At 46.9% G+C, this 141,783-nt stretch overlaps 5 protein-coding genes and 1 pseudogene across 14 annotated transcripts; 1 reads left to right on the forward strand and 5 right to left on the reverse strand.

The window, feature by feature from the left end:
• Positions 1-1,363: 1,363 nt before the first annotated feature.
• LOC113926818 (cytochrome P450 4A11-like) lies at positions 1,364-13,245 on the reverse strand. The gene is made up of 12 exons (XM_035727244.1): positions 13,016-13,245; positions 10,159-10,300; positions 9,212-9,256; positions 8,628-8,755; positions 7,504-7,628; positions 6,982-7,136; positions 6,422-6,528; positions 6,140-6,330; positions 5,910-6,043; positions 4,970-5,034; positions 4,748-4,824; positions 1,364-2,366 (listed from the first exon to the last, which is right to left on the reverse strand). Exons 1-12 carry the CDS (start codon positions 13,208-13,210, stop codon positions 2,198-2,200), a joined length of 1,533 nt encoding a protein of 510 aa, XP_035583137.1. The 5' UTR covers positions 13,211-13,245; the 3' UTR covers positions 1,364-2,197.
• Positions 12,852-83,530, forward strand: LOC113912514 (cytochrome P450 4X1). The gene is made up of 13 exons (XM_027575740.2): positions 12,852-12,882; positions 40,795-41,269; positions 47,940-48,081; positions 54,864-54,908; positions 56,292-56,419; positions 58,883-59,010; positions 59,095-59,246; positions 72,860-72,966; positions 73,533-73,723; positions 76,762-76,895; positions 78,184-78,248; positions 81,596-81,678; positions 82,475-83,530. Exons 2-13 carry the CDS (start codon positions 41,093-41,095, stop codon positions 82,641-82,643), a joined length of 1,521 nt encoding a protein of 506 aa, XP_027431541.1. The 5' UTR covers positions 12,852-12,882; positions 40,795-41,092; the 3' UTR covers positions 82,644-83,530.
• LOC113926815 (cytochrome P450 4A11) lies at positions 25,299-34,583 on the reverse strand. The gene is made up of 12 exons (XM_035727046.1): positions 34,512-34,583; positions 34,009-34,150; positions 33,067-33,111; positions 32,483-32,610; positions 31,359-31,483; positions 30,837-30,991; positions 30,292-30,398; positions 30,010-30,200; positions 29,780-29,913; positions 28,840-28,904; positions 28,618-28,694; positions 25,299-26,234 (listed from the first exon to the last, which is right to left on the reverse strand). Exons 1-12 carry the CDS (start codon positions 34,581-34,583, stop codon positions 26,066-26,068), a joined length of 1,410 nt encoding a protein of 469 aa, XP_035582939.1. The 3' UTR covers positions 25,299-26,065.
• Positions 71,392-71,630, reverse strand: LOC113912517 (annotated as a pseudogene).
• A 17,293-nt stretch (positions 83,531-100,823) lies between the features above and the next one.
• PDZK1IP1 (PDZK1 interacting protein 1) lies at positions 100,824-107,278 on the reverse strand. 2 transcript variants are annotated; one of them, XM_027572927.1, is made up of 5 exons: positions 107,143-107,278; positions 106,756-106,929; positions 103,829-103,937; positions 101,896-101,991; positions 100,824-101,298 (listed from the first exon to the last, which is right to left on the reverse strand). In XM_027572927.1, exons 2-5 carry the CDS (start codon positions 106,817-106,819, stop codon positions 101,226-101,228), a joined length of 342 nt encoding a protein of 113 aa, XP_027428728.1. In that variant the 5' UTR covers positions 106,820-106,929; positions 107,143-107,278; the 3' UTR covers positions 100,824-101,225. The 2 variants fall into 2 exon arrangements, with proteins under 2 accessions (XP_027428728.1, XP_027428729.1); XM_027572928.2 differs by lacking the exons at positions 103,829-103,937; positions 106,756-106,929; positions 107,143-107,278 and adding an exon at positions 103,385-103,553 and having other exon boundaries at positions 100,825-101,298.
• Positions 107,279-124,322: 17,044 nt separating this feature from the next.
• On the reverse strand, positions 124,323-139,767 carry TAL1 (TAL bHLH transcription factor 1, erythroid differentiation factor). Of its 9 annotated transcripts, none has more exons than XM_027569691.1 (6): positions 139,484-139,496; positions 138,641-138,733; positions 136,914-137,069; positions 133,044-133,478; positions 131,423-131,517; positions 124,323-127,576 (listed from the first exon to the last, which is right to left on the reverse strand). In XM_027569691.1, exons 4-6 carry the CDS (start codon positions 133,475-133,477, stop codon positions 127,122-127,124), a joined length of 984 nt encoding a protein of 327 aa, XP_027425492.1. In that variant the 5' UTR covers position 133,478; positions 136,914-137,069; positions 138,641-138,733; positions 139,484-139,496; the 3' UTR covers positions 124,323-127,121. The 9 variants fall into 9 exon arrangements, 8 of the variants coding, with proteins under 8 accessions (XP_027425492.1, XP_027425484.1, XP_027425474.1 ...); XM_027569683.1 differs by lacking the exon at positions 139,484-139,496 and adding an exon at positions 137,344-137,482 and having other exon boundaries at positions 138,641-139,468; XM_027569673.1 differs by lacking the exon at positions 139,484-139,496 and having other exon boundaries at positions 138,641-139,468.
• Positions 139,768-141,783: the final 2,016 nt, after the last annotated feature.

Genomic DNA, 141,783 nt, shown 5'->3' on the forward strand with positions numbered 1-141,783 from the left:
CTGGATTGTTAGGAAGCCTATGAGGCAGGACTTACCCTACTTCAATGTCAGAGGAAGGAAACTGCCAAGATGCTTATCAGAAAACAGCTTGCACTGCGGCCTTCTGACTTTGGCCTCTCTTGACCAAGCCTCCATAGTTGCGTTGACTGTCTCTCTGAGAGCTTATATCAGTGGGAAATGGAGCTGAGAACTCTATAGAGCCTGAAAGAAGGGAGAGGCTCCACATGGGAGGGGAGGGCCGAGGCTGCAGACTAGTAGGCACCAAAGATGAACTTCACTTAATCCTTCCAGCCCTCCACACATACCCTGTTGCCTCCTATGACCCCAGGCATTTGTTGTGCACATGTGTGGTAGAGTGTAGAGTGTGTGAGTAGTGCACACAGGTGTGGTTACACATGTATGTGTCACGGAGGTTGTGCATATGAGTGTGAACTCACCCTAGGTTTTTTTCCTTTGCCTAGACCCAGCAGGGTCACTTCTTGGTCACATTCTTTACCCTCACCGTAATCCTGTGGTTAGGGCAGGTGTCCATCCATGGCTGGCCACTCAGAATTCCAAGTTCCCATTGTCTTGAACTCTTTGAGCCTCGCTAGCCCTTGCCCTTCAACACCACCGGATGCCAGAGAATCTGCCAACCTTCTTGTCTAGCACTTTCCCAGCTTACTTTCCTGCCCCTATCCCTGGTCAAACACGAAGCCTCTACCCTGTCCCTTCTCAAAGCATGGCTGAACTAGCCAAGTGACCTAGGAAGCCAGGGGACTGAAAGGGAGGTCCTGGGTGAAAGCACCAGCTGGGGAAGAAACCCGTTCAGGGAGGCAGAATGAATGTGGCATTACACCATAGGCAGAGGGCTCAGGGAAGTCTGTCTGTGACATCCAGGGTCTGGGCTAAGAATAGCAGGGGGTAGGACAGGAGGAAGATCTGTGTTTAGAACCAACAAAAGAATAGTGCTGGGTGGAGAGAGGCTGGTGGAGGAGGGCAAAGAGGGCCTGGGAACAGGGACCAAGGTCAGGAGGACCAGTACCCAAACAGTCACATAATGGGGCAGGGTTGGCCGACCAGAGATGCACGGGATTGCCAAGGGGCTGTCCTGTGGGAGAGGTGCCACCAGTAGTTTGCTGATTGAGGTCTGCCATTCTTTCCCACTTGCCAATCCATTTGCCCACGTGGGCTCCTCCTAGCACCTCTTGGAAAGCCAACCACTCTATGGCCTGAGACAACGGGACACATCCGGCCTTCCTGGGGTCCTGGCATCACAGAATAGATATGACCTCCCTTCCTTGTCTCCTCCATCTTTCCTCCCCTCCTCTCTCTTCTCTTCCATTTATCTCCCTCCGAGGGAAAGCACACACTCCATGCAACATTAAGAAATTTATTTGAGGGAGGAGGAAAGAAGAGGAGGGTATGTGAATGACAAATGGGTATGTAGGTAACACACAGGAGAGAGCTGGATGCATGGACTAATAGCAGTCACATAGGGACTAAGCAGGCTGAATCATGGCTCCCCAAGAAGTCCATTCCTGGAAGCTGAGATATGTCTGTGTTATCTGAGTGCATCTGTCTAATCACAAAGTCCTCATGGAAGACAAGGTGATACGAAGACAGAGGCACAAGGATATTGAAAGATGCTGTTGCATTTGAAAAGAGGAGCCTCCAGGAGCTAAAGATCACAAATAATGCACCTGATGCTGGAAAAGGCAGAGAGAGGGATTCTCTCTTAGAGTCTAGAGGTAGTGTGACCATACCAATATCTTGGCTGTAGTCCAGCAAAATCTATTTTAGACTTTGAACTCCAGAACTGTAAGAGAACAAATTGGTGTTGTTCTAAGTCACTAAGGCTGTGGTCAGTTATTATAGCAGCCAGAGGAAAATAATATAGGGACAATCAAATAGGCACAAAAGGAGAAAGACATGCAGAGGACAGGCAGGCTGGGAAAGAGGCAGGTATTGATTTGGTGGGCAGTCAGAGCTACAGCTGGGTAGGAGAAAGGTAACAGGCAAACAAGTAGGAATCTTGGGAAAGGGGGAGACAGAGAAGGGCAAACAGTCTGATGCACAAGAGGAGGAGATCAGGGAGGCTGGCAGGTGGGCAGAGTGAAAGCAGGAAGTGGGCAGAAGACAGCAGACAGGAGAGACCGACATCAAGACAGGATGGCAGGCAGGAGGCCCTTGGGGCTCATCCTTGTCCCCACAAGGGTTAGAGGAGCTTCCTCAGATGCAGGTGGATCCCATTCTTGGACATCAACACAATTCTTGGAGTGGGAACAGGGACCTTGAGAGGATCTGGTGCCAGCTCAAAGCGGAGCAGGGTCAGGGCCACTGCCACCTTCATCTCGTTCATGGCCAACTGCTTCCCGATGCAGTTCCTGGGTCAGGGAGGAAAACGGAATTGTGGAGCGGTCTCAAACCCCCTGCCAGGAACAGCACATTCAGGCCCCTCCTGCATGGGCCCGGCCCAGATCCCCTTTCCTCAGGACACACACACATGTCTACGCCTACTCAGCCTTGCTTATTTCACACTCTCCCCTTAACCTTTGACAAAGCCTACAATCTTCCAGGATTAGCTCCTACTCTTCGCTCTGCTCTCAGTAGGCCTGAAATCCTGTTACAAGAGGGTCAGCATCTTGAGCCTCGGGGCCAAGTCAAGTGATCACCAAAAAAGTTAATTATTAAGTTGTTTGCTCTCTGCACAAGCAATTTCTGGTTTCACAATGTGGAGGCCAGGCCACGGCACTGTAGGGGGTGGGCTGGGTCACACTTCAGGCCCTAACCATCTGGGGCACACAGGGATACAGATCCTCAGAGAAAGGACAAGACAAGGTTGGGTCAGGAAGTCAGAATGGCAACAAGGAAGCTTTCTGCAGGGGCAGAGCCTTGATGCTCTGCCTGTTGCACCACCTGCCTTCCAGGTTGGGTCCAGACTCCTGTCTCCCCTCAGCCCCTCAACCAGCTGCTATAGCCTTCCAATTCTACTGCAGAAATGTCCCTGCCTGCCATCCCTCAACCTCCTCATCCAGATTTTTCTGTCTCCTGCCTCCGTTCCCTCTCCTGAAGCCCCAGCCCAGATCACAGCCTCCCATGCCCTCCCTCACAGGTAGGACATGTCCACATGCCTCAGATGGCATCAAAGTCCTCTCTGGGTTGTTGGCTCAATCACCTGTCACCTGTTCAGCTCCTCCTCCCAGCTCAGGTCCTACTGAGGAAATCCCAGGGACATGCTCAAGGCTAAGGGCAATGCCACCCTGCCCTCACCCCCCACCCCTGTTGGCTGTGCCTCTTCATTCCCGAATCCTGACATGACCATAGTATTTTTTACTCAAGGACACATCACTTTTCAGACCAGGACAGTGCCAGGAACATGGAGCTTCCTACAGTGGGGTCAATTAGTAAATGAGTGAGTGAAAGAAAGAAAGACTGACTGACTGAATGAATGAATGAATGAATGATGTCTCTTTTGAGTGGATACGTTTATTTCTTGACTGTGAACTCCTGGAGGCAAGGTCAGTATGCCATCTCATAGCAGAGGATAGGCAGTCTTATAATTGAATGATGTTTATTGAAGTGGAAAAAAAAAACACCCTGAATGGAATAAAATATGAGTAACCATTAGTTCTGAGCTAGGACTTGAGCTGTCCACCCCTCTCCTGTTGCTACTGGCAGCTACATGACTTGCACCAATGTCTAGGAGGAAGGACTCAATCCCAGGGAGAAACAAATCCTGGAGCAAGTATCTGAAGAATAATTTGCTTAAGATGTTGTGTGAACATCTTCACTGTGTCAGTGAAGCAGTGACAGATTTCTGTATTTGGAAAAAAACATTTTTCTAGTAACTACTTACAAAGTTTACTGTAGTTACTATTTATAGGACACTTTCAGCAGCACTGGAGGATTTCACAGAGGCCACTCTGGAGGATAGTCATCCTACTGAACAGCCATTTCAAGTGTGCTTTACGTTTGACACACCAGATAATGTTCAAACTCCATGTGTCATATACATTCAACAGAGTAGATTTTCTCTCAAAAGCAATTTAATGTCCTCATTTTTGTATATTTGCCCATTTGGATGATTGGACTCTAAGTGTAATATTAAGGTATGTACAGCCCAGATCATATGTAACGATTGGACAACTGGGAAAATTTCAAGTGTACATGACCATAACCGTGGAATCAAAAATTCATTTGGAGAGATGAAAATATAGTGGCAACACAGATTAGTCGAGTACTTTATGAAGCCCTTAGGAGACTGCAGGAATCTTTCCTGTGTATGGCTTAAATATTTGAGACATGCAGGCCGCTGAGGATGGAAACACATGCAATGTAGTCAATGGTGCAGTGTGGGGGCGGAATGGGGAGCTGAGTAGCAAAGGCTGCTTTGAAGATGTGTGCAAAAGAAATCTTTTGATTCCATCCTGACTTTGACATCGACAACACTTGAAAATAACATGGGAGAAAATCTAATTCTGTAAAGTCATACTCATAAAATGAAGAACTCACAAGAATACCCTGAGCTTTTGAACACCCACTGACACTGAATTGTGGCTGGAGACTGGGTAAGAGCAATGGGTCAAAGTCTCCATGGCATGGAGTGATTACCAACTTTCTTTGTCATAGAGACACACACCTCTTTCCCAGCACACCAACATGCCAGGGCATATCTGAAGACACACACACAAATGTAGGAGGTCACAAACATCAGGTATGTACCCAGGAAACAGCCCCCGCCCACATTCTGGTACAAGTGCCTCACCTTGATCCTCCTGAGAAGGGCAGGAAAGCATGGCTGTGTCGAGAGGAATCTGGTGCAAACCGGGAAGGGTCAAACACCTGCAGAAGGAGCACCAGGGCCAGGACAGGTATAATCAAGGCCCTCCTTCCAATCATCCAAGGGACAGCACACCCAGAGGTGGGACAGGAGAAGGAGGTTGGTCTGGAGATGTCATCCCACCCCCTCCTCCCAAGGCCATCATACCTCTGGGTTTGGCCACACTTTTGGGTTGTGGTGAAGGGCATAAAAGGAGAGCAAGACTAAGAATCCTGTGGGGGCAGAAGAGAGAAGACTGGTCATACATGCCTGCGGGGCCCAGGTGCACCCACACACAGCTTGGCAGCCACAATGAGAGCCGCTTTTCATCTCTGTGAATTGAATGATAGTGTTGCAGGAGAGGTGGGGCAGACATGGCACAGAACATGTGCACGTGTGCCCAGATTAGTAGATAACCATGACCAGGCTGAGAAGCAGGAAGGAACTGGAGGCTTATTTTTTGGAGCAACTCAAGGGACAACTCACATTTATCAAGTACCATCCATGAGCCCTTGGGGAATATGCATGAACTCCTCCATCCTCACAACAACCTTCCAATGAAGACTTACATCACCCTTGTTCCCGTGAGGCACCTGAGCCTCGGAGAGGCTGAACAGCTCGCCTATGACCACCCAACCAGGCCATGGCAGGGCTGGGATTGAGAGCAGAGGGGAGCTGAAAGGTGGCCTCCAGCCATAGCAGGGATCTCAGATCTGGCCATCAACCTGAGGGTTCCCCGGAGACTGGACCATCTGATATATCACAGTGAATAATCTCTCTCGTTCGCCAAGACCCTATAAGGAAAGACCACATCTACCCCTGCCTCATCTGATTATCTCTCAAGCACTCATAACTCAGGAAATTAGAATATTAGGGCAACTCACATAGCCACATTCAGAGGCTGTCATGTATTTATTTCTTGATCTTTGGGCCGATTTAAGCTCTGTGGAAGCACACCATAACCTCACCCAAACAAAGTAATTTTTGATTTTCTTGAGGGGGAAATGAGTCTCAAAGACACGCACAAACTGCCCCAGAACTTGCGGATTTCTGACCTCCCACGCATTCCTGCAGAGTACTTATGGAGTGAGAGTGGTGAGGTTCACACCTTTGGGTAAGGAGCGTCCATCAGGGAAGGTGATGGGCTTGCTGAGCTCTCTGCCGACACCTGGAACTGGCGGATAGAGTCGCAGTGCCTCCTTGATGCACATGGTGGTGTAGGGCATCTGGTCCAGGTGGTCCCTAACACAAAGCTATCCTGAAGGGCTGGCAAGGCCCTGACAACCAGGGAATTCTCTAGTTGAGGGGGCAGGGCCCTCCCATCTCATGAGTACTCACCAGGTGATGGAGGCGCCGTCCCCCAGGAGGCTCTGGATCTCCTCCCGGCACCTCTGCTGATGCTCGGGGTGTGTGGCCAGAGCATAGAGGATCCAGGAGATGCCGCTGGCTGTGGTGTCATGGCCCTCAAACATGAAGGTGTCCACTTCCGCATGGAGGTCCTTGTCAGACAAGCTGTTCCCGTTCTCCCTCTGGGAGACACGGAAGGAGGGCAGGGTTTCAGTCTGCCCCCCCTCCTCCACACTTGTCCCCAAAGCCTCAGGCCTCCCCTGCCCCACTCACTTGGGCAAAGAGGAGGATGTCCAGGAAGTCCAAGTGTCTCTTGCTCCTGACCTTCTCGAGCTCTCCCTCCTCCTGCAGCTGAGCCTTCCTCAGCTTGATCACTCGGTCTGTCCAGAACAGTGTTCCCAGGCAGAGCTGAGATCTCTGGGTGCCCAGACACAGCCACCCACAGTAGCCCACCTGCCCCCTGTGCCCCAGTCAGGCTGCCAGGTGGATCAGGAGTGTGGGAATGGTGCTTCTCAGGGAGAGAGCTCTAGTGCCAGGCGCTTGCCGGTCCTCACTCCCCTCGAGAGCACAGCCCAAGGAGGCTCTGCTTGAATGCTGCTGGCAGGGGCTCTCATTCAACCTTCACCCAGGTGGTGACACACGTAGCTTCCTGCATAGCACCTGGCACCCTCACAGCTGCACCAGGGGAGTACCTGGGGTGGGTGTTTCCCAGGTCCTAGGTGTTTCCCTGCCCCTAGGGCAGCGAGGGGCAGGACTCTGCCTGGGGGGTCAGGGTCAGTCCCTTTGGGATGTGCCTGATGAAGGAGGGGAGGTGCCAGAGGGCAGAGTCCAACCTGTGTGTTGATGGGCAAGCTGGCAGGCCCGGTGGTTCCAGCGGCCTTCAGGGGTCAGCCTGTAGATGATGTCTTTCTGGTAGAAAGCATTCCTTATCCGGGAAAACACCAGGTTGTTCAGGTCCCGAATGGCCTGAAGGTAGGATTGGGAGTACCTGAAAGGGGAGGATGCAGAAGCGACTGGATGGAGGGAGGCATCTGACCTGGAGTGGAGTGGATCTGTGGGTGGAGTGTTCCTCAATCAATGGGACAGGCAACTAGGCATTTGTCATGTCGTTCTTACACCCTCGAGACTCTCAGCCCTTTATGAGGGACGTGGGCAGCCAGGCTTCTCCCTGTGGCAGGGAGCAGGGTCTGTGCCTAAGGAAGGCTTGGTGTGGGCTGAATTTGACCGTGGCCTGGGGCTCTCTGCAGAATGTGGCTCTTTGGGCTGGTAAACATCCAAGCTTCCCTAACTGCCTCTCAGATAAGTCCACACTAGTTGGTAAGAAATAGAACCCTGCAGCTAAGGATTTCACTGACCTGTCTGCCTGGTGGTTGCCCTGGTAGCTGAAGGCACACTTCATAATGGTGTCCAACGTCATCGAGGAGATGTGTCCAAAGATCTCCAGAGGTGAGTTCTGGCTGAGGAGCTCCTCCCATTTGTCCTGTGGTAGAGGGACACGTTGGTCCTTCTCTACTCCTCCAGAGGCCCATGTTGACAAGGCTAGACTCTCTCTCTGCCTCTCCTCATATTCTGATGAGGTGCCCTCACTTTCTAAAGCGGTTGTGTTTCATCAATTTAGGACCATATAGCCAAGTGTTTGTAATACAGTGAGTGTTTTCTCAGAATATACTCTGAGGAAGTTGTTATTTGTTATTTAATTAATCACGATCACTTATAGTCTGACTTAGGAATAAGTTTGGTGATAACCACCTTTTAGCAGACCAGAAAACATTGTTTCTCAGGGGACTAAGGAGGAATCTTTTCTGTCCTGGGGTTGATCTACACATGAGAAACCAGTGAAGTCCCAATTTAGGGAGCAAGAGTCAAGGCAAAGGAAGGGTCAAGGGGCCAGTACTGTGGTTCCTAAGGAAGGGATATCAGGGACCTCAATTCCTCTTATTCAGCAAATGTCAGTTGAGCACGGTGAGTGAGAAATAGGGTCGTGTTCAGAGGTGATGTTATGGCAGGACCCAGCCCTGGAGGTAGTGTCCTGGGCTCCATTTCCCTCCATGGAGTGGCTAAAATCCACCAGAAGCCTTCAGCCCCAGGCCAGAGTCCACCTGAGTGACATCGTGGGATGTCCACCCTGCCACTGAAGCTGCTACTGCCCAGGCCAGCAAGGGGCAGCTTGTCCCGTTGTCCAGGGGCTTTGACTACTCTTCCTGTCCAAGCCAAAGGCACAGAAGCGGGAGGAGAAGGGACCCTTTATCTACCATGACTGTCTCTCCTGTGGGCAATGAGCAAAGAGTGGATGAAAGCAGGTGCCTGGGTGCTTTCTTGTTCCATCCATCCCCAGGGAGCCCTGTCTCATAGTATGGTACAAGTGGGTGACTCCAAGGGCCAAGTCTAATAGATGTCTGAGGGACACAGCTGTCTCAGAGTGGACTTTGTGGACTGTGCTGTGGGTGTGAGTGTGCAGGTGAAGAGGGGTTGAACTTACCAGCATCACTCGGACAGAATCGGCCATGAGTCCCACGTAGGGCTTCAGGATGTCATAGTGGAAGGCTGGGGTCAGCATCCGCCTGTGCTGGAACCACGCTTGCCCATTCAACAGGAGCAAACCGTACCCTGGACCACAATGGGTGTACGTGTGAGGAAGGAACCTCCCAGGAGTTGCCTGGGGACAACTGGGGAGGAACCCAGAGTGTCAAAAGAAGGGCATCCTGGGCAAGGCAGGAAAGGCCAGTGCATGTCAGGAAAGGGACTTCCCAATGCCTGGTGCACAGCTGTGAGGTTGAGGTTGAAACAGAGCAGGGCTGGGTAAACAGAGGACTTCAGTGAAAAGTTAGGCTGAGATCATTGGCGAGGACTCAGAAGTGATGGGGGAGAAGCTGACCTGCAAGAGGGCTCCCCTACCATAAGGAAGGTGTGAGGTTTTTATCAGAAGAAGAGAAAGGGGGCTCAATTCAGAGTTGAGTGGAATGACTGTGGTACCAGTCACCTCTTATTTAATCTGGGCCAAATGGATAGATGTTGGCAAACCTAAGCAGGAAGTGAACCATATTCCTAGTTAAATATACTTACCTATCCAGGGAGCCATGAATCTGTAGGAAGCATCAGACTTTGGGTCTGAAAGTAAGAAGGGCATTACAGGAAACTGGAGGTGACCAACGAAGACAGGCTGCCCTCAGGAATTAGCTGTGGTCCAGACCATTGTCCCCGTCCCTTCCTGATGATTGTCAGCTGGCAGATTGTGTCAACCCACCTCCCACTTGCCTTCCAACCCAGACTCTCTTTCTTTCTTGATAGTTACTGTGGGCTCGGGAAGGCAGACTTAATGTCCCACAGCAGAGCCCTATGGAGTAGGAAGTTGAATCAGCAAGAAATACAGCTTCTGTCCTCAGTGGCAGTGAAAAGAATGTAGCTTGTCTGGTGTTTTTTGTTTTGTTTTGTTTGTTTTGTGTTTGTTTGTTGTTTTCTTTATTTTTGTGGTTGGCCAGTCATCCCATGTCCCAGCACAGGCAACGGGTAGGGGTTCCACCTAAGCCATCATGGATAGGAGATTGTCTTGTGTTCTGGGGTCACACCACATTGGTGAAGAAAGTTAGAAAGAAAGAAGGAAAGAATGAAAGGTGGAAAGAAGGAAAGGTGGAAAGGAAGAAAGTTGGAATGGAGGGAAGGAGGGAAGGAAGGTAGAGGGAGGGAAGAAGGGAGGGAGTGAGGGAAGGAAGGAAAGAAAGAAAGAGAGAGAGATAGAGAAAAGGAAGGAAGAGAAAGAAAGGAAGAAAGAGAGAGAAAGAAGAGAGAGAGAAAAGAGAGAAAGAGAAAGAGGTAATCCCTCACAGGTGTTTAAGCATTCAAATTGAGTAACTTGTATTTGGGCTTCTGCTGGCTCTTGGGCTGGGAGGATGGCAGGTAGAGGGTCAGATATTGATGACTGAGCCAGCAGTCCCTTCTGGAATGTCACAGTCCCCCAGGCATGTATCCAAGTGGGAAAAGCCACTCCAACAGACAAATGGGTTTGCTCTCACCTGATCGCCCCAGGATCACCTTCATGTAGTCCGGGTCGTAGACTATGAGGCTAACCTTGCTTCCCCATAGCCAGCGAGGACTGGCACATGGATATTTCTCTGCCCTTTTCTGAAGCTCTTGTAGCTCCTGACCATTTTGGAGCTGTAACCAAGGGAAAGACAAATCAATAAAACCTTGCTTCCTCTTCAGGTCCACTGTTTGGAGTGGTGGTGGCGGGTAGGATGGCCACATGGAGATAGTTCTGGATATCGGCAGTGATTCGGAGTTTGGAACGGTTTCTGATGAGCTGGGTCTGATTGGGATTCCAGATTCATGACACTCCTGTTCTAGTGGGAGTGGAGGTGGGGAAGTTAATCGAGCCCTACACTGAGAAGTGTTGTCCAATGACTTAAGGAGGCTACTCTGAGCTCCCAGGTCATGTCCATCACTGGGGCTGCCCTTCTCCTTGGATCCAGTGCAGGGACTGCATAGGGGGAGCCTCTCACCATGAAGCTATGTTACCTCATCCTCCAGGATCCCCCCAAACCTGTGCAGCAAGGGCCCCTGGGGGATCCTGTTTCCGCTCAGTTGCATGCCTCCGGTTTGATTGCTTTCTCCCCAAGCCAGTCAGCTTCCAGAAACTCCTGCTCCTGGGTAGTGTCAGTGGTTCCTCTGGGGAGCCCCAAGGAGCTAGATGGTGCTCTGCCCGGCTCTTCCTCTCTCTGGGTCACTCTGACACCCACTGGTCCATCAGTCTTCCAGACAACCGCTTGGGACTGCCATCTCTCCCTGCGCAGGTCTGGCCAGGGCCAGTTGACACTCTTGTAGAGGAGTTGGTGCCCGTGGTGGCAGTGGCAGTAACCCTAAAGGCTGATACTCAGTGTCTACTGGCTTTCAGGCTGTGGCCACTCATGCAGGCAGTGCTCCACTACAGCTGTTCTCACCTGGCTCCTCCTGGGAACTGGGGCCACAAAAAATGTCCCCAGAGTGAGATACCAGGACAGACAGTGGACAGAAAATAAAGGGGCAGCACAGGCAATCAATTATCAGGTGCTGGGGGCTGTGCTGGCCTGTGGTCTGCCTGAGACAGGAGGGAGGATCTGGGAAAAGATGAGGCTAATCTGTCATGGGTTTCCACACGAGTTTCCCTTTCATAGTTCCTGACTGATTTCAGCCCTATTTCGTGTAGCAAGTTTGGTAACCTACAAACATGCTTGTCCTTCATAGGCATTACCATTATCTTCAAGTTTTATAATTAGAATGTTACTGTGACCTTTGGTCTGTGCCAGGTGATATTCGGAGATTAGTATAACTCACATGAGACTATAATCATCATCATCATCCTCAGGTTACAGATGAGGAAACAGAGGGATAGAGCAAGTGTTTGAAGTATGTGACAGATGAATCCAGGTAGTTTGGCTCAGAGCCCAAATGCTTCCTTGTCTCACTTGTCACTTGTCACCTGCCTGAAAGATTAGCTTTAACCTACTGCATGTGGCAATCTAATTCCTGAGTTAGCCAATAACAGAGGTATTGAATAAAGTCTCAGATTTGTAAGAGCAAGAAAAATCTGGCAGCAATATTTGTTGGGCCAGCAGAAGCTGAGAGCTGATTGGGCACCAGAAGTAATAGGAGTTCTGTAAGTAGAACTTGTGTGCTTACGGAGTCTCCATACCATTTGTGTAATGAGAGTCAGTGGAGGAAGTTTTAGTGGTTGCTTAGGTCAAATCCTAGCTCAGAAAAGTGACAAACTGCATCTAACAAAAGGTCACAATTTCTCCAAATGAACAAGCAATCTGGAAGTCATTAGTGCCACAATTTGCATGAAGAAACTGGCCTATGGCTGTCTTCTTGTGGCTGATGTGAAGTTTCTGTCTTTGGCTCCACTCAGTCGAAATTCCCTGGCCTCCTCAGCAACACCCCCCCTGCTAGTCTTGTTCCATCCACACACCACTGGACAGCCCCTCTTCGCATGCCTCCACCTTGCTGATTCCCCCGCTGAAGGACCAGTACTGCCAGAGCTAGACAGTAAGCACTGTCTCCAACCCATCTGCAAGCTGCTCTTTCCTCTGTCATTCCACAACCTGATCAGGCATCGCTTGGGGTCAGCTCTGTGCTGGTCACTGGGGTACTGCAAGGGGGTGACATCCTCAGCCCAAGGAGGTCACAGTACTGGGACTGGGGAAGGAGAACTGGGAGGTAAACAGATTCTTTTAATGGTGCAGCTCAATGTCAATACTCTTAATCTGCCCCATCCTGGAAACCTCTCTCATGTGTGCCAATGACTTGCCGGGGTTTTAGCACTGAAATCACCAGTCTGGAACATCTCATAGTCTCGGACAAACCAAGCTGGTTGGTTCTCTGCACTTGACATCACCCCCAGTCTGGCAGGTGAGCTTATTTTCCTGTGACCTGACACCTGATTCCTGTCTATGGTCTCCATAAGCTGTGAACCCCACTACTGTCTGTGTTCCCAAGCAGCTCAGGGCCAGGCTGAGAGGATGGGATTGAGTGGCTGGGGCAGGGAAGCATCAGGAAGCATGTTCTGAGAGAGGAGCTGGGGCTGCTCAGCCAGGAGGGGGGAAGACTCAGGAAGGAACAGCCATCGTCCTCAAAGTGCAGGACTGCACCACAGCCTGCAGATCTCCTCAAGGAAGGAGGGTCAGACCGGCCTGAGGGCACCAGCACAGGCTTCCTTCAAGCGGGGAACTCCCAGGACTGAATGAGGAGCTGAGATCTGAGAGGTAAGCTGGGTGTTTCCCAAGGCCCATGCGTTGGTCACACAAGAAGCCTGGGTGCAATGGATCGGCTGCCCGGGATGATGCTCCAAGAGCCCTGGATGCCCAGCCCTCCCACTCCCCTCCAGCCCCTTCCTACCTCCAGCTTGTGCCCGAAGAGCCAGTGGGAAGGAGGGGACGGGAACTCCTGGACTGCTTTGAGCAGCCACTGCCTGCGCAGGTAGAGCTGTGCTGCCTTGAGCAGCAGCAGAGCCAGCCCTAGAAGGGAGGCCCCTTGCAGGATCCCAGAGATACCGCCCAGGGGTCTGGTGATGCTCAGCACAGAGACACTCATGGTGTAGGGGCTGCTGGATCGCTGACTCTGCCTGACTGTCCCTGACTGTGCTGACCTCCACTGAGCATCCCAGCGCAGTCAGTCAGGGGAGGATTGCCCTGCCCACCTGGAGGGAGGGTGAAGGGTGAGGGCAGAGCTTAGATCGGACTTCTAGAGTTCATTAACTGTGAGGAGCCACCTTGGGAAACTGTGGGAGGAAAGCTTTCTCAGCAGACAGTGATAATGGCCGGGCGCATTCCCACTTGCTCTTCTCCCTGTTATTCATCAAATATTTCAGGAGCACCTACTCTGTGCCAGGCAGTGTGCTTTGTGCCTGGACACAGCTGTCAGCAAAACAGACTGCAAAAAAATTCAGTCTAGTTTACCAAATGTTAAGGAGGTGTGCTTGGTTTGATTATTATCCCATTTCTGAGAGGAAAACACTTACAGGGAGCTAAAGTGATGTGGCCGGAGGAAAACCACCATTGAGTGTGCCAGCTGGGATTAGAATCAGGGGGTCTCCATACTGCCTCAGCTGCCTCAGCATTGTTCCCCACACTTGTCCCAGTCCACCGTTCAGCGATGTCCTGGGCTGACTGTGCAGGCAGGCAGAGCACTGGGCTCACACTCAGGAGGCCCAGTCCAGGGCTTGCTCATGACATATGAAGCTGGCCAACCATATTCTCTGCACCTCAGTTTCTCCTTCTGTAACGGGGGGGTGGGTAATTGTCCCTTTCCCAAGGTCCTCCCAGGAATGCTCATTCCGTCAGTCACTCATGCACTCAGCAAATATTTCCTGAGCTCACAGTCTAGGCGGTAAAGGCAGAAAGGTAACGCAGTACAGGAAAACATGATAAGGCCTGTACTGAAAGAGTGAATAGTGGGCTGGGCCCACCCAGGAAGGAGACAACTAAAAACAAGAGTGGAACCCTGAAGGGTGAATAAGAATTCAGCTGGTGAAGAGTGCTAGGGAGAGGGATGGGCACTAAAGACACACGGAGATCATATGAAAGCACGTCTGAGGAGGACAAGTTAGTCTCTCAGCCTCACTTTGTTCCTGATTCTCTTCTCCCAAATCAACTCCAAGCCCATAATTCAGAAAGGAAAACAAGATGTTTTCATGAAGAGTTCTTTGGAAGGCAGCTTTTCCTCCTGCCCTGTTCCTCACCATCTACCTTGTTACTCCTATGCCCTCCTCCTGTGGCCGACCTTGTGACAGGAGATTCATTACACAACCCATGGGGCCACAGGTCTCTCCTTTTCCCTCTAAATCCTGGGCTTCTGTCCAAACCCAGGGGTGTGTAACCGTGTTACCCATGCCTCTCAACTTTCCTCTAGTTCTATGGTTACTTTCCGCCCCTCACTGGCCCAGGCCCAGGGACTCTGGAGCCTGACTCTTTCCCTTGCTTGGATCAGTACCAGCTTTGCACCTTGCACATGAGGGGCAGTTGTGGAGAGAGCTTGGAATTGGGACAGCCTGGGTTGCAATTCTAGGTGTAACTCTGTGTTTGCCTACCTGAGTCCTCGGTTTCCTCTATAGAATTGGGTGCATAACGCTTGGAAATGGCTAGCATTTAGTGAGTGCTTACTATATTCTAGACACTGAGCAAGGAACTTTATGTGTTTTCCCCACAACAATCCTAAAAATAGATTTTTTAAAAAAATCCCCAAGGAGATTTTGTGGCTGATGTGGAGGCTCTCCCCGGGGGGAGGGGAGCAGGTCCGCACTGAGATGGGTCCTTTAAGATTTAGAGTGTTTTTGCTTTGTTTTTAAAGATTTTATTTATTTATTTGAGATAGAGAGAGCATGTGAGCGGGGCGTGGGGGTATGGGGGAGGAGTAGAGGCAGAGGGAAAAGCAGACTTCCTCGATGAGGGCTTGATCCCAAGACCCTGGGATCATGACCTGAGCCAAAGGCAGACACAACCAACTGACCCACCCAGGCGCCCCAAGATATGGAGTTTAGACCCTCAACTCTATGGTCAACTAATCTTTGACAAAGCAAGAAAGAGTATCCAATGGAAAAAAGACAGTCTCTTCAACAAATGGTTTCAACAAAGGTAAATTGGACAGCCACATGCAGAAGTATGAAACTGGACCACTTTCTTATACCATACACCATAATGAACTCAAAATGGATGAAAGACCTAAATGTGAGATAAGAATTTATCAAAACTGTGGGGGAGAACACAGGAAGCAACCTCTTTAATGTCAGCCACAGCAACTTCTTCCTAGACACATCTCTAAAAGCAAGGGAAACCAAAAGAAAAATGAACTGTTGGGACTTCTTGGAATAAAAAGCTTTTGCACAGCAAAGGAAACAATCAACAAAACTAAAAGGCAACCGATGGAATGGGAGAAGATATTCACAAAGGATTTGTCAGATAAAGAACTACTAACCAAAATCTATAAAGAACTTATCAAACTCAACACCCCCCCCCCAAAAAAAAACACAAGAAATCCAGTCAGGAAATGGGCAGAAGACATGAGCAGACATTTTTCCTAAAAAGGCAAAGAAATGACTAACAGACACATGACAAGAGGCTCAACATCACTCATCATCAGGGAAATACATATCAAAACCACAATGAGATACCTCCTCACCCAGTCAGAATGGCTAAAATTAACTCAGGAAACAAGAGATGTTGGCAAGGATGCAGAGAAAGAGAATCCCTCTTATACTGTTGGTGGGAATGCAAACTGGTACAGCCACTCTGGAAAACAGTATGGAGGCTCGCCAAAAAGTTAAAAATAGAGCTACCTTACAACCCAGCAATTGCACTACTAGGTATTTATCCAAAGGATATAAGCAAAGTGGTTCGAAGGGGCACATGCACCCTAATGTTTATAGCGGCAATGTCCACCATAGCCAAAATATGGAAAGAGCCCAGATGTCCATCAACAGATGAAAGGATAAAGAAGAAGTGTATTACACATCCATCAAAAAGAATGAAATCTTGCCATTTGCAATGATGTGGATGGAACTACTATACTAAGCAAAATAAGTCAGTCAGAGAGACAAATACCATATGATTTCACTCATATGTGGAATTTAAGAAACAAAGCAGATGAACATAGAGGAAGGAAAGGAAAAATAAAATAAGATAAAAAACAGAGAGTGAGGCAAACCATAAGACACTCTTAAGTATAGAGAACAAACTAAGGGTTGCTTGAGGGGAGGTGGGTGGGGGGTTGGGGTAATTGGGTGATGGGCATTAAGGAGGGCACTTGATGTAATGAGCCCTTGATGTCATATACAACGATTCACTAAATTCTATCCTTGAAACTAATAATACAGTATATGTTAACTAAATTGAATTAAAAAAATTAAAAACAAAAACCCAAAAATGAAAAAAATAAGTAAGTAAATAAATAAATCACATGGTGAAGGGGAAAAAAAAAAAGATTTGGAGTTTTGAATCCCAGCCACATGCCAGAGATTAAATGCAGAAGAACTGTGGAGCCCAGTGTGACGATGGCCCTGGACAGAGAAGGGGTAAGGGCAGGGATCTGATGGAGGCCTGGGACACAAAAGGGAGATTATTTGTTTTTTTATGAGGGCTTCCTGAACAGTGGTAGGCATGAGATACCCTCGCCCAGATGAGAATGTGGGGTGGCAACACTTTCCCCCTTGCCACCAACATGGTTAGACTTCAGTGAGTAACACAGCACCCCCAGTGTAGGCGGGAGCTGCTTATACCAAACCTTGCCACCCTGCGCCTGACTGGGGCATCTTTACTAGGGCAGATCTGACTGTGAGTCAGCACAGTGGGCCTCACCCTCAGAAGACCAACACAGGCCCCATGCATGTACCAAGTCAGCTGACCATAGAGTGTTCCAAAGCATCAGTTCAGTTGTGGTGGAAATAGGACCAGGCTTTCTTTTCTTTTCTTTTTTTTTTTTTTTTTTTTTTTTTTTGGTTTGTTTTCTCTTTTTGTCTTCTGTTTCCCATTTGGAATCAGGCTTACAGTGTTGGTTTTTTTTGTTTGTTTGTTTCCTTTAGTCTTTTTTTTTTTTTTTTTGGAGTCAGGCTTTTTGTTTGTTTGTTTTTCTTTTTCTTTGGAAACGGCCTTATAGTTTTTTGTTTGTCTGATTGTTTTCATTCTTTTTCCTGTTCTATTTTTTGGATCAAGCTTTTTTTCCTGATTTTTTCCCCTTTCTTTTTATTCAGGCTTATTTTAACAAACAAATCAAAGCACACCTGGTTAAAGGTCCAAACACTCCCCACTGCAAGCAAGGTGCAAATCTGTGGAGGACTGACCTGTGGGAAAGAGCAGCCAAAATGCAGCAGCAGAGTGCACACAGTTTACACCAGAAGGACTTCCTGAAGAGCCAGGCCCTGGACAGTGTATGACCCTTCTTAAATAGAGCATTACTCTCAGGAACAGGAAACATGCAAAAGGACAAGGTAGAGGAATTCTCTCCAAAAGAAAGGTCAAGAAGAAATCACAGCCAGGGATTTTCTCAAAACAGGTATAAGCACTATATCTGAATAAGAATTTAGAGCAACAATCATACAAATACTAGCTTCAAGCTGAAAGAAGCAAAGAAGGCACCAGAGAGGGATGCCTGGGTGACTCAGTTGGTTAAGCGTTTGCCATTGGCTCAGGTCACGATCTCAGGGTCCTGAGATCAAGTCCCACTTTGGGCTCCTTGGTCAGCGGAGAGCCTGCTTCTCCTTCTGCCGGCCACTACCCTGCTTGTGCTCACTGTCTCACAAATTAATAAAATCTTAAAAAAAAAGAAGACACCAGAGGAACCCTTGCTACAGAAATAGAAGACCTAAAACCTAGTCAGGCTGAAATTAAAACATGCTATAAGTGAGATGCAAAACCCACTGTAGTAATCACAACAAAGATGGAAGGAGCAGAGGAACAAATAGGTGAGATAGAAGACAAATTATGGAAAATAATGAAGCTGGAAAGAAGAGGGAAAGAAAACGATTAGATCATGAAGGTAGACTTATGGAACACAGGAAGTCCACAAAGCACAATAATATCCATATCATAGGAATCCCAGAAGAGAGGAGCAGGAAAAAGGGGCAGAAGACAAATTTGAAAAAATTATACCTGAGAACTTCCCTAATCTGGGGAAAGAAACAGTCTTTCAAGGCCAAGAAGCACAGAGAACTACCTTCAAAATCAACAGAAACAGGTCAACACCAAGACACATCAGTGTGAAACTTGAAAATACATGATAAGGAGAGAATTCTGAAAGCAGCTAGGGACAAAGGTACTTAACCTACAAGGGTAGACACATAAGGTTAGCAGAGGACCTGCCCACAAAAATCTGGCGGGCTAGAAGAGTGAGGCATGATATAGTCAATGTGCCAAAGTTGAAAAATAAGCAACCAAGAATACTGTAACCAGCAAAGCTGTCATTCAGAATAGAAGGAAAGATAAAGAGTTTCCAAGAGAAGCAAAAACAAAAGGAGTCATAAACTCTAAACCAGTCCTGCAAGACATATGAAGGAGGACCCTTTGAGAGGGAAGGAGAGATCAAAAGCAAAACAAACAAACAAAAAAAAACAACAACACCTAGAAGGAATAGAGGAAATCTACAGGAACAGTGACTTTACAGTTAATACAATGGCACTAAGTTCATACTTACCAGTAATCACTCTGAATGTAAATGGACTAAATGCTCCAATCAAAAGACACAGGGTATCAGAATGGATTAAAAAAAAAAGACCCACCGATATGCTGCTTACAGGAGACTCCTTTTAGAACCCAAAGACACCTCCAGATTGAAAGTGAGGGGATGGAGAACCATTTATCATGCTAATGGACATCAAAAGAAAGCTGGAGTAGCCAAACTTATATCAGAGCAACTAGATTTTAAACCAAAGAACGTTATAAGAGATGAACAAGGGCACTATATCACAATAAGCGGGTCTATCCAACAAGAAGGTCTAACGATTATAAATATTTATCCCCCAACTTGGGAGCAGCCAAATATATAGATCAATTAGTAACAAGCTTAAAGAAACTCATTGATAATAATACAATAAGAGTAGGGGACTTTAACACCCCACTCACAGTAATGGACAGATCATCAGAGCAGAAAATCAACAAGGCAACAAGGCTTTGAATGACACACTGGGCCAGATGGACTTAACAGTTATATTCAGAGCTTTTCATCCTAAAGAAAACCATTCTTTTTGAGTGCACATGGAACATTCTCCAGAATAGATGACATACTGGGTCACAAATCAGGCCTCAACCAGTACAAAAAGAGTGAGATCATACCATGCATATTTTCTGACCACAATGCTATGAAACTTGATGTCAACCATGAGAAAAAAATTGGAAGGACCACAGATACATGGAGGTTACGAATAGCCTACTTAAGAATGAATGGGTTAACCAGGAAATTAAAGAAGACATAAAAGATATACATGGAAGCAAATGAAAATGAAAACATGACAGTCCAAAACTTTGGGATGCAGCAAACGTGCTCATAAGAGGGAAGTATATAGCAATCCAGGCCTTCTTCAAAAAGCAAAAAACTCAAATACACAACCTAACTTTACACCTAATGGAGTTGGGGGAAGAAACAGCAAACCTAAAACCAGCAGAAGAAGGGAAATAATAAAGATTAGAACAGAAATAAATGATATAGAAATTAAAAAAACACACACAGTAGAACAGATCAATGAAACTAGGAGCTGGTTCTTTGAAAGAATTAACAAAATTGATAATCCCCTACCCAGACCTATCAAAAAGAAAAGAGAAAGGACCCAAACAAATAAAATCACAAATGAAAGAGGAGTGATCACAACCAACACCACAGAAATACAAACAACTATAGGAGAAGATTATGAGCAACCATATGCCAACAAACTGGGCAATCTGGAAGAAATGGGTAAATTCCTAGAAACATATAAACTACCAAAACTGAAACAGGAAGAAATAGAAAATCTGAACAGACCCATAACCAGTGAAGAAATTGAATCGGTAATCAAAAATCTTCCAACAAACAAGAGCCCAGGGCCGGATAGCTTCCCAGGGGGAATTCTACCAACATTTAAAGAAGAGTTAATACCTATCCTTCTGAAACTGCTCCAAAAACTAGACACAGAAGGAAAACTTCCAAACCCATTCTATGAGGCAAGCATTACCTTGATTCCAAAATTAGACAAAGACCCGACTAAAAAGAGGATTACTGACCACTATCCCTGACAAACACAGGGACAAAATTTCTCAGCAAGTTACTAGCAAATCGACTTGAGCAGTCCATTAAAGAATTATTCACATGATCAACTGGGATTTATTCCTGGACTGCAAGGGTGCGTATCAATCAACGTGTTACACCACATTAATAAAAGAAAGGATAAGAAACATATGATCCTCTCAATAGATGCAGAAAAAGCATTTGACAAAATACAGCATCTTTCTTGATAAAAACCCTCAAGAAAGTAAGGGTAGAAGGAAATACCTCAACATCATAAAGGCCGTATGTGAAAGACACAGAACTAATACCATCCACAATGGGGAAAAACTGAGAGCTTTTCCCCTAAGGTCAGGAACATGACAGGGATGTCTACTCTCACCACTGTTGTTCAACATAGTACTGGAAGTCCGAGCCTCGGCAATCAGACAACAAAAAGAAATAAAAGGCATCCGAATTGGCAAGGAAGAAGTCAAACTTTGAGTCTTTGCAGATGACATTATACTCTATGTAGAAAACCCGAAAGACACCACCAAAAAATTGCAAGAACTGGTACATGAATTCCACAAAGTCGCAGCATATAAAATCAACATACAGAAATCTGCTGCATCTATACGCCAATAATGAAGCAGCAGAAAGAGAAATCAAGGAATCGATCCCATTTACAATTGCATCAAAAACCACAGGATATCTAGGAATAAACCTAACCAGAGAGGTAAGAGATCTGAAGCTGAAAACTATAGAACACCTAGGAAAAAAATTGAAGAAGACACAAAGAAATGGAATACAATCTGTACCAAAATACCATCAGCATTTTTTCCAGAGCCAGAAGAAATAACCCAAAAATTTGTATGGAACCAGAAAAGACCCCAAATAGCCAAAATAATGTTGAAAAAGAAAAGCAAAGAGGGAAGAATCCCAATTCCAGACTTCAAGCTGTATTACAAAGCTGTCGTCATCAAGACAGTATGGTACTGGCACAAAAGCAGACACAGAGATCAATGGAACAGAATAGAAAACCCAGAAATGGACCCACAACTATATGGCCAAATAATCTTCAACAAAGCAGGAAAGACTATCCAATGGGAAAAAGACAGTCTCTTAAACAGAAACCACAGTGAGATACCACCTCACACTAGTCAGAATGGCTAAAATTAGCAACTCAGGAAACAACAGATGTCGGAGAGGATGCAGAGAGAGGAGAACCCTCTTGCACTCTTGGTGGGAATACAAACTGGTGCAGCCACTGTGGAAAGCAGTATGGAGGTTCCTCAAAAAGTTAAAAATAGAGCTATCCTACAACCTAGCAATTGCACTACTGGGTATTTATCCAAAGGATAAACATGCGGCACATGCACCCCAGTGTTTACAGCAGCAATGTCCAAAATAACCAAAATGTGGAAACAGCCCAGATGTCTATTGACGGCTGAATGGATATAGAAGTGGCACTATATATATATGATGGAATATGACTCAGCCATCCAAAAGAATGAAGTCTTGCCATTTGCAAGGATGTGGATGGAACTAGAGGGTATTATGCTAAGCAAAATAAGTCTGTCAGAGAAAGACAAATATGGTGTGATTTCACTCATATGTGGAATTTAAGAAACAAAACAGATGCACACAGGGGAAGGGAAAGAAAAATAAAACAAGATAGAAACAGAGATGGAGGCAAACCATAAGAGGCTCTTAACTGTAGAGAACAAACTGAGGGTTGCTGGAGGGGAGGTGGGGGGGGAAGGGCTAAATGCGTGATGGGCATTGAGGAGGGTATTTGTTGTAATGAGGACTGGGTGTTATATGTAAGTGATAAATCACTAAATTTTACTCCTGACAACAATATACACTATGTGTTAACTAACTTGAATTTAAATTAATTAATTAATTAAATATTCCTGTAGTCTAAGTGACAAAAGTAAGGCACAAAGAGCTTAGCTGCCTGCTCAGAGTCACCCTACTGGTAAGAGGTGGAGCCAGCATTCATGCCCAGGCAGTGTGGCCCCAGAGACTTTGCTGTGAACCATTTACTGAAAACCACCCTCCAGCCCACACGTGGTATCTCCCAAATTTTACACTCTGGCTTTTTCCTGCCCCGGAGCTTTGGTGCTTGTTGTTTGCTCTACCGGGAATGCTGTCCCTTGCTCTTTGCACTACCAGCTGCTTGTCATCCTCCGGGTTTCACCTTGAATGTCCTCTCCAACCAGGGGCCATCCCCGATCTCCCTCTCTAAGCAGATTCTCCCTGCTAGTCTCTCTCATAGCACTGTCTGCTTCCTTCTTAGCACTAACTACTGGGTGTATTCACACTCCTTGATGGTTTAGTTGAATATAATTGGTCTGCCCCCCATGGAATGAAAGGGTAGGACCAGGTCTGCCTCATGCCGTGAGACGTGTAGACAGTACCCTGCACATAATAGGTCCTCAAGAAAAATGTGTCCAGTGACGTAACAGGGGCAGAATTCAGCAGATTTCTGCATTGCACAGCAAGCTGGTGTTACCACTCTCATGAAAACAGCTTTAATGCCAAAAGAAATCTCTTTCTCGGAGCAGCATAGACAGAGGGCTGATGACAGGAACCAGATGGAAGCAGGCTGGCCAGCTTGTGGTTGTTGGCTCACCCAGGTACAGCAAGAGGGTGTACCACTTCTGGGTTAGACCCACAAAGAGCCCAAAGTGGCCAGGAGGTATCTTTGCGTAGTCATCCTTGTGTCTCCTGGTGGAAGCACTCCTACTTTTGAAAATAAGGCCACTAGGACAACAGAGCATAAGGTTGCAGTGGTAAGTACTCCAAATTTTGCTAATTGGATCACTAGGGGTAATAATGAGTGGTGCTGCTCCCATCTGCATCCCTTGAGTCCTGGATGGGTGAATCCTGGCTATGGGAGAAACTGCACCATATATTGGACATTGATTTAAAGCATATACAGCCTCCTGGAGAACCTTCCTTCAACCCTGCAGGTTATTGCCACCTAGCTGGTGCTTTATACCCAAACCCATCCTGAGGTTATTTCTCTGGTTCTGGAACGCCTAGCTGGAATGGATATCCTTTCCAACTGGCAAAGAAGACTCAGCAGAATATATAGGGTTTTGATGGCTCCAGCTTCATGGGGATCTTCCCATATGTCCCCATTCCAGTTGTCAGGCTCCCATTTCTCAATGTCCTCACTGTAATAGATGACACCCTGCAAGATATGGAATTCAGTTTGCTGATAATTCAGACATGGGCGGGATGACACCTGGGTTTAGTTTCAGAAATCTGAGCCCTGGCTAAATTTGTGGCCACAGATCAGAGTGATCTTCAATGCAGACATAGTAGCTTTCAGGTCATTTATTTCTTTTTTGGTCTGAGAATTTGAATCCTCCACATTATTCTTTTCTTTTCCCACTTTCTCCAGTACAACATGGACATCAGTCAATCTTCTTATGCTCCTTAGTTTGACAACATGTTTTAAGGCACGAAATACATAGTCACCAGAACCTTGCCTTTTGCAAGTATTTGATTAGCAGCATCCAATGGTGATGTCTTGTGTATTGCAACATCAGATCCTGGGCTACCAGTGTCCTCTTTACCATTGGGAATAGAGTCATGGATCCCTTTCCAAATAATCCTCTTAGAGAACCAATTCACAAAACCCAGAACCAATTCAGAAAACTTGTTAAGATTCTGTTCCTCTAGAATCATTCTTAGTACCAAAATTTATATCAGTCAGAGTTCTACCAGAAAAACACAACCAGTAGAATAGATAGATGCCTGTCCAGAAAGAAAACGACAGACCCAGAAGGATAATATATCTGAGCCCCACGTTCTGTTCACCCAGTAGCTTTCTTGTGTTTTCCCTGTCTTACCACTGAGCAGCTTACTAAGAAAGGGGACTAGAGGGCCAAGTTGTCCTGTGGAGGGGATGCCTGACTGAGCAAGGACACTGCAGGGAAGGAAAGGGCAGGGAAGGATCATGGTCAGCCAGCACCAAAGGTCAGAGATGGAGGGTAGGTGCCCACTCACCAATCCACTGGAGGAAGAAAGTAAACCCATTTGGGGTCATGGGATCTATAAGAGAAAGATGATCAGGTCATGCACAGACAGACAAATTCCCAGAGGAGGCTTGTGGATAAAGCTATTTTAAAGCTAAGTCATGGACCTGAGCTCCCCAAACTTTTGATGCAGGCCCCAGGACTCCTTTCCACATGGTGCCTGAGCCCTTCGCTCTCAGGAAGCCCCACCTTCTCCCGCCAACGCTGACCCTCTCCGTTGTACAAAACTTTAGGAAAGTCAGGCTCATAGATGTTCAGGAAGCCAAGGAACTGTCCAAACCCAAGTGGGTGGGCATAGGAGAACTGGTGGGCTCAGCATACAACTTTGTTCTGGGTTGATCCCGATTACCAAGGGGAAAATTGGCAGTTTCCTTACCAATGAAGGTGAGAAAAGATATGCTCAGAATGGAGGAAATACGTGGGGCATCTCGTAGAACTACCATGCCCTGTCATTAGAGTAAATGGAAAAATGCCACAGCCCAATTCAGGCAAGACTAGTAATGGCCCAGATCCTTCAAGAGTGAAGGTTTGGGTCATGGCACCAGGCAAAAAACCACAACTGGCTGAGGTGCACTCAGAGTGCAAAGAAAATATGGAATGGGTAGTGAGAAGGGTGTTGTAAATGCTAAGTATGGCCATTTCGCAGGTTATATAAATAAGGAATGTAATTATTTCTAGCATTTTCGTTACTTGTTATGAATATGATTATGCATGTGTGCACATGTATGTCAGATTTTTTCTTTCTTGTCTTATATCTTACTCAGAAACCATAACATGTGGTACTAATAGTTTGTATCATAACATTTAAATCACAGGATGCAGGGAAAAGAGAGAATACCCTCCAATGACTTTGCTTTGTTGTAGGGGAAAAGGATCAATACACTTTCAATCATATGAGGGTTAGTTGGTGGAAGTGTGACTTTATTATACTTAATTTGCAGACTAGGTGTGGTTTGAGGGAATGTGTGAATGCCAAGGGGACAAACGGTGGACTGTGATGTCTAGCTTTATGTGTCAACTTGGATTTGCTGGAGTCCCTGTTATTCAATTAAATAAAAGTCTAGAATTTTATGGATAAGGTTAACATCTGTAATCAATTGCATTTAAGAAAAGGATATTTCCTTGATAAAGGGGGAGGCCTAATCCCCTCATTGAATAGCCATAAGAGCAGACTTTTAGAAGGGGGAAAAAATGTAAGAGAAGAGATTCTCCTTTAGAGCTTCTGTAACACCTTGGTTGTGACCCAGTGAAAACCATGTCAGATTTCTGATTTCCTAAAGCACAAGATCATCAATGTGCTCTTTTAAGGAACTAAGTTTGTGTAATACAGTAAAGCAGCAAGAGAAAACATTACAGGAACACACAAGCAGGCAGAAAGGAACAACAGGGAGAGGGCAGACAGCCTGGGGGACAGGCAGCTGATCATGATTTACATGGACAGTCAGAGCTACAGCTGGGTAGGAGAAAGGTAACAGGCAAACAAGTAGGAATCTTGGGAAAGGGGGAGACAGAGAAGGGCAGACAGTCTGATGCACAAGAGGAGGAGATCAGGGAGGCTGGCAGCTGGGCAGAGTGAAAGCAGGAAGTGGGCAGAAGACAGCAGACAGGAGAGACCGACAGCAAGACAGGATGGCAGGCAGGAAGCCCTTGGAGCTCATCCTTGTCCCCACAAGGGTTAGAGGAGCTTCCTCAGATGCAGGTGGATCCCATTCTTGGACATCAGCACAATTCTTGGAGTGGGAACAGGGACCTTGAGAGGATCTGGTGCCAGCTCAAAGCGGAGCAGGGTCAGGGCCACTGCCACCTTCATCTCGTTCATCGCCAACTGCTTCCCGATGCAGTTCCTGGGTCAGGGAGGAAAACGGAAATGCGGAGCGGCCTCAAACCCCCTGCCAGGAATAGCACATTCAGGCCCCTCCTGCATGGGCCCAGCCCAGATCCCCTTTCCTCAGGACACACACACATGTCTACGCCTACTCAGCCTTGCTTATTTCACACTCTCCCCTTAACCTTTGACAAAGCCTACAATCTTCCAGGATTAGCTCCTACTCTTCGCTCTGCTCTCAGTAGGCCTGAAATCCTGTTACAAGAGGTTCAGCATCTTGAGCCTCGGGGCCAAGTCAAGTGATCACCAAAAAAGTTAATTATTAAGTTGTTTGCTCTCTGCACAAGCAATTTCTGGTTTCACAATGTGGAGGCCAGGCCACGGCACTGTAGGGGGAGGGCTGGGTCACACTTCAGGCCCTAACCATCTGGGGCACACAGGGATACAGATCCTCAGAGAAAGGACAAGACAGGGTTGGGTCAGGAAGTCAGAATGGCAACAGGGAAGCTTTCTGCAGAGGCAGAACCTTAGTGATGCTCTGCCTGTTGCACCACCTGCCTTCCAGGTTGGGTCCAGACTCCTGTCTCCCCTCAGCCCCTCAATCAACCAGCTGCTATAGTCTTCCAATTCTACTGCAGAAATGTCCCTGCCTGCCATCCCTCAACCTCCTCATCTGGACTTTTCTCTCTCTTGCCTCTGTCCCCTCTCCTGAAGGCTCAGCCCAGATCAGAGCCTCCCATGCCCTCCCTCAAGTAGGACATGTCCACATGCCTCAGATGGCATCAAAGTCCTCTCTGGGTTGTTGGCTCAATCACCTGTCACCTGTTCAGCTCCTCCTCCCAGCTCAGCTCCTACTGAGGAGATCCCAGAGACATGCTCAAGGCTAAGGGCAATGCCAGCCTGCCCTCACCCCCACCCTTGTTGGCTGTGCCTCTTCATTCCTGAACCCTGACATGACCATAGTATTTTACTCAAGGACACATCACTTTTCAGACCAGGACAGTGCCAGGAACATGGAGCTTCCTACAGTGGGGTCAATTAGTAAATGAGTGAGTGAAAGAAAGAAAGACTGACTGACTCACTGACTGAATGAATGAATGATGTCTCTTTTGAGTGGAGACATTTATTTCTTGACTGTGAACTCCTGGAGGCAAGGTCAGTATGCCATCTCATAGCAGAGGATAGGCAGTCTTATAATTGAATGATGTTTATTGAAGTGGAAAAAAAAACACCCTGAATGGAATAAAATATGAGTAACCATTAGTTCTGAGCTAGGAATTGAGCTGTCCACCCCTCTCCTGTTGCTACTGGCAGCTACATGACTTGCACCAATGTCTAGGAGGAAGGACTCAATCCCAGGGAGAAACAAATCCTGGAGCAAGTATCTGAAGAATAATTTGCTTAACATGTTGTGTGAAAGTGGATTCCCTCTGTATGTGAAGCACTGACAGATTTCTGTATTTGGAAAAAAAACATTTTTCTAGTAACTACTTACAAAGTTTACTGTAGTTACTATTTATAGGACACTTTCAGCAGCACTGGAGGATTTCACAGAGGCCACTCTGGAGAATAGTCATCCTACTGAACAGCCATTTCAAGTGTGCTTTACGTTTGACACACCAGATAATGTTCAAACTCCGTGTGTCATATACATTCAACAGAGTAGATTTTCTCTCAAAAGCAATTTAATGTCCTCATTTTTGTATATTTGCCCATTTGGATGATTGGACTCTAAGTGTAATATTAGGTATGTACAGCCCAGATCATATGTAACGATTGGACAACTGGGAAAATTGTCAAGTGTACATGACCATTACCGTGGAATCAAAAATTCATTTGGAGAGATGAAAATATAGTGGCAACACAGATTAGTCGAGTACTTTATGAAGCCCTTAGGAGACTGCAGGAAACTTTCCTGTGTATGGCTTAAGTATTTGAGACATGCAGGCCGCTGAAGATGGAAACACATGCAATGTAGTCAATGGTGCAGTGTGGGGGCGGAATGGGGAGCTGAGTAGCAAAGGCTGCTTTGGGGATGTGTGCAAAAGAAATCTTTTGATTCCATCCTGACTTTGACATCGACAACACTTGAAAATAACATGGGAGAAAATCTAATTCTGTAAAGTCATACTCATAAAATGAAGAACTCACAAGAATACCCTGAGCTTTTGAACACCCACTGACACTGAATTGTGGCTGGAGACTGGGTAAGAGCAATGGGTCAAAGTCTCCATGGCATGGAGTGATTACCAACTTTCTTTGTCATAGAGACACACACCTCTTTCCCAGCACACCAACATGCCAGGGCATATCTGAAGACACACACACAAATGTAGGAGGTCACAAACATCAGGTATGTACCCAGGAAACAGCCCCCCCCCATTCTGGTACAAGTGCCTCACCTTGATCCTCCTGAGAAGGGCAGGAAAGCATGGCTGTGTCGAGAGGAATCTGGTGCAAACCGGGAAGGGTCAAACACCTGCAGAAGGAGCACCAGGGCCAGGACAGGTATAATCAAGGCCCTCCTTCCAATCATCCAAGGGACAGCACACCCAGAGGTGGGACAGGAGAAGGAGGTTGGTCTGGAGATGTCATCCCACCCCCTCCTCCCAAGGCCATCATACCTCTGGGTTTGGCCACACTTTTGGGTTGTGGTGAAGGGCATAAAAGGAGAGCAAGACTAAGAATCCTGTGGGGGCAGAAGAGAGAAGACTGGTCATACATGCCTGCGGGGCCCAGGTGCACCCACACACAGCTTGGCAGCCACAATGAGAGCCGCTTTTCATCTCTGTGAATTGAATGATAGTGTTGCAGGAGAGGTGGGGCAGACATGGCACAGAACATGTGCACGTGTGCCCAGATTAGTAGATAACCATGACCAGGCTGAGAAGCAGGAAGGAACTGGAGGCTTATTTTTTGGAGCAACTCAAGGGACAACTCACATTTATCAAGTACCATCCATGAGCCCTTGGGGAATATGCATGAACTCCTCCATCCTCACAACAACCTTCCAATGAAGACTTACATCACCCTTGTTCCCGTGAGGCACCTGAGCCTCGGAGAGGCTGAACAGCTCGCCTATGACCACCCAACCAGGCCATGGCAGGGCTGGGATTGAGAGCAGAGGGGAGCTGAAAGGTGGCCTCCAGCCATAGCAGGGATCTCAGATCTGGCCATCAACCTGAGGGTTCCCCGGAGACTGGACCATCTGATATATCACAGTGAATAATCTCTCTCGTTCGCCAAGACCCTATAAGGAAAGACCACATCTACCCCTGCCTCATCTGATTATCTCTCAAGCACTCATAACTCAGGAAATTAGAATATTAGGGCAACTCACATAGCCACATTCAGAGGCTGTCATGTATTTATTTCTTGATCTTTGGGCCGATTTAAGCTCTGTGGAAGCACACCATAACCTCACCCAAACAAAGTAATTTTTGATTTTCTTGAGGGGGAAATGAGTCTCAAAGACACGCACAAACTGCCCCAGAACTTGCGGATTTCTGACCTCCCACGCATTCCTGCAGAGTACTTATGGAGTGAGAGTGGTGAGGTTCACACCTTTGGGTAAGGAGCGTCCATCAGGGAAGGTGATGGGCTTGCTGAGCTCTCTGCCGACACCTGGAACTGGCGGATAGAGTCGCAGTGCCTCCTTGATGCACATGGTGGTGTAGGGCATCTGGTCCAGGTGGTCCCTAACACAAAGCTATCCTGAAGGGCTGGCAAGGCCCTGACAACCAGGGAATTCTCTAGTTGAGGGGGCAGGGCCCTCCCATCTCATGAGTACTCACCAGGTGATGGAGGCGCCGTCCCCCAGGAGGCTCTGGATCTCCTCCCGGCACCTCTGCTGATGCTCGGGGTGTGTGGCCAGAGCATAGAGGATCCAGGAGATGCCGCTGGCTGTGGTGTCATGGCCCTCAAACATGAAGGTGTCCACTTCCGCATGGAGGTCCTTGTCAGACAAGCTGTTCCCGTTCTCCCTCTGGGAGACACGGAAGGAGGGCAGGGTTTCAGTCTGCCCCCCCTCCTCCACACTTGTCCCCAAAGCCTCAGGCCTCCCCTGCCCCACTCACTTGGGCAAAGAGGAGGATGTCCAGGAAGTCCAAGTGTCTCTTGCTCCTGACCTTCTCGAGCTCTCCCTCCTCCTGCAGCTGAGCCTTCCTCAGCTTGATCACTCGGTCTGTCCAGAACAGTGTTCCCAGGCAGAGCTGAGATCTCTGGGTGCCCAGACACAGCCACCCACAGTAGCCCACCTGCCCCCTGTGCCCCAGTCAGGCTGCCAGGTGGATCAGGAGTGTGGGAATGGTGCTTCTCAGGGAGAGAGCTCTAGTGCCAGGCGCTTGCCGGTCCTCACTCCCCTCGAGAGCACAGCCCAAGGAGGCTCTGCTTGAATGCTGCTGGCAGGGGCTCTCATTCAACCTTCACCCAGGTGGTGACACACGTAGCTTCCTGCATAGCACCTGGCACCCTCACAGCTGCACCAGGGGAGTACCTGGAGTGGGTGTTTCCCAGGTCCTAGAGGGGCAGCGAGGGGCAGGACTCTGCCTGGGGGGTCAGGGTCAGTCCCTTTGGGATGTGCCTGATGAAGGAGGGGAGGTGCCAGAGGGCAGAGTCCAACCTGTGTGTTGATGGGCAAGCTGGCAGGCCCGGTGGTTCCAGCGGCCTTCAGGGGTCAGCCTGTAGATGATGTCTTTCTGGTAGAAAGCATTCCTTATCCGGGAAAACACCAGGTTGTTCAGGTCCCGAATGGCCTGAAGGTAGGATTGGGAGTACCTGAAAGGGGAGGATGCAGAAGCGACTGGATGGAGGGAGGCATCTGACCTGGAGTGGAGTGGATCTGTGGGTGGAGTGTTCCTCAATCAATGGGACAGGCAACTAGGCATTTGTCATGTCGTTCTTACACCCTCGAGACTCTCAGCCCTTTATGAGGGACGTGGGCAGCCAGGCTTCTCCCTGTGGCAGGGAGCAGGGTCTGTGCCTAAGGAAGGCTTGGTGTGGGCTGAATTTGACCGTGGCCTGGGGCTCTCTGCAGAATGTGGCTCTTTGGGCTGGTAAACATCCAAGCTTCCCTAACTGCCTCTCAGATAAGTCCACACTAGTTGGTAAGAAATAGAACCCTGCAGCTAAGGATTTCACTGACCTGTCTGCCTGGTGGTTGCCCTGGTAGCTGAAGGCACACTTCATAATGGTGTCCAACGTCATCGAGGAGATGTGTCCAAAGATCTCCAGAGGTGAGTTCTGGCTGAGGAGCTCCTCCCATTTGTCCTGTGGTAGAGGGACACGTTGGTCCTTCTCTACTCCTCCAGAGGCCCATGTTGACAAGGCTAGACTCTCTCTCTGCCTCTCCTCATATTCTGATGAGGTGCCCTCACTTTCTAAAGCGGTTGTGTTTCATCAATTTAGGACCATATAGCCAAGTGTTTGTAATACAGTGAGTGTTTTCTCAGAATATACTCTGAGGAAGTTGTTATTTGTTATTTAATTAATCACGATCACTTATAGTCTGACTTAGGAATAAGTTTGGTGATAACCACCTTTTAGCAGACCAGAAAACATTGTTTCTCAGGGGACTAAGGAGGAATCTTTTCTGTCCTGGGGTTGATCTACACATGAGAAACCAGTGAAGTCCCAATTTAGGGAGCAAGAGTCAAGGCAAAGGAAGGGTCAAGGGGCCAGTACTGTGGTTCCTAAGGAAGGGATATCAGGGACCTCAATTCCTCTTATTCAGCAAATGTCAGTTGAGCACGGTGAGTGAGAAATAGGGTCATGTTCAGAGGTGATGTTATGGCAGGACCCAGCCCTGGAGGTAGTGACCTGGGCTCCATTTCCCTCCATGGAGTGGCTAAAATCCACCAGAAGCCTTCAGCCCCAGGCCAGAGTCCACCTGAGTGACATCGTGGGATGTCCACCCTGCCACTGAAGCTGCTACTGCCCAGGCCAGCAAGGGGCAGCTTGTCCCGTTGTCCAGGGGCTTTGACTACTCTTCCTGTCCAAGCCAAAGGCACAGAAGCGGGAGGAGAAGGGACCCTTTATCTACCATGACTGTCTCTCCTGTGGGCAATGAGCAAAGAGTGGATGAAAGCAGGTGCCTGGGTGCTTTCTTGTTCCATCCATCCCCAGGGAGCCCTGTCTCATAGTATGGTACAAGTGGGTGATTCCAAGGGCCAAGTCTAATAGATGTCTGAGGGACACAGCTGTCTCAGAGTGGACTTTGTGGACTGTGCTGTGGGTGTGAGTGTGCAGGTGAGGAGGGGTTGAACTTACCAGCATCACTCGGACAGAATCGGCCATGAGTCCCACGTAGGGCTTCAGGATGTCATAGTGGAAGGCTGGGGTCAGCATCCGCCTGTGCTGGAACCACGCTTGCCCATTCAACAGGAGCAAACCGTACCCTGGACCACAATGGGTGTACGTGTGGGGAAGGAACCTCCCAGGAGTTACCTGGGGACAACTGGGGAGGAACCCAGAGTGTCAAAAGAAGGGCATCCTGGGCAAGGCAGGAAAGGCCAGTGCATGTCAGAAAAGGGACTTCCCAATGCCTGGTGCACAGCTGTGAGGTTGAGGTTGAAACAGAGCAGGGCTGGGTAAACAGAGGGCTTCAGTGAAAAGTTAGGCTGAGATCATTGGCGAGGACTCAGAAGTGATGGGGGAGAAGCTGACCTGCAAGAGGGCTCCCCTACCATAAGGAAGGTGTGAGGTTTTTATCAGAAGAAGAGAAAGGGGGCTCAATTCAGAGTTGAGTGGAGTGACTGTGGTACCAGTCACCTCTTATTTAATCTGGGCCAAATGGATAGATGTTGGCAAACCTAAGCAGGAGGTGAACCATATTCCTAGTTAAATGTACTTACCTATCCAGGGAGCCATGAATCTGTAGGAAGCATCAGACTTTGGGTCTGAAAGTAAGAAGGGCATTACAGGAAACTGGAGGTGACCAACGAAGACAGGCTGCCCTCAGGAATTAGCTGTGGTCCAGACCATTGTCCCCGTCCCTTCCTGATGATTGTCAGCTGGCAGATTGTGTCAACCCACCTCCCACTTGCCTTCCAACCCAGACTCTCTTTCTTTCTTGATAGTTACTGTGGGCTCGGGAAGGCAGACTTAATGTCCCACAGCAGAGCCCTATGGAGTAGGAAGTTGAATCAGCAAGAAATACAGCTTCTGTCCTCAGTGGCAGTGAAAAGAATGTAGCTTGTCTGGTGTTTTTTGTTTTGTTTTGTTTGTTTTGTGTTTGTTTGTTGTTTTCTTTATTTTTGTGGTTGGCCAGTCATCCCATGTCCCAGCACAGGCAACGGGTAGGGGTTCCACCTAAGCCATCATGGATAGGAGATTGTCTTGTGTTCTGGGGTCACACCACAGTGGTGAAGAAAGTTAGAAAGAAAGAAGGAAAGAATGAAAGGTGGAAAGAAGGAAAGGTGGAAAGGAAGAAAGTTGGAATGGAGGGAAGGAAGGAAGGAAGGTAGAGGGAGGGAAGAAGGGAGGGAGTGAGGGAAGGAATGAAAGAAAGAAAGAAAGAGAGAGAGATAGAGAAAAGGAAGGAAGAGAAAGAAAGGAAGAAAGAGAGAGAAAGAAGAGAGAGAGAAAGAGAAAGAGGTAATCCCTCACAGGTGTTTAAGCATTCAAATTGAGTAACTTGTATTTGGGCTTCTGCTGGCTCTTGGGCTAGGAAGATGGCAGGTAGAGGGTCAGATATTGATGACTGAGCCAGCAGTCCCTTCTGGAATGTCACAGTCCCCCAGGAATGTATCCAAGTGGGAAAAGCCACTCCAACAGACAAATGTGTTTGCTCTCACCTGATCGCCCCAGGATCACCTTCATGTAGTCCGGGTCATAGACTATGAGGCTAACCTTGCTTCCCCATAGCCAGCGAGGACTGGCACATGGATATTTCTCTGCCCTTTTCTGAAGCTCTTGTAGCTCCTGACCGTTTTGGAGCTGTAACCAAGGGAAAGACAAATCAATAAAACCTTGCTTCCTCTTCAGGTCCACTGCTTGGAGTGGTGGTGGATGGTAGGATGGCCACACGGAGATAGTTCTGGATATCGGCAGTGATTGGGAGTTTGGAACGGTTTCTGTTGAGCTGGGCTCTGATTGGGATTCCAGATTCATGACACTCCTGTTCTAGTGGGAGTGGAGGTGGGGAAGTTAATCGAGCCCTACACTGAGAAGTGTTGTCCAATGACTTAAGGAGGCTACTCTGAGCTCCCAGGTCATGTCCATCACTGGGGCTGCACTTCTCCTTGGATCCAGTGCAGGGACTGCATAGGGGGAGCCTCTTACCATGAAGCTATGTTACCTCATCCTCCAGGATCCCCCCAAGCCTGTGCAGCAAGGGCCCCTGGGGGATCCTGTTTCCGCACAGTTGCATGCCTCCGGTTTGATTGCTTTCTCCCCAAGCCAGTCAGCTTCCAGAAACTCCTGCTCCTGGGTAGTGTCAGTAGTTCCTCTGGAGAGCCCCAAGGAGCTAGATGGTGCTCTGCCCGGCTCTTCCTCTCTCTGGGTCACTCTGACACCCACTGGTCCATCAGTCTGCCAGACAACCGCTTGGGACTGCCATCTCTCCCTGCGCAGGTCTGGCCAGGGCCAGTTGACACTCTTGTAGAGGAGTTGGTGCCCGTGGTGGCAGTGGCAGTAACCCTAAAGGCTGATACTCAGTGTCTACTGGCTTTCAGGCTGTGGCCACTCATGCAGGCAGTGCTCCACTACAGCTGTTCTCACCTGGCTCCTCCTGGGAACTGGGGCCACAAAAAATGTCCCCAGAGTGAGCTACCAGGACAGACAGTGGACAGAAAATAAAGGGGCAGCACAGGCAATCAATTATCAGGTGCTGGGGGCTGTGCTGGCCTGTGGTCTGCCTGAGAGAGGAGGTAGGTTCAATATTATTTTGAAATTACTGTCACTCCCAATGAGATTCTAGCTTGGCAGAGCCTATTTTGCCTTATAGGTATATTACTTATGTGATGCTCAAAAGTTATTATTTTTGAATGGCCCCCAATCAAGCAAATGTAAGTATTGGCTGAAGGCATTTAACTGACTATTGAGAATTGTGATTTATTTAAATTGATATTATGCAAGTATACTTTTACCAGATGACATTTATGTACTCTTGAATTCAGGTGTTTTGAGTGGTACATTTACATGAAGAGAAGAAGATGGAGAGTGGATCTTGAATTTGTTAAACTAAATTTATTTTAAATTTTCAAAACTGTCTATGATCTGGAGATTTTTTAATGGAATTTTATGGAATTTATATTTTGTCTATTCTCTGTTTTGCTTGGAAACACCACAAAACATGAAGCTCTACATCTGCCACAACCTCTCCTTCTTTCTTCTAGGTCAAGGCCAACAACTTTGCTACAGATCCTAACCCTCCCTCTATTAGGAACAGGGTTGAGGGAAGCAGGAAGTGGTAGAGAGAGTCCTCCGCATCCTTCCACTCTGGAATCCCTGTCTCCCATGTGGTCACATCCTAATTCTCTGCTTTTTCATAGCCAAACTTTTCAGAATTGACAATATTTTCTCCATAGTTTCAAATTAATTGCCATGATTTTCCCTTCCCAGCCCACTTCATTTTGGCTTCTATATCCGTCACTTCAACAAATCTTCCTATGGTTATAGCTGATTTCCATGTCACTAATTCCAAGAAATACATTTCAAACTTGACCCTTGTCTCAGGAGCACTTGACATCCATCTGTCATTTAAACTGTTTCAACATTGTTTCCTTGTATCCCACAACACCTTGTGCTCCTCGTGCCCCTCCAATCTCTCTGTTTGCTCATTTTTCTCCTCTGGAAGCTCATACTTCTCGACCTAGTTTTTTAAATATTGGAATCACTTAAGGTAACAGACCAACACTGCTAGACATATTCAACAGTTTCCTGATTCTCTGGTTGTGTAATCCGAAGGAGTGGAGAGATGGGCACAACTGGTATGGCACACAGGCAGGAAGGATGAAAGGAGGGTAAACCCTGGAATTCTCGGTCTGGAGAGAAGGGGCTCAGGGCAAGCTGACTTTTTTTATTTTTTTGATTTAATTTCTTTGTTCATAAGACCAGATGAGGTCTAGATAATCCAGTGGGGTCTTTCCAGTCATAGCAGCTATCCATTATACTGTATCTATCTGTCCTCTCCCCCAGATCGTGAGGTGTCCCAGGGAGAGGCCTACCCTCGATCCATCTTTTTATCCTGGCATTGTCCAGCATTGGCCGGTGTACAGGATGCAGCAATGAGGGTGAGGACTGGCTCTATGCCTCCTTTCTGAACATTTCCATTCTCTTACTCCAGACTCTTGTGGGAAAAAAATATGTAATGGAGCCATGTGCCCTGGGCCCTCTGCATGGAACGTACTATGTAAATTCCACTGATTCCTCAGTCTCTTAACAACTGCTTGCCAATGCCCTCAGCATCACCATAGCAGCTGCTTTGAATCCCCACCCTGCTAGGCACTCAGTCCTCTCTGCCCCTGCCAGGGCAGAAGATGCCTCATAATCCTCTGAAAAAAATGAGGTTATCTGGCATCAGAGATGTCATCCGCTCACTCCTTCCCTCTATCCTGCCTCCTATGCCTCTAACATGTTGGTTTTCCCAGTTGAACCCCTTCAAAACTGTAACTAATGTGCTGTCAATTAAGAGCAGACTGAAGTGATCACTGCCCATCTCGATATTTTCATAAAACTGTCTGGGACTGGACATCTATGAAGTTTCTGTGCCCCATCCCATACAGCTCATTCCTTCTATTCAGCACCCCACTCACCCCCAGGCCCTGTTTTTTCTCTCATTGCCTCTCTCTCAGCACCTTCTATCTTTCCTCTCTATCAGCACCATCTCTCTTAGGAACAAGGTCCAGGCTCCCCCATTGTGAAAATAGCTGTCATTTTACTTTATTCTTCCTCTCCTCATCTCCCTTCTCACCCCCTGCTTTATGCTTATTCTCTTAGTAGACAAGCCTCTTGACCTGGGATGTCTCCATTCCTTCACTGTCCTCTTGTTTTGTAGATTATATTCCTCATCCTGCTCTTTCCTGAAAGCCTTTAATATGTCTCCCTAGTTCAAGTGATTTGAGTAACTATTTCTAGCCTATTTCTGGCCTAGCCCAGAGCTGGGCTCCAAGGGAATCCAAGAGATGGGGAAAAAAATGTTTTCATGGAGTTTCCAGACCTAATTAGGAAGATAAGTTGAACATGAAAAGAGATACATAATGAAGCTGTATAGAATTGCTGACTATGGAATGAGTCATAAATGAAAACATGAATAAATGAAGTATCAAATGAAAGGTATGAAAATGAGTGTTTCAATTGTTCATAGGATAGATTCCCATGGGCTGGGTGGTTAGAGAAGCATTCATAGAGGAGGTAAGTCTTGAGGGCGGCTTCAGGAAGAGCAGAAGACACATGGGATGGAGCAGGGGGGTAGAGCGAGGGGAAAGAGTGATTCTTCTTGCTCTTTCTACCTCAATGAAGAGAAACACAGAGATCATCCTAGATTTCTTCCCTACTGGACCCACATCCAGTCAGTTACCAACTCCATCAAAAACACTCTCCAATATTTCTCCCACTTATTCTGCCTCTCTGTCCCATGGCATGCCCCCTCATCAGGCCACCATCACATCTTATCTGAATATTGCAACAGCATCAGAACTGGTCTTCTAGTGCCAGTTTTTCACCCACCCCATACACATATCATTTGTTCCCATAAATGTTAAGATCCCAGGACCTGGATTCTTGAGACTGACTGGATTCAAATCCTAACCCCCCTTCTCACCCTCTGATGTCCTCGGCAAACTTCATAATCTCTCTGTGTCAGTTTCCATATATATACAATGGGGATAATGGTAATATCTATCTCTAATTTCTATTATGAGGATTAAATGAGCTACTACATGTAAATCACTTTAAAATAGCACTTGGCACTTAATAAGCACACAATAAATATTTGCTTACTATTATCTCCCAAATAGCTGTAATATGCTACCTAACCAGTCACTTTCCATCTTAAATCCCTTCAGTGGATTCTTATCACCTTTTGTAAAGTCTGAAATCCTTACCTGAGCTGACCATGTTGCTGGGGCTTTTTCAGTGTCCCCATCCCCCATCTTACAGCCAAGCAAATTCAATTCAGTGGACATTTGTACAGGTATGCCAAGAGAAAGAAGGGATAGATGCTCTGCTGTTGATCTCCAAGATGGGATTTTCGAGTTGCAATAAGTATCGAAAGCCAGTCTTTAGTCAGAATAAATAATTTTCTAACTTCATGTATGACCCCTTGGCATGTCCTATTGGAGTAGGCTGTAGATTTTCAGTCTCAATCAGGGGTAGAGAGGACACAGGCTGTGTCATAATGAAAGTTTTTACCACATGAATGCAAGTTGTGAAAAAGCCCCCCTCTTCCAGACCGGTGGACTAGGGTAAGAATTAGCAGAAGTAAAGCCAGAGGTCAGGAAAGCATCTGATTTTTCTGCTCTAGGCTAAATTTCTGGAAGTGGGGATTTGGATAGATTTTGCCTTGGTTCCTTTTGGAGAGGAACCGGAGTGAAGATGGCAGTGAAGCAGAGAGAAGACTTGAGCTAGCATCCTCGAGCCTCTCTTAGGCTCCTGGGTATAGTACAAAAAGTGCCAAAGTTCTTTGTTTTCTAAGGAAGGACACAGAATGCTGCGGATGGACCAGCCAGGTCTCAGAAGGGATTAACATCTCCAGCAAGAGCCTAAGTAAGACTGGGTCAAATAAGGAGTCCCCAGGCCCTGACCCTGTGAAAGAACTAACTAGAATGGTGGACATTGGCAAACGCTAGAAATCTGAGTGAAGACCAATTGCAAAACATTTACGGGCACACCACTGGATAAGCCACACTATATAAGTATAATGATTATACATGCGCATTCCCAACTCCCAGATCCCTGTGTGTTCTGACAGAATTTCAGAGTGGGGAAGAAGGTTTTTTGGGTTTTGGGTTTTTTTTAACACAGCAGTTTACCATTTATTTGTGGCAAAGAAGATAAACAATGGCCTCAGCCTTGGCATTATTTTACAACATAAATTCTGACCTCCCATGATTGAAAACTGTCACAGCTGAAGTGTGACACTCCAGAAGGGCGTTAAGAAGTCACCCTGAATGAACTGGAGGGTATGATGCTGAGCGAAATGAGTCAATCAGAGAAAGACAAGTATCATATGATCTCACTGATATGAGGAATTCTTAATCTCAGGAAACAAACTGAGGGTTGCTGGAGTGGGGGCGGTGGGAGGGATGGGGTGGCTGGGTGACAGACATTGGGGAGGGTATGTGCTACGGTGAGCGCTGTGAATTGTGCAAGACTCTTGAATCACAGATCTGTATCTCTGAAACAAATAATACATTATATGTTAAAAAAAGAAGAAGAAGAAGATAGCAGGAAGGAAAAAATGAAGGGGGGAAGTCGGAGGGGGAGATGAACGATGAGAGACTATGGACTCTGAGAAACTGAGAGTTTTAGAGGGGAGGGGCATGGGGGCATGGGTTAGCTCAGTGATGGGCATCAAGGAGGGCACGTATTACATGGAGCACCGGGTCTTATACACAAACATTGAAACTAATGATGTAATGTATGGTGACTAACATAACATAATAAAATAAAATAAAATAAAATAATAAAAGAAAAGAAAAGAAAAGAAGTCGCCCTTGAATGAAGATTCTCCCCAATTGATAATGGGTTAGAAATCCGAGGGGGTTCCTCAAAAAATTAAAAATAGAGCTACCCTATGGCCCACCAATTGCACTACTGGTATTTACCCCAAAGATACAGATGTAGTGAAAAGAAGGGCCATATGCACCCCAATGTTCATACCAGCAATGTCCACAATAACCAAACTGTGGAAAGAGTCGAGATGTTCTTCAACAGACGAATGGATAAAGAAGATGTGGTTCATATATACAATGAAATATTACTCAGCCATCAGAAAGGATGAATACCCAACTTTTACATCAATATGGATGGGACTGGAGGAGATTATGCTAAGGGAAAGAAGTCAAGCAGAGAAAGTTAATTAACATATGGTTTCACTTATTTGTGAAACATAAGGAATAGCACAGAGGACATTAGGAGAAGGAAGGAAAATGAAGGGAGGGAAATCGGAGGGGGAGATGAACCATGAGAGACTATGGACTCTGAGAAACAAACAGCGGGTTTTAGAGGGGAGGGGCGTGGGGGGATGGGTTAGCCCGGTGATGGGTATTAGGGAGGGCACGTATTGCATGGAGCCCTGGGTGTTATACACAAACATTGAATCATGGAACACTACATCAAAAACTGGTAAGGTACTGTACGATGACTAACATAACAATAAAAAAAATTGATAAATGTAAAATGCTAAGAACAGTGCTTGACATGTTTTAAGCATATCATAACAGTAAATGCTTATTATTACTAATATTATTCTTATCATTATTATCATGTTTCATTGCTTTGTTTATCTATTCCTGGGCAATATCACATTGGTCCTATTATGCTACAATGTATTTTGCCGAGAAGGCAAATAGCAATCTTTATGTTATTTTTCAAGACTGTCTTAAATATTCTTGTGCATTTTTCTTTGTATATTTCAGAGTCAGGCAGGTTTCATGAAAAATGCTTTTGAATATTGGAATTGCATTAAATTGATCAGTAATTTGGTAAGGAAAAAAAAAGAAAGAAAGAAATCCGAGAACTCGAGCCTGCCTCCTCTGGCCAAGCTGGAGCTGTCCCTCCCAGCGCTCTTCCTCCTCCCCAGGGAAGAAGGGAGCTTGTCCGAGGGCACAGAGTCGCGGTGGGCTGGGCGATCCTCTCCAGGAGCGTCCCTGCGCGGAGAAAGCCCACCTACTCCCGGGCCGGGGACACCGCCTGCGACCCACCGGGCGCACAGCGATGGAGTCCTCCTGGCTCGAGATGCGCTGGGCGCGGCCCTTGTACCTGGCCTTCGTGTTCTGCCTGGCCCTGGGGTTGCTTCAGGCCATCAAGCTCTACTTGCGGAGGCTGCGGCTGCTGCGAGACCTGTGCCCTTTCCCCGCGCCCCCCACCCACTGGTTCTACGGGCACCAGAAGGTAAGGGAAAGGAGGGACGGAGAAGGATGCTGCCGAGGATACCAGGCGGGCGTAGAGGTGGGCTGCTTCCTCCCTTTCCTTTCATCGCTGCATCCTGCACAGATCTCTCTGGCTCCGCCTGTGGCTCTCGGCATCTTTCCATTACTCTGGGCTTGCTCCCTCGCTGTGCTGCAGAGAAAGGGAAACAAGACTGGAGCCCCTGGAGTGGAAGCTTGGGGGCTGGGAAGACCTATGTAGAGACTGAGTACAGAAAAAGAGCGTCCTGTAACTCAGGAAGGTCTCTAGTTGCTTCATTTCTAGTTGCATTTATGTACTCTACCTTAAAAAGCTTTCCACATAGGTCGCTAAAAAATAGTTGTTATTCTAAATATGCTTATTAACTGCAGAAAATATGCAAAATTGAACACAGTTAGTTGCCACCCTTAGTGAATTACAACCAGAGAAAATGAACTTTATCCAAGGTTCTTGTGAAGTAGAGAGCAGCCCCCCGCCAATCACTCAAAAAGTTATGGCAAATTGAAATTTGTAAGAGGGAGACCTTTACCTTTTGGTCTTCCTGCGCTCCAAATCCAGTCTCACCCCTGATTCCTTGTTTTATTAATTCAACCAGCTTTGAGTGGAATTGTGTGATGGGTGCTGGGATTACAAAGAGCAGACCAATACCAGCCCTCAGAAGCCCAAATCAGATGCATACTTAGACCACAAAAAGAAAATGCAAATACAGGGTAATGAGTGCTTTGATAGAGGCCTAGGGACAAGGGGATCTTGGACGGAAATAGGTGTCTCTACCCAGGGAAGGAAGGAAAGTCTATAGAAGTCTGGGCAGAATTTTAAAGGATGGCTGGCATGGGGAGGATGTCCCCAGCAGAACTATTGCATGATCCTTTGGCTCCCCCACTCCTAGTACTTCTGCCCAAAACCAACCACTCTCAACTGTTTTACCTGTTTGTTTCAATCCTTACTGGTAAAATAATATTACTATGTTGCATTTCTTAATTTAATAATTTTAGATATCCATTCATTAACTACCTTATGATGAGTAATCACTTATACGCCATCTTTTACTGTTCCAATATAGTTACATTGTATTTTTTGTTAAATAGAATAATTAGTATTTATATTATTTTGATTATGTAAATATTTACTTACCACTGATCTAATGGTTGATTTTGTTCCTTTTCTTACAGAACTTTTTTTCTCCCATGGTATTACCTTCCTCCTTTTCTCATATGCTTAGTTTTTCAAAATCTATCACTATTTTTTCCCAAATGCTTTTAATAGATCTATCAAACACATCTCAACAGTATTTCCAAATATTGAAACATATAAAAAAACCTGTCAGCCTATATGCTTTTCTGGAAGCATTTCTCCCAAAGACCTCTCCTCCCGTTCTAATCTGGACTGGTGGCTCTCTAGGCTTGGTGCACAGATAATGTGCTATCCTGTGTCATATCTTCCGTTTCCTGGATACTATGTCTTCTCTTTTTCCTGATTTATTTCATCATTTTTATGAGTAGCTTCTTGAGATTGAGTGAAGGAATGTCAGGTGAATTTTCTGAGTTCTTGAATGGCTGAAAATGTCTCTTAAATTCATAACTTGATTGATAGTTTGGCTGGGTATAGGATTATACTTTAGAAATAATTTTCTCTCAGAATTTTGAAGGCATCATTACATTGTCTTCTAGTTTTCAGGATGACTGTTGAAAATGCTAATACCTTTCTGATTTTTTTTTCCAACATCTTTTCTATAGTAAAATGCCCATAACTTAAAGTTTACCATCTTAACCATTTTTAGAAGTGTACAGTTCAGTGATATTAAATACATTCATAATGTTGTGCAGCCATCGACTCCATCCAACTCCATAACTCTTTTCATCTTGTAAAACTGAAATTCTGTACCCATTAAACAATAGTTCCCCATTTCTCTCTCTCTTCCTACCCTCCCAGCAAACACCATTCTATTTTCGGTCTATATAATTTTGACTACTACTATCTCATTTAAGTGGAATCGTGTATTATTTATTTTTTGTGACAAGCTTATTTCCCTTAATGTAATGTCTTCAGGGTTCATCCATATTGTAGCATAGGTCAGAATTTCCTTTCTCTTAAAAACTGAATAATATTTCACTGTGCTTATATACCTCATTTTGTTTATCTATTCATAGATGCATCAGGGGATACATGGGTTGTTTCTGTATTTTGGCTATTGTGAACATAGGTGTACAAAAATCTCTTTGACACCTTACATACAATTCTTTTGGATATGTACTCAGAAACGGCATTGCTGGATCATATGGTAATTCCTTTTTTAATCTTCTGAAGAACAACCACACTGTTTTCCACAGTGGCAGTACCATTTTACACTTCCACCAGAAGTGCACAGGGGTTCCAATTTCTCCACATTCTTACCAACACTTGCTATTTTCTGGTTTGTTTTTTTTTCCTGACAGTAGTCATCCTAATGGGTGTGAAGTACTATCTTATACTTTTGATTTGTATTCCCTAATGATTAGTGATGTTAAGCATCTTTTCTTGTGCTCAATGTCATTTGTATGTCTTCTTTGGAGAAATGTCTAGTTAAGTCCTTTACCCATATTTGGATCAGATTGTTTGAATTTGTTGTTGAGTTTTAGGAGATCTCTATTTATTTTGGATATTAAGCACTTATCAGATATACTAGTTGCAAATATTTCTCCCATTCTGTATTTTTTACTTTTTACTCTGTTATACTGTCTTTTCATGCACAAAAATTTTTAATTTTTATAAAGTCCAATTTGTATATTTTTTCTTTTTTCCTGTGCATTTGGTCTCATATGCTAGAAATCATTGCCAGGTCCAACGTTGTGAAGAATTTTCCTGTGTTTTCTTCTAAGAGTTTTACAGTTTTAGATCTTACATTTAGGTCTTTGAACCATTTTCAGTTAATTTTTGTCTATGGTGTTAGGTAAAGAAGGGCCCAACTTTATTCCGTGGCATGTGGATATCCAGTTTTCCCAGCAACATTTGTTGAAAAGACTGTCCTTTTCCCATTAAATGGTCCTAGCACCTTTGTCAAACATCATTTGAGAGAGCGGAGTGACTCACTCTCTCACTTGAGGTCCCCTTGCTATTGTAGAGTATTCCAAAGAAACAAATCAGAATGCTCAAAAACATTAAGAAGATGGTAGATCTATACTGCAAGTTATCTAGGGGGAAGATCAAGAGGGAGTGCTAAGTCAACACAGCACAACTTCCTAGGAACCCTCTTTGTCTATTTCTCTCCCCAAAGTCTCATTCTCAAGGCACACGTGTGTGAATCAGTCCCATCTCTGTCTTTAAAACATCATTTGACCATATATTTGGGGGTTTGTTTCTAGACTTTCTATTTTATTCCATTCACCTATATGTCTCTCTGTGGCAGAACCACACTGTTTTGATTACTGTAGCTCTGTAGTAAGTTTTGAAATCAGGAAATGTGAGTCCTTCAGCTTTGTTCTTCTTATTAAAGACTGTTTTGGCTATTCAAGGTCACTTGATATTCCACATAAATTTTAAGATGGATTTTCCTGTTTCTACAGAAAACATCATTGGGATTTTGGTAGGGATTACACTGAATTGTAGATTGCTTTGGGTAGTATTGACATCCTAACAATAATAAATCTTCCAATCCATGAACATGGAATGTGTTTCCATTTATTTATGTCTTTTTAAATTTCTTCAGAAATGTGTAGTTCTCACTGTACAAGTCTTTCACCTTGTTGGTTGGGAATACTTGGTTTTCCCATACTTGGTTTCACCTCCTAAATATTTTATTCTTTTTGATGCTATTGCAAATGGACTTGTTTTCATTATTTTCTTTTCAGATTGTTTATTATTAAAAATGCAACTGGTTTTTGTGTAGAAAATGTAGATTTTCTATATTTTAGTGTAGAAATGCAACTGACTGCCAAATCTAGGTTAATTCCTTATGTTTTCTTCTAAGAGTTTTATAGTTTTAGCTTTATCATTTAGATCTTGATCCATTAAGTTAATTTTTGCATATTGTGTAAGGTAGGGGCCCAACTTTATTCTATTTTTTGTGGCTATCCAGTTATCCCAGCACCATTTGTTGAAAAGACTGTTTTTTCCCTCCATTGAATTGTTTTGGAACCTGAGTAGGAAAAAACCCAGTTCTCCTGTTTCCCCTTTACTCTCACAACACTTCTGACACCAGATGTTGGGTGTGCAACCAAGCAAACCTGTGATACCAGCTGAGTGTCCTACAATTTAATGCAATTCTGACATTGTCTACCCAGAGATAGCATAAGATCTCACAGATTAAGAACTCAGCCCAGAAGACTACTCCTCCCCACTTCAGATGCCAATAGCAAGTCCAGGTTTTTACTGTGCTTCTGACCAATCACCTGTAAGTTGGAGATTCCTGTGACTTCCTCTTCAGGTTTGGTTAATATGCTGGAACAGCTCATGGAACTCAGGAAAACAGTTAATTTACTGTTTACCAGTTTGTTTTTTTTAAGATTTTATTTATTTATTTGACAGAGAACGAGACAGTGAGAGAAGGAACACAAGTAGGGGGAGTGGGAGAGGGAGAAACAAGTTTCCCACTGAGCAGGGAGCCCAATGTAGGACTCGATCCCAGAACACTGGGATCATGACCTGAGCCGAAGGCAGCCATTTAACCGACTGAGCCACCCAGGTGCCCCTGTTTACCAGTTTATTATAAATGGATATGATAAAAGATACAGATGAACATGCAGTTGGAAGTGATGCATAGGGCAAGGTATGTGGGAAGGGGCATAGAGATTCCATGCCCTCTCCTGATGCATCACTCTACCAGCACCTCCACACGTTCTCCAAACTAGAAGGTCTCCAAACTCTGTACTTCTGGAATTCTTACAGAAGCTTCATCATGTAGGCATGATTGAACATTAACTCCATTTCTGGCCCATCACCCTCTCTGGAGAATGGGAAGTGGGGCTGAAAATTCCAAGCTTCTAATTGTGGGTTGGTCTTTCTGTGACCAGCCCCATCCAAGGGCCCCCAAGAGCTACCTCATTGGAACAAAAGACACTGCTATCAGTTGACTGTAAACATGAAGTTTATTTCTAGATTCTCAATTCTATTCTATTGATCTATATGTCTATACTTATGCCAATACCACACTGTCTTAATTACTTTTGCTTTGTAGTAAGTTTTGAAATCAGGAAGCATGAGTCTTCCTCTTTTGTTCTTTTTTTAAAAAAGATTTTATTTATTAATTTGAGAGAGAGCAAGCGAGCAAGAGAGAAAGCACGAGTAGGAGGGCGGGGCAGAAGGAGAGAGAGAGAGACAGACTTCCTGCTGAGCTGGGAGCCTGATGCAGGACACTATCCCAGGATTCTGGGATCAGAACCTGAGCCGAAGGCAGATGCTTAACCAACTGAGCCACCCAGGCGCCCATATTTTTGTTCTTTTTCAAGATTATTTAGGTAATTCTGGATACCTCTGGTTTCCATATAAGTTTTAGGATCAGCTTGTCAATGTCTACAAAGAAGCCAGGTGTGATTCTGATGGGGATTACATTGAATCTGTAGATCAATTTGGAAAATATTGTCATGTTAACAATATTAAATCTTCTGATCCACGAACATGGGACATCTTTACATTTACTTAAGTCTTTTTAAATTTATTTCAACAATATTTTGTAGTTTTCAGAGTATAAGTTTTACATTTATCTTTTTAAATTTGTTTCTGAATGTTTTATTCTTTCTGATACTGTTATAAACACATGGTTTTATTTTCATTCAGATTGTTTATTGCATTCATAGTGTTTTAAAGTCCATATCCCTCTTGACTGTCAGTAAATTATTTTTTTGTGTTTTAGAGAGGCCTCTGTCAGAGTTTTACAGATGAGAGATAGATAATATGTCAAGCTAACTAATATTACCAAATCTACTTATTTACCTTTTTTTTTTTTTACCCTTTATGTTTCTTTTGACAATTCATCACTTAGATAATCACAAGGAACAGCTGGAACTATTTTCCTTAACCTCCCTAAGGTTCAGTTTTCTCATCTGTAAAATGTAGGTTCTAATCATATCTGCTTTGTAGGGTTCCTGGTATAAAGATTAAACAATATAAATCATGGAAAACATGATCTTGGCAATACAGAGTTCATAGTAGTGCTTTGTAAGTGTTAGCTATTACTATTTGTCTGGGGACTAAGCATTTTTTGAATATTTCTAAACAATGTTTCCTAAATATGTATAAGACATATTTTCAAATATATTAAGATACTGCTGTGGATGAAGAAATATAAATTCATGTATTATGGGAGTCACAGTGGCTTTCTCTCCTTTTGCCCAGACAGGAATTACTAAAAGTCAGTTAAGTGTTTGACTCTTGGTTTCAGCTCAGATCATGATCTCAGGGTTGTACGAATGAGCTCCACGTTGGGCTCCACACTGAACGGAGTGTCTGCTTGAGATTCTGTCCTTCTCCTTCTCCCTCTGCCTCTCCCCTCAATTCTCTCTGTCTCTCAAATAAATAAACAAATAAATGTTTAAAAAATTATACTCCAAGCTTGGAAATGCCCAGTAAAGCATGTTTGTGGGACTTTATCCAGGCCCTACATTCAGCTTGCCTCTGTAAGAGAGGATGAGTCCAGACTGCTTGGCTCCTCTAACTTCCTTCACTCTTTTTTTCACTGCAGTTACTTCAGGAGGGTAAAATGGAGAAATTTGAGGAGCTTGTCGAAAAATACCCTTGCGCCTTTCCTTGCTGGGTTGGGCCTTTTCAGGCACTTTTCTATATCTATGACCCAGACTACGCAAAGATATTTCTGGGCAGAACAGGTAAGAAAAAGGATGAATCTCAGGAAACTAATCCTCCTAGGAGAAATATGCAAAACTCAGGCAATATTCTAAAGAAATCCTGAAACAAAGATTAAAATTGGGCCTTTACTCTAACTGCTAGGCTAAATGAGGCAGAAGAGAGAATTAGTGATATAGAAGACCAAATGATGGAAAATAAAGAAGCTGAGAAAAAGAGAGATAAACAACTACTGGGTCACGAGGGCAGAATTCAAGAGATAAGTGATACCATAAGATGAAACAATATTAGAATAATTGGGATCCCAGAAGAAGAAGAAAGAGAGAGGGGGCAGAAGGTATATTGGAGCAAATTATAGCAGAGAACTTCACTAATTTAGGGAAGGAAACAGGCATCAAAATCCAGGAGGCACAGAGAACCCCTCTCAAAATCAATAAAAATAGGTCAACACCCCAACATAAGATAGTAAAACTTACAGGTCTCAGAGACAAAGAGAAAACCCTGAAAGCAGCTCAGGACAAGAGATCTGTAACCTACAATGGTAGAGACATTAGATTGGCAACAGACTTATCCACAGAGACCTGGCAGGCCAGAAAGGAGTGACATGATATATTCAGAGCACTGAATGAGAAAAACATGCAGCCAAAAATACTATATCCAGCTAAGCTGTCATTGAAAGTAGAAGGAGAGATAAAAAGTTTCCAGGACAAACAAAAACTAAAGGAATTTGCAAACACGAAACCAGCCCTACAAGAAATATTGAAAGGGGTCCTCTAAGCAAAGAGAGAACCTAAAAGTAACATAGACCAGAAAGGAACAGAGACAATATACAGTAACCGTAACCTTGCAGGCAATACAATGGCACTAAATTCATATCTTTCAATAGTTACCCTGAGTGTAAATGGGTTCAATGCCCCAATCAAAAGACACAGGGTATCAGACTGGATAAAAAAACAAGACCCATTGATATGCTGTCTGCAAGAGACTCTTTTTGACCCAAAGATACCTCCAGATTGAAAGTGAGGGGGTGGAAAACCATTTACCATGCTAATGGACACCAAAAGAAAGCTGGGGTGGCAATCCTTATATCAGACAAATTAGATTTTAGATTATTTATTCATTTATTTGACAGAGAGAGCGAGAGACCACAAGCAGGGGGAGCAGTAGAAGGAGAGGGAGAAGCAGGCTTCCCACTGAGCAAGGAGTCCAATGCGGAGCTCAATCCCAGGACCCTGGGATCATGACCTGAGCCAAAGGCAGATGCTTAACCATCTGAGCCACCCAGCCACCCCTCAGACAAATTAGATTTTAAACCAAAGACTATAATAAGAGATGAGGAAGGACACTATATCATATTTAAAGGGTCTACCCAACAAGAAGATCTAACAGTTGTAAATATCTATGCCCCTAACATGGGAGCAGCCAATTATATAAGCCAATTAATAACAAAAGCAAAGAAACACATTGACAACAATACAATAATAGTAGGGGACTTTAACCGCCCCTCCCCTCACTGAAATGGACAGGTCATCTAAGCAAAGGATCAACAAGGAAATAGACTTTAAATGACACACTGGACCAAATGGACTTAACAGATATATTCAGAACATTCCATCCCAAAGCAACAGAATGTACATTCTTCTCTAGTGCCCATGGAACATTCTCCAGAATAGATCACATCCTAGGTCACAAATCAGGTCTCAACTGGTACCAAAAGATTGGGATCATTCCCTGCATATTTTCAGACCACAGTGCTTTGAAACTAGAACTCAATCACAAGAGGAAAATCGGAAAGAACTCAAATACATGGAGGCTAAAGAGCATCATACTAAAGAATGAATGGGTCAACCAGGAAATTAAAGAAGAATTTAAAAAATTCATGGAAACAAATGAAAATGAAAACACAACTGTTCAAAATCTTTGGGATGCAGCAAAGGCAGTCCTGAGAGGAAAGTATATAGCAATACAAGCCTTTCTCAAGAAACAAGAAAGGTCTCAAATACACAACCTAACCCTACACCTAAAGGAGCTGGAGAAAGAACAGCAAATAAAGCCTAAACCCAGCAGGAGAAGAGAAATAATAAAGATCAGAGCAGAAATCAATGAAATAGAAACCAAAAGAACAGTAGAACAGATCAATGAAACTAGGAGCTGGTTGAAAGAATTAATAAGATTGATAAACCCCTGGCCAGACTGATCGGGGAAAAAGAAAAGATAAATGACCCAAATAAATAAAATCATGAATGAAAGAGGAGAGATCACACCCAACACCAAAGAAATAAAAACAATTATAAGAACATATTATGAGCAACTATATGCCAGCAAATGAGATAACCTGGAAGAAATGGATGCATTCCTAGAGATGTATCAACTACCAAAACTGAACCAGGAAGAAATAGAAAACCTGAACAGACCCATAACCACTAAGGAAATTGAAGCAGTAATCAAAAATCTCCCAACAAGGGGCGCCTGGGAGGCTCAGTTGGTTAAGCGACTGCCTTCAGCTCAGGTCATGATCCTGGAGTCCCGGGATCGAGTCCCACATCAGGCTCCCTGCTCAGCAGGGAGTCTGCTTCTCCCTCTGACCCTCTTCCCTCTCGTGCTCTCTATCTCTCATTCTCTCCCTCTCAAATAAATAAATAAAATCCTTAAAAAAAAAAAAATCTCCCAACAAATGAAAGCCCAGGGCCAGATGGCTTCCCAGGGGAATTCTACCAAACATTTAAAGAAGAATTAATACCTATTCTTCTGAAACTGTTCCAAAAAATAGAAATGGAGGGAAACTTCCAAACTCGTTTAATGAGGCCACCATTACCTTGATCCCGAAACCAGACAAAGACCCCATCAAAAAGGAGAATTACAGACCAATATCCTTGATGAACATGGATGCAAAAATTCTCACCAAAATACTAGCCAATAGGATCCAACAGTACATTAAAAGGATTATTCACCACGACCAAGTGGGATTTATCCCTGAGCTGCAAGATTGGTTCAACATCCGCAAATCAATCAATGTGATACAATACATTAATAAAAGAAAGAACAAGAACCATATGATCCTCTCAACAGATGCAGAAAAATCATTTGACAAAGTACAGCATCCTTTCTTGATCAAAACTCTTCAGAGTATAGGGATAGAGGATACCTACCTCAATATCAGAAAAGCCATCTATGAAAAACCCACAGTGATAATCATTCTCAATGGGGAAAAACTAAGAGCTTCCTCCCTAAGGTCAGGAACACGGCAGGGATGTCCATTATCACCACTGCTATTCAACATAATACTAGAAGTCCTAGCCACAGCAATCAGATAACAAAAAGAAATAAAAGGCATGCAAAGAAGAAGTCAAACTCTCACTCTTTGCAGATGATATGATACTTTATGTGGAAAACCCAAAAGACTCCACCCCAAAACTGCTAGAACTCATACAGGAATTCAGTAAAGTGGCAGGATATAAAATCAATGCACAGAAATCAGTGGCATTCCTATATACCAACAACAAGACAGAAGAAAGAGAAATTAAGGAGTCGATCCCATTTACAATTGCACCCAAAACCATAAGATACCTAGGAATAAATCTAACCAAAGAGGCAAAGAATCTGTACTCAGAAAACTATAAAATACTCATGAAAGGAATTGAGGAAGACACAAAGAAATGGAAAAACGTTCCATGTTCATGGATTGGAAGAACAAATATTGTGAAGATGTCAATGCTACCTAGAGCAATCTACACATTTAATGCAATCCCTATCAAAATACCATCAACTTTTTTTAAAGAAATGGAACAAATAATCCTAAAATTTGTATGGAACCAGAAAAGACCCTGAATAGCCAGAGGAATGTTGAAAAAGAAAAGCAAAGCTGGTGACATCACAATTCCAGACTTCAAGCTCTATTACAAAGCTGTAATCATCAAGACAGTATGGTACTGGCACAAAAACAGACACATAGATCAATGGAACAGAATAGAGAGCCCAGAAATGGACCCTCAACTCTATGGTCAACTAATCTTCAACAAAGTGGGAAAGAATATCCAATGGAAAAAAGACAGTCTCTTCAACAAATGGTGTTGGGAAATTGGACAGCCACATGCAGAAGAATGAAATTGGGCTATTTCCTTATACCACACACAAAAATAGACTCAAAATGGTTGAAAGACCTAAATGTGAGACAGGAGTCCATCAAAATCCTAAAGGAGAACACAGGCAGCAACCTCTTCCACCTCAGCCACAGCAGCTTCTTCCTAGAAACATCACCAGAGGCAAGGGAAGCAAGGGCAAAAATGAACTATTGGGACTTCATCAAGATAAAAAGCTTTTGCACAGCAAAAGAAACAGTCAACAAAACCAAAAGACGACCGACAGAATGGGAGAAGATATTTGCAAATGACATATCAGATAAAGGGCTAGTATCCAAAATCTATAAAGAACTTATCAAACTCAACACCCAAAGAACAAATGATCTAATCAAGAAATGGGCAGAAGACATGAGCAGACATTTTTCCAAAGAAAACATCCAGATGGCCAACAGACACATGAAAAAGCGCTCAACATCGCTCAGCATCAGGGAAATACAAATCAAAACCTCAATGAGATACCACCTCACACCAGTCAGAATGGCTAAAATTAACAAGTCAGGAAATGACAGATGTTGGCAGGGATGCGGAGAAAGGGGAACACTCCTATACTCTTGGTGGGATTGCAAGCTGGTGCAGCCACTCTGCAAAACAGTATGGAGGTTCCTCAAAAAGTTGAAAATAGAGCTACCATATGACCCAGCAATTGCACTACTGGGTATTTACCCCAAAGATACAAATGTAGTCATCCAAAGGGGTACATGCACCCCAATGTTTATAGCAGCAATGTCCACAATAGCCAAACTATGGAAAGAGCCAAGATGTCCATCAACAGATGAATGGATAAGGAAGATGTGATACACACACACACACACACACACACACACACACACACACACACAATGGAATATTATGCAGCCATCAAAAGGAATGAAATCTTACCATTTGCAATGACGTGGATGGAACTGGAAGGTATTATGCTGAGCAAAATAAGTCAATCAGAGAAAGACATGTATCATATGATCTCACTGATATGAGGAATTCTTAATCTCAAGAAACAAACTGAGGGTTGCTGGAGTGGTGGGGGGGTGGGAGGAATGGGGTGGCTGGGTGACAGACATTGTGGAGGGTATGTGCTATGGTGAGTGCTGTGAATTGTGTATGACTGTTGAATTACAGACCTGTACCTCTGAAACAAATAATACATTATATGTTTTAAAAAAAAAAGAAGATAGTAGGAAGGGAAAAATGAAGGGGGAGAATTTGGAGGGGGAGACGAACCATGAGAGACTATGGACTCTGAGAAACAAACTGAGGGTTCTAGAGGGGTGGGAGTGGGGGGATGGGTTAGCCTGGTGATGGGTATTAAAGAGGGCACGTACTGAATGGTGCACTGGGTGTTATACACAAACAATGAATCATGGAACACTACATCAAAAACTAATGATGTAATGTATGGTGATTAACATAACATAATAAAAAAAAATCGGGCCTTTAATGGACCTAGAGACACAATGATGGTTACCAGAGGGGGTGATGGGTGAAATAGGTGATGGGGATTAAGGAGTGCACATGTTGTGATGAGCACTGGGTGATGTATGGAATTGTTTAATCACTACATTGTACACCTGAAACTAATATAACACTGTGTTCACTATCCTGGAATTAAAAAAGAAAGACCTGGAGAAAGTGGGGAGAGGTTTCTGACCAACCCTGAAAGGGATTATCACATCCCCCCCAGTGCCTTGTCCAGCTCAGATGCCCATGGGCCCTTGGGGGTATATCTTAAAGCCCAGCTGGCATCACCGGATCACCAAGGGCTTCCTTTGCCTCTTGGTTTTGTGAATTCAGGGTCAGCAATACTCCCCACCCCCTCAACCCCTGCTTGAGCATAAGTCTTCAGGGGAATTCAGAAGTAGCTCTGCCTCTGCTGGTTCAGTACGTAAACCTGAATGCTAGATCATTAATTTACCAGTATAACCTCTTGATTGTGGTCCCAGTTTTGTTTTTTGTTTTCTGCATATTTCTCAACTGTGTTTCCTTTTGGGGTACAAGTCATCTAACTCCCCCATCCAAGCCTTTTTCAAGGCATCTGTGGTGTATCATCTCATAGCACAAAATTAAAATATCTGGTGTTTGCTCCATCATCTTTGTTTTAACTAAAATCTTATATTCTAATCTTTCTTCCCTGTCCACTGTCTCCATTACTTTTAGTAAAACCTAATAAAGAAAAACAGACTTTCCCTGAAAGTCTCCATGTTTCCCATGCCCCCAGCCCTGATTTATTTCTTGCTCACCTCTTAAAGGACAAGAGCTATAAAATACCTCCATGTTAGAGTTTACAAGAATCCCAAGAGGCATTTGTCCCCCTTTCTCTGTGGTTTGCCAGCTCCTGCTATACTTACTAATCTACTTTCCAAGAAGGATATAACATATTGTCCCAAATCCTGTTTTGGAAATTTGGCAACTCTCAGGCAATCTGTTTCTGCTGGAGAAAGTGTAAGCAAGGGAAGAATCTGGGTTTGTGTTCTATCTGCCTCCTAGGTTTGTTGTTCTCTGGCTCCTCAACCAAGACTTGTGGTTTTCCTAGGCCTGCCAAGGGTGTGAGGGGTGAGCCCTGGGCTCCTTTTTGCTATTTATGCTTAGTGAAGGCAAATGAAGAGAACCTTCTCCAACTTTGGTAATTTCCCTCTAATGCTGTCGTTTGTTTCCTCTGCTTGACTCTGCAGATCCCAAGTCCAAGTACCTGTACAAGTTCTTGATTCCATGTCCTGGTATGTATGTGCAAGAGAGCGGAGTGACTCACTCTCTTACTTGAGGTCCCCTTGCTATTGTAGAGTATTCCAAAGAAACAAATCAGAATGCTCAAAAACATTAAGAAGATGGTAGATCTATATTGCAAGTTATCTAGGGGGAAGATCAAGAAGGAGTGCTAAGTCAACACAGCACAACTTCCTAGGAACCCTCTTTGTCCATTTCTCTCCCCAAAGTCTCATTCTCAAGGCACATGTGTGTGAATCAGTCCCATCTCTGTCTTTAAAACTGCAGCCTCACATCTATATCCTTTATTTTATCCTTTCTTCTCTCTTGTTTTCTTGGTTCTTCCCCTTTCTTTTTGGAGTTCCTTTATTTCCATTTACAAACCAGTGCAGTTTTGCCCTGAAATATAGTTTGACAGTATTCCATGAGCAGATAAATTAAGACTTTTAGTCATGTAATTGGTATTTATATTAGACAAAGAAGGAAATAAATGAAAGAAACTGTAGGTTTGGGGTTCAGAGCTACTTGGATTTGAATACTGCCTCCCACTGACTAGTTGAATGTGATTTTGGGGAAAACATCTAATGAGTGTTACGTCTCTGGGCCATTGTGAGGATTAAGTGAAGCACATATTTTCTACGCTTAGTGTAATGGCTGGCATTGGACCAGCACCGGACCATGCATCACAAGCCTAACATGTTGTAAGCTCTCAATGAATGATGGAAATCACATATTAATAAACTTTAAGGTCATTTTAAAACCAAATCTTTAATGATCTTTCTTGCAACAGAAGGTTGTAAAGCATTGACCTTGATGAGTGTTTCCATTTCGTATCATTTATAGGTGTAAAGCACAGGCTAAGGCTCAAGGAGTAGACGTCTGGGGACAGAGTGAATACTCAGGTCTAGTTCCTTGTAAATTTTGTGCTCACAGTGTAGTTTATGGATTGGTTTAGAGTCAAGAGGAGACGAATATTTGTTATGTTTCTACCACAGGCTAGAGGCTGGTCCAGGTGCCTCGTGTATACACCTTCATTTAATCTGCACAGCAACACAGTGAAGTAGATGCTTATTATCACATTTTATCATTGAGAAAACCAAGCCTCAGGAGGATTAAGTGACTTACTCAGTTACTACACAGGTAGTAGCTGGTGACTTCAGGATCGGCACACTCATCAGGCTGCAAAACTTTGGGTCTTCCTCACAATATTAAATACATCCATCCCAGATGTAAGCATCAAACTGACTTCCAACTTAATAAATGAACACTGCTCTGATTTCCACTCTATTGTGACTACCTGTGTGCCACGGTCACCCCATGATGTTGTGTTCCTCACCTCTCCTTCCTCATCTCATTTAATAAAATGGCATGAGGTTTTCTTCCTTTTATTTCTCAAGGAAAAGGACTTGTGAGTCTAGACGGACCCAAGTGGTCCCAGCACCGTGAACTACTAACTCCTGCGTTCAATGTTAACATCTTGAAATCATACGTTGAGGTGATGGCCCATTCTGTGAACACAATGCTGGTAAGTGAAGGGACAAAAAGTGCTCTGGTGTGTTGCAGAATGCTTCCAACAGGGAATGTATTCTACATGTGTAGTGGGTAGTGAAAGCCAAAGGGGGATGGTTCCTAAAAATTACCCAATGTGCAATTATCAGCTGAGCAGGAGGTGTCTATGTAAACCTTTGCTTTGGTTCTTTGGGTGATTAAAAATGATGAAGATTTGGTCATCTGACTTAGATATATTTTGAGACCCTATGGCAGTAAACCAAGTACCGAGTAGTGAGATTCAGATGGTAAGTACTATAAATGATCAGTAAGGGAACCAGGGCCAGCTATAGTGGCTTCAGATTCAGAGGAGACTCAGATTTGCCAGGAAATATGAGCTGGACTTGATTATGTGGATAATACAGGTGAGGGAATTCTAGTCAGCATGAACAAAGGTATGGAAGTTAGAATGAACTTGCCTGATGGTCACAAAGACCCTATCAAAGGATAAGTGTCTACCTTAAAGTCGCAGATGTGAGTTTCTTCTTGTGGATAGTGGCAGATAATTAGAAGCTGACTTGGGCCTTTCAAAGGGGCGAGAGGATGTTGGCAGAGGAATATTCCTATGGGTGGTCTCTGATTTATAAATGAACTCCATTCCAAAACTCCCCTTGTACATGGTATATTTAAAATTTCTAAATTTGTACTTGTTTGAAAATCAGATAAGTAATTCATTAATACCAGTTTTATCAGAAACACTTCAAACCCCACAAACAAAGCCAAAGTTTCCCTCCACCTTCATTTACAAACCCATCCTTTTTCCCAAGAAAGTACCACTGTTACCAGCTGATTGGCTGGGTTCTCACAGAAGCGATTTAACCTCAGTCGCCCTGGTTGAGGTATAAAGACCCATGTCTCACTCTTGGTAGAGAACCAGTGGTGCGGGCTAGGGGGCGTGGGGTGTGCTCCTTCCATTCTGGTGCTGTGCAGCTTTGTGCACAATTGCAAATTAGCCAGTGGTGGTACTGGGTTTATCTCTGTTTCAATAAAACCACTTCTGTCTTCCTTGTTTCCCTATCCCACCTGTGCCTGAGGCCCCACTCATAACTCCTATCCTGTGATAAGAGTTATCCTGCTGAACTGTGCCCAAGTACCTCTAGCCTTGAGCCTCCCCTTTGTTCTCGTTTCTTCTAAATTTACTTTATTTACTCAGTAAAACTTACATAATTCAAGATGAAAGCAATTGAATTAACAATTGACATTTGGGTAAAAGCTTTTTTAAAAAAAATCTCTTTTTTCCCAAGATTTCCAAATGCATAACAGCTCCTAGCTACGGCATAGGTGCTCAACAAATGTAGGTTGATCTGATTTTAACCATTCAGATTTATTTGTGTTTTACACAAAGATTGCTTATTATGACAAATACATTTTCAACAGGGAACTTTATGGCAGTTTCAGTCACAAAACATCTCAAGTAGTGTGAGTAGGTCACTTGGGGGGAAAAGTAAAGTGGACAGAGGGAGCACTTGACTGGGAGTCACTCCCCAAACCTGCTTCTTTCATGGCTTCTCCCTGTCCCCCACTTCTGAAATGAAAATGGATAAAGAAGATGTGGTTCATATATACAATGGAATATTACTCAGACATCAGAAAGGATGAATACCTACCATTTGCATCAACATGGATGGAACTGGAGGGGATTATGCTAAGTGAAATAAGTCAAGCAGAGAAAGACAAATATCATATGGTTTCACTCATATGTGGAACATAAGGAATAGTGTAGAGGACCACAGGGGAAGGGAGGGAAAACTGAATGGGAAGAAATCAGAGAGGGAGACAAACCATGAGAGACTCTGGACTCCAGGAAACAAATTGAGGGTTACAGAAGGGACAGGAGTGGAAGGATGGGGTAACCAGGTGATGGGTATTAAGGAGGGTACGTGTGGTGATGAGCACTGGGTGTTATATGCAACTAATGAATCGTTGATCACTACATCAAAAACTAATGATGTACTATATGTCAGATGCTCAACCGATTGAGCCACCCAGGCGCCCCTGAATTGAAAATGTTTTTTAAAATGTTCCAAGTTTATTTTAAGTGTGGCTATGGCGGTTGGCAGTAGTGATGGTGGGGTGGGGTGTCTAGCAATTTGGGGACTGAAGATGGAGGAAGCCCTGGGGAGATCCTTTGTAATTATAGGTCTGTTTTACTGAGACTCTGATCTGCTGTAATGCAGTTATGGTAATAACTGAAAGGCCAGAGATACTTAACTCAGCCATTTACCAGACCTGGTTTGCTCCTTGCCCTTTCTCACCCAGCTGGGTGCAGTTTTCCCTTCCTCATGCCAAGTAAGCACTTGCTTAATTTACCTACATGACCTCTGGCTCCTCCTAGGTCAGGTTTGTCTACCTTACATCCTAAGGGCAGGGTCAGGGAGGAGCTTTCAGATAAAGACAGTTTGATGATGATGATGTCATTGATCTTGACCTCCTGTACCAGGGTAAGTGGGAGAAGATTTGCAGCTCTCAGGACACAGTGGTGGAGGTCGATGAGCACATCAACTTGATGACCCTGGACATACTTCTGAAATGTGCTTTCAGCCGGGAGACCAACTGCCAGATAAGCAGGTCAGTGACAGGAAAGCAAGGAAGACACTTGTTCGCCATCATCCAAGTCATTCATTGACATGTTGTCCCTGTTTTCTCTTCTAGCACCCATGATCTTTATGTTAAAACAATGTTTGAAGCCAGAAAAATCTTTTATCGCTTACACAGCTTCTTACATCACCATGACATCATTTTCAAATTCAGCCCTCAGGGCCAACGCTTACAAGAGATGGTCAAAATTCTACAACAGTACACAGGTATTTCTTGCATTTGGGTGGCCCAAGTCCATGCACTGTCAGAACTGTGTTGTATCTGTCTAGAAGAATGGGCCTCAGTGTGAAAAAAAGAAAACATTCTTGTTCTTAATGGAGCTTTTATAGGGACAGTGCTGCTTTAGAAGAGTTTGCTAGATCCATAGTAGTAGTTCTGTCAGAAGTTTTCTATACCATGTTCATTATGCACAATTGTTATTAATACAAATATAACAAGGGGACATTTAATATCCCAAAGCACACAGGGCATATGCCTTTTAGTGCAGTGTTTGCAGTAATAACGAATGAATAATGACAAACTAAAAACATTCATGCAACATAGGAATGAATACAGGAGCAGAGTGAGCATGGACATGCATTCAAAAGAAGGGGAAAATTAGGAGTTGTTTGGCAGGTATAAAGTTTCAATTACACAAGATGAATACGTTCTAGAGATCTGTAAGTTAACAGTACTGTATTGGATATGTAAAAGTGTGTTAAGTGTGTAGATCTCGGGTTAAGTGTTCTTATTACAATAAAAAAAATAAAAGAAGCTCCATTCAGGGCGCCTGGCTAGTTTAGTCAGTAGAGCATGAGACTCTTGATCTCGAGGTTGTAAGTTCGAGCCCCATGTTGGATGTAGAGATTACTTAAAAATAAAATCTTAAAAGAAAAAGAAGCTCCATTCAAAAATAGCTTTGGCAAAACATAAAAATAAAAGTTGAAATAGAGTAAGGCTTTTTTTTTTTTTAAGATTTATTCATTTGAGAGAGACAGAGAGAACACAAGCAGGGGGAGAGTCAGAGGGAGAGGGAGAAACAGACGCCCTGCTGAGCCGGGAGCCTGACACGGGGCTCGACCCTGGAGATCATGACCTCAGCCGAAGGCAGTCACCCAACCATCTGGGCCACCCAGACACCCCAATAGATTAAGTTTTTTAAGCAATTCAACATTACTATTCATCAACACCATAATAGAGAATATTTATCAAGCAGTTAATGAATCCTTTCTTGGCTCCACCACTTAGTAGCAGTGTGACTTTGGGCAAGTTTACTCACTGCTTTGTCTCAGGGTCATCTGTAAAATGGGGATAAAAAGGAACCTATCTCCTAGGTTTGTGGTGATGATTAAATATGTTAACATACATAAAGCACTTAGGACAGTGCCTCGCACTGAATAAATGTAAACATAAAATATAGTTACTTTAGCAAATATATTTGCCTCAAGGAAATTTGCAAGACACACCTACACATGCACAGTCACACACACATAGACACACAAGAATGTAGATATTATAAGGAGGACATTCAGAGAAGCAGGTTAGGTTAACAATTTAAGACACAGATGGGCATTATATATAGCAGTAGTTCCAAACTTGTCCACATCATGGCCCACACAGAAAATGCTAAATTTGTATGGCTCATTAGAGTGGGTCTGGGGGCATCTATGAAGGACTTGGTGAAAAAATTCTTTACTATTTCTTTATATCACATAATTATGATAAAAAACCAAAATGCAAAGTATTAGGGGAAACTTAAATTTGTTCAAAATAAAACCTTTTCAAATTTTTTATTTTTATGTAGTCAAATTTATCAATATTTTTTTTTATTGCATCTGGATTTTAAGTAGTAGTCACTAGCCTTCCCTGTTCTAGGGATCTTAGCCCTTGCTCTAATGACATTTTGGGCTGATAAGTCTTTTTTGTGTGGGGAGCTGTCCAGTGCTGGGATGTGGGGGATGGGGTGGGATGTTTAGCTGCATCCCTGACATCTACCCTCTCGATGCCAGTAGGACTCTGATAGCTGTGGCAACTGAAAATGTCTCCAGACATTGCTGAATGTCCCCTGGGATCAAAATTATTGGCAGCTGGGCTGCCTGGGTGGCTCAGTTGGTTAAGCATCCAACTCCTGATTTTGGCTCAGGTCATGATCTCAGGGTTGTGAGATTGAGCCCCGAATTGGACTCTGTGCTGGGTGTGGAACCTGCTTAAGATTCTCTCCCTCTCCCTCTACCCCTCCACTCCCCCCCACCCCTGCTTATGCTTGCTCTCACGCTCTCTCTCTGTCTCTCTCAAAAAGTAAAAAATAAAAATAAAACCTTTTAAAAAATTATCTGCAGGGCGCCTGGGTGGCTCAGTTGGTTAAGCGACTGCCTTCAGCTCAGGTCATGATCCCGGAGTCCCGGGATTGAGTCCCGCATCGCGGGGGGGGGGTCCCTGCTCAGCAGGGAGTCTGCTTCTCCCTCTGACCCTCCCCCCTCTCATGCGCTCTCTCTCTCTCTCATTCTCTCTCTCAAATAAATAAATAAATAAAATCTTAAAAAAAATTATCTGCAGCTGAGACCCATTGCCTTAGACCTAAACTAGAGACGTTCATCCATGTTTTTCTTCCAGTGCTTGTGTGATTTTGTTCTTTTTGCATTTAGATTTCTGATCCATTTAGAGTTTATTCTTATGTATGGTACGAAGTGTTGATCTAACTTTTCTAAATGGTTATCCAGTTGTCCCATTGCCATATATTAAAAAGTTCCATTTTTTCTGTGATATATATATATCATGGAATATTACTCAGCAGTAAAAAGATTGAGATCTTGCCCTTTGCAACAACATGCATCCATACCTAGAGGGCATTATGGAAGTGAAGTTAGTCAGACAAAGACAAATACTCTATGATCTCACTCAGATGTTTTGATTTAAGAAACAAAACAAATGAACAAAGAAAAAAGAGACAAACAAAAAACCAGGCTCTTAAATACAGAGAACAAACTGGTACACTTGAAACTAATATAATACTATATGTTAATTACACTTCAATTAAAAATTTAATTTAATTTAATTGAAAAGTTCCATCTTTTCCAGTGATTTGAGATAACCACCTTTATCATATACTAAATTGACATATGTATTTGAGCTTATTTCTGGACTTTATTTTCTATTCCATTGGTCTATTTATTCATGTATTGGAATCACATTGATTTATTTAAAGAGATTTTGTAGTATGTTGTTTGTTTGTTTGTTTGTTTATTTTTTAAATAAGAACTAGGGATGCCTGGGTGGCACAGTCAGTTAAGTGTCCGACTCTTGGTTTTAGCTCAGGTCATGATCTAAAGGTGATCTAGGGTCGTGAGATCAAGCCCTGCTTAGGGCTCTCCACTCAGCATGGAGTCTGCTTAAGATTCTCTTTCCCTCTCCTTCTGCCCTCCACCCCGTGCTCATTCTCTCTCTCTCCTAAAATAAATCTAAAAATTAACAAACTATTTTTCAGAGAGTTTTAGGTTTACAGAAAAATTAAGCAGAAAATACAGAGAGTTCTCATATGCTTTCTTACCTCCTCCCCCGCCCCCACTTACACAGTTTCCCCAATTATTCACATCATGCATTAGTGTGGTACCTCTATTATATTTGATGGGGCAATATTGATACATTATTATTAACTAAAGTCCATAGTTTACTTTAGGGTTCACTATTTATATTGTACACTGTATGGGTTTTGACCAACACATTATGATATGTATCCCCTTCTAATCCTAGTTTTCTGAGAGGTGTTTTTTAAATCATGCATGGGTGTTAGATTGTGTTAGATCTTTTTCACTCATCTTTTGATGTGGTCCCATGATTTTTCTTCTTTAACTTATTGATGTAATAGATTGCATTAATTGATTTTTGAATGTTGAACCAGACTTGCATATCTGGAATAAATCCCACTTGGTCATAGTGTATAGTTCCTTTTATGCATTGTTGGATTTTATTTGCTAATATTTCATTGAGGATTTTAGCATCTATTTCATGAGAGATATTGGTTTGTAGTTTTCCTTTCTTGTAATGTCTTTGTCTGGTTTTGGTATTAAGATAATGTCTGGCCTCATAAAATGAATTAGGGAGTATTCCCTCTGCTATTCTCTGGAAGAGATTATAAAGAATTGGTATGATTTCTTTCTTAAATATTTGACAGGATAAACCAGTGAAGTCATCTAGACCTGGTCCTTCCTGTTTTGGGAAGGTTATTAATTATTGATTTAATTTCTTTAATAGATATAGGCTTATTTAGATGATCTGTTTCTCTTGTTGTGTTTTAGTAGATTATGTCTTTTAAGAATTTGGTCCATTTCATGTAGGTTATCAAATTTATGGGCATACAGTTGTTCATAATATTCCTTTATTATGTTTTTAATGCCCATAATATCAGTAGTGATGTCCCCTTTTTATTTCTGATATTAGTAATTTGTGTCTTCTCTCTTTTTTTCTTAGTTAACCTAGCTAGAGATTTATCAATTTTATTGATCTTTTCAAAGAACCAACTTTTGGTTCATTGATTTTATTCCTTGATTTCCTATTTTCAGTTTCACTGCTTTCTGTTATCATTTTTATTATTTCCTTTTTTTTACTTATTTCGGATTCAATGTGTTCTCTTTTTAGTTTCCTAAGGCAGAAGATTAGATTGTTGATTTTAGATCTTTCTTCTTTTCTAATATATTAATTCAATGCTATAAAGTTCCCTCTAAGTACTGCCTTCACTGTGTCCCACAATTTTAATTAATTGTATTTTAATTTTCATTTAGTTCAAAAATTTTTTAAATTTCCCTTGAAATTTCTTTGGCCCATGTGTTATTTAGAAATCTGTGTTTTACTCTCCAACTATTTTGGAGTTTTCCAACTACCTTTCTCTTACGGATTTCTATTCCATTGTGGTCTGAGAGCATACTTCACATGATTTATGTTCTTTTAAAATTTAGGGTGTGTTTTATGGCCCAAATGTGGTCTATCTTGGAGAATGTTCTCTGTGAGCTTGTAAAGGAAGTGTATTCTGCTGTTGTTAGATGATGTGTTCTATAGATGTGAAATAGATCCAGTTGACTGATGACATTGTTCAGTTCAACTATGTCCTTGCTGGTTTTCTGACTGCTGGATCTGTCCATTACTGACAGGGGAGTGTTGAAGTCTCCAATTGTGAGAGTAGATTCATCTATTTCTCCTTGGAGTCCTATTATTTTTTGCCTTTTATATTCTGACACTCTGTTGTTAGGTGCATTCACATTTTTAAAAAAGGTTTTATTTGTTTATTCATGAGAGACACAGAGAGAGAGGCAGAGGCAGAGGGAGAAGAAGGCTCCCCTCGGAGCAGGGAGCCTGATGCAGGACTAATGTGGGGCTCGATCCCAGGATCCTGGGATCCCGACCTGAGCTGAAGGTAGATGCTTAACCGACTGAGCCACCCAGGTGCCCAGGTGCTTTCACATTAAAGATTGTTGTCTTCTTGGAGAATTGACCCCTTTAACGCTGAAAAACAAACTGAGGGTTCTAGAGGGGAGAGGGGTGGGAGGATGGGTTAGCCTGGTGATGGGTATTAAAGAGGGCACGTTCTGAGTGGAGCACTGGGTGTTACACACAAACAATGAATCATGGAACACTACATCAAAAACTAATGATGTAATGTATGGTGATTAACATAACAATTAAAATTTAAAAAAGAATTTACCCCTTTATAATTATGTAATGCCCTTTTTTATCCCTAATAAAATTTTCCCTAATATTTTTCCTTGCTTTGAAATCTGTTCTATCTGAAATTAATATAGCTATTCCAGCTTTCCTTTGGTTAGTTAGCATGGTGTATCTTTCTCTATTCCTTTACTCTTAATCTATATGTATCTTTATATTTTAAAGTGGGTTTCTTGTAGACAATATATAGTTCGGGTTTTTTTTATTTTTATTTTTTATTTTTTTTTAAAGATTTTTTTTATTTATTTGAGAGAGAGAGAAAGAGAGCACGAGAGGGAAGAGGGTCAGAGGGAGAAGCAGACTCCCCGCCGAGCAGGGAGCCCGATGCGGGACTCGATCCCGGGACTCCAGGATCATGACCTGAGCCAAAGGCAGTTGCTTAACAACAGAGCCACCCAGGTGCCCTAGTTCGGGTTTTTTTTAATCCCTCTGACAGTCCATCTTTTAATTGGTGTATTTAAACCATTGATGCTTAATATGATTATTGATATACTTGGATTAATAGCTACCATATTTGTTACTTCTTACTATTCGTTGCCTTTTTTTTTTCTTTTTGGTCTTTCACTCTTTTCCTGCCTTATCTGGTTTTAATTGAGCATTTTATAGGATTCCATTTTTCTCCTCTCTTAGCATATAAATTATACTCTTTTTTAACCTTGTTTAGTGGTTGTCCTTGAGTTTGTAGTATGTGTTTAGAACTAATCCAAGCCCACTTTCAAATAATACTTGCAAGTACCCTATAACAGGGTATTCCCAACTCCCAATTTTTCTCCTGTTCCCTTATAACATTGCTGTAAAACTTATTTTACTTCTCCATAAGCTATAAAACTGAATACATTGTTGTTTTTATTATTTTGAACAGATTGTTATCTGTTAGATCAATTAAAAATAAGGAAACAAAAGATTTTGTTTTACCTTCATTTATTCCTTCCTTAATGTTTTTCTTTCTTTATGCAGATCTGAGCTTCTGACCTATATCATTTTCCCTCTTTCTAAGAACAGATTTTACTGTCTTGTGAAGCAGGTCTAATGGTGACAAATTTCCTCAATTTTTGTCTGAGAAAGTCTTTATTTCTCTTTCATTTTTAAGGGTAATTTGGAAGAATTCAAGGTTGGTGAGTTTTTCCTTTTAACACTTTAAATATTTTACTCCACTCTCTTCTTTGCCTGGCTTCTGAAGAGAAGTCCAATGTAATTTTTGTCACTGCTGTTCTGTAGGTAGTGCTTTTTTCCTGTGGTTTCTTTTAAGATTTTCCTTTTGTCTTTGATCTTCTGTAGTTTGAATAAAATGCGCATATCGACTTTTTGGTGTAGATTTTTTGATGTTTTCCTGCTTGGTATTCTCTGCGTCTCTTGTATCTGTGGTTTGATGTCTATCATTAATTTTGGAAAGTTCTCAGTTGTTTATTGTTTCAAATACTTCTGTTCCTTTCTTTTTTTCTTCTCTTTGGTCCTTTATTTTTCATTTTTCTGGTGGGGATTGTTCCTTGATGACTTTCTCTATTTCTTCTGTGGAAATTAGTCTAAGTTTTCTATCTCTACTGGAATCAACTCTGGTACAATGAATATTCCATTTCATGTAGGTTTTAAAATTTATTTGGATAGAAACAGTAATCTCATGATTTTAAAATATTTCTCTGATCTTTAAAAAAAAAATTTCTCTGGGGGCTCCTGGCTGGCTCAGTTGGTAGAGCATGCAACTCTTGATCTCAGGGTTGGAAGTTCAAGCCTGATGTTGGGTGTAGAGATCACTTAAAAATAAAATCTTAAAAAATAAAAAAATAAATAATTTAAATTCTCTGTATTAATTTTTATTTTCCCTTTGTCATTTCTTACTTCATATCTTTGTGCATTCTCCCTCTTTTCCTGATTAAATTAGCTAGTATATGTCTGTTATGGATTTTTTTGAAAGAGCCAGAAATTTTTTTAAAGATTTTTATTTATTTATTTGTCAGAGAGAGAGAGGGAGAGAGAGAGCACAAGCTTCAGGAGTGGCAGGCAGAGGGAGAAGCAGGCTCCCCGCTGAGCAGGGAGCCCAATGCGGGACTAGATCCCAGGACCCTGGGATCATGCCCTAAGCCAAAGGCAGATGCTCAACTGACTGAGGCACCCAGGCATCCCGGAAGAGCCAAAATTTTGATTTATTAATTTGGTCTACTGTTTTTCTGTTCTTTACCGTACCAACTTTTGCTATTTTCTTTATTTTTTTATACGCTGTGTTGGTTTATTTTGTTATTCTTTTTCTAGTTTTTTTAAGTTAGGATTTAATATATTTATAGTAGTTCTCCCTCATCCACGGTTTTGCTTTCCATGGTTTCAGTTACCCATGGGTAATCGTGGTCTGGAAGCAGATGATCCTTCTGATGTATCATCAGAAAGTCAGTAGTAACCTAATTCTATGTCACAGAGCTTGTGTCATTCTTCTCACTTCATCTCATCACATAGCTATTTTATCATCTCACATCATCACAAGAAGCAGGGTGAGAGTATAGTACAATGAGTTATTTTGAGAAAGCAACAGACCACAGTCACATAAATTTTATTACAGCATATTTTTATAATTGTTTTATTTCGTTATTGTTGTTGCTGATCTCTTACTGTGCTTAATTTATAAGTTAAACTTTATCATAAGTATGTATGTATAAGAAAATAACAGATTATATAGGGCTTGATACTATCTGTGCCTTCAGGTATCCATTGGTGGTCTTGGTACATATCCCTGCAGATAAGAGAGGACTACTGTATTTTATTCTTTCATTCTTTTTCCTATTTCTATTTGCTTTGTGTGTGTGTGTGTGTGTGTGTGTGTGTGTGTGTGTGTGCGCGCGCGCGCGCACGCGCACACATGCATATTAGTAGATTTTTTCTTTTTTTATTGTGGTAAAATACCCATAATGTAAACTTTACCATCTTAACCATATTTTTTTGGTAAAGATTTTATTTATTTATTTGACAGACAGAAAGAGAGCACAAGCAGGCAGAGTGGCAGGGAGAGGAAAGGGAGAAGCTGGCTCACCACTAAGCAGAGAGCCCAATGTGGGCTCAATCCCAGGACCCTGGGATCATGACCTGAGCCAAAGGCAGACGCTTAACTGACTGAGCCACTCAGGTGCCCCAACCATATTTTAAATGTACAGTTCAGTGGTATTAAATACACTTACATTGTTGTGCGGCCATCACCATCCATCCCCATAAACCTATTTGTCTTGTAAAGCTAAAATTCTATACCTATTAAACAGTAACTCCCTATTCTCCCCTCCCTTCAGTCCCTGGCAACCACCATTGTACTTTCTGTCTTTATGATTTGGGCTATTCTAAGTACCCTATAAATGGAAACTATGGGTATTTATCTTTTTGTGACTGGCTTATTTCGCTTAGCATGTCCTCAAGGTTTATCCATGTTGTAGCATATGTCAGAATTTCCTACTTTTTTAAGATCGAAAATATTCCATCACATTTTGTTTATGCAATCATCCATCAATGGACATTTGGGTTGCTTCCATATTTTAGCTTTTGTGAATAATGCTGTTAGAAACATGGGTGTACAAATATCTCTTCAAAACTCTGCTTTCAATTTTTTTGAAGGTTTCTCCAGAAATGGAATTGCTGGATCATATGACAATTCTATTTTTTTTTATTATTTGAGGAGCTGCCATATTGTTTTCCACAGCAGCTGTAGCATTTTGCATTCATACCCATAGCGCACAAGGGGTTCTGATTTCCCCAGATTCTTACCAACAGTTGTTTTCTGGAATTTTTGATAGTAGCAATCCTAATAAGTCTGAGGTGGTATCTAATTATAGTTTTGATTTGCATTTCCCTAATGATCGGTGATGTTGAACATGAACTTTTCTTTTCATGTGCTAATTGGCCATTCATATATCATCTTTAGAAAAGCGTCCACTTAAGTCCTTTACTCATTTTTGAATCAGGTTGTTTTTTGGTATTGTGTTTTAGGAGTTCTCTATATATTCTGGATCTGAATCCCTTATCAGATAGATGATTTGCGAATATTTTCTCTCATTCTGTGGGTTGCCTTTTTACTCTATGGATACTGTTTTTAAATTTTCATGAACTCTTATTTGTCTACCTTTTCTTGTGTTACCTGTGCGTTGGGTGTCAGTGCAAGAAATCCTTACTAAATCCAGTGGCTTTTAATCCTATTTCTCTTTTAAGAATTTTATTGTTTTAGGTCTTACAATTAGGTCCTTGACCTATTTTGAGTTAATTTTCAAATATGGTATAGGTAAGGTCTAACTTCATTCTTTTGCATGTAGATGTCCAGTTTTCCCAGCAACATTTGTTGAAAAGACTGTCCTTTCCCCCCTTGAATGGTCTTAGTATCCTTGTCAAAAATTATTTGACCATATATGTGAGGGTTTATTTCTGTGCTCTGTAAGCCATTCATACATGGTATATGTCTATCTTTATGCTGATACCACCCTGTTTTTGATTACCATAGTTTTGTAGTAAATTTTGAAGTTAGGAAGAAGTATGAGTCCTTCAGTTTTGTTCTTTTTCAAGATGGTTTTGAGTCTTTGTAGTCCCTTGAGATTCCATACAAATTTTAGGATGGATTTTTATATTTCTTATTACTATGTGCTTTTAAGGTTATGAATTTTTTTTGTTCATTGATTGAATATATCCTATGTATTTTGATTAGTAATGTTTTTATTATCATTATTTTTTCAGAAATGCTTTAATTTCTGTTTGAATATCCCTTTCACTCAAAAAGTATTTAATAGAAGGTTTATATATTTCTGGGTGAAAAGTTTTCTTATTTTTTTATTTTTAAAAATTTCTAATTTTATTGTATTGCAACTAGAAAGCATTGTTTGTAGTATTTCCATTTTACAGAACTTAATAATGTTTCTTTGGTCTAATATGTGATCAATTTTTGTAAATTTTCCATGCACTCTTATGAAGAAGATAAATTCTCTATTATTAGGTATTGTCTGATATTTTCCCCCATATGTTCTGCCTTATTATTTTGTTTGGATCTTCTATATCTTATTTTTGTCCATTTGACCTGTCCTGTACTGGGAGTAGTATGTTGAAGACTCCTATTATTAGTGTGATTCTGCCTATCTATCCTTGCATTTCCTATAGTTTTCTGCTTGAAATAGGTACTGCTGTGTTATTTGGTGTGTGTATATGCTCATAAGTATTATATCTTGTGGTATCATGACTTTTTTTAAGATTTTATTTTTAAGTAATCTCTACACTCAATGTGGGGCTCGAACTTATAACCCTGAGATCAAGAGTCACATGTTCCACCATCCCAGCCAGCCAAGCGCCCTGTGATATCCTGACTTTTAACATTAAAAACTGACCTTCTTGGAATGCCTAGGTGGCTCAGTCAGTTAAACGTATGCTTTTGGCTCAGGTCATGATCCCAGGGTCCTGGGATCGAGTCCCACATTGGGCTCCTTGCTCAGCGGGGAGCCTGCTTCTCCCTCTGCCTGCTGTTCTGCCTGCTTGTGCTCTCTCTCTCTCTCTCTGACAAATAAATAAATAAAATCTTTAAAAGTAAATAAATAAATAATAAAAACTGGCCTTTAATGAGTTTTTGTTCAAATTCTACTTTGTTTGATATCAGGATTGCAACCCCAATTTTCTTATTATTTTCTTTTGTCTGGTACATCCTTGTCCATCCCTTTATTTATAGACATTTTGAATTGTTTTGTTTTATGCATTTTTCTTACATGCAGCACATAGTTTGGTTTTGCTTTATGAGTCAATTTGAAAATGTTTTTATTTTAGTAAACAAGTCATTCCCATTCTTATTTGTTGAAATGACTGATATGTTTGGACTCAACACTGCATATTATTATGCTTTACTATGTGTATTATATTATAGTTACTGTGTTTATTAGTTTCCTAAAGGCTTTGCTAACAACTACTCACTGGTTCTGGGTGAACATGAATTTTGGGGGGACTTTATCCAATTCAGTACACTGTGTTCTTTTCTCTATGTGGTATGTCTTCTTTGCTCTTTTAAAATATATCTTTTGATATTTAAGACCGTTTATATTTTTTCTCTAGCTACCATAGTGTTTAGTCCTTCCATAAATCCTTAATTCCCCTTTTCCTTATTTAAACTTTTGCTATCTGGCTTGTCATTTTTATTGTAGTAAATACAGATAACATTTACCATATTAATCTTTTTAAAGTGTACAGTTTAGTGCTGTTAATTACATTCATGTTATTGTGCCATCACCACCACCATCCATCTCCAGAACTCATTTCACCTTGCAAAATTGAAACTCCATACATATTAAATGATAATTCCTCTTTATACTCCTTTCTCTTGGAAACCACCATTCTACTTTCTGTCCCTACAAATTTGACTAGGTATTCTAGGTACCTTATATACATATATGAGGAATCTTATAGTATCTGTATTTTGTGACTGGTTATTTGATGGTTTGTCAGTTTTTAATAATATCCTTTGATTTTCATTTATTACCTATACAACTATTAATGATCTTTTTTTTTCAAGCTTCAGATATTTATTAATCAGTGTAAACCCCAACACAATACACCGACATGATTTCATGCATTTAGAGGGGAAATATTTCCTGGATAAGTAGAAAATTGTGAGGATGGCTTCTGGAAGACCTTCATTCTGAGCAGCTTTATACTGAAACATCTCATTTAGAAGTCTGGATCTTTCTTCTTCAGTTTGCTGTAATCTAAATTCACTGAGCAGAACTTGTATTAACCATGGGGGCCCAGTTTGCTCCAAGATTCTGGGTTATTCCTATCCCCACTGACATCTGGATTAAGCAATGCCAGGAACAAGACATAGCTCCAGTACCTCCCACTCCAATAAATATGAGGAGGAAGATCAAGCTCAGATGCTTCTTGGCCTGACTGAGAATCTGGTGTAACATGGTTGCAGCAGAGGCCTCAGGTCCAGAGGGAGAAAAGATCAAACGTGCCAGGCTCCCAACAATTAGTGATTATTCTACTTTCCCCTTTCTCCCTCCTGTCTCCTCCTATTTTTATTTGAATTATTTTCACTTTTAGTGTTTATGTGATATTCTTCTGCCCATGTGCCAATCCTTATTTTAGTATGAGATCTAAAATTACGTCTATGAAATGTGCACCTCAGTTCTTTAGTGAAGTTTTCCTAGTTGGATGAAGCTCAACCACTCTAGATTCCTCAGGATGGGCTCATGAGCATAGTATTTTCTGAGTTCATGCAAGTTTATACCTGTTTTTTTGGTAGACTTGATACTTGTTTGAATGACAATTTTCCTGGATATAAAATACTTTACTGCTACTTTGTTTCCTTGAGTTTCTTGAAAATGCTCTAATCTTTTACCCAACACAGGGCTTGAACTCATGACCCTGATATCAAGACTTGAGCTGAAATCAAGAGTCTGATGTTTAACTGTCTGAGCCACCCAGGCACCCTGAAAATGCTCTAATCTTGTTTTGATTTCTTTATTGTTCTTGAGAAGTATGATGCTGCCTTAATTTTCTTACCCTTAAAAGTCATTTCGTCTTTTTGTTTGGAGTCTCTGAGGATTTTCCTCTCTCTGTCTTCAATGTTGAACAGTTTTTTTAAGGTATATTTGGTATGGGTTATTCTGTTCCAACTTTTCCAGGGATAAGGTGGGCCTCTTAATATGTACATTTAAATTTTGTCTCACTTCCACAGTTTTCTTGGATTATAGTTTTAGATATTCTGTTTCATATTTTTGTGGGGTTCTCTTTTAAGCCCCGTCAGCTATACAGATGTTGGTGTTTCTTTGCCTGTCTTCCATTTCGTTTGATAACTTTTCCATGAAAATGAAATATTAGACTAAGAAAGAAAAGAATGATTGGCCACTTGCCCCTGCATTTGAAACCATCTTCATTATATTGCCTACCTAGTTATATAAAGTCTATTTCAGCTATACTGTGTTTCTTTGGAACTTTGATCAAAGTGTGTCATTTGATGGGAGAACAAACATCCTCAAAAATTAAATTTATTTAAATACAATGTACCCATTCTGAGATTAGGAAATTAGATAAGATTTGAAGCTATTCATGGGCCATGACTTGCTCTGGAATAATTTTACTTTGATTAATTTTGCTGTCACTTTGGTAATGGAGAATTGCTATTCTGTCCCAGAAAAGGTAATCCAGGACAGAAAGAAATTCCTCAAAGTTGAGAAGAAGCATGGTAACACTCAGAAGCGGAAGTACCAGGATTTTCTGGATATTATCCTTTCTGCCCAGGTAAATCTTTCAAATGTCTGAGGCTGCTCATATATGTAGTTAATTGTGTGGGTAAATGGATGAGTGAGGAGGAGGGGAGACAAGAGGAAAATTGATCAACTAAATTTAACAATGCTTTTGAATTAATGGGTTGGCTCCATACAGTTTGTGGTAAAGGTAGAAGTCTGTAATTCTGTCACTAGAGGGAGTCAGATAAGACTAAATTTTTTACTAATTGGACAGAATTTGGTGATTATTGCAAAGATACATGGCAGTTTAGGGAAGCACAGGAAAATGGGTCATAGTGTAAGTTGGTAAAATGAGGAGGAGGAGGTGCTGGGAAATCTGCATGAATCTGGCACGATGAATGAAGGAACTGTTTGCAAGGCCTGCTTTCCTTATCTAATGTTGGTTCTCCTTTGTGCTCTGGTCAAAGTGTGGCTCCTACTATGTATTTGTTGAACAGAATTAAAATTGAAATTCTCATATGAAACTCTAATTTTTTTCCCTAAAGTCATTATCTTGATTGGGGCTATAGACATCTATAAACTGACATTGCATAAACATATCCCTACTATACCTTCCAGGCTGAAAATGGCAACAGCTTCTCAGATACTGACCTAAAGTCTGAGGTGAACACATTCATGTTGGCAGGGCATGACACCATGGCAGGGAGCATTTCCTGGCTCCTCTACTTCCTGGCTCTGAACCCTGAGCATCAGGAGAGATGCCGGGAGGAGATCAGGGGCATCCTGGGGGACAGGTCTTCCATCACCTGGTAAGATCTGGATTCTTAAACATTTCATCTTACTTCCTCTCCATGGGTTTTGCTTTATTTTCTCCTCTGGTACCTTGGTGACCATTGTGCTTCAAGATATGTACCTGTAGAAACAGAACAGGCAGGCTACTATTCTGCCTTTTTGTTCTAGACAGACCAAAATTATCCCTGTTTCTTTGCAAAAGAAGTTCACTCGTCCACAAGTTATCTGCTTCATTGTTTTTCTTAATCAGTGGTATGTAATGTCCCATTTCTTTCTTTCACCTGGTTCGGTGCACTGGAAATGGGGACTTGATCCCTAGACTTGCACTGAGAGTTTGAATGGTAAGACTCAAGTGGGTCTCCTGTCTGAGACCCCAGCAAGCATCCATATCATTTAAGCCCCCATTGTAGTCATTCCCTCCCATCTCCTTGTTCATTCCCCAGAACTGGCTTAGACTTTGAACATAGTACTAATATGATATACACTGTAGTTAAGTCTAGCGATTATGGATTGAGAACATTCTAAGTGCTGAGGCACTTAAGAAATGTGCAAGATTTGGTGTGGATCCTGCCCTCAATGAGCTCACACCCTGGGACAGGAGACAGGCCTCCATATGGATAATTGCCATATAACCTGGTAAGGGTAGTGAGAGAGAGACGTGCTAGCTACTACAGAAACTCAGAAGACAGGCACCTAACCTGGTATAGGGGACTCAAGAGGACTTCTTGGGGGATCTGACACCCAAGCTGCCTCTTATAAGATGGGTTAGCCAGGTGGAAAATGTCAACATCATTTTGCAAGATTTCGAGCCTATCTGGTTGTTCAACAATGCCTAGGCTATGGATTTGCCCCTGAGACATGCTGTCTTAAAGGAAAACCAATATATGTCTCTGATTTAAACCACATTCTTCACCCTAGCTAGATATTTCACTTACCACTGTTTTGCTGGCCAAAGGGGCAAAGAGATAGAAATGCTAAGGGCTACCCAGCCCCAGGACTAAGGGGAATGCACCAAATTTCAAAAGCAAAGGTCAGCTCAGTTAATATTTGTAAAGGAAAATTTGGATTTATATAGGTATGGTAGAGCTCCTACTTTTTATAAGGAAATAATAGTTATCTCTTACCATAAATTAAAGGTTTAATCTATATAGCACAAAATATAGTGTTGCTTAGTCATTTTTTATTCATTTATCAACATTAATTGAATATTTTAACCTGTTTAGGGTGGATATGTATACAATCCCAATATTGGTCTTTCTCATTCTTGTCTGGCTTATGTGGAATGTGAAAACAATAAAGAAATCTTTGCCAGGTGAGAAAACAAGGTTCAAAGGATCTGTTAACTACCATTTATTTTAATGAGAGAAATGAAAATAATTTTATAAAAAATAAAACATGTTTTTATTCCATCATATGGCCTTATACTCACATTTAATGAAATTTGTACATAGCATGCTGAAAATTTATAATTCTTTTAGACAGATAATAAAACCACATTGCAAAGAGCAATTTCTGAAAAAATTGGCAAGTTGTTCAACACCTCCATTTGACTTGTCAGCCATTTCTGCACTGGTTTAAAATTCCTCTCTTCTTCTTGCACCAGGGCTAAGATGGACAGCGTTGTGTTTCTAAAATATGCAAAGCGCCAGGCTAAGCAGAATTACCCTTTTTATCCTGGGCTTGAGGAGGAAAGAGCTCAAAATGAAAATTTCACACTACCAAATGGCCAGAGCCTGCATTCAAAATTAAGTAATCAGAAAAGCAAACAGAAATACAATAAAGCAAATAGACTGAACATATGCAGTCATTTTGTGACTAGCTGACTGGCTAGGATGCAAAAAAAAACCTTTATTCTTCTCCCTCTGATATTTCACACTTGTGTGGGGCAAGCTCTTTTCATCTCTGGGATGAAATCTTGAGTGAATCTCATAGAGTTCCCATCCATTTAAGTCATAAAAGCAGTCTCATTTCAGTAATGAAACTGTCTGGTCCAGTGGAATAATAAAAAGTGCAAATTCATATCCACTTGGATCCTCTCCCTCCCTCCCAGCTCAGCATTTCTTTGGGTCTGGAAGCCAGTGGTGGGTGAGGGGGTTGTGGTTGGCTTCCTTTTACTGACCAGGTCCTCCCCAACCCAGTAGCTTCTGTTTCTGACCCTTCCATAAGTGGTCCCAAGGGGGAGTGAGGAGGAGAAAGGGGTTAGTCCTATGATCTTGCTCTCTGAGCTTGGTGGTTATTTAGTGCTTCCTTTCACTCTCAATGGGTACATCTGTGAGTTTCTTGGAGATTCCCGCACTGCAGCTTTGCCAGGGTGATTCAGGGGGCAAGGGAATGCTTGTCCTCAGAATTCCTTTCAAGCTGGTTCTGAGGCTCTCCCTCTTGCCGGTTCATTGGCCCATAGAGCACACTGGAGCACTCCTGGCTTGTTTGTCCCTGTTGCTCTCCCCCCCCAGCTCCCTGTTCTGTTCTGAATCACACTTTCCTCTCAGTCCTCTGTTCCCCAAAATCCAGGGGGCACATGTCAGATCATCTACGTGACCCAAGAAGCCCCTCTTTGCCTAACATGGTTGGGGGGCCCTCCTCCATTCTCCACAGCATTCTGGCATTCCAACAACTCTCTTTAAAGGATCTTTTTTTTCCCTCTCAAAACTCTTAAGCCCTCTCCCTTCAGTCCTTAGTCATTGCTTCTACATTCTTGATTTATATGGTAAGAGTTGCATGTAATGTATGGTGATTAACATAACAATAAAAAATTTTTTTGAAAAAGAGTTGCAAAACTGGTTTCAGAAATCTCCCTAGCAAATCCTTTACTGGTAGATTAGCATTTCGCTTTATAATGAGGATATTTGGCACTCGTTTGGTTCCTCTTCCCCTGGAACCTCAGCTGATCCTGAGGCAGAAGGAGTTTCACATTCTGTTACATACGCCAATTACAAAATAATTTTAACCTAGAGTTGATATTTACCAGGAATAAACACCAAAGAGGAAAAACATCAATATTTACAAACTAGATATGGACACTGAGTTCCCTCCCCTCCTTCCCTTGTCCTCACAGGGACCAGCTGGGTGAGATGTCATACACCACAATGTGCATCAAGGAGTCACTCCGACTGGCGCCTCCAGTCCCATCTATTTCCAGAGAGCTCAGCAAGCCCATTACCTTCCCAGATGGACGCTCCTTGCCTGCAGGTCTTTGCATTCTTTTCTTAAGCAGTTCCTAGAGACCTGGGGATCCTGGCCACCACAGTGGCAAAGACTGGCTTTTTTTTCAACTCTTAGAGGAGTCAAAAGACAAATCTAAGGAAGTCTGGCTTAGGGTTGTGTGCCTGTTAAGAACTCAGCGGGTAACTTTTTGATCAGATGTGGTTTCCAGACTTTCCCAAAAGCACGTAGCCATTTGTAGAGAAACTCTGCCCAGAACCTGGGTGGCCAGAATCCCAATCCAGTGTTTCTTCATTTGCAGGACATTGTTTCTAAAATAATTCTTATTTGGCTTAGTTTGAGACTGAGGTGAGACTTCATGGGAGATGAACATCATTATCTATTCTCTAGAAGACCCAAGGTAGGGTCTTTGGCTTCATCATCGTAATATCACTCTTATAAGTATGCAGCACTTAATAATTAACGTAGAGCCTTCAAGCACGTTATCTCATTTTCGCGCCCTTGAGACATGATCTTAACAGACACTTACATGGTGCTTCTCAGTTTACAGAGCACTTTCAAATACTTGTGGCATAGCCAAAAACCCACTGGAGACCCCAATGTGCAGATGAGCAGAACTAAAACTTGCATAGAGGCCCCACATCTGGAGCCCAGTGCTCTTCAGAGCACAGGTCTCTGAGCAGGGCAAGCGGGAGGCAGAAGGGTGTCACGTGAGAGACACTTCTCTTGTCTGCTTCAGTGTTCTGTTAACTCTTGCCCTTGGAAACAAGCTGACAGGATTGCTTGTAGCAAATACCATCAGCCTGTCACTGTGACTTTGTTGACAGATCCAGAATTAATTTACCAGAATTTTTTATGGTAATCAAATAATCTTCAAAATCTCTCTCCTCTTCTTTTTTAATCCCCAAACCATGTGGATATTTGCCAAAATTTCCTCCCTTCCACTTATGAACAGAACCAACAGAAACTTGTCATTGGACCTGCATGATGGAATTGTGGTTCTGTTCTTCTGGACCCAAATTATCTCTGGTGGGTGCTGTATTGTCCATTAACAGATACCATTCTGACATGATAGCAACAGCTCCTTAAGATAGAATCAGGTATTAAATAAGTCATTGCTTTGAAAACTACGGTGTCACTCAAGCCTCATCTTCCCACGGCTCCCTGAACTGCTGACATCAGCTACGGCATGCAGAACTCTGCCAGGAGCTAGATCATTCCCTCCAAGAAGAAAATTCTTGTTGAAAAGTGCTATAACAGCAGCCCACAACTTGTTCTGTCTCCTGTAATCTCTTTTATTTCTTTCTTTTCACAGGAATAACTGTGGTTCTCAGTATTTGGGGCCTTCACCATAATCCTGCCATCTGGGAAAATCCAAAGGTATGACAGTCTTACATGTAAATACTTCAAAAAACGAATGCTGTGCAAGTAACTTTTTAAAAAAATTTTTTATGTTATGTTAATCACCATACATTACATCATTAGTTTTTTATGTAGTGTTCCATGATTCATTGCTTGTGCATAATACCCAGTGCTCCATGCAGAACGTGCCCTCTTTAATACCCATCACCAGGCTAATGTGCAAGTAACTTTTTGTTAGCACAATGTGGAAGTGGCAAATGACACAAAACAAATAAAATAAACATAAAGACCAAAAATGTTCAACTTTTCTCCTAAAGGAAAACTGTCCCTTTCCCCTATTCCTTCTTTGTTTGCTTTGAATGAACAGATTGACATAATGCCACACAATCTGCTCCAAATTGCAATCTGTACTGCAGTCATTTACTAAGCGAGCTCCACCAAGCACTCACCTAGACATCTGCAGGAATGTAGACTATCCATGTAGCCAGGCAGGCAACTTGAACTCTCTCCTGCTGGATGGAACAATCAGAATTCGGGCATAAAACCGATGGCATGCTCAAGTTGGGCTCTTTGAGGAGAGTTTCGTAAAGGAACTATTTACAAAGATTTGGTAGGGTTTAGAAAAGCAACATGGAGCTCAGAACTGTTGAAGGGCTTCCTACATCTGGGCCTGGTCGGGGAGAAGGTTACAAAGACCGGAGAGAGATTGCTGTGCTGGGAAGGGTTCTGAGCAGGAGCTGGGCCTTCAGTAGAGCAGTCAGCTGAGGCAGCTTGGTAGGGTGAGGTCCAGGGAATAAATAACCCAAAAGCTCTCTCCACCCACCCTCCAGATCACCAGTCAATGTCTTTTATCGGCGTCCATCAATAAAATGACAACCTAAGTGTCCATCAATAAATGAATGGATAAGGAAAATGTGGTGGCTAGAATGGAATATTACACAGCCATAAAAAGGATGAGATCATGCCATTTGAGACAACATGGATGGACCTAGAGGGTATCATGCTAAATGAAATAAGTTAGACTGAAAAAGACAAATACTATATGATTCCACTCATAAGTTGAATCTAAAAAACAAACAAACCAAGTGCATAAACAAACAAAAAGCAGAATTAGATCTATAAATACAGAGAACAAACTGTTGACAAATGTCCACCAATCAATATCTTTTAACTATGTGGATCTGCTTCTTGGAGCCTAGAGCAGAGCAGGAAAGGGAGGACAGAGGATCTGGAGAGGCCAAAAGAAGACACATAGCTAACCATAGTGCTTGATTCAGTGTCTTAAACTCTAAACACTCACAACACCCATAAATATTTCCTTTCACCTAAGTGGCTAGGGTTTAAGATCTCCTATGTATAACAGGAGGTGGACTGCATATCCCAGCACCAATTGATCACATAATCACTTTGGCTAGACTTCTAAGTGGGTGCATTCTTTTTTTTTTTATTGTTCAAATTAATTTGAGTATAGTTGACACGCAATGTTCCATTAGTTTCAGGATTGACTTAGTGATTTGACAAGTTGATACCTGACGCTATGCTCACAAGTGTAGCTACCATCTGTCCTGTTACATCACTATAACAGTATCATTGACTATATTCCTTATGCTGTGCCTTTTACTTCTGTGACTTATTCATTCCATAACTGGAAGCCTGTATCTCCCTCTCCCCTTCACCCACTTTGTCCAACCACCCACATCCATCAGTTTGTTCTCTGTATTTATAGGTCTAATTCTGCTTTTTATTTGTTTATGCACTTGGTTTTTTTTTTTTAGATTTGACTTATGATTGGAATCATATAGTATTTTTCCTTTTCAGTCTAACTTACTTCACTTAGCATAATACCCTCTAGGTCCATCCATGTTGTCTCAAATGGCATGATCTCAACTTTTTATGGCTGTGTAATATTCCATTCTAGCCACCACATTTTCTTTATCCATTCATTTATTGATGGACACTTAGGTTGCTTCCATATCTTAGTTATTATAAGTAAATGCTGCAATAAACATAGGGATGCATATATCTTTTCAAATTAGTATTTTCGTTCTCTTTGGATAAATTAAGTGGGTGCATTCTTACCTCCAAAGTGAAAATAATATCACTGGCCCTAGCATTTCTGCTTTCTCCATACTTAGTCTGGGTAGCATACTAGTCCATTGGGAGGCCAAACAAGGGCTGCAGGTCTAGAATTGCCCTGTCCAGTGTGGTAGCTATCCGTCACAAGTGGTTATTGAGCACTTAAAATGTGGCTAGTCGGAGATGAATGGATAAAGAAGATGTGGTATATATACACAATGGAATATTATGCAGCCATCAAAAGGAATGAGATCTTGCCACTTGCAATGACGTGGATGGAACTGGAGGGTCTTAATGCTGAGTGAAATAAGTCAATCAGAGAAAGACATGTATCATATGACCTCACTGATATGAGGAATTCTTAATCTCAGGAAACAAACTGAGGGTTACTGGAGTGGGGGGGGTGGGAGGGATGGGGTGGCTGGGTGATAGACATTGGGGAGGGTATGCGCTACGGTGAGCGCTGTGAATTGTGCAAGACTGTTGAATCACAGATCTGTACCTCTGAAACAAACAATGCAGTATATATTAAGAAAAAAAAAAAGAAGAAGATAGCAGGAGGGGAGGAATGAAGGGGAATAAATCGGAGGGGGAGACGAACCATGAGAGACGATGGACTCTGAAAAACAAACTGAGGGTTCTAGAGGGGAGGGGGGTGGGGGATGGGTTAGCCTGGTGATGGGTATTAAAGAGGGCACATTCTGCGTGGAGCACTGGGTGTTATGCACAAACAATGAATCATGGAACACTACATCAAAAACTAATGATGTAATGTATGGTGATTAACGTAACAATAAAAAATTTTTTAAAAAACGTGGCTAGTCGGAAATGAGACGTGCTGGAAATGTGAAATACACACTGGAATTTGAGGACATGGTACAAAAATGTGAAATATTTCCTTAATAATTATTTATATTGAGTACATGTTGGAATGATAATATTTTCTGCAAAATAAATTCTATTATTAAAATTACTTTCACGTTTTAAAAATGTGACTACCTGGGATGCCAAGGTGGCTCAGTCTGTTAAGTGTCAGGGTGCCGGGATCCAGTCCTGCATCAGACTCCCTTGCTCAGTGAGGAGCCTGCTTCTCCCTCTGCTTGCCACTGCCCCTGCTTGTGCTCTCTCTGACAAATAAATAAAATAAAATAACAAAAATGTGGCTACCAGAATGTTGAAATTACATATGTGGCTCATTGTATATTTCCGTTGACTAGTGCTAAGTAGTAGCTTAAGAAATGTGCTAATGGTGTTTTGGGGATGGTGGTGGGATTGCCCTGTCATTTTAGGTCTTTGACCCCTTGAGGTTCTCCCAGGAGAATTCTGATCAGAGACACCCCTACTCCTTCTTACCATTCTCAGCTGGACCAAGGTAAGGACAATTTGAAGTTGTTGAAAATGCACAGAAATGTTTACTTGGAAACAGCACTCTCCCTTTGGTAACTCAGCTCTATATATTCTTCCATGGAGCCCCATCTTCTCACCAGATTAGGAGGTAGATCTTGGTACCTATTTGAGCCCCCAAAAAGACCAGTTAGTTTCACAAAGGACAAGGCCCTTCTCTGTCACATCCTATACAGCCATGCCTCAGAAAGTTATCCTACAATGCAAACTTGCTCGTAAGCCATGCAGCCCACCCCCAATGCAGGAGAAACGATTCTTTTTTTTTTCCCCTTAATTTCAGATTTATTGAGGTATAGTTGACATATGCAATTGTAAGATATTTAAAACAAACATCATGGTGATTCGCTATCTGCATACATTGTGAAAGGGTTCTTCCCCCTCTAGTTAATTACCACATCCTCCACCTCACCATTTTATCTCTTTGTGTATGCCTGAGGACATTTATGTTCTACTTTATTAGCAAATTTCAGTTGCACAATACAGTGTTACCAACTATAGTCACCATGTTTTACACTACATCCTCACAGGAGAAACAATTCTATAAGCAACTTCAAGTGCCACCTTCTTTAGGGAGGGCATCACCTTACAGCCTCTCAGTTCACGTTCCTGCAGGGAATAATAGACGTTCTAAAGTTTCCGTGGCATTTACTGTGAAAATGCTGCTGTACTGTGAATAGCAGATTCATTATTCTAGCACCTTAACGAAAGAGTCAACAACAACTCCATTTCCTCAGGTATCTCTTTCTTTCCCCTGGTGTCTGCAGGAACTGTATCGGGCAGCATTTTGCCATGATTGAGCTAAAGGTGACCATTGCCTTGATTCTACTCCGCTTCAAGGTGGCTCCAGACCCCACCAGACCTCTTGTCTTCTTGTACCAGATTGCCCTCAAAGCCAAGGACGGGGTCCACTTGCACCTAAAGAAACTCTCCTAATGTTATAGCCCATGGTACAACAATCCATCCATCCATATATAGTTTTAAAGTTAAATTACAGCTACTGGACCAAGAAAATGAAGAGGAATCAAAATATGGTGGGAGGGTTAGGGGTAGGTGGGATGGGGGTCTCTGTGTAACTGCACATTATCTAAAACCATTTCTAGGTGATATCCTGTGTCACCTAGATCTGTTTCTGTATGATTTGGGGAGATTTTCCAATCATTTCTGTTTGATTCTGGCTGCTATTAATGCTATATACCAAGAATTTTCCTAGGTGACTTCCATATATTTTCTGTTGCTTTTTAAAATAGTTTTTGGAATTACACAATAGGTGCATGTATGCTCACAGCAAAACATATCCAACATTCGAAAAGCATGTAGAGTAAAAAGTAAAAATCCCACTTCAAAGACCGTACACCTCTCTGCCCTGACTGATCCTACTCATTTTCCGAAAAACAGAATGGTTTGGTGTTCATTCTTTCAGAACTTTTCCTATACATGTCATATATACATATGTTGGTATGTATGTTTGTATTCTTACAGATGGGATCATATCCATATTATTCTTGCTTTTTTTCACTTAATAAAAAACATATCTTATTCCTAATCATGGATTCATAATGTTCTATAATATGGATATATTACAATTTATTGAACTATTTTCTTATTATTGGATATTTAAAATGTTTGCTTCTTGGCCATTTGTGACTCATACATCATTTATGCTTCTTTTCCTATGGAGTTCTATATGAGTTCTTTAATATTGTGGATAATAGTCCTTGACTGTAACTTTTCTTTATAATTTCCCCATTCTTTTACTTTTATAAAACTGTATGGTGTCTGTTAGCATACAGGACTTCTAAATTTTCATGAAATAAGATAAATAAACTTTTCTTTATGGTTTCTGGGTTTTAATCTTGGATTAAAAAAACCTCCATTTGGAATATTATCTAGATAGTCTACATAGTTTTCTGGTGCTAACAATGCTTGTGAAGCCTGAGCAGGAATTTTTTAATAATTTCCAAATATTAGTAATAATTATTATTTCCAGATTCATCACTCATTTGATGTTTATGTGTCCACTACACGTCAGATATTGTGATAAGCATTCAGCGAATAAACAGACCCCTGCCCTCATGGAGCTTGTATCCTAAAGTGGAAGATAGATAACAGACAAATAATTACAAATTTCACTAAGTGCCATGAAGGAAGTGAATGGGCTGAGCTAGACAGTAATGAAGGGGAACTTACTTTAGATTGGGTCGTCTAGAAAATCCTCTCTAAGAAAAGGATATGTAAGTTGAGACCTCAAAGGAGAGAAGCTACACCTTCTCTTTCTCAGATGCCCCCTAGAGGCAAAATTATGGCAATTCGCTGGACAATTTAAATAGCCCCGAAACACTTTGAGTTATAGAATGAATAAGTCATGGGAATAAAAGGCACAGCGTAGCAAATATAGTCCATGATATTGTAATAGCATCATCTGGTGACAGGTGGTAGTTAACACTTGTGGTGAGCATAGCATAACTGAGAGTTGTTGAATCACTATGTTGTACACCTGAAGCTAATGTAATCTTGTGTGTCAGCTATACTCAAAAAAAAATTTTTTTTTGATAGGCCTGAAATAAATAGTAGAAGTATATTGTCCTTGCCAAGTAAAAGCAAACTGATCTTGACTATCTGGATGGATAAGAAATGAAAATAAAGTCCTGGTCACATCTGTAACAGCTTACTATAACAAAAAATCCCCAAATAGAGCTTAAACAAGATAAAAATGTCTTTTTCTCTCATATGAAAGTCTTAAGGAGGTAGGTGGTGCAGAACTAGTAAGGTAGTTTGCTCTACAAGGTCATCAGATAGCCAGGCTCTGTATATCTTGTTCTCTATCTTCAACACACGGCTGTCAATGAATGATTCAATGAATGATCTAAGCTAAGTTGCTATAGCTCCTGCCACCACATCTACTTTCAAGCAAGTGGGAAGAGATGAAAGGGAATGGGAATGCAGGTGCCTTCCCTTTTTAGGATATTAGCTGGAAGTTGTACTCATCACTCTGCTCACAGATCTTCGGAAAACCCAGTCCTTCTCATAGCTGAACGGGAAACTGGGAAATGTGGTCTTTAGCTGGCAACCATGTGCTCAGCTAAATCTTCTATTTCTGTAGGAGTGGAGAAAAGATGCTGAAGGGACACCGAGTCACCTCTGCCATCAACAGTCTATCATTTAAGCATGGACTGGAACAGGTCCTTTAAAAGAGAAATAGTATCAGGGATAGTACTGACCATGAAGGTGTCATAGCATTCAGAGTATAGTAATCGAGAGCCAGCATTCAAACAGGCCATACAGGTAAATTTATAAATACTCGGTCCCAAGCCAGAAATGAATGGGGTGGGTCAGTATCTTGAAGGAGCCGCATAGTCCTGGACGAAATACTCTGACTTCCCTTTCTCTTCGCCTCAACTGGAAGGTAGCACATAAGAAAAATAAATATGCTCAGTTTTAAGTCTAGAAAGGATAGTACACTCAACAGAGTTGTGAGTAATATCAAGTATCATGTTCTTATTCTTTACCTTTTGTGAATCATTGGCCTTTTTACAAATCTAAAGAAAATTGTGGGTCTTCTCCAGAAATGCGTATGTACCCCAAGCACCAACAGAGCTTGTCTGTGATTTCATGACGTTGGTGGACTCCACGAGCCCATGCCTGGACCCAGTTGATAGCCCTTCCTCTGCCTTCATATCCTTAAGAACCTTAGCAGATGGCTGTGTCTAGTCATGGAGGTTCCCAGTAGTTCAGGAGGCAAGTCATCGCAACCCTAGGCAGCTATCTCTGACAATAGTGTTTCAGAATACCGAACTTTTCACCCATAGATACAGCTCAAAATTTCGTTATCAATTTATAGTTTTCAGAGTCCGTTTACCACCATTACGTGATTAGATCTATACCACCTCCTTTGTGACATACCCATGGAATTTTATCATATTCATTTTCCCAATGAGGAAAAGGAGGTCCAGCAAGATCAGGTGGCATATCGAAGGTCTCTCAGTCAATGAGTAGCAGACCTAGAACTCTGGAGCTTTGGCAATTCTTTAAGTAGTTAGAGATAGTTCTCATGACTTCCCAAGTCCTGAGTGTTCCAACTCTATAGTTTTAGCAAATCAGATGTGGGCTTGCACTAACACTCACCACCATGGAGTCAAGACACCAAGAACTGACGGTGTTCATGGCCATCATCCTGGAACTAACCTTCTTCTGTACCTACTTTAGGCTCTGGCATCTCTGTTCTATCTCTCATTTACAATTCCACTTCTGGTATTTGGACTTGACATTTGCATTTTGGATTATCTCTCCAACTCCTGACTGTCCTTTTCTCCTCAAAGAGGAGGACTGAACTACACCGTCCCTCAGGTCTCATTAACCATTCAATGGCCCGTTTGCTTGCCAGAGCCTAAATGGGTACCAGACTGGAGTAGGTACAGAAGAAGGTTAGTTCCAGGATGATGGCCGTGAACACGAGCTGTGTTCTAGCCCCAGTGTTATACTGACTGCCTAGCCAACAAACAGTTATTTGTGTTCCGAGAAAATAAATGTTGCAGCTCTGAGTCAGTCATAATGTCAGTTTCAGCCACGGTTTCGTGAGATGTTGTGTGGCTTCACATAGTTTCTGCCCACTGCAGGGGACATAATCCGGTCTGCACTTCTCCTTCACTCATAGATAGTTGTGGAACACCTGTGCACCAGGCTCTGTCCTAGGCACTGGGGACATTGTAAGGAATAAACAAAGACCGACCTCTTAAAGCTTATATTCAAGAAGGGACCCAAACAGTTAAAAAGTAGATGAATAAATGAATACATTACTTAGGTTTAGGCTGGCTGTAGTAACCAACAAACCCCCAAAAGAAGGAACACAAATATTGCCCCTCTCTGTGCCAGTCTATCCCTTTGGTTTATTTTCTTCCCAAATACAGACAGCATTTACTCCCTCCAGGAGGATGAAAACACAAGTCCTACCTTGCTGGATATCTAAAAATCTCTGAGTGATGTTCATTTCTCTTCATCAGGCCTGGATAGGATTTCTTGTGTTCTAGGGTTCTATGAACTAAAAGACAAGTTATCTTCACTTAATGATGGAGCAGAGACAGGAAAACTGCAATAAAAACTCTCAGCCCTATCCCAAAAGACTATGTTTCTTATGTGTTCTTGCTATCAGGTGTGACTGTGTGACTTAGTTTAGGTCAATAGGATATGAGCAAAATTGATGTGATGATTGGATCATGCCATATTTTAAAACCAAGCTGCTTGTTCTAGATCTCCTCTCCCCTTCCCAAGGGCTGGAAGGATTTTGGTTGATTTTGATAACTATTTGGGCCACTTGTTTTTTCTCCTCCCATATTTTAAATTCTACTCTTATGTCTTAAATTCACCAAAAAAGAGTGAGCCTGAGAAACCCTCAACCCCAATAAAAGCAGAATACCAGGCCCATGCATGCTCTCTTTACCCACAACTTTGCTGCGTGGCCTTAGTTGTGCTGTGTAATCTACAGGTCTTGTAAGTAATAAACCTTTATTTTTTCAAGGTTTCCTGATGGTTGTTGCTGAAGGGTGTCTTGCGTTCATAGGAACCACAAGGGCTGCTCCAGCCACACTGGTCATTGATAGGCTGAGACCAGTGCAAAACACTACCATACTTCTGGGTATGATTGAGCTAGGTGCCTGGCTCAGTCAGTAGAACACATGACGATCTCAGGATTGTGAGTTCAAGCCCCACGTTGGGTGTAAAGCTTACTTAAAAAAAAAAGAAAAGTTTAAAAAAAATTAAAAAAATACTATACTTCTATGTTCTCCCACCAAAATAAAACAAACTTTCATTAACTTTATTAATGATTCTGACAACCACCCAGTTCCTAAAGCTAGAGAGCCATCTACTTCCCTCTCATCCTCACTTATCAGATTCAGTCACAAAGTCTCCTTTCTAATTTTCTCTTGAATTCAATCTCTTTTCTCCGTTTTTATTAGCAATACATTCATTCACTGATTCATTTATTGACTTTACTGTGGGCTAAGAATCATGTTAGAAATGGAAGATATCAAAGATAATTAGGCACGGTTTTTGACTGAGAGGAATTTTCAGTACAGTGAGGACGAAGGTAAGTAAAACAATGTTTATAATACATCGTGAAGAGCACTGTTCCTCAGATTTGCCCAGGGTGCAATGGGAGCCTAAGGAAGCGATTGCTAAGCGGCCATGTGGTGATGATGACTGGTGATGGTAAGTCAAGTAGGACATGCTTCCCAAAGGAGATGATGTCTATTTTTTTAGACCCTTACTATCAGGCTGGGCTCCTTCATGAATCTGGCAAGCAGCAATATTACTTAGAGTTAAGGAAAAAATTTTCTGTGAGACTTGATGTTGCTAAGTGCTCAACTAATCCAACATTATTGATAAAACTCACACATAAAGGATGTAGGAGGGAGACTTGCCATGACACATTGACTCCAAGCTGGCCAGAGGATAACCCTCCACTCGATTGCCCTTAAGGGGCCCTTCTAAACCGGTGAGTGTTAGTAACATCTCTAAAGGTATAAGTTTTAGTATCACCATGGAAATGACTCCCCTCAGAGATACTAATGAGATGGTAATAAAGACAGCTGTTGTATAATGAACACAATATGGACGGAAGCAGAATTACCCGGAGGATGATCTGGGAGGAGACCAATTTTTCATCCGCAGGCTTCATGGGATAGAATGGAAAGGGGCCTCTAAAATTCTAATGTAGAGACTTGGAGTTAGAATGCTGTCCGCGAAGCTCTCCTGGTATCTGGCCACTGCTATGTACCATACGTTGAGTTTTGATTATGCCATCCCCTTTCTCAGCTGACACTTCTAGTGCTGGTACAGACCTCGGGGAGCTCACAAAATATCAACCAAAGATCATCAAAAACCCTTAGGATTGTTTTCCCTCCTAACATATTGGAGAGTGCAGAGGGACACCATAAATGACAGGAAACATGCCATAAGGGCAATGACAACTCTGGAAGACCCAAAATTTACAATTAATACTTTATGACTTGATCCCCCAAAGTGCTCATTTTAAAAGAAACCTATAGCTTTCAGTCCTTTGGCCTTTCTACTGTTCTACAACTTTTGCTTTCTTTTCTCTATTTCCTGCATCTTCTTCCTTGCTTGAGGCTTCCTTCTCCTTTCCTCCTTCTACCTGTGCCCTCTCTCTTCAGTTTCCTTTCCTCCAAGAGTTGGTTTTACCTGTTCGAAGACTGAAGGAATTAAGTTTATTTTCTACTAAGTCACACTGCCAGGAACAAAATTTCTTACGATAGACTTTCGACTCTAGTCGAAATGTTCTTTGCACACTCTTTCCCCCAAGTTTACTGAATTTCAATTGCTGAATGGAATGGTTAATCTGATGTGCCAACCTGACTAGGCCCCAGGTGCCAGACACTGGGCCAGGCATTATTCTGGGTGTGTCTGGGAGGATGTTTCCGAATAAGCTTACTGCTTGAATGGGTAGACTGAGGAGAACAGATTGTTCTCCCCAGTGTGGGTATGCATCATCCAGTCAACTGGAGACCTAAATAGAACAAAGAAGCTCAGGAAGAATGAGCACTTCCTGCCTGACTGCTGGACTGGGAAATCAAATCTTTTCCAGCCTTCACACTTGGACTGAAACATTGGCTCTTCTTGGTCCTAAGCCTGCTGGCTTTTGGACTGGAGCTACACCATCAGCTCCTATGATTCTCAGGCCTTCAGATTCGAGATGGAACACTACACATTGGCTTCCCTGGGTCTCCAAAGTGCTGACTGCGTATCTTGAGACTTCTCAGCCTCCATAACTGCATGAGCTAATTCCTTATTTTATATATATATATATATATATATATATATATATATATATATATATATAACATATATATAATATTTATATTTTTGTATATATACATACAATGTTATATATATAACATAACATACATATATATATACATATGTATATAGGTGGTTTGCTGGGCGTGACTCCTTGGCCAGAAGAACTTCCTGGATCCCTTATGTTCTGGCTAAGCTAAGAGGTACTCTTAGGACATCCTTGATCATCATCTTATCTTGTGAGTATTTTGAAATTCATTCTGGAATAGTACTTTGTAAGTTGAAGTGGCTGAATAGCCCCTCTGATGTGGTGAAAATGTCTGTAGTCTTCTTCCCAGTAACTCATAATCCAGTCTTATCATGAGAAAAATATCAAATTCCATTAATGGGGCATCTTAAAAAATACCTGACCAAGACTCCTCAAATTCATCTATCTAAGACTCTATCAAAGTCATCAAAAACAAGGAAAGTCTGTGAAACTCCCATAGCACAGCCAAGAGGAGCCAAAGGAGACGGGACAACTAAATACAACATGGTATCCTGAATGGGATCTTGGAACAGAAAAGGGACATTAGGTAAAAACTAAGGAAATCTGAATAAAACTATTGACATTAGTTAATAATAATGTATCAATAATTGTAACAAATGTACCACATTAATGTAAAATGTCAATAATAGGGGAAACTAGGTGCAGGGTATGGGAACTCTATATTATATTGTCAATTTCTCTATAAATATAAAACCATTCTAAAAATAAAGTCAATTAAAATAATCCTAGGGGATTTACAAAAAAGCTACCAAGTGGTGCCTGGGTGGCTCAGTTGGTTAAGCGCCTGCCTTCAGCTCAGGTCATGATCTCAGGGTCCTGGGCTCAAGCCCCACATTGGGCTCCGTACTTTGTGGGGAGTCTGCTTCTTCCTCTGCCTCTGTCCCTCCTCCTGCTCATGCTCTCTCTCTCAAATAAATAAATAAAATCTTAAAAAGATAAAAATCTACCAACACTAATAACTAAGTTGGGAAGGTTATAAGATAGAAGGTTGTGCACTAAAGAATTAACTCATCACACTTGAGATGTTCAAACCTTACACATGCCAGAAAACAGACTGGCTTTGGACTGACTCCGGGGAGATAAGCTTTAAGCTCTTAAAATATCTTGTCTGATGAGTGTCCTGGTATACCTGGGGCTTGGACCTCACCAAGGAGTTTATGCTAACAATGTGATTTATGGTGGAGACCTTGGGCCATGCTGTATCATTTACATCTCTGAAGAGGCTGGAGAGATTGAGTAACTAAGGTCAGTCACATTCTCCATTCTTAAATTATTGACTCCCAATAAAAATAAATCCTGGACACCAAGGCTAAGGCGAGCTCCCTCGGTTGGCCATTCTTTGTATGTGTTGTCACACGTCATTGCTGGGAGAATCAAGTGCTGTTCATTGACTCCACTGGTAGAAGAGAGCATGAATCTCACTTCTGGTGTCTATGTGCCTGTTTCCTTTGTTGATTTTAATGTACATTCTTTCACTGTAATAAACTGTAATTGTGAGTAGAACAGCTTTTCTGAATTCTCTGAGTTCTTCCAGTAAATCATCAAACCTGATGGTGGTCTTGGGAACCCCCAACACAAAGGCCAATAGGTCAGCATACAAAAGTCAGTTGTATTTGTAGATAGGAGCAACGAAAAGCTGTAAAATGAAACTAGAAACACAAGTCCATTTACAGTAGCAGCCCCAACTATAAAACATGTAGAATAAATTTTATAAAAATATGTTCAAGCCTATAGGCCCAAACTACAAAACTTTGCTAAATAATTCTAGAATTTCCATTTCACTCTTTTTTTTACATTTCACTCTTTTTTATAGATTAAATTATTAAATGATATTCTTCTTTTTTCCCTCTATATTCTAAACACATTAGTCATAGTTATTTCAATGTCTCTGTCTGGCTACTCAATATCTGGATCACCCTGGGGACTATTTCTATTGTCTAAGGTTTTTTTCTTTTGCTCTTTTGATCAATTGGACTGTTTCTTGGCATTTTGGTTGAGTTTTTATTACATGCTGAACATTGTGTGTAAAGAATTGTAGGAGCTCTGGTCAGTTCACTGAAGAGGGAATTACCTTCTGGCAGTCAAACAGCATATATTGGCAGAGCCTTGTGTTACAACAGATGGGAAGTGGGCAATTTGGACACAGCATTTCCTTTCAGTGCTTTCAGGTTGCTTCACTTTGTAGTACTTATAATTATACTGTACATTTATCTTGTACCGTATCTCTCTACTTCAGAGCCCAAAGAAGCTCTAAAAGACACCATAAAATTTGAGCATCAGGAACATGTAGAAAAAGGGGCCAGAAGACACTGATGAGCATTTTGTATGATGTGATCTTCATCTCTCTTTCCAGCCTGGGCACACTCCTCTCTCTGCACAGGAAAAGTGGGGTGCTGGTTGCATTGATCTTCCCAGGGACTGTGTAAGCTCTGCCATCTGGTGGCTAATCAAGATGTTACAAGCAATAGGGAGAAAGGATAACAGGAACAGACCTTTGCAAAAAGAAAGCACTGTATTTTGTGAATGAGCTTTTAGAAAGTGTTCAGCTCAAAGCAAACTGGAATCTTCCCCCTCCACTTACTGTTTACACTGTGGTAGAACTGATTAAGTGTAAATGGATTCAACCCTTAGAGAAACCAATAGAGAGCGTGTACTTTACAAGAGCCTTAGAAATGCCATATTCTTGGGGCGCCTGGCTGGGTCAGTCCATGGAGCGGGCGACACTTGATCTCCGGGTTGTGAGTTCAAGCCCCACACTGGGTGTAGAGATTACTTAAAAATGCAATCTTGAAAAAAAGAAATGCTCATATTCTTTGATGGAGTCATTCCACTCCTGGGAGTTTGTCCTGAGGAAGGGCTATTGCGTCAGGGCTTTGATGGAAGAGGCACAATGACTAGAGTCATCCAGATAGAGGCACTGTCAGAGTGCAGAGATCCATGGGGAATGGTTAGGAACCAGACCTCCAGCCCCATCCCAGACTGAGCTGGGACATCAAGAAAGGGTGGATGGAGAAAAAGACCTGGAAATGCAGTCATCTGGGAGGCACAATGGGGCTTTGGGGACAGGGAGACTTAGGCTATTCTTTTCCAGGCAAATGGTAGCTCATTGGACTCAGCTGCTCTGTCAACCAAGCCTAGGTCCACCCAACCCAGCTGGCTTGCTGACTAATCCCAGACTCTACTTGGTAAAGAAGGACCTTTGTGAAGAGGTGAAAACTTTTTTTTAAAAGATTTTTATTTATTTATTTGACAGAAAACATGCGTGCACACAGGCAGGGGGAGCGGAAGGCAGAGGGAGAGAGAGAAGCAGACTCCCCACTGAGCAAGGAGCCCTATGTGTGACTCGATCCCATGACCCTTGGGATCATGACCTGAGCCAAAGGCAGATGCTTAACTGACTGAGCCACCCAGGCGTCCCAAGGTAAAACCATTTTTAATACCCTCAACTGGGCCAGGTGAAAAGAGTGAGCACAGGTGGGCAACAGTTGGTGTGCAACGGGAATGCGCGGTGAGTGATAGGCAGGTGGCTGGGCATGGCGACCCTGGGGCTACAGCATGCCAGGTCTTATGCTAGGGCCTTATGCTGGACTCCCACCACAAATATGAAGTAGATCCTCTTTTTAATGTCCATAAGGAAAAGAAAACTGAGTCCTAAGGGGGTGAAGTGATTTGCTCAAAGTCATGCAATAGATTTAATTGGCGGAGCTGGAACTAGCTAACATATTCAGTCATTCAACAAACACCAAGCACTTGCTCTATAGAGGGATTATGCCAGATGTCCTGGGGATGTCCTGCCCTCCAGGAGGTCACAGACATAGAGCATGGGGAGGGAAAGGGGTAGCAGAGAGCCATCCTGAAGGAAGTGAGGCTGGCAGAAGGAACACGATGAGCTGTGAACATGAACAACACAGGCGCGAAGATGTGAAGTGGTGTGGGAGGAGAGGGAATGGGAGGCTGGAGAACTCAAAGCAGTGTAAATTGTGCAGCCAAGAGGAGAACAGAAGCTGGAGAGGTGGAAGGGCGGCAAGTCACAGAGGGCCTTCAGTGTATCTTCAGTGTATCAGCCATCTGCTGGCTGCTCAAGATACTGCCGGCACAAAGGAAAGGAAAATTATGCGGGCTGTTGTTAACACTCACCCACTATTTACTATATGCTTTCTGTGCACGCATGAACTCATTTACTCTTCACAGCAACCCTATAAGATGGGCATCATTTTACCCCTAATTTTCAGATCCAGGTGCTGAGGTACCTTTGTTACGAACTTGCCCATCACACTAACATAAAGTTGGCAGGGAGGGATTTGCCCAAGGAAGTCTGGCTTCAAGCCCATGCCCACAGCCACTAAGTTGTACCTGCCCGGAGCAGTGGGGATCGCTTTGCAGGTGTAGAGGGCTGGGTCCCAGTTGGCCGTGTTTGGGAAATTCTCTCCAGTGGCAGCACGGAGGCTGGTGTGAACACATGCAGCATGAGTGAAAACAGGGAGACAGGAAAAGTGGCTGCAAACATCCAGGCGAGCTGGAGGCCAGAAGCAGGGGAGCAGGAGTGGGGTTGAGGGAGCGGAATTCGGTGTGAATCCCATCTCTGACCTGGGTGGATGAGTGGTGGTACTGTTAACAAGGACAGGGGACTCAGGCCGGCGAAATATCGGGATTCCATTTGGACCTAAGGTGCCCGAGGAGTGGTGCATGAGGCAACTGCGGACCAGATGGAATGGGACTGATTTGGAAGTATCGTAGCCAATGAGGTTTACCCGAGGTGCGATTATTGCTAATTGGAAGTTGATACTTCATGGCAGTAATGGGAATGAACTGAGTGGATAAGGTCCCCATATCATTCCTTCAACAAACATGTCCTGGGGACCCCCAGTACTCTGGGCCTGTGCTGGGCACTTGGACACTACAATAGACAAGACAGATGCATCTCCGCCTCGTGGAATTCCAAGTCCACAATCTTGTTCAGAGAGCAACCCCATGGCCAACGTGAGCCCAATGTCCTGTGGGAACCCGACGAGCTGGTCAGGAGCAGCGCCACAGAGAAAATGGCCATGATCCTATTATGTTGAGAGAAGAAGGATCAGATAAACCATCACACCTTGTGACAAGAAGATGGGACTCTAGTGCCTTTGGTGAGAATCATCTCAGCAGTGTTAGGGGTGGAATAGAGGCTATGAGGTTGGGGAGCAGGTGGGAAGGATGGAGGCAGAAATGGCATATGTTGACCACTCCGCTTAGATACTTGAAGGGATCCCTCTCCACTTTCCCAGATTCATCTTTCCAAATGCAAGGTAAGCTTTGCAATGGCAAACACTCTATTTTCTTCAGCTCCCCATTTCACACACACACGCAGAGGGAGAGAGAGAGAGAGAGAGAACTCTATGCTGGGGTAGAATTAGCAATGGATTTAAAGTCAAAAGACTTGTCCAATGCCACTAACTAGGCCAGTGCCATTAACTAGTCCAATGCCACTAATTAGGCCAGTGCCACTAAAGTCGCCTCCCTTTCTGAGTCTGCATCTTCTCCCCAAGAAAATGGGCCCGGTTATATCCACCTGGTAGGATCAGAATGAGGCTCCAATCACAAAGCATCCTCCCGGCCATAGAGTAGCCCTCAGCTTCTATGTAAAAACCAGCACCACCGCCCCTGCCATCGCTGTATATGGGTTCGAGGGAAGGCCCTTCCCAGTCTCTTGTTCTAGCTTGTTAGCTCTTGGGGCCTGGAAGATGCTCCCGTCAGCTTCTCCCCCTCCCTCTCTGTCCCTCTCCCCTCTGCTTGCTGGAGCTCCCTCTCCTCCCTGACCCTTTCCCCTCCTTATCAGCACCTGTCCTCACCACCTCCATCCCACACGTACGCTCACAGCTAGAACTGGTCAAGAGCCTGGTTATTCATTTGCAAAGTCTGCATGCAAAATTGTACCAGCCTCAGTGGTGCAGAACGAACCCATGTAATATGCTGGTGCCTCCAGAGGTGCAGAAGAGCAGCTGGGCCCAGGATGTTCTGTACTCACCAGCCATGCAGAGCCTCTAGCTGCCTCTCACCCCAACTTGGTACATGACCTCGGGCTTCAGATTCCACAGTACAATATTAGTAACCTGGGCTAAATGATTCTAAGGATTTTGCTAGCTCTGACACACTGCAATCTTGCATGCAGTTCAGCCCATCCCGTAATAATAACAGAAATAAAAGACAATAGCTAATATTTATTGTGCACAAACCATGTGCTAGGCACTATTCGATGTGTTTTATGTGCATTGTTTCTTTTCATCTTTACACCATTTCTTATCAGATAGATACTGTCTACTACCCCCAATTTACAGGTGGATGAACTGGAGCTTGGTGAGTTGAGTTCACTTATTCAAGGTCACTTGGTATTACGTGTCTAAGCATGGCTATATCCAGGCTGCCTGACCCAGACCTGGCTCTTAACCTCCCAGTGGGCATCCAGCTCCCAGGCAACATCTCTGGCTCGACTGCTAACCGCTCACCTGAGCCAGAGCTGAACTGTGCACCCACTTTGCCTTCCAGCCCACCCCCTGTAGATGCCCAGAGGCTCCTCAATTCCACATGCCCATAAATACGCCCTTACCCCACACACACTCCTGCTTGTCCGCTGGTACCTGCCATTCCCAATGCCATTCACTAGGCTGTATGGGGCCTTAGTGAGAATTGGAAAAAGGCTCCTCTTCCCTTCATGCAGACACAGGCCCAAACTGGCTTGCAGGGCCTGGTTAGTGGAGACATGGCCTGCATAGCCCAGCGCAATGTCTCAGGCTCCACCACCTTCCGACATGCTCAGAACAATACTGGGACTTGTCCTTGACTTCTCTGTTTCTCTCTCTTTCCTCCTCTCTTTCTCATCAAGCTCTCTCTATTTTGCTTTTCCAGGGGGTCTCCAAGGAACATGTCCCAGACACTTTGTCATCCCTTATCCTCTGGAATAGCACCCCAGGGCAGAAGCCACTGGGCTCCCAGGTCATTTCTGAGAGAAAGGAAGGTGTGTCATCAGGACCAGGGTGACGAAGCCCCCAAGAGCCTGGCCCCCATCAGTACTGCTTGCAACCTAAGGTATTCACAGACTTGGCCTCTGGGGCCACAAGGAGGAAGCACAGGAGGCCAGCTGCCCTTGAAGCCTACTGGAAGATGAGCAAACTGCTGGCACAACCTGGGGGGCAGCGGGGTTGGGGGCGGGGTCCCTGGAGCCATGCCACGGGAAAGCCTTTGGTACAGCACTTAAGGGGGAAGAGCCCTGCTGAAGCTCAAGTTAAAAGCGCTCTGCTGATCTGCCCTTCCTATTGAGCGTGCAGCCACCAGATGGCAGCCAAGGCTCCGGGCAGACAGACGAGGCAGGTGGAGCATGGATGTTCAGGGGGGCTCATCACTGACCCCACGACCTTCAGTCAGAGAGCGGGAAAGAGTGAGTACGTGTGCATGCATGTGTGTGTGTGTGTTCTTCTGCACCTATGTGTGCTGAAGGGTATGGACAGAGTACACCTGGACAAACAACTGGGCTTAGTCCCTTCCTTTGGGTTTCCTCACCACACCAGGGGCTTCCCTTCCCCTGAGTCCAGCCCTGTCTCGGGTGCTGGTGATGCAGCGGGAAGTGACCCCGTTCCTGCCCTCCAGGAGCTCCCAGGCCTGGCAAGTAAACAGACCACAGGGATGGTGGGAATAGCCCAGAGGAAGGCCCGGTCCCAGGTGGGCAAGGAACTTTCCCTGCACCTGGAGGGCTTTCTGGCAGTGGCAGGTACAATAACAGAGTACATTAGCTCTGTCTCCCCCCAGCAGCCCTGCAGAGAAGACCCAACAGAAGCCAGCCTACTGGCAAGCCAGTGGGGCAGCTGATCGGCTGGGCGGTCCACAAGCGATGAGGAAGAGCTGAAATTTGAAGAAGACTCTGCAAGATTCTCAAGCTCAAGCTCTTGGCCACTGCATGCACTTCTGGGGACTGGAAATGGGGAGGAGAGCGCCAAGCTGGAGGGTCCAGGCCCCAAGCCAGACCTGGAGGAGAGGCAGATGCCTCCCACCCTGGTCCCAGAGCAAGTTCAGCTGGCTCCAACTATCCGACTCACCTGTGAACTCTGGTCCAAGGGGACAAGGCAGAGCGCATGTGACTGGGATCACCCCTGGAGTGCCACTCTGCACTCCCACCCCCACCTGTACCCTAAGCTGGGGGAGCCATCTCTGTGAAGCTGTAGTCTTGATCTGATGGCTCCTTGAAGCAGTATTTCTGCTTAGGTTATTCTGAGCATAAGGAAAATCACCTTTTTTTTTCCTTTTTTTTTTTTAAGATTTTATTTATTTATTTGACAGGGAGAGACACAGCAGAGAGAGGGAACACAAGCAGGGGGAGTGGGAGAGGGAGAAGTAGGCCTCCCGCCAAGCAGGGAGCCCGATGCGGGGCTTGATCCCAGGACCCTGGGATCATGACCTGAGCCGAAGGCAGACGCTTAACGACAGAGCCACCCAGGTGCCCCAAGGGAAATCATCTTGAAAATCATTCCAACCACCTGGCACTCTGTCCTATAACAGGTGACACTCGAGATAGAATTCCACAGCCCTTTTTTTGAAACCATCTCCCAACTGGAAGTTCCTCTTGGAGTCTAACTGAAGTAAGCAGCACGACAATCTACCTCCGACTCCTCAGTTCCTGGGCAGAGCCTGAGTTTGGACGTAACCTATACTGCAACCCTGTGAAATTCACACGTTTTAGGTAGAGAAGGAAAAAGAAAGGTGCGAGCCCTGTCCCAGGAAGCAGGAAGAGCAAGAATGTCCTCTAGCAGTAGGAGAATCTCCAGGCCCTACAGCCAGGGCCTGCGCAACCTGAGCATTTCGCCCAGAGAGCAGGTGGAGGGATCAGTGCGAGAGGATGCCACACGAAGAAGTGAGACGCCAATGAGGGAGGGCGAGGGACTGTCCCCAGCCAAGGGACCGGCACGAGGCTGCTTGGGCAGGTGGGGCGCGCAGGGGAACCCACTGGAGACAGAGAAAGATGCAAGGGGAAAGAGGAGATGGTGAGCACTAGCTCAGGTGGAGGGAGGAGGAAGAGGAGACTAGAAGATGGAGATAAAAACAGAGACCAAAAGGTGCACTCAGGGAGACAGTGATCCATAAAGGCTGGGAGAGCGAAGAAGGAGACAAGGGACTGGGTGGGAGGAAAGGGCGGGGAGGGAGCAGGAAGTCGTGAAGGCCCACCAGCCATTTGGCTCCAGTGACCGGGTGCCTCCCCCTGTCTGTCACTCAAGGAGTAGAGAATACCCTCCCTGCATGGCTGGTGGGGGAGGGGCTTGCCTCCCCACCCCCCATCCCCCCACCCCCGCCCCAGCCCAGAGGCTCCCTTCCCCAGGCCCCCTGATGGCTGCCCCCTTGGGACTGGCTGTGCAGCCCCGATAGATGGTGGGGGGCCCAGCTGGTGTGTTATCAGCCTCCTCCAGGAGCGAGCCTGAGCCACTCCACGGCTGCCAGCCTGAGATTAGGCCCCGGAGGGTCATTAAGCACCGCCCTGGCCCGGGCCCAGCCTCCTTTCCCTCCCTCCTCTCTGGCCCGGCTGGCAGGTGGGAACAAGCGATAAGGACTGGGGGCTCTGGGGCCGGCAGCTCCATGCCCCCTGCCCCCTGCCAGGGCAGGAACATGGGGTGGGGGGAAGGTCAGTGCCAGCCCAGCATCTGCAAGGACCCCAGAGTTCCCACCATCCTGGTTCCTCCAACGTGGAGAGGGGGCTGAGGAGGCTCCCCGAGAGGCCAAGGCAAGGGAGAGGGTGGCCTGCCCCAGGAACCAGGCAGGACAGTGACTGCCACTGGCCCCTGCTGGGCAGCCTCACAGGTGAGGGAGGCCAAGGGATGGTGGCTCTGCTTTCTATCCTGGAGGGCGTGTGGGGCCAGACCTGAACCCACCCCCAGCCCCTCAGGGACAACTGGGGGCAGCAGTGGGAGGAAATGGAGGTTCGTGCAAGGAGAATCAGATCCAGGCAGCCAAAAAGGTTCAGACCAGGAGATTAGAAAAGGAAGAAGAGGGTGTTTGTCCCTTAGCAGAGGCCCTCCAGTAGCCTCCATCCCTCCTCCAGTAAATTAGAGGCTGGGCTCACTGGCCCCCTGGCTCTGCCCTCTGGTCTAGTCAAGGAAGACCTCCTAGAGGAAGAAGAACCTTTCTTGGCAGAGCCAAGAAAAAGGAACATGCAGAGTTGGAACCGGCAGCGGTGGGTGAGAAGGCATCTGCCCACATGAGCACATCCACAATTCACTGAGCTGAAGCTCAGAGAGGGGAGGCGATTTGTCCTGAGTCACACAGCAGACAAGGGTAGGCCTGGGGCAAAGACCCTGCCTTCCTTCTGCACAGGGCTCTTCCCTCTGCTGCAGGCTACAAACTAGACCTCAGTGTGGTAAGAAAGGCTAAATCAGATCTTAGACGGTGCCTCCCTGGAACGTTTGGCTGAAACCCTCGAACAGCAGAACAATGGCTACAGCGGGGAAGTGAGGGGGCCGTCACTGGTTGGGGCAGCTGACCGAGGGAGATCTCTGGGGCAAGGTGGACTGCCTCCTTCCCTCTAGCCCCACTCCTGTGCACCTGGGAGCGCCCCTGGCTGGGTCTTTCTCAGGTTGTCACCCCAGATTCTGTTCCCAGAAGAATGACAGTCACAGGGACGAGGGGCCTCCGGGGTCGGCCAGCCCACTGAGTGTGTCTCCTCCCCACTCCCTCTTGCTTCCTTCTCCCTGGGACCCAGTTCCCTGACTCCACCCCCACCCCCCAGCACCGGGAATCAGGGGCACTGGTGAGGATGACTCTACTCCAGCTTTGCAGTGAAACTAGCCAAAGCCTCCCCAGAGAGGAAGCTGAGTTCAGAGAGGACTGTGGCTCTCCCAAAGTCACATAATAAGTCTGCAGGGGACAAGGACTCAAAGCCGGGCTTCGTGAGTCCTAGCCCAAGCTCTGTCTCAGAACTTCTTATGCTCAAAGGCCAGCCGAGGCAGGCTAGAGCCGCCTGGGTAAGGGTTGAGTGAGCCACCTACAAAGCCAGGCAGCAGAGACGATAGGGAGGGGTATCAGTACTGAACAAGGAAGGGCCCAGAATCACGGCTGTTAAGGGTAGGTCAGGGAAGGGGCACTGGCAGCAGGGTCCCTGCCTGGAACGAGGGGTAGAGTGGGTGAGCTCCCTGGCCCCAAGGGGCCTCCCAGAGAGGGTTTCCTGGGTAATCCTCCAAAGCTACCATGACAGTAGCTTTGGAAGGTTGATTGTCATGATTCAGAAAGCAAGACTGGGCCTGGCTGTAAGCCTGAGGGACTGTTTCTGAGCCCTGGGAACATCAGGCCTGGAAATACAAAACATCTTTATTTCGCAGAAATGAGAGCCATTTCCACAGTTAGAGGGAGAGGGTGTGAGGCAGGGTGGGAGGTGATGAGCTGACTGTCCTCTTCGGAAGGGTCCTCTGAATTGAATTGGGTGGGAGACCTGCCAGGAAACCCTAGGGCCCCAGCTGAGCCCCGACCTGGACACAGCTCTGGCTTTGGCTGGTGACAGTTCAAGCGAAGGTGGGCAGGGTGGGGTTGGAAGAGCGGGCCCCTTACTGTAGTTTCCTGCACAGAGAAGGCGCGGCTTGGGTGGTGAGCCGGGCATCCATCACAGGCACGTGGGGTCAGGGCTGGGGGCCACATGCAAGTGGGGGTCACATGGGGGTGCTCCGGACCTTGCCCTCTTCCTCGGGGACATTCTCATAGGCATTCTTGTGCTCACTGGAGCTGAAAGAGGATGACAGGGGTCATCACCCCCTCTGTGCCGTCCCCTTCTCCCTGCTCTATCCTACACCTGTGAGGGCAGCATCTTCCAGAATAAGTACACTTCAGTGCCAGAAGGGAGTTCCCCTACCCATGTCTGGTCCCAGGTGCCCCTGTGACTGGAGGCCTCTCAGCACCCCTCTCCCCCCGAGCCCCATCTCTCTCCTATGCTGCACCCTTCCCCCACTGGAGCCCCACTGAACAACCCCCTCATGGAGCCCATCTCCCCACTGAGCAGCCCCCCCACCTACCCCGCCCCACACATTGAGTCCCCTTCTCTCCTTGAGTCCCTTTGCCCCACTGCACCCCTCCACCCCTCTGTATGAGTTCCAGTCCCATCCCCTTACTGGACCCTCTCCCCAGCTGAGCTGGCGGTCCCCCAGGAGCCCTGTGTCCTCACAAAGCCCCCACCGCACCCCTCCCTCAGCTCCTCTCTTCGCTGAGCCCTCCCCCAGATGAGTCGCCTTCTTTCCCTGCCCTCCCCCCGCTTCCACCCCCACCTCTCGGAAGCACCGGGTCCTTCTGGAGCACAGAGTGGTTAACCCTGGGCCGACCCCTCACCTGAAGCTGGCCGCCATCGAGGAGTACCTTCCATCTGTTCCTACCAGGATTCCGTCTGCCTTGTTTCCAACGGTCATGACCACGTCCCCGGGCTCCCTGTGGACGAGGCTCATCAGTAGGGCTCCCCAGGTCCCTACCCTCTTTGTTCGGCCTCCTCCCCTTGTCCAGTCAGGCCCTGTCCTACGCACTGGTCCTCACAAGCCCAGGGGCAGAGGCTGGCTCTCACCAGAAGCCCCTCTCTCCAGCGGGGCCCCTGTCAGTGGCCTGATTCTGGCCCTTCCTGCTCCAAGGTGGGGGCCTCAGGTCCCGGCCTGAGATTTGCAAAAGATTTATCCAAGGCCTCTCCCCGACCGTGGCCCGGCCTCCCTCTACGGTTCTCCTTCTGGCCTCAGCTCAAGACCCAACGGGATTTGGTGTCTGCCCCAGACATCTACACGGCTTTCCCCGGCACCGGGCGCAGACATGGTCCACATCCACTCAAGGCACAGCCTGGGTCAGTTGAAAAAAGAAGCACTTCTGACAAAAAGCTCCTGGCCTCTTATTCAAGTTTAAACCCAGTGAGTGTGGCCTCTGCCCCCGCCGACCCGGAAGCCGCTCTCACGGGGTCGCGGGACCGCTGCTTGCCCTTCCTTGGACACCACCCAGGCCCCTCACACTCAGCATGTCCCAAGTGAACTTAGCAGCTGCGTCCAGATCGGCCTCGGGGGCTCCGTGTCTCCGTGAGCGGTGGCACCAGCAGCCTGAGGGACGCAGCCCTGTCCTTCCTTCCTCCTGCCCGCTGCCGACCCCCTCCACCAACTTCTGGGGATCAGCGCCCTAGACAGCTCTCAGACATGTCCCCTCCGCATCCCCTCTGCTGCCTCCAGAGGCCAGACTCTGTCCTGACCTCATGCTCAGCCTCCCTCATTGCCCTTCTTGCCTGCCCCTACCCCACGCGTGCAGCCCAGGGCTGCCAGAGTCGTTCTGCTCAGGCCGCCTCTCATCCCAAGACCAGCACACAAGCTTTCACTGGATTCCTATTGCACGAAGGATAAAGCCCAAAGTTCGGGGCGCAGGTGTACGGGGTCTGCTGGGCCCAGGTCCTGCCTAGCTCGCCAGTCTCTGTCGGGTCCTCTCTATGCCTCTCTCCACCCGTGAACGCTTATGCTCCCTCACTGGGCCGCGCGGGGCCTCGGCTGGCGCCCAGGCACCAGTCCCCCTTCGTGAGAGCTAGCGGCAGGTGCGGCCTGCCCCGGGGTTGGGGGGCACAGAGTGGACTGCATTTCAGCCCAGCCCCCTCGACCTAGGACCCCCAGTGTCCTCGTTGCCCTCTCCCATCGGCCGCAGTGCTTTGCCCATGCTGCTCTATCCTGAGACCTGCTCCTCCACACTCGTCGGCCCCCAGAATCAACGTGAACTCACAGGCCTTCTCGGACTACAGGCCCTGGCCCCCCAGACCGGGCAGGCCCAGCACTGCCCTCTGCACTCCCTTTTACCGTCGAGTCCGTACTTGGCACGGTGACTGCCCCGTGCTTTCCAGCCCGGAAGCCTGGGGGCGCTGAGCCGTGTCTGTCCCGCGGACCCCCTGGACCCCAGCATGTGGTACGGCGCCTGATCCTGAAGAAAGATGGAACTTTCCTTCCCAGAGGTTTTCCCAGCCCCCATCACAGGCGGGGCCAGTGTCCTGACGCTACAGAGAGAGACACTGAGACCTCAGGGAGGGAAGCTCGCCAGGAACGAGCACAGCTGTGGGGGCCAACAGAGCCCGGTCTGGCAGCCTCGGAGCCTCAGCTCCGGTCCCGGAGATCTTCGGCCTCGGTGTCACTCCCACACAGTGACAGCACTGGACGCTGGGCTTCCGAGGCCCTTCTCACCACGACCGGAGCAGTAGCTCGGGCCCGGGGCTTGCCCAGCCCGCACCAGCCCAGACCCCATGCCCCCGGGCGGCACTCACGGCTCTTCCTGGCACCAGAAGCGGTTGACGGCAAAGGCGATTGCGACCAGCACTAGGAACACAGCCACGGCGATTAGGCCCTGCAGCCAGGGCTGCAGGTTCCCCAGGCCTGGAAAGAGGGGAGTGGGGTGCTGTAGCAGGCTCTGCCGCAGTGGGGGCTGCAAGCATAGAACAGGGGAGGGAGGGACCTCGGAGCTAGAGCCTGTGTCGGAGGCCATCAGACGGCCGCTGGGACCAGAGGAGACATTCTGGGGGAGCGAGGGTGGCAAGGAGGACCCACCTGAACCCCTCACTGAGCTTAGAGAGGGATGACAGTTGGAAAGTGGGAATTCAAAAAAGGAATGAGGTGCCAAGGAGAGACAGCCCTGAGCCCCTGCCCACCCCTCCACATGGGTCACATGCAGGGTCCCCTACAGAGTGTCTGGGCCCCAGGGATCAAAGGGCAGCTCTCTGGACAGCTGGCCTGGGCCCTGGCAGCCCAGGTTGTCTCCCCTTCTCTCCGGCTCCCAGAAGGTGCGTGCAGCCAGAGCTGATAGGACTGGGCTGGCATCTGGAAGATCCTGTTTTGTAAGAAGTTTTCCTTGGTACTGGGTAGGGCGTGGGAGTATAGGACAAGCAAGGCTGCTTTAGCTAGGGGTGCCTGGAGAGAGGGGTGGGACAGAACACCTTTGGAAAAGCAAGGCAGAAGGGCAAGTTCTCCTCCAGGTCGTGGGGCCAGAAGAAAGCTTCAAAACCTGAGCCCCTTTTATCTCCTCCAGCTGGGTGCCTACAGGACTAGGCCAGAGACCAGCTTGAGCCCCCCCCCCCACATCATCTTCTTTACCTTTTGACCCTTGACCTTTGACACCACCTTCAACCCTCAAGATTTCCCCAAATCTCTGCTCTCTGCCACAGGCAGCCCCAAAGGGCTCTCCCCTCCCCCAGGCATCACTGTGCTCCATGAGCTTGAGAGAGCTTAAACCTGCAGAGAGTAGACACGCAGTAGCAGGTGGGTCTCAGGAAGGGACAGAGACCAACAGGAGGCTCCCAGAAGGTCTTGTCTCCAAGCCAAAACACATGCATCCCTAGTGCCATCCTGTATTTTGAGGGGCCCAGGCTGGGCATCAAAAACTTCATTCTGCCTCACTCTCACTCAGAAGTCCTTCCTTGAGTCTACCCTGAAGCTCTCCTGCTGCAGTGAAGGCCCTGCCCCTTCTCTGAGCTCTCTCTGAGCCTGCCAGGTATAGGGAAGAAGGGAGGGATCCGGGAACTCCGTCCTAGGGCCAGATCAGTGTGGTTACCCTGAGCTCCATACCTGCCAACAAGCAGACTTTGGACTCACTGTTTCCCCAAGAAACAATGGATCAGACCCATTGTTTCCTCCGTGTTTACTCAAGGATGGGGGGTTAGTGCTCAAACCCTGGGAGGCCCCTCCCTGCCTCCTCCAGACCCTGCAGCCAGCTCCCTCCAGACACCCACGGAACCCGGGTCCCTGCTCCTCCGTCCATGGTCCATGTGGCTCTGAAGTAAACATAGAGCACAAGGGACAGAGCCTGCGGCAGGAGAGAGGTGACCTGAGCCCTGTCCCTGAAAGACTGCAAGTCCCTCCATGGTGATCTCAAACTTTCACATTGATGAAGTTCTTTCCGGCTTATCTCTTAACTCGGGCAAAAGGCCCTGGAGGGCAAAGCCTGTGCTGCTGGAAACCCAAACTCCCCCTTCAGGCAAGAAGGATTGCCCCGAGCCAGCAAGACCCCAAGACAAAGATTGACCTGACCTTCACTGCCCACTTGCATGGACCCGCCTACTTTTGCCCCCCAGTTTTCTTATATAAACCTGGAAGTATTTTTGGCACTTTGGAGACAGTCCTGGAGACGCTAGTCCGCCGTCTTCCCGGCATCGGCCTCACTGACATAAACCCTTTCTTGTTTCACTGCCTTTGGGTTTTGTCAGGGGCCAGGGGCCGAACATGGTCTGGGGGGGGGGGGGGGGGCGGAGCCAGGGGCTCGTGAACCCGGCTACATCCCTTCTTGCTCTGCTGTGTGATCCACACAAGTTACCCCACCCCTCTGATCTGCGGTTTCCAAGAGGGCTTCAGAGACTGGGAGGCAGAGGTGAAGTAGACCTGTGTGCCAGCTCAGGGCCCCTGCAAAGGAGGGGTACCCTGGGAGCATCTCTGCCAGTTCCCTCTGGACCCAAATCCCACCTACAGAGCCCCAGACTTGGGCTGCGGATGTGGCCGCACAGCTCAGGGCGGACGGCAGATCTGGGGGTGTGGTGCCTCACTGGTGTGCGGCTTTCCCACGCCCTCACCTGGCAGCAGCCCTGGGAGGTAGGCAGGGCAGCTTTATTGTCCTCATTTTATGGATGAGAAAACTGAGTCTCACAAAGGGGCAGTGATTTTCTCCTGGCCGCACAGCAAGACAGAGGCAGAGTGGGACAAGAGCTCAGATTTGTGGAGGGGGCCACCCTGGGGCACTGTCCCCTACCGGAGCCCAGGAAGCTGAAACAATGAGGACTTAGGCCAGAGACATGGGCCCAGCCCTAACAGCGCAGCCCCTCCCCTGGGACAAGCCGGCCGTATGAGGGGCACCTCGGGCCCGCTCCCTCCTCCCTTGTAGCCCCTGAACCCCTGTCCTCAGGACCCCACCATCTCTCAGGCAATTCCTGCTCCTGGAGCTTGGGCCTCACTCCTCTAGGTCTCCAGTCCAAGTCTCTACATTTCCCCTGCTGCCCGCATTCCTCACTCCTGGAAAACAAGTCCCAGACAGAAGCCTTGCTCAGAGCTCTGCCTTTGGAGGTTCCTCCAGCGAGCCCAGTCCCTGCTGCTTCTTCCCAGTTGTAGGTGTCCAGGGTGGTGAGGGAGGCCAGACGACCACCCCATCCACCCCTGCGTTACCAGCCCCCAGCCCAGCCCCCCCGCACCGCAGCCCCCAGTCCTGGACTACCTTGACACCTGGTAGGCGGCACTGCAGTGAACAAAACCGCAAGGAGCAGGACGAGAGCCGACATGGCTGCAGGCAGCTTCTAGGCCCTCTCCCCGGCTGCTGGTATCTGGGCTCCTGGGGCTGCTGTGGGGTCTGTCAGCGTCTGCCTGAGATCCGCCTGGGCTCAGTCTGGCCCTGGAGGAGAGGAGCAAGTAAGGAAAGAGGCGAGGGAGGAAGGAAGGGAGGTGGAGAGAAACTGCCCTCCCTCCCATGGTAATGAGCTGCCAGGCCTGGCCTCCCAGGTCGGTGCCCTGCCCACTGGAGCTCGCATGCGAGGTCATCTTTCAAAGGCTGGACAAGAAAGCAGGTCTGCAGACTGGGAAGATGTGAGGAGAGTCGGTGCCTCACCTCCAAGCCCCAGGCCTCCCCAGTTTTTGTGTCAGCTTTCCCCCTTCCTGGCAGCGGGGCTGGGCTCTTAGGAGAGGAGTGACACATTATTGCTCCTGTGGGCGGGCTGTCTCGGAAGGCTGACAGTGGCATTAAGAAATCTGCTGTCGGCCAGGAGCTTGGGGAAAACCCCAGGGCCTAGGGAAAGGTTCAAGCTGACCCTCCCCCATGGCCCGGCCCATTTCCTGTTCTTCCCCTCACCTGTCCCTCCTCAGCCAGACCAGCCCATGGGGCTTCTGACCCGCCATCCCTGGCCTAGCTTAGTAGCTCTATAATCTACCCTCGCCTGTGGGGATCATGACAGAGGACCCGAGGGGCCCCGCCCACAGCCTTCCCTACCCTGCCCAGCTGCCCTGGTCCTGTTCAGCTCTCCTCTCGGCCCCAGATGGGGCTTCTGGAAGCTGGGTGGAAGCTCCCCAGGACAAGATCCAGTCTTGATCAGAGGCCATTATACATACCTTCTGATCCACCTCCACCATCACAGGGAGACAAGTGGGTGAACCCAGCCCTGCTGTGGAGGCAAAGACATCCCCAAGTGGAAGGTTCTAATCTGGGGCCCTAAACCCTTGGGCCCTCAAACCCCAGGATCACATGGAGTCCATCTGGTCCTCCAGCTCAGGAACTAAGAATGACCCAAGTACCTGTTGAGGCCCGGGGCCAAGGGTCACGCTGGGTCTCCTTGCCTCACCCCTCCCCAGGAGTACAGGAAGCCAGAGATGCTGAGAGTCTGATTCCGCAGACACCAAGAAAGAAGGACCCAGCATCCTGGGGCAAAGTCTCTGAGATGGAGGGTCCCCAGAAGTCAGGGCATACGCCGGAAGTCCCTCCACAGCCTCCCTGCCCAGAAGCCACCAAGCTGCTGTTCACAGGACCTTGTGGGCCACCCTTTCTATTGCAGGATGGTCCGGCCAGTGGCAGCGGTCAGGTGTCACGCCTCATCCCTGCTTCCTGTGTATGCACATTCGAGAGCAGCGTGCTTGCTATCTTCCAAAGACGGGGAGCCTCTGGTGATCTAGGGGAGCTTGGCTTGGACTTGAATGACACATATGTGTATATGTCCTATTCTCCCTCCCTAACCCCCAACTTGGCGTCCTCAGAATTTTCTGGCACAAAGTTTGGCTAGAGTAGGCACCATTCGTGTTAATGAACAGCCAGGGAATCACCGGTCGGAATGCAAGGAATGGAGTTGAATTTAATAAACATCAGGATGCCTTCTTGGAGAGTTTTAATCAGGGCAGTCACGTGGGCATATCTGCGTTTGAGAAAACGCCTCTGGCCCCAGGGTGGAGAGTGAGGGGGAGGGCAAGTGCTGGAAAGGGAGATCATGGGGGGCTGCCACAGCAGCCCCACACCCAGGGCCGTGGCTGTGCCTCTAGTTAGGGGATGGAGTGGGCAGAACACAGCGTCTGGACGCAGTGACTGGCGGGGAATGGCCGGACGGGCAGGGAGCTGCTGAGGGTGAGGTCCGGTGCCTCAGAAGGGACTGGAGCAAGTTTCCAGAAGGGCTGCGGGAGATGATGAGCTGCGGGCTCAGATGTATTATGCTTGTGGCGCCTGTGGACCCTCCAGAAGGAAACATTAGGAAGGCAGCAGGATCTTGGGTCTGGAGTAAAGAGCTAGAGCTGGGAGACACGCGTGGCACAGCATTGGCAACTGAGGCAACGGGAATGTATGGTCTCCCGGGGGGGGGGGGGTGTCTATGGTGTGTGTGTAGTGCGTGTGTGCTGTGTGGTGTCCGGTATACGGTGTGGTGCATATATATGTGAGTGTGTGTGAGTGTGTGTGTGGTGTATGGTGTGCTTGGTGTGTATACGCGTGTGGTGGTGGTGGTGGTGGTGGTGGTGGTGGTGTGTGTGTGTGTGTGTGTGCATGTGGCAAGAGGAGAGCAGGAGAAAGGAGAGAAGTGAGGGACCAGGACACAACCCCAATGATAAGGGTCTTTAAAAAGGAAGAGGAGCAAGTTAGAGCAGGAGGAAGAAACCTCAGAGGAGTGAGATGTCCCAGAAACCCAGGAAGGAGAGATCCGATTTGAGCTGGCTGTGTCAGTGTCATAGCCGCCCCCCCAAGAAGTGCCCCCGCAAAGTAGCCCAGCCTCTCCCATCAGTCCCCGGGTGTCAGGTCCCGCCTCCCTTGCCCAAGCATCGCCCCCTTCCCTAAAGAATACAGGGAAAGACAAGGACACCCGGGGCCATGTTTGGGGTAGTGGGGGAGGGGGATGAGCAGGAAGGACATCAGGTGATCAACAGGAGGAAAACATACCTCCCAGGTCAAAGTCCCAAGCTTTAGAGCAAAACAAGTTGTTCCGGAAAAGGGGGGTGTGGGTGGACACTTGGCTTTGAGGCTGGTCTCTGCTCTCTGCGTGTCCTCATCCAGCTGGGGGGGGGGTCACCTCCCCAGCTGTATGGACATGGCCCTGGGTCCCCATGGTAACAAATTAGGCCCTCTGCTGCTCTGGTGTGGGCCCAGGATCTAGACTCAAGCCTCAGGAGCTCCACAGGGCTGGACTCTGTGTCCTCATCTCTGAGCTGCTGCTCCATCAACACTCAGTTCCTCCCTCCTGGTCCCAGCCCAGCTCTGCCACCCCAAATCATCAGGCCCCCTTGGACAGGTCCTCCATCTAGCTAGACCTTGTGTGATTGATTACCTTTCAGAAAAGCCAAAGTGGGCCTAGACTTTCCAGGAGGGGCCTTTCTCCCAACCCCCACCTGCCTGCCATTTTAGTTGTTGCCAGCAGGTGGCAGAGTCCAGCCCCGATCCCAGCCAGGTTGGGGAGGGAAGGGAGGGGGCCAGTTTGGCGCTAAAGATTCTGCAACTTCCCCTCCCTCCAGCCCCCCACTTCCGCCCCCTTCCATGGGTGGTTTGGAGGAAGAGAGGGTGGACACTGACATGTAAACAGTCAGCCATGCTGGGAACAGTGCCCATGGCATGCGCAGGGCTGTGCTGTAGAGAAGCACAGACGACTAAATTGTTAAGGAAGGCATCCTAGAGGAGGCGATGCAAGGGAAAAAAGTTAGCTGAATTGCTGGACCAAGCAGAAAGGACAGCTCCAGAAGGAAATCCGGGCAGAGAGAGGACAAGCAGGGAGACACATTGGAGAAGGGTGTTTAGAGCACAGAAAAGCTTTTTTCCCTCATTCTCATAGTATTTCAATCTCATGAATGTTTTGTGGCAAGCCTGAGAGCTCCGGGATACCTTGTTTTATTTATTCAAGCAGATCCTGCTGAAACCCTTTAAGGGCTTCCAACAGCTCTTAAGATAATATGCAAACTTCTTAGCATGGGCTTGAAGACCCCACAAGCTGCCCTTACGCCCCTCTCCAGCCTCACCTCGCCCTAGTGCCCCCTCTCTCTTCCTAAGAGTAGCCAAGCTCTTTCCCACATCAGGGCCACTACTCTTCCCCTCCTATTTGCCTGGCGGACTCCAACCCATCCGCCACGTCATATCCTAAATGTCACTCTTCTCCAAGGGGCTTTCCTTGACCTCCTTTCTCCCCCAGCTGAAGTCGCTCTTCTGAGTCTCTCCTGCTCATTTCTTCACAGCCATGATCACAAATGCAATTACATATTGACTTGCGTGCTTACTCGTTTAATGTCTGCCTCCCCAGAGAGAAGGCATCATGTCCATGTCACCCCCAGTACACTAGTACTGAGCCCAGTACCTGAGCACACACCCAACAAATACTTTATGAAAGTAAGTCTCAGTAGATCCAGTGCCTACCTCTGGCCTGGCAGAGCCATTCCCTGGAACTCAGGGAATGATTATTGAATAAAGCAAGCATTTTAGCTGTAGTTGGGTCCCTGTCTTTCTCTACCTTCTAGCTGTGAGGGCAGAGCCTGGGTCTGATTCATCCCTGTGTCACATGGCTCAGAGAAGTTGGAGCTATCCAGCCTGGAATGAGAGTGAGCTCTCCATCCCTGCAGGTGTGCTAGCAGAGGCCAAGAGCCAGGTCACTCAAAGGGAGCATCTGCAAAAGGGGTTCTGGCCCTTCCAGTTCTGGAAGCCTGTGATTCTGTGACTCTGGTAACACACTACGCTGGATATTTACATTTTAATCAGGTTCTGAGGAGGTGGGCTGGTTAGGACTGTGGTAAGCCTCTCTCCTCTCAGACTCAGCACTTCTCTTACCTGGCTCCCCTTCACTTAGCACTCCCTTCACAAGGGCCCATGGGCAGAACTCAGGGGCTCATGAACTTGCACGGGGAAAACAATACATCTGCATTTCATCAACCTCTAGCTGAAATTGACCGTTTTCTTTCTTTAAGATTTTATTTATTTGACACAGAGAAAGACAGCACAAGCAGGGGGTGCAGGAGAAGGAGAAGCAGGCTTCCCGCTGAGCAGGGAGCCCGATGCGGGGCTTGATCCCAGGACCCTGGGATCATGACCTGAGCCGAAGGCAGACGTTTAACCAACTGAACCACCCAGGCGCCCTGAAATTGACCATTTTCTTTCATTAAGAATAAAGGCAACAGAGTCACCCGGCTGGCTCAGTCGGTGCGACTCTCGATCTCGGGGTTGTGAGTTTGAGCCCCATGTTGAGTGTAGAGCTTACTTAAAAATGAAAAAATAAATGAAAAAATAAAAAAAAAAGAAAGAAGACAACAAACCACAATCCCTCCGCGTTATTTCCACATCACCATACACCATTGGTGCAGACATCTGGAAACATCCTTTATGCTCATCACTGTGGAAGTAGAGCAGTTCCTGGGACTCCACTTCCCCTAGATCTTAGCATTTAATACATTGTAAAAATATATATAAGTTACCATATTGGAAACTTACATTTTTAATATTTTAATAACTACGTTTCAGTATAATTGGTTTCCTTTGATTTTACACATTTATAAACATTACTCTGAGAAGGGTGTCCACCCATGGGTTCCATAGCACAAAGCAGGTGAAGAAGCCCTGATTCACCAGGAGCCCCGGGGGGAGGTCTGCTCAAAGCAAGGCCACGTGATCTCAAGGTCAGATCTGGAGAAAGACAGGCACTTTCTGGACAGCAGCTTCCTAGGGCTCAGAGCTGGGGGCTACGGATGGTCAGATGGAATGGGTGATCGCCCCCCTAGAGGGCCCCATGCCTGGGAGCTGAAAGGGGCCAAAAGCACCAGCCCTGAGGCGGCCAAGCCAAGGAATGTACTGGCTGTGACTCCTGGGTCCTAGGAGACCCCACTGGGCCGGTGAGATTTATGACCAGGACCCCCCAGTTGGGGAAGATCAATCACCTCCTCCTGCTGCCTCCTCACTCAGCCAAGAAACTAAAGGGCTGACCCTGTGCCAAGAGCCCAGCCTGCCAGCAGAGGTCCCAAGGCCCAATCCTTGCCCGGTGGTTCCAGCGCAGCCCAGCTCCCCAGCCCACGGCTGCGGGCCCCAGCAGTGGAACCACACTGGGGGTGCTAGTATCTAAATCACAGTCTCCCCCGGCCGAAACGCTCATCTTGAATGGTGTGATCTTGTTCCTCATTTTTCATCTGGGGCAGCTGTGACTCAGAAAGGGACAGTCATTAACTGAAGGCCACATAGTAAGTTAGTAGGAGGGTTAGAGCTGACCCCTAGGCATCCCTATGTGTAGCCCAGGGCTCTATGTGTTGGTCAGTTTCCCAAATAGCATTCTGGCTTGCTTTCATTCATTCACTCAACATATTCAGTGTCTATCATGGGACTGGAAATACAGTAGTGACTAAGATAGGGCTTACATTATACAATTATCTAATTAATTATCAATTGCAGTTGACCCTTGAGCAACATGGGCTTGACCGGCTTGCGTCCACTTATACATGGACTTTTTTTCAGTAAATACAGTACAACACTGTAAATGTATTTTCTTTATGATTTGTGATTTTCTTAATATTTTCTTTTCTCTAGCTTATGTTATTATATGAATGCAGTATATAATGCATATACAAAAGCTGTGTATCAACTGCTCACGTTTTCGGTAAGGCTTCTGGTCAACAGGAGGCTATTAGTAGTTAAGTTTGCGAGGAGTCAAAAGTTATATGTGGATTTTTGGCTGTGCAGGGGTGGGTAGGGTGGTCATTGTCCCTAACCCCCATGTTGTTCAAGGGTCAACTGTAATCTATTTGTACCAAATACATTAAAGGAGATGGAAGAGGGCCAAGAGGATAGAAATGGGGATGCCCTCCACTGTAGGAAGTCAAGAAAAGGTAATATTAAGCCTAAAGTTCATTCATTCATTTGTTGATTCATTCAACCAAAATTTATTGAATGTCTCCTGTGGACCAAGCCCTCTCTGAGACGCCCGGCATACAGCAACGAACAAAACAAGGTCAGGAGCTGACTTCTCCCAGGGCTTACTTACATTCTAGAGGGGTTATCCAGGAAGCAAATAAATCGGCAACAGAAGTCCTAGGGCAGGATGGGAAAGACGACAGGATCAGGAGAATGCGGTGCTGGCAGAGAGGGCCGTGCGGGTTCACATACCTCGTCAGGGAAGTCTCCTCTAAGAAGTAACATTTGAGCAGAGAGCGGAGGTGAGGAAGCAAGACGTCCGGCTGTCAGAGGGGAGCCGATGGCAGGCACGGGGAGCAAACAGCAAGGGCAGAGGTCCTGAGGAAGGGGCATGAGGAAGGTGTCAGCGTGGCTAATCAAGAAGCGACCGCAGGAGAGGAGGTTTGAAAGGCCGCTGGAGAGCCACTCATCTGAGCTTTGTAGGACTCCAGGCTCTAGGGACTCCAGCTCTGAATCGGACGGAGCCAAGAAGCTGGTAGAGGCTCTGAGCACAGAAGACCCAATGCAGCCGCTGTGTTGAGAGAAGACCATGGAAAGCAAGAAGAGCGGGAGCAGGGAGACCAGTCCAGCGGCCACCACGAGACGACAGGTGAGGGCCACCAGTGGCTTGGGTCAAGGTAGCAGCCGTGGAACTAGGGATGCAGGATTTGAATCTAGATACGTTCTGAAAGGACAGCCAACATGATTTGGAATAGGAGGGAAAAAAGAGAAGCCAAGAATGGTTTCAAGGTTTTGAGTCTGCTCAGCTACAGATGAGGACAGATGGGGAATGTCCGGCAGGGGCAGGATTCATGCGTTTTGTCCAGGGATGAGCATGTGAGTCAGGAGTTCGGAGGCATGGTCCAGGCTGGAGATGTATATCTGGGAGCTGTCGGGCAGTGACAGGGGGCTCCCCAGCACACGGGGAGAGAAGATCGGAAGTGCCCGTCATCCAGGGAAGAGTCGATGGGAAAGCGTGCAGACAGGAGGAGCTACTGGGGGGACCGGCCTGTCCGGAGAGCAGAGGGTGGTCGGGAAAGGGGTCTTGATGGCCTTGTGGGACCTGTTAAGATGTTTGGTCTTTCCCTTACACACCACTATAGTCCTTTAGGCAAGGACATGGCACGGGCCGTCTTGTGTTTCAACAAGGTCTCCCCAACCACCGCTTGAAGGCGGGGTTAGACAAAGCAGGGAGGAGTGAGCAGGCTGGGGGTTGGGGGGGGGCGTCCAGACGGCAGGAGGCATGGCTGGGGGGTTAGAGCAGCACGCGGAAAGAAGTAGGAGGACAGAAGAGCAATTTAAGGGGTACAACTGGCAGGCTAAGTTAGTTTCCTCCCTCGATGTGAGGAGGGAGGGATTGGGAAGAGTGGAGTCCAAGTGGCACCTAGTCCTCCCTCTTAGATAACGCGTGGATGCTGTGCTAGAAGAGCGGCAGGTTGGGGGTGAGGAGAGAGACTGTATTCATTCATTTAACGAAACTCTCCGGAGTGTCTGTTCTGTGCCAAGCACAGCCCTGCCCTAGGGGAACTCAAGGCTTAGTGGATGAGACAAGCAAAGAGCAATGGGCTGAATGCTGGGCCCTAGTGCGGGGGGGCTGAGTTCCCAGAGCCCAGGGGACATTTCAGCACGCAGCTTGGGGTATGAGAGAGATCTGAGCTGGAAGTAGTGGCTTAGAGGGGTTGATGGGCTGGGATAGGGAAGGATGAGCAGGAAGGTTAGGACCCAGCCTTAAGAAATGCCCTATGTAAATGTATGGGGAGTGGATCTCCAACCCAAAAGGAAAATAAAGGAGGAACACATATCCCCTCCCCTTCATACCACATATGATCGAAGCACTAGCATCAGGCATGCCCCATATTTCAGGGCCTTTGGAGTCATATAACTGATTTTAACTCACCCTGTCTAAAACGGTTTTATTCCCTTCATACTAATTTTGCCATTAGTCTATTAAATATTTGGAGAAGCTGAGATTTTCAGCCTAAAAAGGAGCGTTCTCAGGAGTCTCTGTCTCCAAATATCTACAGGGCTGCCTTAGACCAGAAAAAAATTGTGCTCTGTACCCTCTAAGCACAGAGCTGGGGATGAGAAGAGCCACAGAGAGACTGCATCTGGTTCACTGAGAGAAAGCCTGTCTTCAAGAGTTTATCTAGTGATAGCAAAGAAGAGCCAGAAAGGTGGTGAGCTCCCCATCACTAGAGATGTGCGAGTTGGAGCTGTGAGCTTGCAGAGAGAGGTAGAGCACAGGAATGAGGCAAGGAAGGGGTGAATGGACTCAAAGCTGAAGTCTCTGGGGCCCAGGAGAAATGAGCTGGGGGTCAAGACCCTCACCCACCACTAGTTGTGTGACCTGAGCAAGACTCCTTCCCTGAACCTCCGTGTCTTGGCAATGCTGCACAGGATTGGTTGGAGGGTAACTCATCTGAACAGCTGGTAGCAGTAGATACTTGTTCAATGTTAGGGGCGCCCAGATCTAAACCCAGAATCCAGTGTTGAGCTGTACTGCCCTGTCCCAAACAAATCCCTTTTCAGAACAGAAACCCCAGCAGGGCAGGGAGAGACATTATGGGCACATTCGGGTGGCCACACGTTCACCACCTCTAACTCAGTGTAGAAGAAGCCACACCCAAACCATCTGAACATCTCACGTTTGAAGCTTTTGTCTGCAAGTCAGGCTTTGATCTTCAACATGAAAATGACTTTAAAAGTCTGGAGCTGGGGCATCTGGGTGGCTCAGTCGTTAAGCGTCTGCCTTCAGCTCAGGTCATGATCCCAGGGTCCTGGGATCGAGCCCCGCATCGGGCTCCCTGCTCAGCGGGAGGCCTGCTTCTCCCTCTCCTACTCTCCCTGCTTGTGTTCCCTCTCTTGCTGTCTCTCTCTCTCTCTCTCTGTCAAGTAAATGAATAAAATCTTAAAAAAAAAAAAAAAAGTCTGGAGCTGCATGCATGTAAAAGTTAAACAAAAGCATAGTTGGAAAAAAAACAGATATTTTTTAAGATTTTATTTTTCAGTAATCTCTACACCCAACATGGGGCTCAAACTCACAACCCCGAGATCAAGAGTCGCATGCTTTTCTGATTGAGCCAGCCAGGCGCCCCCCAAAATAGATTTTGTTTTTTAAAGGGAGGAAATACAACAAAATGTTCATTGGTGACTTGGGCTGAGTTCATGGTTTTTGTTTTGTTTTATTTTGTTTGCTTCTCTTTCTGTTCTTTCCAGAGTTCCTATAACAAAAAAAAAATGTTTGTTGGAAGAGAAAAAAAAAAAAACTTATAGTTTAAAAACAAACAAAATAAATCTGCATTAAAAGGCAAAATCAAATCACTTTTCCAATTTTTAACTAGTGCTCTTAAATAGCCCGAAGTTAACCCAGAGCCTCTCTCTGGCCAGGCAGGGGCACTAGGACTCTACGGCGGAGCCCAGTCTGCCTATTTTCTGGCTAATAGGAGCCTGCCCCCTCATGCTTTTCTAGAGAGGCCTCCCAGGTGCCAGGACACACATAGGAAGCATCTGGGGCCTGCCCTCCAGCTCAGTCCAGAAAGACATGTGACATCGGCAATGCTACCACTTCTTGAAGGAACGCTTACTATGGGCCAGGCACTGGGCTAGGTGCTGTGGATGCAGCTTATTTAATCCTTACCATATGAGGTGAGTGCTATATCCCCATTTAACATCAAGAATACAGAGGTTCAGATAAATTAAACTCAGAAAGTAAGTGGATCCAGAATTTGAATCCACAGTTATTTGATGCTCTCAAGTATTACATTATACTTCCTCCTCACGTTAAAAAAAAAAAAAATCAATTACTAAAAAGCAATGAGTGCTGTGAAGGAGGTATACAATTGGAACCTCAGAGAAGGAGCCATTAAACTCCCCAGGGGGAAAGAAAAGATCAGGGAAGACTTCCAGGAAGAGGTGTCATTTGAGTTGAGCTTTGAAGGATGGGTAGGAATTTATCAAAGCATAACATACAATCTGACAAAGTGATATTCAGTGGCTATTTTTAATTATAAGAACATTAATAAAGATTTTTGTCTGAATTTACAGATGAAGTAACGTGATGTTTGGGATTTGCTTCATAATAATCCATCTTGTAGACAGGGAGTGTGGGAGGGCTGGAGATACAGACAAAACAAGGTTACCCATGTGGATGATTGTTGAAGTTGGTGATGGATTCATGCCATTTATTATATTATGCTCTCTTTTTTCATATAGATTTGGAAATGCCCTTAATAAAAAAGAAGGTAATGATCCATTTGTGCTCACTCACCATGAGGATCTGATGAAATAATTCAGTAAATATTTACTGAGCACCTATGTGAGCCCACACACTCTGGGCATGACGGAGCCACCAGGGACCAGTGACACACTGTCCCAGCACTGACCAACTCACAAATAGGGAGATGAGGCCAGGACTCAAATACGGGCCGATGGCAAACAGCACCCAGATATGGTTCAGGAGGCTCTGAGTTCAGAAGTAGGGGAGGCCCCAGTCCCCCGGGGGTGGGGGATCCAGCAGATGCAGCATCTGAGCCTCTGAGGTAGAGAACACACAGGAGTACACCTGTCATGAGGCATTCGGGGAGGGCATCTCAGCCACGTAAAGGCTCAGAGGGGGGAAGTGAGAGACGATGCACGTGGGACACTTGGGGAGCTCAAGAGGCCCTTAAGGGAGGATGGAAGGCAGAGAATGGCAGAGCATTTCTCACTCCAATCTAGAACTAGCATGACTTTTTAGGATGCTCCCTGGACCACGCATGTTACCCCCACTTCCCTCCCTGAAACACTGGCCACACCCCCAGAGCACTTGGAGCCATCAAAGTGAGTGACGGCAGGCTAATCACGGCCACTTGGGTCTGAGGAGGCCCCCTGTCTCTCTCTGAGGACCCTCCAGCAAGGACAAGTGCAGGACAAAAGCGAAGCCTCCCCCTCCTCACCTGCCACCGCCCTCATTAGCATCATACAGAAAGCCTGCCAGCCGGCTCCCAGCAACTGGACAGGCCAGCCCCGCTTTGGCTGGGCCCCAACCAAGCAGATGTGGACCCTGAAGGGCCCTGTGGGCCACCCGGCCCCCCTCCTCAAAAAATAAGCACGCCAGGCAACCACCGCCCTGTCCTGCCCACCCCATTGCATGGCCCCGAGGAATCTGCGGAGGCTGCCAGAAAGCCACTTGGAGGCCGGGAAGCAGACAAGCCCTGCGTGCTGACTCTGAGGGTCTTAGCGACCTCAACTTGTACCTGTCATGAGACACAGGCTCGAATCCTAGCACCGTAGACCAGGGCAGTCACGGCCTGCTGGTCCCTATTTTAAACAGCTGCTTTAGAATGTGCCACCACCAGACAACAGAGTTGCCGCTTCCCAGGACTTCAGTGTCCAGCCGGGCCGGGCAGCTAGCCGGCAGCAGAGCTCTGAGGTCCCAGGCGGGCCTGGGCAAGATTGCCTGGGGGCTTGGGGCTGGGAGTGCCTGTGTCTGTCTGGATCCCACCTATTCAGGGGTAATGGAGAGGGGCGTGAGAGTGATGGGGAGGCCTGATAGCCCATTGAACATGCAGCTCCCAGGGGACCGCTGCAGAGAGGGGTGGAGCCTGAGAGAAGGCACCGTGGCCCGCCTGTGTGGGAACGGCCAGAGGGCAGAAGGCCCAGCCTCCTGGGATCCTGCAGAGCCTGGGACCCAGGAGCACCACAGGTCCCAGGCTGCAGACGGTGAGCTGCAAAGGGCAGAGGACCCTGGGCTCACAGGTCTCAGCTGGCTGAGCTGTCACCGGGCACGGGGTGGGAAAGAGTTTTCCACCCTGGTCCCGTAGGTCCACAGGGTCTCAGAAAGGCCTAGTTACGGGATGATGAGGAGGTGGGGTTGCCTAGGGAGAGGGGACTGTTATCTTCAAACCACCATCTGCAGCAGTGAGACTGAGTCAGGAGAGATCGTGTCTCCCCCCATATCAGGGAACTCACAGAATAGCGTATGACCCAACCTCCCCTCCCACAATGTATGGAGGGGCCCCCTGATTTTCCCTCAGGGTAGTCCCATGCTAACGGCCCAGGACTAGCTGGTGCCTCTCTGCAGTGATCCCGACAGTATCCAGGGCTTCGCCAGCAGTGGGGTGAGCGAACTGGCTCGCTGAACAGCCGGGGTCAGAATCCCGGCTGGGCTTCTCTCTCAGCCGCTTGACCTTGGGCAAATCATTTAACCTGTCTGACCTCATCTGTAAAATGAGAGTGACTGTCCCCTTGCACGGGATTGTAGAGAGGAGTCAGTGAGCCAGCCGAGTCAAAATCCCAGCCCTTTGGTATAAACTGGACACCGAGCACAGGTGAGGCTAACCTTCAGTGACCCATGTCCTCTTCCTGAGCTTCCTGGGTCTGGGGCTCAGGTCCGCCGGCCTCTCTCTATGACAATCTGCTCTTCCCTGGGAGTTTGGCATCTTAACAGGTCTAAATTTAAGTTAATTCAAATTAAACAAACTTAAAAATTCAGTTACTCCATTGCCCTAGCCACTGAAGTGCTCGAGAGCTACGTGTGCTTAGTGGCTATAGTACTGGACAGGGCAGACACAGAGCGCGCCCACCATCCCAGAAAGCTGGACTGGACAGCGCTGGCCTCAGGGCAGGAGACCGCTCCAGGTGGGGCGTTAGGAGATCTGGGGTCTAGTCCCAGCTTAGCTCGAGTTTAGGCTGTTTAAACAAGTCCCTTTGCCTCTCAGAGCCTCCACTTTTTCATCTGGGCAGTCCAGCCCACACTCTGTCCAAGTCAGTGCTTGACGAGGACCTTTCAATTGATTCTACGACCCCACTGCCTTGGATTGCGCCCGTGTGGAAACAGGTGTGTGGGGGAAGCCCTGCTGAGGAGGCTGAGGGACCCACCTGCCCACCTCCAGGCTCCAGGAGCTCCAGAAAATACTCTGGAGTCCAGAGTTTGTCAGGCAAGCCTCCCTGAGTGTCAGCGTCTCAGACCATTGTCTCCAGATCAGCAAAGCCTGAGCCAGGAGGGCAGGCCTCACAGAGGGCCGTGGGTATCTTTCCATAGGCTTACATGGTCCTGAGAAGTCCCAAGACCCCAAACTCACCCCACCCGAAGTAGGCAGGGCCTTGGGGAAGAGGCAGCCTCACGGAAGGCAGCCCGGAGGGGAGGGGGGTGCAGAGTGGAGAGTCAGAAATGCGCTATCAGCACGCCCGTCCTCCCCACTTCCTCTCTTGAACGGATCACATCCTGTTATTGTGTGGACAGAGAAGGCCAGGAGCTGGGGAGGGAGGCAGGGTTCAGACTAAGTGAGTGGGGCGGGAAAGGAGGAGCCAGAGGGAATGTCACAGTGGGCACCAGGGAGCCCTAGTAGCCCAGCCCTGTCCGATTCCCGGTGGCCTGGGCAGGAGTAGGGCCTCTGGGAGGGAGGACCAGCCTCGATGCAGCAACTTGCATCTGCCATTGAGGGAAGATCCCCGGGGCTCGAGACAGGCTGTGCCTCCCTGCAAAGGCACCTGGATTACAGGAAATGGCATTCTTCAAGAAGCCTTCCCCGGCCTCCACCTCAGGCTCTTTTCAATTCAGCAAACATTTACTCTGGGCCTCCAGGGCCAGAGTCGCATCTCCCCTAGCCCCTGGGCCTCTCTCTCCCAACACATTCCTCTGGGGTCAGAGTGCTCTGTACCTGTTCCCCTCCACCCCAGCTCCACCCAGCCTGCAAGCCCCTGAGCTCCCGAGCCCCAGGCAGACAGGGACAGGGAAAGTCCCTCGCCCATGCCGCAGGTCCAGAGGAATTCCTGCTGCTAGGAATGATTAATGTTCCCACTGCCCCCTCTGCCCTGTTTCCCTCTTCTGCCATCCCCAGGTATAGCCCTATCCCAACCCCATTTCTAGCAATAACAGTGGCTCTTTCTATAAAACACAAGCACTTTACGTAGCTTCTTTTGAAGTCCCATGCCAGCCCAGGAAGGTGGGAGTTAGTATCTTCACTTGGCAGGAGACAAAACTGAAGCTCAGAAAGGGTAAGTGGTTTACCCAAAGTCACACAGTAGTATAATCTGTGGTAGTCTTGGAACTTAAACCCAGGTAAGTCTGACCCCAAAGGCCAGGCTCTTTTTGCGGCCCAACTGCCTTTCGTGCTTTATCCCACCCATGTCCTGGCCTCTCCCTCCCTGAACCAACAACACCACGTCGACTGCCCTTACTGCCTGTCCTCCAGCCGAGCCTGTTGCTCTAGGCAAGCTCGCCAGTGCCCACAGTCATCGCGGGCAGACTGCTGGACAGGCCGAGCTACTAGTTTCCCCACAGCACAGCACAGGCCTGTCTGTTCAAAGAACACCAACTACTTATCGGCTATTTCTTCTTCCCCTCTCAAAGGACAGTGAGTACTGGCTCTGGACTCAGACCGGAATTCAAATCCTGCATAACCTCGGTGAAACCCCAGCCCCTCTCTAGGCCTCATTTCCTTCTCTGGACAACAGAAAGGACTCCCTGGGGGATCCTGACTTACTCGGTTCCTTACTCTGACTCATGATGGCCACTGCTAGACACTGTTGGACACTGTGCACAGCACCATGGTGTGTCCTCACTACGCTGCTCAGAGGCGCTTGCCTGGCTCTTGCACGGGCCATGGGGCCAGAGAGGGCACCTTCCGTTGTTTTGCAAGTAGAGAAGGGGGAGTGGGCAGCATAAGGAGGCAAGGTTGCCATGACTACATGGATAGACAGCCTCCTGATCTTCATCAGCCCCACCTCACCCCACCCAGGCCCAGTATGATAACCAGGCTGCTGGGGCCCAGCCCAAGAAAGCTCACACCCCACCTCCCCACTAGCAAAAGTAGCCAAAGGAGCAGAGCTGTCCATCTGCCCCTAACTAGCCCAGAACTGTGGTTTTAGGCGGGGGTGGGGGGGGGGTTGCAGGAAGCATCTTTGTAGGGATGACCCAGCCTCCCACCCATCCATCCCATCCCCCTCTCTTCCCTATTGTCCTCAACACTGAGCTAGGACATTCCAAACATAGGAACTTTTGCATTCAGTAAATATTGAAAGGGTCCCATGCCAAGTCTGCCATGGGGCGCTGGAGGCCTAGAGACAAATGAGGCGTGGTCTGGCCTTTGAGGGGCTCGTGTTTGAGTGGGGAAGCGGAAAAGGGGGCAAACGTTAGCCAGCACAGAGGGAAGGAAGGCCCCATAGTGTCAGGGCAGTTTTCTGGATGCTGGGGACAAGGAAGAATGAAAGGAAGATGGACGCAGATGATAAAACAAAAAGTACAAAACTGGATGGTTAAAAAAAACAAAAACAAAAAGGCAGCAGGACAGAAAGGAGAGTCCAACAGGACCAGAGAAAACAAAGGGCAGAAGGGCAAGAACACGGTCCCTTCCCCGAGGTGGGCACAGGATGTCCTGGGAGGCAGGAAGTCTAGTCCTGCCCTGCCTGCCACTGTCATCACCATTCCTGGGATGTGCGGCCCTGGGAAGACTGCTTTCCTCTTTGGGCCTCAGTCTTCCCACCTGGAGATGGGGACAATAGCCCAAAGGATCCCCAAGGGCCTGGCCCACCTGGGCAGTCAATAGCCCTGCAGCCTCTGCCTGGTGGTCACAGAGTCAGGTCCTCCTGACCTCTGGAGGTGGGCTGCCTTGCCCCCCACCCCATGGGAAAGGTCCTTCTGGAAATGGGTGCTCCTCCCTTCTCATTCTTCTCCCCTGACCATTCTGGCCAGAGCATCAGTGACCACTGCGTTGGGCTTGGCTAACCACTTCCTCAACCCCAGGCCCCCTTTTACTGTAACCTCTGAAATGTTACTCTCCTGTGCACATTCTCTCTCTTCCCCACCCTCTCAGCCTCCCCCCATGACTAAGTCTCATCATCCTGTCCGCCCAAGGGCCTCCTTGCCCTGGGCCAGGAAAAAGCACACTTGGGAGTCTTCCAAAAGCCCAGGAGCTTCCCTACAGGCCAGAACATATTCCCCAAGCTCTGCCAAGCCCTGGCCCTCCTAGCTATGGTTGGAAGCTTCCTAGGACAGGGGAAGCCAAGATCCAAGCCTGGTGCAAGATGAGCAAGGCTGACCCCAAGGGAGCCAGGGTTGTCCATGGGCCCCTTGAGTTCCCTTCTGGGTACATCTTTTTTCCCTAATACTAATCACCTTCCAATGTGCTAGATCTTTACTATATCAACCCCCAAATCAACATATTTCATTGTTCATGTGTGTCTGTGTGTTTACGGTCTCCCTGCTAGAATTCAAGCAACACAAGAACAGGGATGTTGGTTTTCTTCCCTGCTGGATCTCCAGTACCTAGAATAACACCTGGCCCATTGGAGGGGCTCAAAATATATTGCTAAATGAATGAAAGGACTGGCGCTCCATTGGGAATGCTGACCTACCATGCTCCCTGAAGTTCTGGCAGTCCATATGCAGAGCACCCCCTCCCTGAACCCAGAGTTCCTGCCTGTACCGGCCTTCCCATTCCTAAGCCTCCATTCACTGATCACTACCCCCAAAGCTTCAGCCTGTCCCCGAGCCCCACGTGAACCCTGCACCCACCACCCCCAACTCTGAAGAGCCAGGCATAAGAGCGGCAGCCTCCCTTTAAGTCATCAGGGCCCCTGGGATCCTGCTCTGCTGAGAACTTAATCTCTCCTGAACCAATGATAAAAGCAACTGCCCTAGCCGTGGGAGCTGAACCCGGCACACACAGGGGACCATCTGTGGGGTGGCCCTGAGCCAAAAGTGTGGGTGCACAAAGCTAAGAAGAATCCCCCACTGTGACGCCTGGCAGAGGGAAAAGAACAGAACCCTAAGTGGGGGAGCCTCAGGGTAGGGGGCAGGATCCCACCCAAGAGGACAGCTGAGTCCTGGAGTTCCCTCCATTTAGGGAGAGACAGACTCTTTGCCAGGCCCTTCCTTTTAATGTCCCAACTCCCAGGCGTGGGGGTGCAAGCTGCAAGGACAGAGTCCAGGCCCCTCTGTAAAACTTTTATTTAGAAATTTTCCCAATATATCCTTATATATATACACACATCATCACCACAAGGGTTGTGTCGCTGAAGAGTCACGCCCACAGTGTTGGCCTCCGGGCTGTACAAAGGTCAAGGTACCTGGAACGGTTACTCCTCTTCTGCAGAAAAATGCAGAGACCAACGCAACTCACCACGTACAGTACAACATTGACGGAAAGTGCTGGGCCCGCCCACAGGAACAATGCGCTATGTACACGGGCAGGGGCGAGCCTGCGGTGGGGGGCCACGTACCATCGAAATCCCAAGTACGACCAGACCACCCCCAAAGGCCAAGATAGTTGTCGGCTGACTACAGATGCTGTGCCCTTTGTTCTGTTTTCGGAAAAGGAGAAAGATTGTACCATCTTGTCGTTTGCCACCACCAATAAAAGCATACGAATTTTCCCAAAAAGATGCGAATCCCTCCAGTCCTTACAACCATCTCTGTTCTCCTTGCTTTTTTTCCCCTTTACATCTTTTCCCTTTGCACAGGTATTATTCTTGGAACGCTGCCATTTCTTCATAGGTGATAAGGCAGAGGAAGGAAGAGGGTACGGTGGGCGGGGTGAGGGGGGGTGCAAATGAAAATTAAAATTTTGGATCTTCTGTCGGCCTTACAAAGACATGAAGCTTTGCCCATCCCTACCCAGGCCCGCTGGGGGAAGCTGTATTACGTCTTACATATTCTGCCCATATCTTCTTCCATTCTCACTCCTGTGCCTCCCCTTGGAAGGAGACACAAATGAAGTCAATCTGGAGAAATGAGGACAATCAGGATAACTCCGGCAAAAGTGGTTTGGAACCTAAATTACCCAAATGCTGTGCAGTCAGGCAGACTGGCCCACTGCCGAGGCCCTGGACTCAGGATGGGAAACCCCACTGCAGGAATGATACTGAGGGCAAAAGTGTTCTTTCTGGTCTCAAAATGCATCTACTTTCATGATTCCACTTCGGCTACGCCACAGCCCTAGCAGACAGGCCAAGCCAGGGTATTTGTGAGAAACTGACATTGAGAGAGGTAACTTATCCCCGTCATTCTACAAGTCTGAGGGCTAAAGGATTACCATGTTGCTCCCCTACTCACAAACTGGAACCCACAACTTGGGAAGGAGGGGAGGGAGCCAGGTTCATGCCCTGTGTGCACAGGGCCGTGCTCAAGGCCCTTCACTGGGCAGGACTGTTTTCCCTCTAACCTCAAAGGCAGAGCCTGGTGGGAGGAGGCTGCGGTGACTTGAGGGTACAATGACATGTATATAGGGCTCATGTGGAGTTTGTTCCAGGGGCTTGGAACGCATGTCACAGGCAGGCCTGGCCTGAAGAAAACCATGTCCCACCATGTGGACTGACACAAGAGATCAACAAGGGGCAGTGGTCCACTCTACAAAAAAATTCTTCACTTTACAAAAGGACTTGCGGTAGTATTTCTTTAAAAAGATGAAGGACAAGGGTTTGATTTACAAAAATTTCATGTACAACGATTGGAGGGGAGCGCTCTTGTTGCAGTAAGCCAGCCTTCCATACACACCCTAGGTGACTGAAGGCTGTGTAGTCGAGGGGTGTTGAAGATTCTGCTAAGTGAATGTGCATTTGTCCGGGTCTCAGCCAGTGCCTGGTCTCTGATTGGTTTTCCCCTGCCCTCGAAGTGCGGCTGGAGCCTGGGTCATAACAAGACCTAAAGATCCCACCAATAACTGAAGTCAAGCAAAAATCCCAAAGGCCAGAAATTCATAGGACAGGGTTTGTGGTCAGCTGGGTTCCGACCAGACCGTCAGCAAACAGACACCTTGGAGAAGGAAGGTCCCTCTGAGCATCGGGGAGGACACACAGATGGGGCTGCACATCCACGCTCAGCAGAGGCGCACGGCCATCGGCTCACCTCGTGAACAGTGACGGGGAGCGGAGAATACAGGCAGGTGGCTCTGGACACCGTCAGGATTTGAACCCACAGCCCCAAAGAGCGCTGGCTCAATTTCACTCTCATCATTTTCCTTCTCTCTGCCTTCACATGAGGCCTGACCGGGCAGGCTCCCAGCCACAGACTCAGTCCCCACAAGGATTAGGAAGGCAAGTCTCAGTGGGGAGAAAGCAGACCTTTGCTCCCCGGGGCAAGCAGTAAGGGCTACTGGGTTTTCTGGCCCTCTGGCCCAGCTAGTCGAGAGCAGGTTGCCCACTGGCCATCTTCTTCAACCAGGCCCTGTAGAAGGCACCTTGAGGCCTGGGACTCTCTGCAGCAGCTAGCAAGCTGGGCGGACTGACATGGGCCAGGGTGAAGATGGGGCTCACCCGGAAATGGGCGGCTACTGGCTACCTACGTATTTGGACAGAGTGGCCACACAAGCCACACCAGCCAGCTTGGGAGGGGCTAAAGGCAAGGCAGAGGCTGCTGGATGCCCACGGGGAGAGCTGACAACCCCAGGTCTCAGCAAAGACGGGGACCCCAAGCTCCAGGCCAAAAGCAGTGCCAGTAGAGCTTCTTACTGGAGAAGTCTTAGGGATTGGGTGGAGGGGGGGAAGACCGTGCCGTCTTCATAAAAAGTACCTACCACTTTGCTCCATTTTTCTGTTCTCCCACTGAGGCAGGAAACAGGAAAGCCGCCCCCGGGGGCAGTTAGGGCTCCGCAAAGTTCAGACATCAAGGAAATCTCATCAAGTCCATCGCCCTGCTTCAGAGCTGCCCGATCCTCACCCCACCTGCCCTGAAGCCCACAGTCCCGGTGGCCTGAGGATGCCCTCCTGGCTGGTCCTGAGCGGCCCCAGCCCCATCACCGAGGACCCGCTCCATCAGCGGCTGGCAGCATGGCGGGATGGAGGCTGCGGGCCGTGTGCTTGGGGGCCGGCTCTTCTGTGTAGCTGTCCGGGCTGGCGGCCCCATCCAGCGAGCTGCCACAGCTGGAGTTGGGGGACAGCACGTCCTGCAGGAGGTCGTCGGGAGGCGCACTTCCCCCTCCCCCACCGCCTCCTCCACCAGCCCCCACCACAGGGTCCTTGCCAGGCTTGGCCCGCTGGGTACCCTCCTCCTCCTGGTCATTGAGCAGCTTGGCCAGGAAGTTGATGTACTTCATGGCCAAGCGGAGGATCTCATTCTTGCTGAGCTTCTTGTCTGGGGGATGCGTGGGGATCAGCTTGCGGAGCTCAGCGAAGGCCCCATTCACATTCTGCTGCCGCCATCGTTCTCGGCTGTTGGTGAAGATGCGGCGCACTACTTTGGTGTGGGGACCTGGAGGTAGGAGGACGAGAGTTAAAAAAAAATGAGATGGAGGTCCCCCAAGGCGTCGTCTCCCGTGGGGAAGAAGAGAAACCGTTCACTGGAAAACTTGGGAAACCTAGAACACCTTCTTGCCTCTTACGCCTACTCAGCCTTCAAACCCCCATTCATCTGTTGCCTCCACTCGGGGGATTTCCCTCAACCCCTCCGCACAGCCCTTACCAACCACCATGGCCCTCCAAACCCATCTCCACCCCTCCCTTTCTTTTAAGATTGATTGATTGATTTAAGAAAGAGACACAGAGCATCCAACCGGGCGGGGGGTGGGAGGCAGAGGGAGAAGGAGGGAGTTTTAAGCAGACTCTGTGCTGAGCATGGAGCCTGGTGCAGCGCTCAATCTCATGACCCTGAGACCACAGCCTGAGCTGAAACCAAGAGTCGGAGGCTTAACCGACGGGGCCACCCAGCCGCACCTCCATCACTTTTGATCGTTACTGGATGTGTCTATGCTTGTGTCCCCCCTGGGGCTGTGAGACATTTGGGGACAGGGACCAGAGGTCATTCATTCATTGTGCCAAGAGGCCATACGGCACTAGTGAGAAAGACAAACTCTGGAGAATTGAATTCCTGACTAGTACTCACTAGATAGTGACTCGGGGCAGGTTACTTAAACTCTCTGTGCTTCAGCTTCCTCATCCGTAAAATGGAGATAATACTAGTAACTGAAATCAAAGATTGTCACATGGATCGAACAACTAACGCAGGTAAGGTCCTTAAGACAATACCTGCCTCAGATTAAGCATTCAATAAATGTCAGCTATTACCACCCATCCATCGGTTATGTACTAAGAAGCAGGCACCGTGCCAGGCACTAAGGGAAAAAGACGGGGTCCCTGCCCTCATGGAGCGTACACTTTAATGGCGATGACAGATGATGAACAAGTAGCAAACAAATAAACGAACATCTGTAATAACAGATGGAAAGGAGCTGCTACGTTTAGCTGAGGTGGTTGGGGATGGCATACTAGAGAAGGTGACATCTATAAGGTAAGAGCTTAAGGCTGAATAAGAGCCAGCCAGGCCCAGGAAGGCAAGATAGAACACTACGTGCAAAGGCCCTGAGCTAGAAAATGGCCGAAGCCAACCTGGCTAACTAGTATGGGTGTGATCAGGGTAGGCTGGCTCCAGACCCCATAGGTCTCCGCAGGCAGTGTGGGGACCTTATTCTAAGGGTGACAGAAAACACAGAATAGGCTGACCATGCTGGCAGGTGGGGGGAATGGAGGGGAAACCCTGTGGGCTCCCTCCCCAGAAGAGAAGTGGGGAGATGGGCCATGCATGGCCTGAGGCTCTAAGCAGGTGTCGGAGGGCTGCCTCAGTCTCCCCATGTCTACTGATTACAGACGAGACCAATATTCAGACTATATTCATGTACTAAGACTCGTGGAGCAGTGGCAGACATCAGCGGGCACATATTGAGCACCTATGGCGTTCAAAGCACCACACTAAATGTCCCAGCCTGACCTGGGATTCCCAAAGCCAGAGAAAACAGAAGAGGGCCCTGCTAGTGCTCCTGAGCACCTGGGCTGAGGTGGTCGCTTCTGTCCCCAACACTGAGGCACAGAGCTGGGGTCCCGGCAGTCACCAGTCTCTGTGCACCGAAGGAACTCCCAGGCTGGGGATATCTGTTCACCTTCTTCGATAACCCCTAGCATCAGACCTCAGAAAGGGGAAACTAGGGTAGGGGAGAAGAGGGGAGGAGGGGCTGAGGCCTCCCCTTGGACCTTAGCTTGCTTCACAGCTAAGGAGAGACCGGGACGGCTCATCCGTGCCAGCGCTCCTTGCTTGATCCTCTTTCTCTCTCTTACTTGCACGGACACACCTACACACTGATACACACATGCACGGATGCACACACACATACACACACACCATCTCTCAGGGAGGACCACGCACCCCCTGCCCACCGCGCCTCTAAAAGCTGTCTTTCCAAACCCCAACGGGCAGCTGACTCTTTGCCAAAGGCCAGCCCCAGGCTGGGATAAACAGCACACCTGCTGGCGGTCCTCCCCTGGGCTGCCGCAGAGGAAACAGCCCGCTGTTCTCTGGCCTCCAGGCCAGGGGGGCGTCCCTCAGCTATGACACGAGGAGGACCGTCCCTGCTCCATGGCTAATGCTGGCTGACCTTGAGGGAGCAACTAGCTCTCACAGCTGCGGTGAGACAGAACTCCAGAAGGAGCACCTATCCCCAGCCAGGCCCTAAAAACACTCTACCCCACTGTACTCTCTCAGCAAGCTGTGAGGAAGCTATTATTCTCCCCACTTTCCAAACGAGGAAACCGAGAACCAGAAAAGGTCAGCCTTCTGGATTCCAAGGAATCCACACCAAGTCCCGACTTTAGCCCCTGCATCAGTTCCGCCTCGATGGACTCTTTTTGGTGAAGTCTCTGATTCCAAAGTCTCACGGACATACTCTGCACCCCACACACACATACCCTCCTCTTCACCTCCGTTTCTGTCTATTCCTCTCTGGCACCTTCCCGGAGAACTCCCCACCTCTCCGCGCCTTCCTCTTCCTGGAGTCTGTCCATCCCTCTGCATCCTCTGCCTCTCTGTGGCCAGGCACTGAGCAGGTGCTCAGTAAATTCTGGTGACATTTATGAGTAATGGCTTCCCTATACTTCTGCACTCCCCCCAAACCCTCCCCCCCTTATCCCCTTCTCCTCCTTCCTCTTCTCTGATTCTCGTTGCTTCTGCCCTCTGTAGAAAATGCCTCTTCCCTAGGGAACTTCAAGGCTGGTCTTGCCTACTTCCCATTTGGTGTACCCCCCTCCCCTCTCTAACCCAGCAGCACTGACACCCCATCACCCTTCCCTCCTGGACCTACACCTCATGTCCTGGGCTGGTGAGGTCTTACGAGGTCTGTTCTTATCTAGACTCTAGGCCCCCTCCCCTCCAGAACACCACAGAGGACTCCTCTCCAGAAGCTCCAGCTCATTACATATCCCTCCTCCTGGCTCCCTGAATCAATCCCAGTCCAGCTTCAAGGCCTCAGGTGTCCTTCTTTACAGGAGTCCCAGGCCCCAGCCAGGCTGACACACACGGGCAGCTCCAGGGATTTGCTCCAAGTCCTGGGCTCTGAAGGGCCTGCTCTCCTGCCCCCTGGTGTTGGGTCCCCTCTACTACATGGCAAGAGGGACAGGGTACTCCAAATTTCCCATTCGTCCAACCCCTTTTCCCAAGTTCAGGCCAAAGACTACTCAGGTAGTTCACAAGAGTAGTGTTGAGGACCTTCGGGGGGGATGCGGGCGGGGCAGGGTAGAATCTATGATGTCAGGAAGGGAACTCCAGGTCTCAGCCCTGGGTATGGAACAGGGGACGAGGGGGCCCCACAATATAGGGACCTGGGACAAGGGCCTTAACGGTGCAATTCCAGGCAGGGAGCAAACTCCAGACTCCAAAAAGGACCTGGGAGGAGGTGCAAGAAATCCCTGAGGGTCAGTGCTTAGAGGGAGGGAGCACCGTGTGTTCTGTCCTCCCCCCGGGGGATTCTTGCCAAGTGTAGGAATGGAGCAACAGTGGGGACTACAGCTGACCCTAGACGTTTGGCCTAAATGCCACAATGTGTCCTCACTGCCATGTGCCCTCTTCCCAGGACCGAGAGGATGGCCCCCCAGCCCCACCCACGACTTCCCCTCGACCTAAGTCAGTTGCAGGGCAAGGACTCTGGCAGACTCGAGTTCCAAGGGAGCCAACCCATCTATGTGAGACACCTATGGAGTAGTCCCTGATGATCCCACCTTGGGGGCTCTAACCAGCATGAGGGGTGAGTACAAAAAAAGAGGCAGGTACACTCACCATCAGTAATCTCCATCTCATAAGGGGAGGGTCTCCTCTTCACTCGGTTGTTGGTGGCGAACATAGGGAAGGCATCTGGCTCCCCAAAGAACCCACTGTGGGAGGGAGCAGGCAGATCACAAGATCACACGTAGGTGGAGGGGAGGAAGGCTCCTTAGCGATCCTCCCCACATGTTCTTGAGCCCCCCCTCCCCCGGGAATACAAGGGCAACCCTGCTCCCTTCATACCTGAGTTTGGGACAGAAGGAGCGTCACACACAGACACCCAAACACACTCACAGAATGCTCCCACTCTCCTTGGTGAGACAAGCAAGGGGAGAAGGGGCCACACACCCACACACCCCTCCCCACACACAATCAGAAGTGAACACATGGAGCAAACGCAAAAATGAATACACACACCCCACAGGCAGACATACTCCCCTTCCCCGGAGGCGAGCACACAATCCACACACACCTCCCCTCCCAATCAGATACTCACACAAGCAGGGGTGGCTTTCACACCTGATGGTGTGCAACTCTAGCACCTCACATGGTCGCTTTCCCCACAAATCACCCCACCTTCACGCAGGCCCCAGGGGGCCTGTGGACAGACAAGGGAAAGGAAACCTCCCTCGAGGGACCACTGCTTACATGCCCGCCCATTCTGGGCTCTCAATAGCTTCTTCCTCAAGGTCTCCCAAAGACGCACTAACTGCCCCACACTGTCAACCCCTGCCTCATCTTCCTGTCTCCACCCCAAACCTACCTCTATCTCCCCACTGTCTCTGTGGCCCCAGCAGGGGAATGGACACCTTAACACGGAGGGGAGTACAGGCCCCAGCCTGAGACCACAGCTAGGGGGCAGAGGGGTTCAGGAGGGGCCGGAGGGATCCACTCCCCACACCCGCCCTGGAGCGGTTCCTGGGGAGGGAGCCCTCTTGCAACCACCCTCGGATCTTATCGCTTACCTGTCCACTGAGGGCTGCAGCTTCCAGAAGAATTTCACAGCGAGGGCATTCAGACACATTCTTGCCTGGTACTCACACTCAAGCAACTCCCTTCGGTCCACACCACACCCCCAAACCCTAACACACACACACACACACACCCTGCAGTCCACACCACACCCCAACCCTAACACACACACACACACACACACACACACACACACACCCTGCAGTCCACACCACACCCCCAACCCTAACACACACACACACACACACACACACACACACACACACACACACACACACACACACCACCCCCCCAACCCCCCAACATACAGCGCGGCCAGCGCGCTCCCGCTCACCGGCAGCCACAGCCCGCACTGCCGAAGGCGTGGACCCCCTCCGGGCCTACGCACACCCACGCACGCCGCACACGCACGGAGCCCCCCGCAGCCAGCCCCGCGCACACGCACACGCACACGCCCACAGAGGACCCCCTGGTCGCTGGCGCACGGGCGCGGGCGTGCAGGCTTTTCCGCCCTCGGGTTTACAACACCCCCTTCTCTTCCTGCGCTCCAGCCGCTCCGCGCCGTCGGGAGGAAGGCGGTCGCTCCGAGGGGCAGAGGGGCGCCCGGGCCGAGTGCCCCCCCCCACCGTGGCCGCCCGCCCGCCCCTCCCGCCGCGGCCCTGACCTGCCGAGCGAGGCCAGCGGCTGGCCGAGGCTGTAGAGCAGCGCGCGGCCGGGGGCGGCGGGGGCCGCCAGCGCGGGCGGGCTCAGCTGCACCATGCGGCCGTCGCCGGGCAGCTCCGCGGGGGCCGAGGCGGGCGCGGGCCCCGGAGGTCTGCACAGCTCGGTGGTGGGCACCCGATGGCGCGCTTCGGCCGCCGCCGCGTCGCGGCCCTTTAAGTCCCGCGCGGCGCCGCCCCCACCGGCGGGGCCGCCCCCCGGGCCGCAGCGCGCGCCCAGCTCGATGACCGGGGGCTCCGCTGGGGCCGCGCGGCTCGTCTCCTTGGCGACGCCGTTCAGCAGGACCAGGTGCGGGGGGGCCATGCGGGCCTCGGCCGCGTCCCGTCCCTCTAGCGGGGGGTCACTGCGGGCCGCCTCGCTCGGCGGCCGCTCCGTCATCCTGCGGGCAGACAGACAGACAAGCGGATGCCCGCTCTGACAACCGCCCCCAGCCCACCGAGGGGTGGGTGAAGGGCAGAGAGAAATTCGCGCACCGAGACGTGGGAAGAGGCGGACTGACTTAGCGCCACGTGGACACACGCCTTCCCCCGGGGCCTGAAGGCCCAGCGGCGGGGCTGGGGCAGGAGGGAAAGAGGGCCTAAGGTTTGGGAGAAGAGAGAAGGTGTCTGGGAGACACAGAGACTGAGGAGATGTTAAAAAGACGACAGACATTGGAAGAAAAGGAATACTGCCGCGAAAGAAAACAGAAGGGAAAAAAGGAGGAAGGAAATGTAGAAAGAGGCTAGAAAGAAATATCATCTTGTCCCCCTGCTCAGGCCACAAGGGAAGAGGAGGGAACAAATCCCCTGACCGTGTTCTTCCCGCCCCCCTTTTGGTTTTGGCGGGGAAACTGGCGCCGAGGTGGGGTGCTTTTCGAACCTCCCTTGCCTCTGAACAAGTAGAGAGCTCAGGGAATGGAGGCTACAGGGCCTCGGGACCCCTGCGCACACAGCTGGCAGAGACTCCTGCTCTCCTTTTCAACATATATTCACCCCCCTGCAGGGAGTGTCCGTCTGTACTAAGCAAATGCATTGTGTATTCTGTGCCGCTGAAAACTCCAGTGGCCCTTTACTCCCACTGAGACCAGAGATGAGACATCCAGGAAGGGAAGCAAATGATCCTAGCCCAGAGTCCCCCCCCCCCCCCCCCCCCGCTTCCCCCCCCAACTCCACCTCCTTCTGCTCAGCTGGACTCAGAAGTGAGGTGGCTCGAAGGGAGGCTTGGCTGAGAGGGTAGGGAGCCCAGCCATTCAGAGTGCCCCTGAGGCCACTGGGGTCTAGACTCCCACCCTTGAGTGGAAAGAGGTATCATGAAGGTCCTTGAACTCTTCCATCCCCCTCTCCTGCCTCTGTTGTCTTCTGGGAAATGGGAGCAATACCTCATTTATGCATTTACAAGCACTGTGCAAATGCTCAAGTAAACATTATTACTGGCAAGGAGACCAGGCCAGTGAGGGGACTGCCTTGCCCAAGGTCACAGGAACATATTTGCCATGGAGCCACAGAACAGGATCAGAACCGCAATCTCACTCTGTCTGCACCATCTTCCTGTATACAACCCTCCCATGTATATCCCTGGGGCTGAGGACACTCCTTCTTTTCTCCACAACCATACTCCCGGGTGACCAACGAGGCTCTATTCCCCACTAACACTTGCTGGTTGGGGGGGTGGCTTCCATCACCCTGCTTTGATGCCAATGGAGGCAGGGCACCAAAAGAATGAAAACCAAAAAACCATGAGACTCTGGGTCTGGAGTTTGGGGGTGCTTGTGAGTTGTTTTAATAAAATACACACACACATATATATGTGTGTATATTTATGTATATACATATATACATTACATATATATACATGTATACATTATATATATTTATATATATATATAAAATCAAGTTGACAGCCTTTATAAGATGTTCAAAATAAGGCTTCTCCTCTCAGAATTCGATGATTGGAATATTTTATAGCAGAAAATACAAAAAAATCCAATTCAGCCCCAAGCAGAGTCCATCTAGTCACTGACGGCAGCCATTCTGCCACCGCACCACTCTGGACCCCAGCTGGCCTGAGAAACGTCCTCCCACCCCAGAAGAGAGACCTGACCTTCTGAAACCTCCTCCAGGGCTCAGCAAAATTGCCACCAGGCACACAAGCTGAGGAGAATTGTCATTTGGATTGCACTTCTGCCCTGGGTCTGCCAACTCCAGGGGCTCACCAGGAAACAGAATTCCCCAAGACCCCCGTGTACAAGAGCCGCAAAGGCAGTGGGTCCGCAAGGCTTCATTGGAAGTGAGTTTACGATTATGGCGGAAACAATAGATCCGTATCCACAGAACGGGACTGCCAAGACACTGCGGCCACTAGAAATGCACCAGAGGTATACTAGTCCAGTCTTCCAGGCTCCCCTGCAGCAGTGAAATGCACCAGTAATATTCCATCCTGTGGCAAAATATACAAGCCCCAAGGTGCTGATTCCCTACCTTACTGTCCCCACACACCGTTGTGTGCCCAGTGACACGTGCTTCAGCCCCAGCTTCTAACCGAGTAACAAACAGTGCACACTGCAATCACCAGACTGAGTTCAAGCTCTCCTTATGACACATTTAAACCCTCTGATTAATTCCAAGGCTTCGTGTAGGCGCGGATCCCGGAGGGGCAAGAGGATCACATATTCCAGATGAGTTGACCCTGGCCCCAAATGCCCTCCCCAGCCGCCTATAAATATCTGTATCTCCGAGGCTCCCTGTGAGAAACCTATGATTGGTCCCCAGGGTCTGTGGCCGACCTCTCCCCGCCCATCCCCACCCGGACCTTAGGAAAACCCGGCGGGCTGTTCAGCAACCAGGATCACCCAGGCGAGGGGGTCCATGCTCCAGAAAAAGCCAACAGAGGACTCATAAGCACCTTTGGTTGTAGGGGACTAAACCCCATCACTTGGCTTCGGTTAAGATTACTGGAAGGAAAGCCTGAGTGATTTTTTGGTCTGTTCATTTGTTTTTATTTGGGGAAGATGAAAGAGTGGGGAGAAGCTTTTGAACAGACTCACACTAGACTATTTGACCATTACAACTCCTCTGTCTTTGTGCCGCCCAGAACCAGCTCGAAGCCCCCAACACCGGATCCTCATCTCCCGTTGCCACATGGCCACAACGTTTCCGTTTGTGTCTGAGCACGACAGGGATCCCAGGAGCTCCTGAGCGGGCAGGCACAGGGTCTCCCGCAGCTGCCAATTCCCGGCAGGGAAAATTTCTCCTATGAAAACAGTCTCCTGCTGGTACGCGGGGTAAGAGCTAGCTGGCTTCCTGTCCTTCATAATGCACCCACACCCGAACAACCCCCTGGGGGAGCCCCAGGCCTGCTCGAGAACCAAAAGCACCAGTGAACAGAACCACCTTCCCTGCCACTACGAGAGAGCGGAGGGGTGTTCCAACCCAGCCCCACCCTAGGCCTTAGGCCCCGGTCAGGGCCCACCCGAGTTGGGACTGTGCTAGGCGGGATGGCTGGGCCTTCTTCCTGCCGGCAGCCCAGGCACACGCAGCCTGCACCATCCGGATATAGCCGCCCCAAATGTAGGAGCCTGTGAAACACCCACAGAACCAGGACTGATGGGAGCGGCCTGGGCGACAAGGTGCAGCCAGGTGTTTTTACCCACGATGGAAATGGAGAGGGCTCCAGAAGCCACTGAGGCACAGATCCCAGATTCCCAGCTCTGGGTTCGAGCTCCCCTCACCCAGTCGTAGACTGGACTGTCCTCTGTCCTAAGCCTCCCCCACCCCAGGCCGGAAGCCAAGGTCTTCCTGGACATCGTTTTCACCGATACTCTTCCCCCAAAACTCACCTGGGGCATATTTAGAGAAACCGGCCCCTCTGAATAGGATCTCCACTCCGCCGGAGAGGGGCGGGAGCCAAGGTCCAAGTTGCAGACGGGGGTCTTTGCTTTCCCCCTCTCTCGCTGAGAGACCAGCAGTTAGGCCACGGTGTGGTCCTGGGCAGTCTGCCGCGCCCAAAGCGAGTTTCCAGGAAAGATGGGGGTGGAGAGAAAGAGGGAGGGCGAGAGGGAGGGAGAGAGAGAAATGGGGGTCAATGGCTGGGAATTACCTCCTGTCCTTGCCAACCAGCCCAGGGAATTGCAAACGGCTTTCGGCCCCCACCCCGCAGGTGTCTGAAGCCTCTCCCCAATCCCCCTTTAAAAAGAACTCTACACCTGACCAATCAGGGGTAACTATCATAACTATTACAACAACAACGAGCTCAAGCTCTGCACAGACCTCTGGAACAATTTCGGGCCCTCCGACCGGGATGTCTGGTTCAGGGTGGCCGAGTTTGTTTTCTAAGCACTGACATGTCTATGCGATTGGCTTGGGAACCCCAGTCAGGCCGGAGCAGCGGCCACAATGCCTAGCGCAGCTGGGTGGAGAAATGTGTGTTGGAAAGGGGGGATCCGGTTTTCAGACCCTGATCTGTGGGGCAGAACCTCCAAGGCCCCCATTCTCTCCGTGCCCACCTTTAGCCGAAAGCGAAACCAGAACTCAATTCTAAAGGCTACTTTCCCACAGGAATGGAGTCAGAACAGCACAGATCCAAGAGGATGGGGGGGCAGATCTATCTAGGTCCCCTCTTTTCTTCCACTGATAAGAAAGAAAGAAAGAAAGCCCCCGCCTTCCTTTCAACCATCCCCACACGATAATTTTCAATTTTTCAGTGTTCAGACTAGCAGAGTAGGGGAGAATTCTAATAATTCCTTGCAGCAATAAACTGCAAAGGCCAAGGCAGGGAGGGTAAACTCGAATACTGCTTCCCAGTGTGTAGCGTAGGGAGATTTGGGTTGCTTTTTTTTCTTTTCCTAAGGGTTTTGTTTAATTTGTTTTGCCTAAATTGTCCAGTTTATGATTACACATCGAAATCCTGGATTAATTCCAAAGGACTCCTTTTTGCCCCAGCTTTGGTGGAAATATAGGAATAATTCTTCCCTGCGGTTTCAGTCCAATGCGGGAGATTTTCTTTCTCCTCTTCTAATCTAGATGGGGGAGGGGTGGGAAGAAGGGAAAATCCACTCATTCCCATGTCGTAGGTCCGGGTTAATTTTTGCTTTATGACAGGGTCTCTGTGCCCGTTCCTCTCTCCATTTTCTCTCCCTACCTCAAACCCAGCAACTTAAAAAAAAATAAAGCTGGTGGGGGGGAACCGCGCTGCTTTGTTATCGCTCCAAAGAAGCTAAAAAGGACAAGCCGCTTTGCTACTGGACGATTACTTTAATTAAATAGAATGATGATGATGGTGATGATGACGACGATGACTTTAGTAACCACAATAACTGGCAAAATAAAATCCATTTTTTCGCAGAGAGGGCAGCACTGACCCCATCCCTCCACAAAGACTGGCCCTGGTCACCGATGCGGATACCTGACCCACGCCGCAATGTCGCTCACCCGGGGAAGGGATAGAAAAGTGTTCTTTGGAGATTATCCCGAGGTTCCCCACCCCAGGCGCGAAACCTGGAGAATGCGCCCATTGTCTTTTCCAGGCCTCTCCCGCAGACCCCGCGGAGGTACCCGCGAAACTAACCAGAAAAGGATGAAGCCTGGGCGCGGCGAAACCCGAGCCGGCGGCTACCGGCTTGAAGGTGCGGGCCTTGGCGAGCGCTGCTCAGCTTCGAGCCTGGAAGAACCTCCCACTCACTAACAAACCCCTCAAACACCGAGGCACAGACTGGCCTCTGGACAGAGCAGCCGCCGATCGGGCTCCGTCTGCCCATCCAAGCCAACACTGGCTTCCGAATACATCATAATTTGGAATAAAATGTGAAATCCCTCTCCCCGCCCCCTTGCCGCCTCCTCAACTTGCGGCTCCATCTCCTGCTCGCTCTCCCCTCCACCCCCCAGCGATTTGCAAATGCACTTCTAAAGGACACAAGCACACAGGCACACAACCCAGTATGGACAGGACCACACACGGTCCAGCCCCATAGAAGGGAAGCAAAGTAAATACAACCCAACACTGCCCCACAAGCCGACATGGTCAGGCCCGCACACTGTCCAACACGATTCAACGAAATCAGTCCAACGCAATCGCTCATGGACACACATCTAACGTAGCCAGGATTACACACGCCCGACACAAACAACGAAACTACTCAAATACAATCGCAAAGGCCACACAACCCAACACACAGAGCCAGACCCACGTCGAGAAGGAAAAACGAACATAATCGTATACAACGATGAAAACGCACAAGGGCTCGAAGAATCCAAATCAACAACCAAAAGAGCGCGGACACCATCACACTCGGACACACAACCCTTCGCCTGGAAGACCACACTCGGAAGAAGTCAGCATTGCCGACGGCTCACACACGCACTCACAATCCCACCGCATGCACACAACCACCAAGAAGAAATGAAAACCAACCACCGCCTCGCGCATTTCTGTATATTGCGTAAGGAAAAAGGGGAAGGAAGGAAGAGAGTCTCCGAGGCGGGAGGGGCCGCGGCGGCGAGCGGAGGGCGTCCGTGGAAAATGCCCCCCATCGAAAGAAACCCAGGGAAAAGGAGCGAAGACCTCTCCTGCGAGCGGGGAAAAGGAGAGAGGAACTGATGGGGAATTCCGCGGGAGGCCGCAGGTTGCTTTCCCCTAGAAAAAGGCCAGAATGCTCACGTTTTGCCGCTACGGGGGGATGCGTGTGGCCATTTTGAGGCCTGGTCCTTAATGCGGAGGCCCGCCCCCGCCCCTGTCCCCGTCCCCCGCCCGCGCGCCCAGGCTCCTCCAGCGACGCGCGCTAATCCCGCTCACGTTCTGGGCCTCGTTAGCATGGGCCGAGGCGCGCCGGGGCCGTGTGCGCCGCCGAGATAAGGCACTGCCGCGGGTCCGCTCGCCCCCGATAAGCGCCTCGGCCATTATGGGCCAAATGATTCATTTTAATTTGGCAATTTCACCGGAGGGAGTGGGGACTGGTTGTGCGGCGCTGGGACCGGCTCCGGAATGCGCCACGGAGAGAGTTGGGCGCGCAGTCTAGGACTACGCGAGTCCAGCCCCATTTCTGATCCCGAAGCCTCCTGGGAACCCGGGCACCCCGCAACCCCTCGGCCTTCCAGACACCTTTCTTCAGCGACTCTCATCCCAGAACTCCGTCCCTGCCTCTGACACCCAAAACATCACTCCCCAACCCTTCCCCGGCATTCATTCTGTCTCCAGTGTCCTAGACACCCGCATTTCAGTGGGCAGTTCCTCATCCCAGAAAGCCCCCCAGCTCCCCGTCTGCACCACCCCACCTTCAGCCCTGGCTCTTTTCTGCTCTAAAACGGATCATGCTTGCCTCCAGTGTCATAGACTGAGCTCGTATCCAGGGCTCTGTGGAGGGACACCTGGTGTCAACGGAGCGATTTAAATGTCCCTTCTGCTGAGTTCCAGGCTGAGCCCCGAGCCTGGGAACGTCCCCAACCCCCATTATATTTTAAACATTTTAATCTTGTTACTAATGCACCGTTCTAAGCACTCTACAAATACAAATTCTTTTCGTTTTCATAAACAATCCTAAGACGCTGCTGCTATTATTATCATCCATTTAGAGAGGAAGAAACTGTGGCACCGAGAGTCAAAGAAACTTTACCGAAGTGACAGATCTAGTAAGTGGTGGAGCCTGGGTTTGAAGCAAATTTGGCATCAGAGTCCTCTCTGGAGCTCAGGTGATGAAGAAGGGCAGCTGGAGCCTAGGCTGGGAGGACAGATCTGGGCTCAACTCATTGCAGGGACCAAGATCTTACTGTGGAGTAGAAATCTGGGTTCAGTGAGGAGTGGGTGACTGGGACTCAGCCCAGGGAGGGTATCTGCTTTCATTCTTTGACGGTGGAGTGGAAGCAGCACAGGCTCAAATCTTGCAAGTCACCTGGCTCTGAACCTCCATTTCCTTGTCTGTAAAATCTGGAGATAATATCTACCTGATACTGTAATCATTAAAAAAAAAAAAAAAGTCAGTGGTGAGGGGCCTGGGTGGTGCAGTCTGTTGAATGAGGGACTCTTGATTTCAGCACAGGTTGTGATGTCAGGGTCATAAGATCAAGCCCACGTCAGGCTGTGTGCTTAGTGTGGAGTCTGCTTGAGATTCCCTCTCCCTCTGCCTCTGCCCCTCTCACTCATGTGCTCTCTCTTTCTCTTTCTCTCTCTCAAATAAATAAACAAATCTTTTTAAAAAGGCAGTGGTGAGAACAATAATCTATGGAACCTCACCCAGCCCAGAGCCCTGGACGACATCATATGCACACGCATGGGAATTCTGGTTATTGTTATAGAGAAGAAAATTAAGGCACAGAGAGATGTGACTTGGCCAAAGCTCACATTGACCCCAGGAAAAGATGAGACCCAAACTCCAAGTATCCAGTTCCCAGTCCACAAGTCTACCCATCATGCCAGGATGTTTGGTCCTTCAGCAGCTCTGGTTTGGAGCCTGAGAACTAGGGAAAAGCCCTTGAATCCCAGTCAAGGATGGAGCCCAGAGTGTGGTCACAGTTGGAGTGCTGGCCCCTCCTTGCCATCAGGATGACTCTCTGTGAAGATATGGTTAATTCAGTGCAGGCTGTTCCCCTCTGTTCCTCTTGTGCTATCTGGTGGAAGTCAGGATGCCCTGTGGGTACAGGTAACGCCTACAGAATCTCATGGGAGAAGGGCCATCCATGTTCTGCAGAAAAAAGTTTAATTCCTGGACTTGCCACAAG

This window comes from Zalophus californianus, chromosome 4 (assembly GCF_009762305.2).
Source record: "Zalophus californianus isolate mZalCal1 chromosome 4, mZalCal1.pri.v2, whole genome shotgun sequence".
NCBI classification, from domain to species: Eukaryota; Metazoa; Chordata; class Mammalia; order Carnivora; family Otariidae; genus Zalophus; species Zalophus californianus.

Bases quoted from the DNA above. Each gene is read 5' to 3' on its own strand.
- PDZK1IP1 (XM_027572927.1), bottom strand. From the start codon at position 106,819: ATGTCGGCTCTCGTCCTGCTCCTTGCGGTTTTGTTCACTGCAGTGCCG. The intron at 103,938-106,755 runs GTAGTCCAGGAC...CCCTCTTTCCAG, and splicing joins GCCGCCTACCAGGTGTCAAG to GCCTGGGGAACCTGCAGCCC. The intron at 101,299-101,895 runs GTGAGGGGTCGG...ATCCTCTTTCAG, and splicing joins TCGATGGCGGCCAGCTTCAG to CTCCAGTGAGCACAAGAATG.
- LOC113912514 (XM_027575740.2), top strand. From the start codon at position 41,093: ATGGAGTCCTCCTGGCTCGAGATGCGCTGGGCGCGGCCCTTGTACCTG. The intron at 56,420-58,882 runs GTAAGTGAAGGG...CTCCTGTACCAG, and splicing joins ATTCTGTGAACACAATGCTG to GGTAAGTGGGAGAAGATTTG. The intron at 72,967-73,532 runs GTAAATCTTTCA...TATACCTTCCAG, and splicing joins ATATTATCCTTTCTGCCCAG to GCTGAAAATGGCAACAGCTT.
- TAL1 (XM_027569652.1), bottom strand. From the start codon at position 133,837: ATGATATTTCTTTCTAGCCTCTTTCTACATTTCCTTCCTCCTTTTTTC. The intron at 131,518-133,043 runs GTCAGGGCCGCG...TCCCTCCCACAG, and splicing joins CCGCTGGCCTCGCTCGGCAG to TGGGTTCTTTGGGGAGCCAG. The intron at 127,577-131,422 runs GTGAGTGTACCT...TCCTACCTCCAG, and splicing joins TGAGATGGAGATTACTGATG to GTCCCCACACCAAAGTAGTG.
- LOC113926818 (XM_035727244.1), bottom strand. From the start codon at position 13,210: ATGAGTGTCTCTGTGCTGAGCATCACCAGACCCCTGGGCGGTATCTCT. The intron at 8,756-9,211 runs GTAAGTATATTT...ATTGTGGTCCAG, and splicing joins ATTCATGGCTCCCTGGATAG to GGTACGGTTTGCTCCTGTTG. The intron at 2,367-4,747 runs GTGAGGCACTTG...TCCCTGACCCAG, and splicing joins CCCTTCTCAGGAGGATCAAG to GAACTGCATCGGGAAGCAGT.
- LOC113926815 (XM_035727046.1), bottom strand. From the start codon at position 34,583: ATGCAACTGTGCGGAAACAGGATCCCCCAGGGGCCCTTGCTGCACAGG. The intron at 34,151-34,511 runs GTAACATAGCTT...CCTTGGTTACAG, and splicing joins GGGGGATCCTGGAGGATGAG to CTCCAAAACGGTCAGGAGCT. The intron at 32,611-33,066 runs GTAAGTACATTT...ATTGTGGTCCAG, and splicing joins ATTCATGGCTCCCTGGATAG to GGTACGGTTTGCTCCTGTTG.